Source organism: Engraulis encrasicolus, chromosome 4 (genome assembly GCF_034702125.1).
Source record: "Engraulis encrasicolus isolate BLACKSEA-1 chromosome 4, IST_EnEncr_1.0, whole genome shotgun sequence".
Classification (NCBI taxonomy): domain Eukaryota; kingdom Metazoa; phylum Chordata; class Actinopteri; order Clupeiformes; family Engraulidae; genus Engraulis; species Engraulis encrasicolus.
In genome coordinates this window covers 17,307,591-17,451,769 of record NC_085860.1, presented here as the reverse complement: position 1 = coordinate 17,451,769, position 144,179 = coordinate 17,307,591, and the positions used below count along the sequence as shown (strand labels likewise).

Below are 144,179 nucleotides of genomic sequence, written 5' to 3'. Positions count from 1 at the left end.
GATGTGATAGTGCTTCGAATCATCATTATTATTCTTGAACTTTTTAACCCTCTGAAGTCTAAGGCCTTCAGAGGCTTTTAGGCTGCTTGCACCACTCTGACATTTTCAAGTATTTTCAACTAACAGTAAGCATCTATGCAAAAGTGGAATATATGGTTGTATTCTGAAAAGCCTGACAAGAAATAATCTGAAAGAAAATTGGATGTCATACAAACATGTTTTATTTAAATTGAGTATAAACAGAACTGTACAAAAAAACAGGTTTCAGAGGTCTTCAAAAAGTGCAAGAAAACACACAATAAATATATCTAGCCAAGACTTTTGAAGTTTGAATCTTGTAAACAAATGTGTTGGCTGCATAAAAGTAAAAAGGGCATTTAGAAATGTTTTGTTGTTTTCATACAAAATGCAAAAAAGAAAGTCTATGTCATGCCACTGCCTGTCTCATTTGAATACTAATGAGATAGGTGTGAAAAAGCTCTAATGGCCCACACCCCCCTGTCAATCTCCATGTGCTCTGATAGCACACCCCTCTGTCACTCTCTTTGTCCTGTGGCAGTACACTGTGTTTTGCCTAGCTGAAAGGGGCGTGTTGTCACCTCTGAATAGCCACTCAAGCACCGGTACTTAACATGTGAATAGCTATAGGTGTGGCTGCTACAGGCAGAGAGTACAGAATATGCGAAGATTTCTTTTCACTTTCTTTAAATTGGGCCAGCTATATAATTTATTTAATATATATATATATTTGAAATCTGGAAGGTCTGATGTTTCTAATGGTGTGACTTATATGTTTCAATGACAAAAACTCACAGAGTTACAGATTTGTTTTTGGAGACATGTCAAATTGCCCTCTGAAGGGCATTCAGTCCTCTGTGTGTTAATATTATTTGTAGCCTCTTGTAAAATATCTATAAATATAAATATATACCTAAAATGTTTTCATAGATTTCAAAAATTGACAAAAAAATCATAGGTGAAAAATCGTGATACGAATGGAATTGTGAGTTCAGTTTATCGTTACAGCCAGGCCCGCCGGCAGGGAGGTACAAATTGGCCAGTTGTCCCAGGCCCAGGGAGAGAGGGGTCCTAGAAGTCTGTCCTCAGTACATTGTATGTGTAAGGAGGGGGGTCCTTTCAGATTACTTTGTCCTGGGCTCGGCCAAAGCTATCAGTGGCCCTGTATGCACCCCATACTTCCTAAAATATTCGAAAATCTTTTTACATCACAAAAAAAACGACATTTGAAGAGAGGTGGGTAGACTTTTGAAAGCCACTGTAGAACTTGGTCCTCAGTACATTGTATGTGTAAGGAGAGGGGTCCTTTCAGATTACTTTGTCCTGGGCCCAACTGACCAAAGCTGTCAGCGGCCCCGTATGGAACTCTCCATGCCTAGACTGGCCACGCCCTCCTAGTGATGCAACACCTTTACCGTTGCTTCTAGTCAGGCCAGGAGCAATACAAATATTGGTTCTGAGCTCCGGAGAAATGAGGAACTCTACCCACTTTGTCAGGAAGCAATCAACTGCCCCAACGACCCCAAATACAACTTCATCATTACCATTTTGGTGACAATAAGGTTATAAGAGAGGCTCTGCGCTAAGGAGTTAATCACAAGACCAAGGAGTTGTTGTAAAGTTACAGTAATTTCCAATCTAAACTCAGTCTTATGTGTGAGTTTCTGCCTTTTGGCTTTTTTTGAGGGGTGGAATTGGCTTTTGTATTTATCCAAAGCGGTGCATAAGTGAACGGCACATCACAAATAGAGTTTTCAGGCCGACCAGAACCGAGCCGGTTGGCGACTAGGTGCAGGATTGGGCACCAGCACGGTTCTCAGTCGGCCAGAACGCGCCAACAGTGGAATTAAGGTCCTTCATTGATCCCATCAGATTTGTCTTGTAATGTTTGATGTCAGTCGGGAGGGCACACAATCCTCCTTTAGCTTTCCAGACTGCATAGCCCCATAACACCCAGAGACAGTACACTCACTGTGAAAGTTGAAAGGACTAACATTTTATTTATATCCTCTTCTCTTCTCTTCTCTTCTCTTCTCTTCTCTTCTCTTCTCTTCTCTTCTCTTCTCTTCTCTTCTCTTCTCTTCTCTTCTCTCTTTTCTTCTCTCCTCCACTTTTCTGTATCTCTTCTCTTCTGTATCTTGTCTGTATCTCTTCTCTTCTCTTCTCTTCTCTTCTCTTCTCTTCTCTTCTCTTCTCTTCTCTTCTCTTCTCTTCTCTTCTCTTCTCTTCTCTTCTCCTTTTCAGAACCAGTGTCACCTGGAGACCATCTGCTGAAGTGTGTTGGTCGGCAGCACAGACAGGACATAATAACACACCTGGGTGGGCAATGCACTCACCACACTTCACTTTACTAAGCACCACACAGTTATTACTGTAACATCCTCCTCCTCCTCCTCCTGGACCTGTCACACCCCCTCCCCCCACCTCCCCTCCTTGTCCTGCTTGTCACCCTCATTACCCGTCCTGTTTGTCGGCTGCTTGTCTTTGTTTTCCGGCTGCAGCAGATATGCAGTGTACTTGTGCCATCCCTGACGGTCTCCTTTGATGAGGTGCCGTGTGAAATGCAGCCTGCTTAATTGATCTCCAGTGGGAGATAACGCAGTCTGTGTGTGTGTGTGTGTGTGTGTGTGTGTGTGTGTGTGTGTGTGTGTGTGTGTGTGTGTGTGTGTGTGTGTGTGTGTGTGTGTGTGTGTGTGTGTAGGTGTCTTTGGGTTGACCGTATGTGCGCATGTGTGTGCGTGCGCATGTGTGTGTGTGCGAGTGTGTGTGTGTGTGTGTGTGAGAGAGAGAGAGAGAGAGAGAAAGAGAGATGTTTATTTATGTGTGTGTGCGTGTGCGTGCGTCTGTGTGCGTGCGTGCGTGTGCTGTCTCTCTCGTCACACCTGTCATAGGTTTCATTATGCAGAGTTAATGGGCTATCAGAGAGCCATCCTGTGTTTGCTTACTGCTGTCACATCTGTCCCTGTCAGCTCATGTGCTGTTCTGTATACTGCATAAGGCACTGCCGCCAGACCCAATTCCCCACTACACTGTGTATATACAGTTACATATACAGTTACAGTTACTTATATACTTATAGATACTGTGCTATGTAGGAAAAAACCCTGCAACCCACAATACATATATTGTAGTATTTGTGTCAACTGAGTACATATTTCTGACTTGGTGTATTGTTTGCGAATTTGTTTCCACAAAATGGCCAAAAGTGAAGCTGAAATCGTATACTCTCTCCCACTAGACGCCACTTTCTTTTTCTCAGTATTTAGCGTCAATGTCACTTTGGTAACACTTTACTTGACGCCGGTAAGCATGTCATTACAGTGTCATAATTGTGTCCTGGCACAGTTATGCATGTGTCATAAACATTATGTCCATGTCATAAACATTTTATGACTGTCGGCCTTTATGACTGTTGGTGACATTCGGTTATGGCAAAGACAGCTGCCAACATAATGTTTATGACTTATCTATGACTGTGTCATGACACTATTATGACACTGTAATGACATGTGTATGACACCGGCGTCAAGTAAAGTGTTACAGACACTTTTTAGCCCTTTGTAATTCCAATCAGAGACGCTGCAGTGCATGGTTCGGCCAGGTTCCAATTCAGCCCGGGTCATCTCCCAACCCTACCTCGCCTCTTTCTCCCAACCATTCCCCGTCCTCTCTCTACTGTTCTATCTAATATACAGAAGGCACAATTAAAAAATAAAACAAAAAGAATAAAATGAAAATGATCATAGTAAATATTAGTTGATATGACTATTATGGAACTACTATGTGGAATGACAGTCTAGTACGATTGTGCAGTGTATTTACTAGGGCTGTAACGATATTGTATAGAACCGAGAAATCGTGATGCACAGAGTCACGATACTGTATCGTGATACAAGGAGGCAGTATCATGATACCCAAATCAGGCCAGGAAACAATCACATGATATGAAGGGACAGTGCTTCCAACTTTTTTACATCATTAGTGGCCTCGTGTAACATATTCTACCTATACCTATCATAGTTTTTACTCCTATAATTTTGGCAAATGGGAAATTGCGGGGTGTATCGAACCGTAGGTCAAAAATCGTGATACGAACCGAATCATGAGGTGAGTGTATCGTTACAGCCCTAGTATTTACTGTGACTTTGTGTTTGCTTTCAGGGTTTATACAAAACTCTACAAGGCCTCCCTCCATTCAAAGGGCCCCAGGACCACCTCTCTCTCTCTCTCTCTCTCTCTCTCTCTCTCTCTCTCTCTCTCTCTCTCCATGGTATCTCCCGTCCAGAAGAGCCTTGTAGGACACACAGATGAAGCCATGTCCCAGCCTCCACCTGGGCTACCTGTCAAGGCTGTTCTACAACTGCCTGGCCAGGCCAAACTCTACTTTCTTTTCTGATTTGCTTTCCCCTCTCCTTTTTTATTTCAGCTTTATCGATGATTTGAATAACTGATATAAAAAACTGTGCGTAGTTTCTTTATTTCTGATGTTTTTTTTACTTCTTGTGTCCTTTAGGTTTCTAAGTGTCTAGTTATCTGTGCAGCCTACTTTATTGTGTTACTTGCTCTCATGCATTGATGCAAAGGTAAATATTACAGTCGGGCTTACTGCAGGTGATACTCTCATGCACTGTACTTGGAACAAGAAAAAAAACCTGTGGTGTGACTGAGTACTATGTAATAATGGTTTCTTGATTTGAGAAGAATGTGGCTTACCGTACATGCTACCATCATCCTCATAACCATAACCTCACTCTCAATCTCAGCAGCTTGTGGTGTTAGCGTCTCCATGTTGTCTTCTCTGCTGAGTAACCGTGGTGTAGTCTCTCTCATTTGATTTCCTTATACCAGGCATCAGTAGGGTATAGTGACCAGGGGCGTAAAGTATACCCCCGCAGCCCCCGCGAGGCAGAGGGGGGAAATACAAGGTGGGGGGCCCACATGGGCCCTTGAGTTGAAGAAACGGGCCCCCTCCACATGATATTAGGCCCGTTTTTTCGGCCCATTCTTGGTAGCTTGCAGGGGGGCCTGAAGTACTTGCGTTACTCCAGTGATAGTGACCCACGCTAGAGTGCGATTGTCCTGTTTGTACGATACAGATGTCTGCTGATGTTCAGCTCGGGTATTGAAGTGAAGGATCGTGGACAGGTTTCAGTTTTCAGATCTTTTCAGGTGAGAGCTGACAGACTGTTGAGGGAGGGTGTTTTTTGGTCTGCTGAGGAAGTATTCAGATGAGGGACAGTTGAATGTGCAATAGTTTGATTTGAATCTTAAGGGAGTTTCAGACAAGAGCTGCTGGAACAGAAAGGGATATGGACTTTTGAGGAAGTGTCTTTTCAGACGAGAGCTGATGGAACGTGTACTGTTGAGGCAGTGACTTTTCAGACGGAAGCTAAAGGGAGGTGGAGGGTTGAGGTATAGTGTCTTTTTAGATGAAAGAAGCTGAGAAGACGAGAGCTGAAAATAAACAATGTTTGAGAAGATAATCTTCTCGGAACACATCTGATAGAAAAGAGTGCACAGTAGAATCTTGTCTGAGAAAACGCGTTGTGGAAAGAGAACAGGTTTTGAGGTAAGGTGTCTTTTACAGATAAGGGCGGATGGAAAGGGAACGACTATTGAGGTACTGAAGGGTTCACAGAAGAGGGCTGTTGAAATGGGACAGTGTGCAATCTCCAGGATGTCTTTTGGAAAGGGAAACATGTTTAGGTAGTGTCTTTTTCAGAAGAAGGCTGATGAAAAACCATAAGAGTGTGCAATCTTCCGGTAGTGTCTTTTCAGATCACACCTGATGGGAAGGAAACAGGTTTTACGGGAGTGACTTTTCGGAACAGGGGGCTGATGTCTGATGAACAATATGCTGGTCTTCACACCTACTCATGATGAGTGAAGCGTTTGGTTTTGGTCTTCTGCCTTATTTCTTACAGGTACCAAAATGTAGAGTCCTCATCGCAGAGCCCAGTGAAGGGTATTTTAGCTAAATAAACCCTTTGAAACTGAACTAAATCTCGCCATATACCAGCAATATAAGAAATACCACATTTCGTCGTTGTATCGATTAAAACTTGAATTTGTTGCATAGCTTTGACCACAATGTAAACTGTATCAATAATAATTATATTACAGATAGTATTTGTCTTTGGAACAAAAAGGGAAATTTGATTGCGACCGACCAGAGGGTGCGGGTTGTCAGAACACAGTTCAGTTCTCAGTGTTGTGTGCAATGAGGAAAAAAGTGCTTTTCCGTAAAAGGGTGGATACTGTGTTACAAAGTCTGCTTTTTTGGCATGTGTTCTTTCAAGGACGAATGGTTTTTTGATGCATGCTCTCTGAGAATGTTTCATGCCATGGCTCTGTATGCAAGATTGCTTTAGATGTGGAGGCCACTTTGCCGTCTCTTCTTGGAAGGAAGCGGAAATCCAGAGCTGTCGTGTTTTAGTGTCACGGTTCCCCATGGTTATGGGAGCTTAACTTCTCTGTAAAGTCTCTATACAAGATGACAGTATTTCCCTCCATATCAGTGTTTTATTACTGTAGTTATTATTTGAAAAGGGAATAATTGCCCAAAGCATTCTGTTCAGTGTCTTGGAAGCGGTTCTGGAGACCACAGCATTAACCTGGGACAGACTGCTACTTCATTGAAAGGGGAAATACTTCTTCATCCGATATGTTTTAATGTACTGTATTTGAAATGACTTTTGTTTCATTTGTAATCATCAAGTTTATCTCTTCTTTGACTGGGTAGCGAGGCAGCAGTGATGCTTTGATGATGATCACTATTGTCACTCAGTTTTATTTTGTAAAAGATGTTTTCTTTCCTTTCTGGACTATTTTTGTATTAATTGGGTAATTCGCTGACCACCCATCCAGTTCGTTTTGGACAGGTAGCATTTCAACAGTGTTTGTTGCCAATTTGCAGTACAGCTATCTTACAATGCTATTGTTTTCAAATGTGAAAAAGGAATAAGAAAAGTCGCTAGTGTGGTTTGGGGGAAAGAAATTGTGAAATATGCTATGTATGTATTTCCACAACTCATATATACTAAGATGTCAAGCTTTATTTACGCACATTCATCTTTTAACTCCCCTTTTGCCAGATGTATATTTTCACCTAACAAAAAATCTTGTAAAATTAACAGATGTGAAAAAGTTGATATTTACAAATCAACACAGAATTCTGTGTTTTCTATATGTATTATCATCTGTGATGCTCTCTCTCTCTCTCTCTCTCTCTCTCTCTCTCTCTCTCTCTCTCTCTCTCTCTCTCTCCTTTCTTTCACTTGCTCATTTTAACATGTACATTTTGAAAATGCCATAATTTTACAAGCATTGCAGTCAGTTCCATTTGTGTTTTGAAGCTCATTTTGTTTGGTTGAGTTACACATCAATGGAAATAAAATATTACGGAAAGTATATTAACTTTGATCATTCAAAAAACAATAATAAAAATGCTGAAAACAAATACAGCTGCCTGAAGGAAATCTCTCTGACAGCAGTTGAACATACGTTTTCTGTTGATATTGCATTACACCCAACAGATGAAGAGATACTTTTTCCCAACATGCCCAACAAATCATTTTCATCCGTGGGGGAAAAAAACATCTTTGACCTTTTTCATGAATAGACTTAGCACCACCGTCAAATTCTTAGTAGCCTGTTCATATAGGCTCATTATGACTTAGTCTAGTCGTGATTTCATGAACCCGGAAATGTTGAGTACCCTAAAGTTTTATTGCAGAAATGTCATCTATAGGTCAAATGAAGGGGATTTAGCTTGGTTGCCCAAAGTTGCACTTTGGGCAATTTGCATAATTAGCATAAATATATTGTTAAGGTAAGGACTAAGTTACTACTGGTGAATAGGCTTGAAAAATTCAATCATAGATATCACCGTGAAACGTTCACAGTTGATTACTGACAATAAGAGAAGAAAAAAATGTATTGGATGTTTTTTGTATTTTGATGTTTAGATATGCAAATGAGGGCATGCATCATTAATTATGCCCTAATTTGCATACACAAGAAATCAGCTTTGCATGGTAAAACCAGACTCAATTTTTTTTTCTGTGGGTAAAATTTGTATATTTCAGGGTTGAATTGGTGAAAAGCCTCTGAGGAACCTGGTCAAGAAGATGTTTTGACATGGATAGATTATCGTGGAGTCTGTTAAGGGTTTACGGAAGTGACAAAAAGGAAGTGACAAAAGCACCAGACTTTGCATGGTGTTTCTTTAGGGTATATGTAGTAATTCTAGCCTAGGAGCCCTCTGAAAAAAACTTTCTAACATGTCATATGAGTGAGTCTGTGCTTACATGCTTGACAGCAAATGTAACATTGTGAACAATTTGAGAAGATTCATACTTGGCCTGAATTAAAATGAGTATTTCCCACACTAAAACTAAGGTGAGAATAGACTGATGCGAATGCTCACTCAGCAGCATACTGAATGGGGAGATGTCAGTGCAACAAGGTGTCCAAGGTAGCAGCTTCTCCATCCTCTAATTTCCATAACATAGATATTTTTATTTGCATGAGATAGAGTAAGGGACAAGGCCTCTCCAATATGAGTGAATAACCCATAACATCACCAAATTCTACATTTTCAGAGGTAGTATTGTGCATATAGTGAGTGCATTTCAGTCATTTTTAAGAATGGCATTATATATTACTCAATGTATATTTTCAGTTGAAATGAAATAAAGAAAAATATTTCTAAGTAGGTGTTCAGTAAGTAGACAGAGGTAAATGGATTTCTTTTTTCAGAATTTGCAAACAAGTCCTCACCTAGTAGCCTACTTGTGTTGTATTACCGTTACCTCAGTGATCATTGAGTACCTCAATTGCTACTTCAAAACTGACAGCTCATGGACAACATGAACCGTAGGTCTTTGCCTTAGTAGAGTATAGTACAGTAGAGTACAGTACAGTACAGTACAGTACACTAGAGTAGAGTAGAGTAGAGTACAGTACACTAGAGTACAGTATAGTACAGTACGGTACACTAGAGTAGAATACAGTATGGTATATTACAGTACACAGTACAGTAGAGTACAGTGCAGCAGAGTACATTGCAGTACAGTACAGTACACTAGAGTAGAGTAGAGTACAGTAGAGTATAGTACAGTATGGTACACTAGAGTAGAATACAGTATGGTATATTACAGTACAGTACAGTACAGTACAGTAGAGTACAGTGCAGCAGAGTGCATTGCAGTACAGTACATTATATTACAGTTCATTACACTACAGTACAGTACAGTATAGTCTTCACCATCTCCATATTCTGTTTTGACACTCTCTTCAGCCTCATTATCTTCTTGGTATTCATCCTTATGAACTATGAATGGTTTATTTTTGTTGTGTAGTAAGAAAAGGTCCCCCCAAAACTTTTTAAATGGTGTGGTGAGGGATGCAAATTATTGATTTGTGTCATCACAATTAATTGATAAACGATTAATTGATACTATTGTGTGATGTTTGTATACGTAGCTCTTTTGAATTTGTTCACTGTGTGTAGGCCTACATTCAAGCTACAGCTGTTTAGCATGAAACACCTAATTCATCCATCTACGGTACCTGACAAAACTGTCTCTTGACCAGGGTCCTGGAAAGGTTTTCACTAACTCAATCCTGAAATATACATATTTTATCCACAGAAAAATAATTTTGAGTCTGGTTTTACCATGCAAAGCTGATTTCATGTATAGGCTATGCAAATTAGTGCATAATTGATGATTCATGCCCTCATTTGCATATCTTAACATCAAAATTCAAAAAACATCCAATACATTTTTTCTTCTCTTATCATCAGTAATCAACTGAGAAAGTCTCAAGGTGATATCTATGATTTAAGTTTTTTTGCCTATTCACCTATATAGTCTTACCTTGACAATATATTTCTGCTAATTATGCAAATTGCCCAAAGTGCAACTTTGGGCAACCAAGCTAAATCCCCTTCATTTGACCTATATATGACATTTCTGCAATAAAACTTTAGGGTACTCAACATTTCTGGGTTCAGTATAGGGGCCTATGGGGATCACGACTGGACTATCTGGGAAGACTGCATTTTTCATACATGAAAAGGGGGATTTTCCCGATTGCCCGCCATTTTGGATTTCTAGAAATAGACAATCTTAGGCTAAAAAGATCAAGACCTAGACAGCACCGTTTCAATGAGCAGTAGCGCTATTGTCCTATCACATCCACTCTCACTGGATACATAGGCCCTGATGTTCATGTTGCTCTATGCTGTTCCTATTAGTTTTAGCTTTTCTATTTCTATTTTAGTTGTTTTTGGTTATAGTTCCAACTGTGATAACAGAACAGTGAAATGGTGTACACTTTCAGAGAAAGGCCCTCAGTTGTTCCTCTAAGCCCTTTCTGACTCAATCAGAGACGGTCTTATACCGAGACGGATCACTCATAAAACCTTCCATAGGAATGAACGAGAGCATTTGGCTACGCGAACATGGCGCTTGCCGGCGTCACTCACACCTGAGCCAGTTGCTTGCTGAGCTGCGCTGTCACTTATCCAATCATCTCGACAACTCGACGCAAGTGCAAACTTAAACCTTTACGACTGCTCGTACCCAGAGTCATACAGAGGGGAGAGTTACGCAATTGGAGGACGAGGAATTGAATTGCAGCCCCGCCTTTCAACGAGATAAGGTCGTGCCTAAAGCGGCTGTCTTCCCATAGACTCAACATAGAACCACCACATTAACAGCCAAAAATAAGGACTAACGAACTATACTGCGGGGTAATCACCACAAATATGTAAACTATCAACTGTCTCGGTGGTGATAATCACAACAGTTTTACCACCTGTGATGTTTATCTGAAGTTATTACTACGAACAGCAAGTCTTGTCCTATTCCCTGCATTGCATTTTTTTTACTAGGCACTAACATTCGCAACGCTGAGCAGTACTGAGAAGCTAAAACAGCTAATTTTGCTAATGAGGAAGTCGGCCCTAGCACACAGCTGAGGTTGTCTGACTCTGTTCTCTGTATGACTCTGCTCGTACCCAATCGGTTTGTTTGCTGGTGACCATGTGGTTTGTTTGCCGTCCGTGGAAACTTCAGCTAGAGCAGTGGTTCTCAAACTTTTTCCATCATTCCCCCCTTCAGAGGGTCTGAATGCTTCCGAGCCCCCCCAAGCAACAGCAGTACTCGCGCAGACTGATTTTGCGATCGCTGCGCAGAATCAAAGGAAAGGTGATGACTGGTGAAATTAAACAAAGAGGGACTGCAGTCGAATGCAAATGTGTGTTCATTCCTATGGCATTCAAATGAATGACAATTAATAATATAAATAATGTTGGTGAGGGCTTTAAACTTATTGATTTAGTGGCGAATAAGGAAATCATTTCCTTGGGGGAAAACAAAAAACAAAATCAGATGTCACACGCCCCCCCCTGAGATGCCTCTGCGCCCCCCCCCGGGGGGGGCTTACGCCCCACTTTGAGAAACACTGAGCTAGAGGGACAGCTTTTTTGAAAGTCTTCTCATGGACGAAGAGGTATGTGTTTTGGAGAAAATACTGATGTGAGTGCGGGTATTAGGCTACTTCAGTCTCCGATTTGTGTTTTGTGCATGTCGTGTTTTGCCAAATGGGATACGGTATCGCTACTAGCATAGCCTACGGTTTAATAACAGAACTAATATTCATCGGTTATCGGCAGGCATATTCAAACTATCTCAGGCAACATATCATTTTAAGCGTATCTTCTTCATGTGCAATGTAAGACAACCCATGTCGCAACATGCTGTGTTTTTTTCCAATCCCCTGTGTTCTAAGCAGACCAGCCAAAATGGCTAGAAGTTCTAAGTTATAACTGGCCAAACACGCTCATAATAGGCCTAATGGGGCAAGTGGACATGACTAGACCTCTAGCCAAACTGAAATCACCAGCATTTTGGACAGTTGGCTGGTTCTAGCTTTGAGAACACCTATGAAATTGTGATGGTTGGCATTCATGAATCAGATGATGGGTTGTTGTACATTTGGTTTGAGTTAGGCTATTTGTGGGTCAATGATGTGACGTCCACTTTTTTTGTCCGATTGAAATTTCTTCTAGTAAATATTTATACAATTTCATAATAATTCACCACACATATGTAGCCTAGTACATGTTCCCTCCATGGGACTTAATGATTTTTTCAGAAATAATTAGTTGGCACACATTTTTTTTACACTCAAAGTGTTAAAAAGTCATGTGGTGCGACCGTCCGCCCTTAAGTTCGGATTTTTCAACTTCTTCAAAATTACTCTGAATCCATTTTCATTCATCTTTGGCATAATTGTGGAAGTGTTTTTTAAGTCCTTCATGAAGTTTCAGCTTTATAGTTTCCTCATAATACACAAACGAATTTTGTCCGAGCCTGTTCATTTTTCCAAATATCATTTGGTGCGACCGTCAAGAAATGGCTATTTTGGCATATTTATTTCGAATCCAAGTGAAAGATAAGAAGGTACATTGTTCTTCAACAGGCAAAGACCACATAGAATCAGCAAGCAGGTCTGTAATTCTCTTTCATACATTTCAAAAAGTCATGCTTTTAAGTGCTGCGAGGTTGTTGCCAAATTTGGGTGTTATGTGGTGCGACCTCAAAAAAAAAAGATTAAAATCAAGTTTTATTTACAAGTGTATACTTTGATGATATATTTTAAGGGGACCTTGTGTCAGAGACCAGATAGTTTCACTACATTGCCCAAGGCTAGTTCTGTTTATTTTGACTGTAATTAGAAAACGTCATTTGGTGCGACCAATATCATATGGTGCGACCAATGCAAAATACATTTAATTACTCATATATATTACAGAGTTAGGTTTGTTTGTGCTTTAAAAGTTATTGTCCTAATCAATAAACAAGTTAATGCTTGTTTAAGTTTTTTTCCCCTCCATTTTTTTTATATTTTTGAGTATTTTTGGGACAGTGCATTATAATTCATATATTATAGTATAATTCAAAAAATATATGATAAGTAAAGTAAGTTAATAAATAGTAAAAAAATAATTACGTTTATATACTAGTGAAATCTTGTCCTTACATATGTGTATTTCTGAACTGTTTTTACTATTATGTTTTTTATCAGATGTCCCTGTGCAGGGAGTGGTCAGCTCTGACCCAGGAGCAAAGCCAAGTACCTCGCCAGAAGAAGACAATGGTTCATTTGAAATGTGGGGAAAGAAATATTACTTGGAAAAGCAGTATTTTTCCTCTTCAGTACAGTCTTCAGTGTTTATCTAACAGCTAACGCAGTGTGTAAAACCTCCCATCAACCTAGGTCTTGAACACAGGTGCACCACAAGGTTGTCTAGTTTAATTCCTGTTATTCTCTCTATACACATACCAACCACTGTATAGCAATTCTCAATGTCAAACTTCTAAAGTTTGCAGATGACACCATTGTTATAGGCCTCATACATAATGGTGATGAAACATCGCATCACAATGAGATTGCGATAATCTAGTGCAGTGTAGTGCAATCAATTATCTTCTACGCAACATATCCAAAACCAAAGAACTCATAGAGGACATAATGAACTCATATCAAGTCAGCACATCCCCATCTATATTAATGGCCAGGTAGTGGAGTGAGTTGACTTGACTATTCATTTTTACAAATTGACTATTCATTTTTATGAAATTTATGATTCATGACTATCCATCAGTCCCTGTCATAGAACCTGAACACCAATCTTATTATTTCAAAACCTCACCAAAGACTACACTTCCGTTTGGGGTCAGTCAAGCAGGCATGATCTACTTCTACCTTGCTCCCATTGAGTGTGTGCTCCCCTTCTCTTCTCCACACTGATCTGATCTGGTATGGCAGCACCACCAGCCAAGATAAACAACAGCTGGAGAAGGTGGTGTGCAGGGCCTCAAAAATAATTGGTCACAGTCCTCCCACCTTAGCAGAACAGAATTGCCAGGGAAGCCAAGAACATCATCTTTGACCTCACCCATCCAGCACACCATCTATATCCACTCCTACCATCAGCAGCATCTGCAGCATCCCAAGCAATACCTCACGTTTTACGGACAGTACCTACCCACAAGCCATACGCGAGTCGAATATGCAATAGCAGTTGACATTTACTCTTCTACTGTACCTGGCCTACCTCCCTTTCTTATTTATTTTGCAAAATGTAACTCCAGCTGTATTTTGTACAGCCAACTTTCTAATGTTTTTGTATCTTGTCATTCCCTGTCATTCATGTGCACCCATATGTTCTGTTCATGTCCCCCTCAGTTTTGTCTTGTCCGGTTATATTGTTTAATTGATGGGCACACCAAAGTACGTACTTTCCTAGCAACTGTATCTTTATAGTGTTGAAATTGCTAATAAACTTGAAATTTGTACTTGAAGAAGCTGCTTGTGATTTTAAGAAATAATAGACACAGTTATGGATGAGAAAAAGACTGATAATGAAACAAGACTTCACTACTGGGTGGCAACGGCTTGAAGTCGGAATCGCAATGGGATGTGCGATTTCTCCGATACTATTTGTAGCAGCATTTGAGATCATTCTCATCGGTGCAAGACAAATGGTCGGAGGGATCAAACTGCCAAATGGTCAGAGGCTTCCCCCACTAAGGAGCTATATGGACGACGTCACCTCCCTCCTTCAGACAGCAGCATGTACAGCAAGACTGCTGAAGAGGATGGATGAGCTGATGTCATGGGCCCAAATGAAGATCAAGCCCTCTAAGTCTCGCAGCCTGTCACTTAGGAAAGGAGTCAGGAACGACTGCACCACCTTTCTTGTCGGAGGGGAAAAGATACCACTTCTTGCCGAGCAACCCATCAGAAGCCTGGGGGAGGTAGTACACCGAGGAACTATCTGATAAAGATGGGGAAGACCGTGATGAAACAGCTATGTGACGGCCTGGCAAGGATCGACCAAAGCCAACTCCCTGGGAAGTACAAGGTTTGGTGCTACCAGTTTACACTCTACCAGAGGGTAATGTGGCCCCTGAAAATGAGCGAGATCCCCTCATCAACCGTGACTAAGATGGATGGGAAAGCCAACTCATTCATACGAAAGTGGTTGAGGTTGCCACGTTGCCTATCTGAATCTGGCCTCTTCGGAAGAAATATGCTGCAACTACCACTGAAGTCACTACAGTTGGGCTACATGCAAGAGAAGGCCAGGTTGGTCCTTGAGCTTCGGGAGTCCACAGACGAGTCAGTCAGGAAGGCTAACGCCAGGGTCCTGACTGGCCGCAAGTGGAACGCCCAGACCGAGGTCGACCAAGCTGTAAGCCATCTGCAGCACAGGGAAATCATGGGCAGAGTGCAGGTAGGTAGAGCAGGCCTAGGATGGGGAGATGCACCAAGATTCTGGTCCAAGGCCCACCGCAAGGAAAGGAAATAGATGGTGGTGGCGGAGGTGACGAGGATGGAGGAAGACCGCTACAAGATCAAGGCTGTGTCTCAGGGACGGCAGGGAAGCTGGACAACCTGGGAGGGAATCTCAAACAGGAACATCAGTTGGTCAGATGTGTGGAAGATCCCACAGGCAAGACTCAGCTTCCTTATACGCTCAACCTATGACACGCTCCCCTGTCCTCGGAACCTCCACCAGTGGTTTGGAAATGAGGAATGTTGCGCACTCTGCAATGCTTCCAATGCAAGCCTCCAGCATATCTTGTTAGGCTGTAAAATCGTGCTATCACAAGGCTGCTACAGATGGCGCCACGACCAAGTCTTGAGAAAGCTAGCCGAAGTACTGGAGGAGTGCAGAATACCATCGCCGACAGAGGACCCCACCACCTTTGTCGCGGAAGGAGGGATCAGAAGAATCAGGCAAAAAGAAACATCAAGGCCCTTCAGTCCCGGCCAGGAGTGGAGCATGAAGGTTGACTTGGACAGGAAGCTTCTGTTTCCCACAGAGATTACCACCACATCTCTCCGCCCAGACATAGTGGCGTGGTCCACAAAGGCAAGAGCGGTGGCTCTCATTGAGCTCACCGTGCCAATGGAGGAAGGGATCGAGGCTGCCGTTGAGCGGAAAAAGGCCAAGTACTCTGAGCTGGCTGCGGAGTGCCGAGAGTCGGGTTGGAAGACTACCATCTACTCAGTGGAGGCTGGATGCAGAGGCCTTATGGGGTTGTCGACTATACGCCTCCTAAAGGATGTGGGAGTCACCGGAAGGAGGCTTAAGAAGGCAACAAAGGAACTGACAGAGGAGGCGGAGAAAGGGAGCTTTTGGCTCTGGCTGCGGAGGAAGGACAGAAACTGGGGGAAGAACACCTAACCCCCAGACAGCAGCTGCAGGGAACAGCAAGCCTATCTCCCATCCATCTTGCGCTTTCGGCACTTCACTCAACACTGTTGCCGCCCCAGCAACCAACGCACCCGAGCACAGCTGCTCGGAAGGGGTTAAAGCCAGCAGCCAACGAACACCAAACAGCTCAACTGCCTCACAAACAACTCGTCAGTAAGCATTCAGCGCATTCGGCACCTTTCACGCAGCACTGTTGCCGCCCCAGCAACCAACGCACCCGAGCACAGCTGCTAGGAAGGGGTTAAAGCCAGCAGCAAACGAACACCAAACAGCTCAACTGACTTATTTTCCTGTTTTTATCAAATGTATGGAACGTATGTATTGTTGGTGCAAGCTGTACGCCAGGAGCAGAGAACACCGCAGAGAAGGCTGGACACCACCTGACGATATCTGCTTCTGGCTTAGGGCTACAGCCACCTGCGAAGGTGGTTGAGGAAGGCAACTCCTCTGCATGCATTATGAATGTGTAATCCCTATGTTTGTCTAGTAATTGATACAAAAAAGATGTATGTGTCAAAGGTCTTATTTTCTCTCGTTGACCCATGGGCACCGGAGGAGGTGCGACAGGCAGCAATGCCCAGCAGGTATTAACAGCTACCTGTACAATCCTAAACTGTGACTACAACGTTATAAAAAGAAGTAGACAGATGTAGACATGGCACACATGAAATGGAAAAAAAATATAACATTTTAAATTTTAAAATGGAAATGGAGTGTTAAAATAGAATAAAATTGGATTACATTTTCAAAAAATGTACTTGCATATACTTTCTTACTCATGTATTGCTATTTTTTTGCCAATATGAGTGTTTCCTGTCAGTTGGTGCGACCATACATCATTTGGTGCGACCAAATATAGCAGTAAATTTGTTAAAATAAGAATATATCATTTCACATTCATGGCTGGGGTTTTAACAACAGGCAAATTACACTTAGGTGAATGTTGTTTTTCAGGCATTTTTGTTCATTTTGTAAATTTTATAAGGAAAAGTCATGTGTGAATTAGACACAAGCGGGTGACCGGCATATTGGACATCAACATGAAGCAATAATGTGTGTTAGAATTTAAAAGACTTGCCAATAGTTTATTTCTATACACATTATAATGCTCAGACGTTAGATTAATATCCATACAATGTATATGAAAATAAAACATTTTTAAGGTTATTCTCGGTCGCACCACATGACATTTTTTGAGGTCGTAGACAATTAATGTGCATAAAAAAACACTAAAAATGTTAAATATATCACACTTAGATTTGTGCATACCTGACATTGTAAATAGTTGAGAAAGTTCATTAGACACTAACATTTTTTACATTTTAAAATCTGCAAGCTGAAAACCCTTATTCGTCATTGACCCTTGTATAAAACCCTCGTGCATTTAGAACTGACAAACTTGTGGACTAGTGGCACAGCCCTCCGACCATAGCTCCGGTGTAGAGCTCTATTTCATAGGCCTAGGCATACGATGGTTGCTGTATAGAATCATGAATCAACAACGAAATGCAATCCAAATAGAAATTTATTTTTCAAGCTGCAACAATTAATGAGGTTATTATTTCCATGTCAACGTGGTTGACAGGTTTGTTTTGGCACATCCCAACATCAATTACAGGCTGTAGGCCTAATGGACAGAAACAACAGATCGCATGCATGGCAGACAGCTGTGGACACATACACATATACACCGTGAACAGTGGTCAAGTCACATATGAAATTGCTAAAGTGCTAATTGAAGTGGAATGGTGATGTGCATACAAAATATTACATTGTAGGCATGTCATAATTCAGAGCAGGTTCAAATGTCAGACCAGTCAGGCCAGTGGCTATGTGCTGTCTCTAAACCAGGATGTTCAGGTTCTCAAGATTCCATGAGGGGAGTAAAACGTCGATGTGCTGGATGGAAGGGATCAGCTATGATCTATGACACCATCGTGTCAGTAATACGTAGGATGTAGGTAGTTGGCTAAGGCAATTTGGCTGTTAAAAAAACTCCTGCCTATTCCTTGGAATGGACTGAGTCACAGAACCACTTTCCCTCCTTCAGTGTGCACAGCTGTATGGACAGATAGACGTCACAGAATCAGTTGTTCATCCATTGATCATCCATTGTCTTGACTTTTTTGCAGCAGTGGCTCTGGATTGCTTGATGTGCCTACATGCTCCTCTGGATCCTCCTCGGTGTCCATAGGTATGTTGACAGCTGCATGAATATGGGGGAAACAAATTGGCATACGGTTTAGAATATCCTAATGTTTCTGTTCTCTGTGTGAATTACAGTCTTTGGAAGTGATCAAGATTCCACGCCACCACCACAGCGATCATTATGTGTTGGAAAACAGCAGATGGCCTGGAACTTATGAAGAAATCATATGCACTGCACTCAAGTACTGTTGTGGTATGTGGGCACCAGTGGCTATATATTTAGTGATGCCACAGATAACTTATTGAAAAGTTAATTACCACAGTACTACACTATCATGACATTACACTGGGCCTTTAATGCACAACTTAGTCATCACTTGCCATTCTGGTAACTGGAAATATCTAACGCCATATATTAACGGTTAATGTTGAAAAGCAACACAAGTTGTAGGGAATGTACTTTGTCATGCCTCGTCTGGCCATCATGGTATTCAACATTGCCAGTTTTGGACTTGCCAGTTACTTGCAGTTCTTTGGCGTTTGGCGATTTCAGACATCAACATTTTAACATGCATCACGTCTTTGACAATAAAAATCACAAAAAAAATGTGACATGATTATGACAAGTCACATGGCTCAGGCCTCTGTCTGTACTGCATACAGGTGAACCCTTCACACAAAATGTCCCCTATCTACTGCTTGACATGAGATGAATCTTTCCTCATTGTGGATGTGACCGCTGGTTTTAATGCAATCTTTCCCATAAAATAAGAATGGCTACATCTGGCCTCTGGTTTGCCATTGTGGGATTGTCGTGGTCTTCATGAAACAACTTCTGTCTTTTAAAATGTCAATTGCAGTGAGATTTTATCCACCGTTCTGTTTTGCTACATTCCCTAATGATTACCGTGTTAACCTTCTTTTTGGTGTGTTAAAATACGCCAAATGTTCCAAATCAAACCAAAACTACACGCTTTTGTTGTTAACCACACAAAGTATTATAAGACCAATGTTATTGAAGAAATGTTAATGTTGGACATTTGGGGGTTTTGTTATTAACAGAGTATTGGGGGTTTTTTTAGGATTGAAATTAAGTGCATTACCTCTTTTCCTCTGAACAGGGGTGACCTGCTGCCTGACAAGGATGGTGACAGCACCTGGAGTCAGATGTGTTCTTTGACCCTTGAAGAGAAAACGGCAACCCTAATGCGGACTGTACTTTTATATTGTTACAGTAATAGTAAATTAATCACAAAGGAAAATAAAAACTTCTACTTGCTTAATGGCCTACAATATAAATACGTGTCTGTTGTGCTTTAACCTGTTTTTACCACCTCAGTGTTTATACAATAATGTAAATGTAATGTTAAGTCGGTGCATGTGTGTTTTAAGGAGTTTCATTTGGTATAGCATTAATGTATACATACTTTGAAATGCAGGTTTTCGGCCTGAAATGATCTTCACAGACCATGTAGTCGCCTTGTTTTGCTTCTTCAGCAGTCATATTGGGTGGCAGGTCTTGGGTGTGTCAAAGCCACTTTTCACGTCTGTGTTGATAGCAGTTCCAATACACAAGTTCTCATTTTGTTTTTATATAGGACATGATGACAAAAGTAAAAAAACAAAAAACAAAAACAAAACAAGTAGGCCTAACTTATCTGAGTAACAAGTAGACCTGTGTAGGCTACTTGTCTGACCATCAACTAACTCTGGAGTTGGATGAAGTTTGTAGTGGGTCCTTGTTAGGCTTGCAGTGTCTTTCGGTAACAACAACACAGTCTATCTAGGGCAGGCCCATCTCATGTACAAATTGTACAGTACAATGCAGTAAATGGTGTAATAGCTATGTAATAGTTGTAGCTTACTAACACTATTAATTTACCAGTAGTTATTTAAATAGGCCTACTACATCACAAAAGCACTTTCCCTTTTAGCCTATTTTTGACACCAACAAGTGGTTGTGAATTCGTGTCGCCTATGTAGGCCTATGCTAGCAACATGGAGAGTTCCTACAAACCCCAACTCCGATGAAGTTGGGACATTTGGTAAACAGTGAATAAAATCAAAATGCTATCATTTTCAAAACATTCAATCTATTCATTAGATGGAGAATAGTGAAAAGACAACATATTAAGTGTTAAAACCGAGAAAAAATATTGTTTTGGGGGACAATTGTACTCATTTCTAATTCGATAAATGCAACACGTCTCAAAAGAGTTGGGACGGGGACAATAAAAGGCAGCAAATGTCGGGAAGACTAAAAACAAAACAAAAGACAACACTTAACAGTTAAATACATTAAACGATGAGATGATTTTATATAAAAAAAACAGTGTTAATTCCTATCTTGGACATGATTTCACCAGCTTAAACGGTGGGTGTATTCCTTGTCATGTTTTGCAATGTTTTCCTTTCTGTAGTGCTTACAGTGTGACAGGTCTTGACCAAAAGCCCACCATTTTATCACCTGCTGGTCCTTATGATGGAGCCAAACTGTTAAAACATAGTAGAGAATGCAATTTCACCTTACTATGTGGCAGTAATCGAAGATCTCCCTTCAAAATATAATGCATGAGTGGCTTTTCATGCTGTTTAAAACTCATGTATACCATTCAGCACTGTATTTAACTCTACAGATGAGTGAGAACATCTTAACCAATGCACTACTGCACCCGCATGCCATCATGGAGGCTGACTTTTGAAGCTAGCACTAACACAAGTTGGATGGTCCATTTTCACTGTAGCACAGGATGTGCAATGCTTTATTATTGTCAAAAAGAATGGACTTCTACAACTTCTGCTGACTTCTGTAAGCAAAGGACAGTTTCCCATGTCTTCTGGGTCTATTTCAAATGAGCTCAGGTGCTTAGGAGAATGTTACACCCCTGTATCATTTGCACGCATTAAGCATTCTTAATATGGTCAATTTTCAATAGCTCTATATCCTGGAGTGCTAGAGTGAGACTACAGCCAATATATATTTCATGATGTCATGAACCTATACAATGATTTTAGTAACAAAAATATGTCTTATATACACTCAATCGTGGTAAATCAAAGGGAATAAAAAAAATGTATGTAATAACTATGGTAATTATTCCCTTTGCATCTTTAATTCTGAGTGACTCAGCCTCTCTGTGATGATCTTATACCTGGACACCTATATTGTCCGTCAGTACAATTCATTTTGAAATGTTCTTCTTTGTTGTTTTATCTTATTTGGATGTTAACTAAATTTCACTGATCCCCGTCCCAACTTATTTGAGACGTGTTGGATTTATCAAATTAGAAATGAGTACATATGTCCCCCAAAACAATATTTTTTTCTCGGTTTTAACACTTAAAATGAATAGATTGAATGTTTTGAAAATGATAGCATTTTGATTTTATTAACTGTTTACCAAACGTCCCAACTTCATCGGAGTTGGGGTTTGTAGTTTTCTGTGTAGGAAAACCGCCTGGAAGTCATGAATGGTGAAGGTGAATTGGGCAGAGTGCGCAAATCGACCATTAATCACCTTTCGGCGCCCATCCAAAACGCAGGTGCAGGACAAAGGGACAGATAATCACGGAAACAAAAACGGCCGCGCATAGACATGTGCACACCCGTTGTGGTTTTTCTTATGGTTGAAAACAAGTAGGCTAAGAAAAAGCAAAACGGGAGCAAGTCTGCAAGGCATTCAACTTTGATCCGTTTTGCTTTTTTTCTTATATTTTTCACCGTTGGTCATAGCTAGGCCTATTTTTTAGGCAACAACATGATATCACAGTTTAAAACACCAATTTTGAGGCAGGCTACATCATTAATTTATTCAATAGCCTATTTTTATTATTATTATTAGCCTATTGATGAGCAGGGACGACCATTGTGCTTACTGCTTAGGCTATCAGAAAATAAACCCAGTGTTCTTTTCTGTACGATGACTGGAATGGATGCCCGTTTGACAGCCGGCCGGAAGAGGTGAAGTCGACGGAACTTGCTCCCACCGGCCACAAAACAGAACGTTGTCGTGGAATGTTGCGCATGCGCAGTTCAAAAATAACATAAAGAAAAACGCTGTTTTAAAGTGTTTCTTTCATGTATGCGGTCATTCTAAGACTGCCTTTAGAACCAGTTTTTCATTGTGATTCCAACCATATGAGTTGTTTATCGCTGTGTTGCCCCTCTGTCACACACATTATTTCCCCATTCATTCTTATATACCCCATCACTGACTAATCTCAAATAGTCAGTTTGAGGCGTAGCCAAGATGGCCGCCGAGTGATGGGACTTATGGGAACAGACTTTGACGTAGCGCAGTCCCCTGACTGGCCAAGTCAGAGGGGCGGTCCACTACAAACACCCCCTTAGGAGACCCAACTTGAGTACACTCTTTTGCATTGGGTGGGCGTGTTTTTGATTCCTCTTTATTAATACAACCTCTTTGGTTGAACTATAACAAATTAGCACTATTCTCTATCTTATGGTTTGAATATTTTGACAATTACTGCATTTTTATTTTATTCACAACATAACAAGTGGCCCAACTTGTTTGGAATCCAGTTTGTTTAGCCTATAACATATTGTTATTTGAGCATATTGATATTATTTTTCTGCCCTTTCAAAGTTTTATGTAGATATCATTTTGACACAGGAGCCCACTTCATTTTTGTAGCTGTGTGTGTGTGTAGTATGGCACACAGGAATGCACTTAAAGGTGCATTGTGTAGGACTCTGAATGAGCAGCATAGTTGCAATAGCCTACCTACTCTGGCCAATCAGTTCTCTCTATTGCCAAATTTGATCCTTTCACGAAAATGTACTTAGTAATAAACTAATATTTGACCAAAGTACACTAAGTTTTGCAGCTAAAAATGTCTATATCTGGAAATTCAAAATGGCAGACAATGGAGAAGATCCCCTTTTTCAGGTATGAAAAATGCAATTTTCCCAGTCATAATACATACTTAGAATTTTATGGTGGTGGTAGGTATTTGTGAAAAAGGTAACATTTGTGTATGAAGTGTTTTTTATGTTTAACCTAATTATGCAGTTTCTGGTGATTGTGTCTTTTTGGTAACATTGTTGTTTGTTATCAGCTGACCCTATGCCCGCCCCTTCCTTATCTATAAGAGCTGTCACTCACGGGCAGACACTCACACCTGACGAAGACCACCTGAGGTCGAAACTTTGTATTCAATAAATCGGTGAGTGTGACTGTGTGCAAATTTTTCCTTCTTCTTTGATGCATCTTTGTTTGATCTAGCACCGGTTTTACTGGATGTGCGCGTGTCCCTCACACTACTTTTGAACATTTGTGTATGGGCAGAATACTAAAATATTACACAGTTATACTAAAATATTACACACATTGCACCTTTAAGTAAGAGTGGCATGTGGCATCGCTGTATAAAATAATGTGGTTTCTGCCAAAATGTTATAATGTAACAAATGATGATCACTCTACTATAGGAGGATCTCAATTGTTCAATCTGCATTACATTCAAATAAAACATGATATGGAAAAGAAGGGAGCAGTTGAGATGGAGATCACCTTTACGTGTTTATCAGGAACAGATCTTAGCAATCAACAGTCATCATATGGCACACAGACACAGAGTGCTTTGAAATGGTACAAATTGACATATTCATGTATGGTAGTGATATACTTTAATAATTCTTCAAAGTACACTGGTGAACCTCTTTTACAGATCAAATATTACATACAATCGCAATTATTTGGCCTTTTGATCATTACTGGGCTTTAGCTGATTTAATAAATCATCAATAACTCCATCTTAATGTAATGCACTTTCATGTGTGTTGTAAATGCACTGTAGCATAAATAGGCTACTGATTATAAGTGATTATAAGTGCTCTGTTTATGGCTTCAGTCATCCAGTTGACTCTCCACATGGTCATTGGCAAAGTTGAGGATGCTCTTCAGAGCGGAGAGAAGCAGAATATCCATGCCATCATCCAGCGCATTCTCTTCATGGTAGTTCTTCACCGGTAGAACAAAGTTCAGGGGGATACCCAACTTGTCAGTGCATACTTCCATCTGAACTCAAAAAGACCCACATATAAACACACACACATGTAGAACGACTCATTAGATACATGCATCCTATTTTTGCCTCTGTCTGCCAAAAGTATATACAGTACCAATAATTCCAGAGTAATGCTGCTCTTTGGTTGTCTGAAAGTTTTGAAAGGGTACAGAGATTTGCACCAGTATTCTGTAGAAGGAACATGAACTTATTTAACGGATTTATCGTCAAGTCGCACCATATTCATTTCCAAAATTTGTGTGATGACTACTTTTAAAAACCATTTTGTTCAACTGGCCTTCACAAGAAGATGCATACACATGGACAATAAAGACATGCACACATATGCATGTTAGTTCAAGCATACAGTACAAACGCGCGCACACAGACACAGACACACAGACACACACAAACAAACCATTTTTTTGATCTCCTTGCTCTTGTAGATCTTCTTCGGGTCTTTGTAGACTTCAGCACAGGCCAAGTCCGCTTTCGTCATGATAATAACTTGAGGGATTTCTATATAATATGAGGTCAAAGTTACTTCCTTAAAGTCTTTACCATTTCCATTACAATCTAACCACACATCACATTCTCATAATTCAAGCGGTTCATTTTACAGTCCCCTCCAAAAGTATTGGAACAGCAAGCCAAATTCCCTTCATTTTGATGTTCACTGAAGATTTGAGACCAATAGATGAGACAAACATTCAGAATGTTTTTTTTTGCCTTTTAATTGTGTTATAATAATAGATTATATACAACACATTATAAATGTAGCCCTATGCTATATTTTGGGTCCATTTAAATACATGGGATGGTTTCAATTCATCAAGGTTTCATAATTTAAGAAGGTTAAAATGTTTAAAAACGTTTTAAATGCAACTTTCAAGCAGTAGTAATATTCCTACAATAAAGTATAATTGTATCGTAAATAGCTTAGTGTTGTGCTTGACAGTAAGTTGAAATGGGACTCATGGACTGACATACTACATACTAAGACACAACAAAGAATGTACCTTTTAAAGAACAAGTCCGACAGGCGGACAACATATGCGTCCGTCTATGCCGGTGGTTCTCAACCTTTTTTGACCAAACTCCCCCCTAACCTCCTCATAACCTGTCAAGGCAATTTATCAAAAAGCCTACCATGTATAAGCCTGAATTTGAAAAAGTACCATAGGAGTTTTCAAATACATCAAATAAATTACAAATTACCAGGCATTATTAGTAGGGCTCTAAACTAACTTTTCCCCCCACCAGCCAAAATGGCTAGTAAATGTTAATCTTACTAGCCAAACACACACTTATTAATGGGTGAAAATGGCTAGTAAGTTGGTCTTTTCCAGGCGCGGAGTGGCCATCGGGAGATCGGGGACTTGTCCCGGTTGGCCGCGGCCGCGAAATGTATTATAGTAGGGCCGCATTAGGGGTCTTACACACCAGGGCAGTAAAGCGTCGCGGAACATTTTTTTTACCGGCGTTGGTGAAAATACATTCAAACATATCTGTCCTTACACACCAATGGGCGATAGTCGGGCGTCAGCGGCGCGAGAGCCGGCTCCGCGCCGCGCTGCATTTGGAAAATAGAACTCGAGCGTATTTTTCACGCTGGAGACCGGCGGTGTCTCATTCAAATGAATGGCAAAGTAGCATGCTAGCTTTGGCTGTGGGGAGGGTTTTGAATAGGACCGGCCGCACACGCCGACGCTGTCAGTGTGCAAGGCAGAGAAAAACATGCCGGCCAAAACTAAGCAGAAAGACCGCATTTGTCCCGGGACTGTTCCGTTCTGCCTTGATATGTTTTGGCCCTTATGATCCTAGCCGGCCTCATATTATTATGTATGTCATTGCGAAGGATAACTACATTTCACTACTTATCATTAACTGGAGTTTGACTCACCAGTATATATATCGTCTAACTGACCGCAATACCTCAGTGACGGTGTCAAACAGTAAATTGGCCACACCCCTTCTCTACTGATAATGTTCATACACCGTGATCGCGGAAGTTTACTAGATCTTTCGTTTTCGTTTCAGTATTTCAAGAACCTGTGATATTTAGATGTGTTACCAAGGGATGGAAATATTAGTAAGTTGTGATTTATTTTCCGATTTCCACATGACTGTTACAGTTTACAGTCTGCCACTCCAGATTCACTTGTTCTGTGGTTATTGACTTGGGTTACGAACAGACTCCACCAAGTGGTAAGGAAGTGAACTGCAGTTAAGCAGGAAAACACGTTGTACATGTTTTGATGGCATTGGTTTGTTAGAACTAGCGGTATTTCCTTACAGTCCTTACGGTCTCCTTACAGTCGAAATAATGTTATTATCATACATATATTTACATGTGGCACATAGGATGTAGCCTATGCAATGTCTGAAGAAATGGAACAAAATAATTACCACACAAGATTCTGATGTGAGCAGTGCTGGGTGTGTAGCCTAAACTGTGGATTAAAATGTAATTGCAAGAAACAAAGACATCTGCTGCAACGAAGACAGCGGTTTAAGGTAGGCCTACACCGTTTGGTTATTCATTTTGTTGACTTATGGTTGTGATTTGAAGTAGCCTAGGTTTGGCTTAGTTGCTGCATGGTGAGTTTATTGCACAATGAGACAGACTTTTTGTAGGCTATAGCCTACTCTTCAAAAAATCCCCACACTCAAAACTTCGTGCCAGTGCTCATCCTGTCTTCCTTAAACGATATTTCAATAGGCCTACAAACTGTCAAAATTACAGTGGAGTGCACATTTTCATGGAACAGTAGCGTGATGTAGCCTAACCTGCAATGTTCTATGGACTTTACAGCTGCAGCTATTCTGTGCAGCTATTCTGGACTTTACGGTCCCATTCACGTCAATTCATTTTTTTTTTTAGTTTTACAGATTTCGGACCGTGCCACGCCCGCTGTCGTCGTGCGAGGAAAACAACAATTGTCTCTGGTGCTAAACATGGTCATGGAACGGCTTGCTTAACAAGAATGATGTGTGTTGTGTCATTTCGAAGATAATTAAAGAAAATCTTATTACAATGGGATTTCTCATAGGCATGGTTTTGCATGTCTCTTATCTCTTGTCATGTTGACTGAGCTATCACCGTTACAAGTTTGCAAGGTGCACAGCGCACAGATGTATGCATACAAAAAGGAAGAATACATTTCACGGTGTAATTCTGAAAATAATTCACTTCAAAGTTAAGTGTTATTACATAGGCACCATGGGGGGGGGGGGTGTAAAAAGGGCCGCTAAGGGGAAAATTCTCCCGGTGGGAAAAGTCTTCCCACTCCGCCCCTGGTCTTTTCCACTAGCCAAACTGAAATTTCAGCAGCATTTGGCCAGTTAGAGCCCAGTTAGTATATCAACCATTAGGACTAGTATCACGCCATTTCAGCATCACATGCATGCGGCAAAGAATCTAAGCATCAACAAATAATAAATAAATGAAACCGTTGGGGTGAATCATGTGCTTTATGGTTCAATGCCAGCTTTTTAGTGTGAAGGCACAAAGCAGTCAGCTTCCTTCTAAGAGCACCAGAGTTCACCATATTCAAACGACTGCAAAATAAGAATCAGAAGACACGTTTTCTTCCAGTGCTCTCATGCCTACACACAGCAAACTGAGAGGCGTTTTTCTGTCCGTTTAACGTTTCATATAGACTTTCATAGTTTGCCGTCCAGTACTTAAGCTATATGCCTATAGATTTGCAATAACGCTGCTGTGTACAATGTGTCCTCATCCAAAATGATAAAACCAGGGGTCTTCAGGTACGTCATTTAAAACTAAGTCAGTCTTGCGCGCTGTCAAATAAAAGCCAATCAAAAGGGAGCCACAGGGGAGCCGCGAAACGCGGGCGAGCGCAACATCACCCTATGTTTTTCGCAAGATTGTCTACCAGGGCCAGCTACGCTTCTCACCCGCCTTTCAAACCTCGCGGCCCGGTCAGCCTCTCGCGGCAGACCGGAGAGATAGCAAACGGCGAACGATTATTTGCACACATTACTCACCCAATATTACAACACAGTGTCTACGTGGCTTAAATGCGATTGCGTGTTGGTCCTAAATAACATTTAAGCCTCTTATATCGTTGAAGAAGTACAAGAAGTAGTGTAATACAAGCTTATGGTTGCCTGGTTGTTGTAAAATGCTACCGAATGCTAACGTTAGCTTACCCGGCTACCTAAAAACGTAGAGTGATCAGATCACAAGGTGGGGAAACCTATTTGTGTCGAATAAGTTCGTAGTACATTTTTACATCAATCCTCCATGGTAGCCATGGTATTTATAAGCATTTAGGCTCTTTAAATTTAAAAAAAACTTTGACGTTGGAAGTCTCAGACATCACCACCATATTTCTCTGAAAATTTTGGCCAAAACTGATCTCTGCCGCCCTGTGACACAAGTGGGAATCACAATTCAGAAACGCATCACGGACAGACCAATTGACGGGCAAAACCAAAGATTCTTATAGAGATGCGTGGGACGCATCTAAAATGTTTGCTTTTAATGTTGACAACCGAATGCATCATATGTTTTATATGGCTTTCATTGAAAGTGTTTTCACTAGTGGTGGGCCGTTATCAGCGTTAACATGCTGCCATAATGTGAGACTCTTATTGGACGATTAAGAAAATACAGCACGTCAGTCTATTCTCAAAGTTGGGTTGGGAGTTTGGGTATATGCACGTCACCACAGATTTCGATTGACAGACGCTTTCAGACTGTCCTCCAGTCGCTTCTCCTCTCCACCTGTCACTTTAGTACACCTACCAAATATGAACAGTGTTTGCATGCTGTAAACATCAATCTCACTGCCTTGGTAGGTGTTACTTGAGTGCGTTTTCATAAGTGGTAGACTAGAGAGACAAGCGGTGAAGCGGTAGAGCAGTGTTTCCCAACCTTTTTTGTGCCAAGGCACACTTTTTCCTTTGAAAAAATCTCGCGGCACACCACCAACCAAAAATGATGAAATAAAATTTTTATAAAAATTCTCTGATAAGAATGACTATATTGTTAATATAGGCGGCTACAAAGTGTCTTGAATAGCAATCAAATAAACACAAAACTGTATTTTTTAGTCATATTTTATATTTCCTCTTTCAAATAAAAAGTGCACTTAATGTTCACTTCTTAAAGAAGCTATAAACTTCAAAGTAGGCCTACAATTTACAAATTGTTATTCTGTCCAAAAGCATTCTATTAGCAGGAATACAGAAAATAATGCTTATTCTGACAGTAGCAACATTTGGGAAATATTTCACTGTTACATTATGAAGATGCATATGTACAAATATCAATCTATATATTTATTTACTCACTTAATCTTAATGTGAAACCTATGCATCTTTCACCTTTGGCTAAGGTCTGCCCTAAAATGCTGTTTGACCACAATCACAGCGCTGCAAAAGGACGAGGTCGGTCAGAAGAAGTCGGACAGTTTGACAGCGCTCCATGAACTCAAAGCGGAAATCTCATGTTTTCAAATGCAAGATATTACGGTCATATTATTATCGCTTTCCCCTTTCCCTAAAACCGGGCTAATTATGCTTACCAGCAGTTGGATAGTCTGGCTTGAAGGGTCTCGGCATCCTCACACTCGACTAGAAAGCACGCGGACCAACAAACTACGTTGTGTGCTCAATCATGCCACCACCTCACTCGTTTAACTTTTCAGTAAGGTTGTAAGCAAACCACGAATATGTTTCAGGGTAGGATTTTGGTTTTCTGACCTAATTAATGAAGAAACAGCGCTAGCAAAGTTAACTATCAGTCACGTCAGGAGGATTGTTTTGACTAGCAGCTGATGGACGTTTTTTGTTAGGGCTACTGAAGATACATCAATGCAATTCGCTACCTGCTGCCACCTAGTGATAAGGAATTATTTCATGCTTAGGACGCCAGTCAACAGCAGACACTAGGCTACTAGAAAATGACAGGCATTATTTGCTTGAATTTTTTTAATTCACAAAAAAAAAAAAAATCCCCAAGAATTTTCCTCGGCACACCTGACGATCTCTCACCGCCGTGGCACAGTGTTTGGGAAACACTGCGGTAGAGAGACATTCTGTGTGAGTACGAGCCCGACATTCATTTCCTCACTCCATTGCATGGAACACAAACAACAGTCCTGTTCCCAAAATCTTGCCTGTGCCATACAAGGGGTACAATTTGAATTGTCCATTATAGAGTTGAGTCTGCACAGTGTCCTCTTTTCAGCAGTGGTAGTGAGAGCCTACAGTTATGTGCCACATCATGGACACGATGCGACTAAAGCTGGGCTTACACTGTGCGACTTTTGCCCCGATTTTGCCTCGATTTGGCACTCGCACGACTTTTTGAGAGTCGGGCCGATTTCTTGCTCAATCGCAGGTCAATCGTGAGTCTCGCATCGTGCAGTGTACATGGGGTAACGACAAGTGATTTCGCCTCACGATCATGCAATCGCAGGCTCGCAAGAAAATCCAAACGGTTTGAAATTCTGGTCGTAGCTTGTGCTTAAATCGCACAGTTAAAGCAGTGCTAAGAGCCGATTTGACACTTCACATGCACAAATTAATAGGGCCGTACGATTCGCTGTTGAGCGCGACCTCATCTCCACCTCAGGTGCGCATGTTCCCTCTGCAGACCGGGGAAACATGCCTGTCGCGTCGTACGGTGGAAGCATTTCGCTCGCATCCGACTGTCGGCTCGTGTAGTGTGAGGACGTGAGTCGTGAGCTGTGAACTTTTAAACAATGAAATTCCATCGTGCAATGTGAGCAGAAGCTTAAGACCCACGAGTGAAAATATCGCACAGTGTATGCCCGGCTTTAGATGATCAAGAGAATCTGGTGCAGGTGGGGTAGGAGAATACAGAAAGCGCACATCTTTGTACCATCTGTGGTTAGGGTATCAATGTGATGGCAGAGACGTTTCATTCATGTATATACTCTACGTATCTTGCCTCACTGAGTTTTCGTAGCAAAGTGTGTGTCTGGCAGTACGATGAAACCAACCACTGACTCAACTGAACGACGCGTGGGAAATTACTTGATATTACAGCACTTTTACAGCACTTGAGAAATTTTGACAGCAATTAAGTGCAGCAATGATAGATAAGAAATAAGCGACTTGAGTCCAAACACAAACCCACCGCCTCTCATGGCTTATGCTTACATGGACACCATGAATGAAACTACGAAAAATATTACACAGTGCACCTTTGAAATCAACAGCTGGTCAACAAGAAACACTTATCAGGCACATGTTCCAATTCTTTTGCTCACACTTGAAAAAAATGGGTAGGTTAAAAGAAAAGGTGGTATGTCCTGAGTTATTGCACACATCATTATATAAGCAAATAATAGCTGATATTCCGATCTCACTCATACTCATTTTTTGAGCTTAAACCCAAAAGTGTTCAGCCAAACAAGGATATGTTCCAATACTTTTGAAGGGGTCTGTATTAACACATTGAGTGCCAAGTTTGTAAAAGTGTATTTCACATAGCATAGAGAAATGCCTGTTAACAAGGCCGACAGGCGGATAACAGATGCGTCCCTCTATGTTCCAACCAATGCCTCTCTGCCTCCGCCTTGTGGACACAGGAAGGAACAATTGAAGGAATGCGTTTCAGACGGATGGACGGAAGGACATCTCTTATAGAGATGCTGGGACGCATCTAAACAATTCAAACACAAGGATATCTAGGAAAGCCTATCTCTATTTTGTACAAAAAATTTTCCAGCATGGATCAGGCAAACAACCTCCTTGTCAAACAAAGATGTGAAAAAGAGGTTGGTATGTTAATCATGGAAGACATTTCGGAGACTATCTCTTTGCAAATACTTTAACCCCTTAATGCGCGCCGTACCTCCAGTGGCACGCTGTAATAGTCATTGAAATGTACCTACCATAGCACTACAATACTATGACACAACACCGTCATCTACCTCGGTACGTACCGGGCCTAGCTGCAGTGTACCCAAACAACCGCCAGGTGGCACTTGGGAGCGCTCGCTATACTTGGGAGCGCTTGCTATACTTGGGAGCGCTCGCTATACGCTTTACCACGTGGTAGCGCATGTTCAGGTTTGTAATGAGAGACCAATGACCCAAGACCCCATAATCCAAAAGGATTTTTAAAAAAAAACTGTATATATATATATCTATCTCTCTCTCTCTCTCTCTCTCTCTCTCTCTCTCTCTCTCTCTCTCTCTCTCTCTCTCTCTCTCTCTCTCTCTCTCTCTCTCTCACACACACACACACACACACACACACACACACACACACACACTTTCTCTTGCATACACACAATACACATTCACTCACGCGCACACACACGGGCGCGCGCACACATACACATACACACACACTCTCTCTCTCTCTCTCTCTCTCTCTCTCTCTCTTGTTCATATCAGATAACCATAGCACAGAGTGGTGAAGAAGCGCAAATGTGTAGGCAACATTTATTACCATATGGAATATTTTAGACGATGCTGACGGCATATTAATATATGCTCATATTCACCAGCACGCACCGATTCAGCGGATAACAACATGCCTAATTAAATTGTGTGAGAACACCTCCAGGAAGTAGGAAGAGTCATAAAAAGAATAAATAGCCTAATTCATTTTCTTTTTTTAAAAAAATGATGATCGGATGAATTGCCATTAATGTGCAAGCTCTGACAAAATAAATCTGTCAAAGTAGGCCTAAATTGAGTGTAGCCAGAAGCCATACCGATTCTCGCATCGCAAGATTTGAAACGTCTAATATTGCAACTTCAGACTTGTTTTCTGGATGTGGATACTTTTTTCGTTTGGTAAAAATTACGGAGAGTGCAATAAACCTCACCGCAGTAACCTACAGCGCCGCGTTTAAGCGTTGGCTATTTATCTCACATCGCCAACAGCTGGGGCGATAACCTAACCTACACTTCCCTAATGAATTTAATGTTGTCACATTGGCAAAAATTAGCAAGCGACTGATATTGCTGTTTTCGTGCTCAAATTAAGTGTAAGCAACTGTCGGGTTATGTGAGGGAAGGACAGGCGCACACATGAGGAACTCTTGGTAACACCCGGTGTAACACCCCAACCACTTTTTAACGGGAGCACTTGAGATGACTATGATCCAACTTGAGCACCGGTCGTAGCGCAACAAATCGTTATCGTATAGACTACATAGATCATTAGAAATGACAAAAAATAGGCTACATTTTATAGACTTTGGCTATAGGCTAACCCGACTTCTCTACCTGTTTGAATTGGTGCAGCCTTACAGGGAGGACACCTATAAGTTTGATGCAACAGTGGGTAGATTTGCCATTAAGGAATTGTGTTTGAGCCTGGGTGAGCGCAAAATCATTGCACATTCCTTCAACTGTGGATGCATGTCTCCCGCCAGCTTCATAAGAACAATGTCTCACTGTAGGCTACGGTGATATGCGCTGGGAAATATATGCGATGTCATCTCATAATCATGGAGTTCCGTGCATGCGATTTCATCTGGGTCAGTCAGAAATGCATGCACCCTGCGCACCGGGAAGTGTGTTTTTTCAAACAAGAAAACTGGTTCATCATATGCATGGCTTAAACTGACTTTAATGTTTGCCAACGTGCTATAGTTTTCCTCTCGTAATAGCACCTGGCGTGACCACAGTTAGATGACCTCGCGCGCGTAAACCCATTAAAATATAGCCTAGCCTTCTGTGGCTATTCAGAGCAATATGAACCAATCAGGTCGGCGTTGCTATTAAGCAAAATACTTCCCTGATGTCTACTTAACTAAAATAAGCTGCATTTGTCTAATATTTGGAGACATCGCCTTGCTCTTTCTGCGGGGAAGCGCCTCTCTCTCTCGCGCTCTCTCTCTCCGTCTCTCGCCCACACACACACGTGACATAACTCTTTGCTCTCTTCGCAAGACCTTAATGCCAATTGACTCGTCTTTTTGGATACCAGCCAAACTCGCAAGCTAGACAGCCAATAGTTTTGATTGTGCTGTTTGGAGAAGACGCATTTAAACTAGTTTAGGCAGTAGGCCTATTTAAGCATAGGCTACACACATTTCAACTTTCACGTTGTGCGATGGGTGGGGGACAAGTTTGGAATCGCTATAAGTTAGAGATTTATTTAAGAACATAGGCTGGCAAGATGTAAATGACACGCACTGCTAGAGCAACATGAACCAATCAGGTCGGCGTTGCTTTTGAGCAAAATACTTCCCTGATGTCTACTTAACTAAAATAAGCTGCATTTGTCTAATATTTGGAGACATCGCTATGCCCTTTCTGCGGGGAAGCGCCTCTCTCTCTCTCCCTCTCTCGCCCACACACACACGCGACGTAGCCTGTAACGTAACTCTTTCCACTCTTCGCAAGACCTAATGCCAATTGACTCGTCTTGTTGGATACCAGCCAAACTCACAAGCTAGATAGCCAATAGTTTTGATTGTGCTGCTTGGAGATGAGGCATTTAAACTGTTACAATTTAGGCAGCAAAGAGAAGACGGCGGTCTTCCCGGTGTAACACCCCAGCCGTTTTTTAATGGGAGCACTTGAGATGACTATGATCCAACTTGTCTTGAGCACCGTCGTAGCGCAACAAATCGTTATCGTAAACATAGCCTAGATAATTGGAAATTACAAAAAATAGGCTACATTTTATAGACTTTGGCTATAGGCTAAGCCGACTTCTCTACCTGTTTGAATTAGTGCAGCCTTACAGGGAGGACGTTAATTTGGCATAGGTCAACTGCAAGAGACTACTAATTTGTGACTTGACGTGATGTGTGAATAATTAGGCTACGCTATGCAACAGGCATATTTAGCCGCACTCAGTCATTTGCTCATGGTATTGTGGTGGTGAATGTCCCGACCCCGTGTGTCCGCGTGCGTGCATGCAGGGGTGGGGAAAAAATACATCAAGCGTGCCATCACCACCCATCCCCCCGGACCCACGAAACCCACTGCGCTCCGAAGATCCAAGCAATTGTAGCCTGTCAGTATTTTAGTGTGTGCCCAGGTAGTTGAATTCCTGGCATGGCCTGGTTATCTCAATCGTGCCAAGAAGATGTTTGCCCTCAGGCTAGTGTGTTCATAAAGCGCATGTTCGATTTGCTGTAATAGGCTACGATCAGTAAGCCTCAACTTGTCTGTCTTTTCTTTTCCTTCTTTCGATATTTTGTAAAATAGGCCTACGTTAAAGCCTAAATACGATAATAAATAAGGCTAATAAAGTAAGCTAAATAAGTCAGGCCTAAATAAAGTTGTTTTAGCCTATGAACTCAGGCAATGCAGAAATGCGGAGGGATTTTTGATATCTTAGCCTATAGGCTAGGCTATATATAACGATATTAGGCTATGGCTTTATGAACTTCATGAATACTAGGCTACAAGATAGTCGGGTAAACAAGGATTGACTTGTGGTAGACCACCAACATCTGATGCTGAAGTGGGGGAGGGTTGTTTTTTCACTTCAAATGTTCCCCGACACACTGTAACGGTTTTTCCTTCAAAGTTTGCCGGGGTGCCAGACAGCTTAAAAACTGTCAATATATTTTTAGGAAGTGAGTTTTAAGTCACGTCAGGTCGAAAAACCGTCACAAGATTACATGTATAATGCATACAGCCAAATGAGCATAAAATGCAACATGTACCCTTTTTAAATTAAATATCCCAAAGTAGTAGCGCAACACTTGTCAACAGAGCATTAAACATCAAAAAGGACACTCAGCAACCAACCAAATTTCATGCTTGCAGTATATTGTTCACCCAAAAGTTCATTCAGTTCATACAGTGTAGTTCAGTTCAGAGCAGTAACGAGTTCAGTCCATCACCAAGAAAATCCTTTCCATACGAAAACAACATCTTTCCCATTTAGATTCACCACGCAAAAACGAACAGTTCCAATACAGTCTTTACATCCACCCTCAAAGAATAAATCCCAACAGCAGCAAAGTCACATCTTGAACAACGAAGAAAAAGAAAAAGAAAGATAGTCAATGTCACGTTCAGTCAGAGTCAGAGGGCCTACCAGATCCGTAGCGCTAGCATACTCCAGTCCGGGATTTCCTCAGCAAGCAGCAAACTTTCTCTTCTGTGGTAATAATCCGTTTCCAAGGCAGAGAACAGAGTTACCGTGGTAAAGTGTGTTGGTCTTGCAGATAATCCACAGGAAAGATTTTTGGTCCCAGTGCAACAGCGAGAGCGACAACTTGTAGGAGAAAATAACAAAACGCACGGGGAAAGTTCTCCAGAGAAAATCAGCTGGATACTTGGCTCCGCCATAATGCTGGCTTCTTCTTTGGTACTCACTGCACAGCCTTTTGTGACTTTCGTGGCGCGACAGGTTATCCAGCCTCCGAAGAAGGAGCTATAGTCCCCCAGTCATATTGTTGGTTCGAATTAGAGCATGACACGGGAGTGGATTTTCACTCCCGTCCCATCCCGATCCCAGAAAAAAAAATCCCATCCCGTCCCGTCCCGTCCCGGAGTGGAGTAAAAGAAACAAATCCCATCCCGTCCCGTCCTGAAAAGAATGTCTCCCAATCCTGCCCACTCCCACTCAAAATCAATCCCACTCCCGTTTCATAGGCTTTTTTAATGAAAAAATAAGCAAGCATTCCCGCTCTCATTCATTTTTATTCCCGCTCCTGCCTGCTCCCATTCATCTTTATTCCCGCTCCTGCCCGCTCCCGTTCATCTTTAAAATTTTGACTCCCATCCCGCGGGAATCCCGGAGCACCCACGGGAATTCCTGAAAAATGTCATCCTCTAGTTCGAATCTCCACCGAAGCAACTGAATTTGCAGTCCTAATCACAGATGATTAGCCACACCTGGTGTAACAGATGTCTTGTCACGTATGCAGTCCATCACATCCCCAGTTAACCGGAATCCCGTCGATCGCGCACAACAGCGCATTGAAAGGATGAAATGTTCACAAGCACCAATAAAAAAACCCCTTCTTCAACCTATTAGACCGTATCCTGAGGATATCCGTTCCTGACTTGAATAGGCTAGTGCAGAAATAATTAACAGTCATCACTTATAAGTTAGGGGCGGAATTGAGACGGTGAATGCAGGACAGAATAATAAAAACAAAACACTGTCGACTGGCGGTCTTGTTTAAGGATCACGCTTGTGATATTATCAAATGCTCATTGTTACGTGCAACGCGCAATTGGCTGACTCTTTCCATTTGTACTAAAACTGAGGGAGGGATCAACGTACAATGAGCTACACTGAAGCAGATTACTCTGCTTCGCAAAAAAAGCAGTGCACCAATAATACCCCGTCTTCAACCTACCATTTACCAGATATATAGGCTAGTAATAGTATTAAGTTGTGCTACCTTGTTTTTTTGTGGTAGCGACAGTGTAGATCAGGTAATAGCCTGCAATAGGGGAAGCGGCCAATGCGCCAGTTTTGAAGACAGAATGTCGTCGCCAAATGTAAAATCACCTCTCTCATGCTGACGTGACGGGGCACTACTTCATTAGGCTACAATGTTGTTCATGTCTGTTTGACTCACACTATACGAGTGGTTCAATTTGTGTTTTTGTGCTCATCGCACAAATGAGACAGGCTTGCTTGATAGGCCTACACAAAGCAAGCGACATCGGTCCACTCAAAATGGTCCGAACTCCGCCGCTTGATTTCATGTCTCCTCAGTCTCTCCATTACGGTTTATTAGCCTACTCTGTTTTGCTATTTTCGTTATTCTTAGCCCTGGGGTTAGAGATGAAGCAACTGTGATCAGTGAGGTTGTGGAAACGGTTGAGAATAGGACTAATGGTGGTCCTAAATTGGAAGCGGCCGATGCCAGTTTTGAAGACAGAATGTCGTCGCCAAATTTAAAATTCGATCTCTCTCATGCTGGCGTTACGGGACACACTTAATTACAATGGTGTTCCTGTCTGATTGACTCGTTTTTAATTGTCTTTACCGGTTCAAATTGTAGGTATGCAAACTCTGTATCCTGAGGATACCCGTTCCTGACTTGAATAGTGCCGAAATAAGATAGGGACGGATTGGGAGACGGTGAATGCAAGACAGAAAAAAAGTCGAGTTTAAATTCACATGGTGGTCTTGTTTAGGGCTCACACTTGTGTTATTATCAAATGCCCTATCAAATGCCCAATGCTAAATAAAACATGCAATTTGCTGACTGTATTTCTACTACTACTAAAACTGGGGGATGGACAAGCACGGAAGCACAAACAGACGCACAAACACAGGCAGACGCTGCTCTGCAAAAGCAGTGCTATACTGCCCCCCGCATTCCGAATGGCCACAGGGTGTAATGATCACGGTACGCTGCCACGGTACGGTAATGTTGTGAGCAGATTGAAGTTACACCATCTGTATATCCGTCTAGTTTCTTACAGCTTTGATATTTGTGAGTCAGTCTTCACTAGCATCTAGCTAAGGAAATGACGAAATCCGATTGGTGAATGGGGAACTAAATCGGATGCTAACGTAGGCGAGACGTAGCCTAGCCACAGGCTAACTGACAAACGTGAGGCCAACAACTCGGCCGATCGTGATGTACGCCACAAATAGACCAATCGACCTCATATTTAGTCACTACAATGTTGATTTCTGCCTTCGAATTTCAACAGTTAAGAAATCTAGCGCCGGATTAACACATTCTCAAGGTAGTAAAGCGAGTCGCCGCCTTGTTTTCCAGAATCAAAGCGGGTAGAGAGCTCACGTGCAGCATTCTGGGTAATTGAGTTTCACATTATTCAGGCACAAAATGTGTGTTTTTAAAAAAATGCAGTGAGTTTAAAACATCAAACCAAGTGCCGTTTGGAAGGGTAATTTACGCTACCTTTAGGAAAAACAAAATGAAAATCGGTGACCTTACATATCCGACACATCAGTTGCGTCTATTGTGAAGCTTAGGACCCCATTCATTCTGACGGCTCTCCTCTGCTTGAACATCGCTGCCTCGTGGACAGTACCACCCGGAAGAAGCTGTCAGTTTAGTCTCTCCTCTATAAACCCTCTCTGTCAATATAGCCAAACAGCCGTGGCTGAAGCATGGACTGTGTTCATTTAGGCTAGCCGATAGCATGTAAGTTAATAAGACATTCGGTTTGATATCCCCCATAAAGGGGCGTAACGCACATTTAAGAGCAAAGTACCCGGATAGCCATTAATAAGTATATACACAATGGAGAATATAAATTAAGACTACAGGAGAAATAATTCCAGGATCGGTGGTCGCCATGGTTGAGAGTTGTGGAGGGGGAGAACTGTTCTTCTTGATGATGGGTTTTCTATGACTATTTCATACATTGCTTACAGCAAGATTATATAGTGGTTGAACTTTGAACTTTGGGGTACCAAACATTTCCAGGTTCACTATAGGGTCCTATGGGCTGGCAAGTAGACTATCATGAAATGTTTCACCTTCTGAGTATGCGCAAAGACGCAGGGAGACAGACTTGCTGTGTGAAGTTCTGGATCTGGATGTGAATGATGGATGCTTTCGATTGGCCGAGGTAGGACAGAAGAGGAGGTGCCAGATCAGGATGAAAACAGCACACAACGGAGGAGCTAAGTATCTGTGCCAATTTCATATCAATACCAACTGGTTCCAGTTTAAACGGGCAACATTCTGAAACAGTGCATGTCTCACAAAAAACTCAATATCTCCATTTGATTCGGAATTCGGAGGAGACCTGCCTCGGTATAATTTAGGTTTGCTTTGCAATAAAAGCTCATAAAGACACACGGTTTTCACCCACTAAGAGGGTAAAGTCTCCATTTCCAAAACAGCCATAACATGTTTCAGTGGCCCTACTTCCTAATATGCTGTGACTTGTACAAAAAACATAAAAAAGTGTTAAGAACGCCGGTATACTACGACATAATTCCGTAAACACCGCCAGCATTCAATGTGTTAATATTCAAGTGGTATGCATTTTAAAAAATTATATATATCTAGGTTTTTATGCATTTTACTATACAGGACAGGACATCGTAAAAAACCCTTTGTTAGCTGCGGATTCAGGCCATTTCAGTATCCTCCTGCTACTTCATTTAACAACTGCTTTTGACACAGTCTGCCACAACGTCCTTCTCACAAGGCTGGAAACCCTATTGGGCATCACTGGTACTGCACTCTCATGGTTCAGGTCCTATCTAACTGGAAGAGAGCAGTTTGTCTCTATTGGTGATTTCCGGTCTCCAAATTCACTCCTCACACATGGTGTTCCACAAGGCTCAGTTCTAGGCCCCCTACTCTTCATCATTTATATTCTTCCCCTTGGTAACATTCTCCGAAAACATGGCCTAAATTTTCATTGTTATGCAGATGACACCCAAATCTACATACACACTAAACCCTCCCATCCACTCCCCCTCGCTAACTTAACAACCTGCCTCAATGAAATTAGTAATTGGATGACCCAAAACTTTCTTAAACTTAATCAAAACAAAACCGAAGCCATCATCATCGCCACCCCATCATTACTTAAAAAGATAAACCTTTCTCAGTTCTCTATCCCTGACTATTTTACCTCCACTTCCTCTGAAGTAAAAAATCTGGGCGTCATCATCGACTCTTCTCTTTTGAATCCCATATTCAACACCTCACCAAAACTGCGTTTTTCCACCTTAAAGCGATGGTTCGGAGTAGAATCACCCTAATGCCATTTGAACCGTGACACCCATCCACCTTTACACCCGAAGTGTTTTCTGCCGCAGGCTTACATCAACAGAGTTGCCGTGTTATTCGATGTTTATTCCGGATAGCTTGACTCAAGCGCATATGGATCCTGGGCACCGTCTCCAAACTTTCCCCACACAAATAACATGTCATGACACCAAACTTCTACAGTATAACAAATGTGGTTTGTACTCACAAAAAGATGAATTTGAAACTTTGTACATAGTCCAGGAGTTTATTAGTAACAACACACGAGACGATTAGCTTTTCTGCTGCTAAACATCCGTCGACGTCACTTCCTCCAGCTGGGACTTTTTCTTGATGGAAACAAATACACGTGAGTCCGGAAGGCGGAAAACTCAAAAAGACAGCTTGCGCTACAACTAGAAATTAACCACTTCGGATTTAAATTTTACCACGTTTAATAAATAGAAGACGATGCCACACTCGTGCATATATCCTGGCTGTGGACTAAAACACAAACCTTACAATAAAGAAAGTCCCAGCTGGAGGAAGTGACGTCGACGGATGTTTAGCAGCAGAAAAGCTAATCATCCCCTATCCTCTATCAATTACACTGGCTTCCTATCCATTCACGTATCCCTTTCAAAATCCTCCTCCTCGTATACAAGGCCCAGCACAACCTTGCATCCTCCTACATCAGACGTGGGCAAACTCGGGCCCGGGGGCCACATGCGGCCCACTGAGCCATTTCATGTGGCCCCCAGAGCTTTTACAAGAAAGACAACTTTTAAATTCAAATTCAAATGGTTACTCAACATTCTTAAAATACTACCTATAGCAAGATTATTGCGAATTTAAGATTCATCTAAGTACATTTAATTACAGTACAATGTGTAGAAATATCATTGCAGCAAATTATGTAAACGTACATCATGTTTTATTATTGGCACAGGCAAGTTGTCTGTGGCATCCGGCCCTTTGGTCAATATTCTAAAGCCAATGCGGCCCTCAGGCCAAAACAATTTCCCACCCCTGCGGCCTACATCACAAGTCTCCTCACCCCATACAATCCCGCCCGCACACTACGCTCCACTGACTCACTCCTCCTTACAGTTCCCTCCACACACCTGCGCACCATGGGCGACAGGGCATTTAGTGTTGTTGGCCCCAAACTTTAGAATTCTCTCCCACTTCGTCAGTGTTCTACACTGTCTACTTTCAAATCTAAGCTGAAGACACACCTTTTCACATCTGCTTTTCAACTTCACTGACAGGCACTTCCACTTTACTTTAATTATCAGTTTATTTTTTATGTTATTTTTTTTCCCTCATTTTTATTTTATTTTCAAATGGATTCTACTTCTTTTTCTTATTCTAAAACATTTATTTTTATTGTACTTTTATTTCTATTGTATTTTTGCTAGGGGTGGGCAAACATGAAAATCTTTAATCGCATTAACCTGTGATTAATCGCGATTAATCGCATAGCGCGCAAAACCCAAAAAATAATAATAAATAATAAATTAAATAAATAATAAATTAAATACAAATATGTTATAAATTAATAAAATAAAATTAGTGTAGATAACCTATGAAGGTCTAATATAATATTCCACAATGGAAATGTAGGCTATTTGCCAACCTATCAGTCTAAATTATACAGTATAGTAGGCTATATGCAGTGCTTAATTTGAGGGGGAGCATCAGGGAGCTAGCTCTGGAACCTCAGACGAGTGCTCCGGAACCTTCGATGGAACCTCAGGGAAAGACATCACAGACCCCCAGCACCCCCATCCCCCCCTCGGGGGGAGCCACCCATCCTCTGCGTTCCGGGATCTCCTGCTTGACAAATTAAGTGCTGGCTATATGCCTATACAATGTAGGCCTACTGATGAAACAAATGATTGCATACAATATTACACTTGGGCTATTTAAGATTGTAGGCTACTGAAACTGATATATTATGAATTAGAAACTCAAATTAGGATGGTCTACATGGGCCTACAAGAAGAAAAAAAAACTTGTCACTTATAAAAAACAGGCTACAGGCAGGCGTGCGTCTGTGAGATATGTCCCGCCTTCTCTCACTATCAAAGACTCCCACCTTCTCTCTTATCTGTCGCTATTATTTTAGGTGTTTCAGCTACTAGAAACTAATTGACGGTCTGTCGGCATTGACAGCAATTAGCCTACATCTTTCAAAACAATAACGTTGACATGACTAACACTATCGGCTGATGAGGTTGCCGATGTCGCGAAATCTAGCCTACCATGTTGATGCAGCCTACTATGCACGCGCAGCCCCATGTAGAAACCAAAACGTTGCGTGAGGAATGTAATATCTCGCGGTCCGCTTTTTGATCAGGGCTTTAGTAAGTCCGCGTGGCGTTATTGACAGCTGATAGACGGCCAGCATATTATAACAGTAGACCACCTTTTCATGCTGACCGTACAATAGACTAATCTTGCGAGCTGCAAAGGTGAGCCACATGCTGCTCTAGAGTTGCTTAAGGAGGACTGTAGAACTGTGTACCGAAAATGTCCAATCGGAAGTTGACGTCCTTCTGTAGGCTATGCCTGTTTTGTTTTGCCTACTTTTCTAGACATTCTTCTTCTCTGTCAGCAGTCACTGGAAGCAGCAACAAGCGCGCTGACGCTTTCAAAATAAAAGCCACGAACGACGGTCATAAAAGGCAAAAAAAACACGAAAAAAAAAAATCTGCGTTATAGCGTTAACAAAATTGTCGGGCGATATTGACCTCAATAGTGAACGCACCGTTAACACGTTAACGTTGCCCAGCCCTAATTTTTGCATTTTAATTATGTATTTGTTTTGATTGCAAAGTGTCCTTGGGTATTTTAAAAGGTGCTCAAAAATAAAATGTATTATTATTATTATTATTTGTGTAGGCTTACAGGACAGTGAGAAAGTGACGGGAAGGATTGGGAAAGTGCAGCGCCATAGCCAACAGCTGAGTGAATAAAGAGAAAATACATACTCAATTCAGAGGCCTTCTCTCTGATCTCTCTGAGTTTTTGGATCACAGTGCGGGCATCGGCAGAGTCCATCATGTTGATTCCATCTCCAGGCAGGATGCTGACCAGGCAGTGGATTTTATCATTCAAGGTTGGATAACGGTTGTAGTGTGGGTCATTCTTTGCCATAGAGCCTACAGGGTTAAACTGGATAACACAGGAGATAGTATTAGAGTATACATTGATTCGAAGCTAATTACCTCCGTGAAGGAGGTTGTGTTTTTTAACCCTGGCCAAGGACGTTATGTTTGTTTCAGTCTGCTAGTTTGTCTGTCTGTCTGTTTGTCAGCAGGATAACTCAAAAAGACATACAGTGAGTCCAATAACTATTTGATCCCTTGCTGATTTTGTTGGTTTGCCTACTAACAAAGACATGATCAGTCAATAAATGTTATGATAATATGTATTCTAATATGGAGAGACAGAATATCGAAAAGAAAATCCAGAAATTAATTTAAGAGAATATATATTAATTTATTTCCATTTCATCGAGCAAAATAAGTATTTGATCCCCTGCCAACTGATAACAGTTCCGGGCCCACAGACCAGATGGGCACTTCCGATCAACTTGTCATCTGAATTAAAGACACCTGTACATACTAACATGCATAAAAGACACATTGAATCAGCAGAATCAGTCCATAGTAAGAGTGAATCGGTCACACTCTAACCTCACCAGCATGGGAAAGATCAGGGACATGATTTTAGACCTGAACAAAGATTGAATGGGCTGCAAAGCCACAAGAAAGAGACTGGGTATTAATGACCCAACTGTTGATGCATTTCTTCCAAAATGTGAGGAATACAAAATGACTATCCATCAGCCTGTCTGGGGTTCTATACAACCCAGGTGAAAAACCCATATACTTAAAGTGTACTTTTTTTGACCGTACTTTTGACCGCGATTTAAAGTGCGCTTCATTGCACTATTAGTGCGCTGGATCACTACTAAGCAGTACTTCAGCACACTTGCAGCACACTGAGGATGCTAAATTGGCACCGCTTTTGGACAACTTAAAGTGCACTACGAGCATACTTTTGAAAGTATGCTCCAAACACGCTTTTCATGCATTCGTATGGCATTCAGAGAGTGTTGGAGTACACTTCTATGAAATTTTGTTTAGTTTTGTTTTACATTGAACACATCCAGAGGTCACATTATTGATATGCATGCATAGCCTGACTGACATATACAGTCATTGGACATCTGGACAGAGATTTCAGATACACATATCACTTCAACTCAATCTTATACCACTGGTCCGCATTTGGTCACTCATTTAGAATCAACATCCTTTGTTGGTCAAATACTTCTGACTTACCTGCCACAATGATACAATGGGAAGTGTGAGCATATAATACCAGAACGTATACATGACCATTGTCATGACGGTGGGAACAAGGTCATTTTTTTGTGTTCCACTTAAAATAGAAAAAGCCCTACAATAAACACAGAATATAACAATGAGTAATATTTTCATGCAAACCAAAGATACTCCTTAGAGGTAAATGGCTTTCTGTTTGAGAAATTTAGCTCCAAGAAGTGCATTGCATGATGGTGCATGATGGGTAAATGCACTTTGTGTAAGCACACTTTGAATATATTTGGGTGAAGTACAATCATGGTGCACTTAGAAAAAGTATACTTCCAATATGTTAAAGTGATTTACTTTAAAGCGCACTATAGAAAATCACACTTCGAAGTCATTTGGGTGAAGTATAATCATAGTGCACTTCAAAAAAGTGCAATTGCAATATGTTATTAAAAAATACACTTTTAGTAAGTTCACTATTAGAACACTATTAGTATATTCCTCTAAATACACTTTAGCCAAACATCTTCCAAGTGCACTTTAAGTATGGTTGGCTAAGTGTACTTTCTTTGAGAGCAACTTAATTACATCTAATCAGTGTTGGGGGTAACGCGTTACTAAGTAACGTCGTTACGTAATTTAATTACTTTTGGCACTAACGTAGGAACGTAACGCATTACTCTTCAAATTTCAGTAATTTAATTACAGTTACTGCGCTGCCGTAACGGTCGTTACTCGTTATAAATTTCAGCCTTGAAATCATCTTAAGGTCTGCTGTTATTAGTAGTTCTAGATGCGCGAAGAGCTCTGTCTGGGCTGTTTTCCCCAGCCCTTCTCGAGCTCTCGGAAGTGGGTGTGTGAGAGCGCGCGCACGCAGACTGCTGTTCCTTCCTCGTGCATGCAAGGTCTTTCACTGGGACTTTCATGAGCCCATTGCGCTGTGATGTGGTTAACCTATACTACAATACTTGGAGTTCCACCATCATTTTTTTCTAACCTTTTAATTTACGCCATAGAGGGAAAGTGAAAGTGATTCGCTGCGCAGTTAAATCTACAGTCATTCCGAGTTATGCATTCTAAAACAGCTGTACCCCATATCGGAAATGCCATAGCCTCTTTTGTGCTCACTGATGACAGTTAAATAGGCTACACGGCAAAAAAAAAAATATTTTGGTAGCTCCCTCAGCAGCAGCAGCCAGCGCGAGTCAAGTAATTGGGAAGAATAACGTGAGAACAACAGCGCAAGCAACACTATTGCGTTGAGGCCGCCACGTTCTTCAGGCTATTCAAATGTGCCTGATCAAACCGTCTTCCAGCACGAACGGATTCTGCATTCGGCAGAATCTTTAATAATAATGTTGATGCATATGCAATGCAATGCGCAGGAAACTGAAAGGCTTTGGAGTAGCCTAAGCTGCAACATCTAGGAGAGGATGTAAGCAGTGTCTTACCTACAACATTTCTGTTTGGTATGGCCACCTGACCTTACTCATTCTGATTTTATTCTGTGAGACCAAAAGTAATTTTAATGCTGACATGACAATAAAAGACAATATTCTATTCTATGGCGTAATGTTAGACTAGATTCAAATGTATTGACACTGTTATAAACAGGCCTACAGTGCAATCATGAAATGCATTTTAGATGTGAGAATGACAATAGGCCTATATGAGGGTTTCTATAGAGGTAGGCCTACAGTTCGCAGAGATTAAAATATTATGCCATTTACACAGCCGGCCTACAACCTTGGGAAGCAGGTGTATTATGAGGTGTGCTGGTTAAAATCCCTTTTCCCGCGAAAAAGTAAAGTAAAGTAATAAGTAACAAGTTACTTTTTAAATTTAGTAATAAGTAAAGTAATTCAGTTACAATTGAACGCAGTAACTAAAGTAAAGTAACTAACTACTTTTAAAAAGTAACTTACCCAACACTGCATCTAATTTTAAGTACACTTTAAATAAGCATATTGTAAACATACTTTTTCTTAGCACAAAAAGTGTGAGTGCGCTTTTAACATGCTAAGTACACTTCAGTCGTGCTTTTATTGTACTAAATTGAACCACTTTTTCACAACTGTTGCGTGTCAAAGCCGTACACGTGTTGGTTCAGACTGCCCCCCAGTGACCAAAAAGTGGTGCTGCAAATCAAAGTGGTGAACCCGCAGGTGTAAGCTTTAATTTGTGTTATCTCGCAAAAATATTTGCGTAATCACGCAAAATATTTGCGTTATCAGGCAAAATATTTGCGTTGTCACGCAAAATATTTGCGTTATCTCGCAAATAGTTTGCGTTATCTCGCAAAATATTTGCGTTATCTCGCAAAGGTGTTAGTCTCCAGTGCACACATTTCCCACCCCCAAAAAAGTCCCTCCATGTCACCTCTGGGCCTCCGTAAAAAACAAATCGATTTGACGTTCACACTCGATTTTAAAATCATATCCATTTTTTGCCCAGGCCTACTTTGATATCAACATAATTTAGTAGTTCACTCGTAATAAAACACATTCCATTCATATGATTTTCTGGGTAAGTCTGTACTATAATAATGTACTGTACTACACTACTGTATACGCAGAATACGCAACAGCAAACTACATCATTGTGCTCACATTGTTTTTTATGCTTATGCATACAAACGATATAGGTTCTTGAAATTCACCACCCTTCTAGCGTATTTCTAGGCTAGGCCTACAACAATTCAGCAATATACAAAGCGGATTCCAAAAAAGTTGGGACACTTTGTAATTTGTGAATAAAATCAAAATGCTGGCATTTTCAAAACATCTAATATGTTAGTAAGGTAGAACATTATGCACAGACAACATATCAGTTGTTAAAGTCAAGCAGAATTATTGTTTTGAGGTAATTATGTGATCATTTAAAATTTCACCCTTGCAACAAATCCCAAAAAAGTTGGGACAGGGCCAATAAAATGCTTTTTATGTTGGATAAGACTAAACACAACACAAGGGATGAGACTGAACAGTTAGATACTTTGACTGATGGCATAATTTTATTCAAAAATTAGATATTTTGATGTGCGAGACATGATTTCAGCAGCTCAACTGATAGGTGTGTTCTTCAACTTGTTTACCTTTTTGTTATGCTTAATATGTGGCATATCCTGACTGCAAGAAAACAATTTTGTGACCTGTTTACTCTAATGATGGACCACACTGTTGGAACATAGTAGAAATTGAAATTTGCAATATCTAAAGGCGGTGCTCAAAAATATAATGCCTTGGTAGCTATGTTTGCTGTTTAAAGTCTGTATGTATCATTCAACATTCATTTTAATGCTCTACATGAGTAAGACGACCCTAACCAAGTCACCTCTGCACCCCCTTACCATCATATATGCTGTCTTTCAGACTGACCACTAAATCAAGCTGAAGTATTCATTTTCTATATAACCTGGAGGGTGCATGACTCCATAATTTTCAAAATGGATTAAATATTTACCATTCTGTAATCAGAGGACAACATGGGCGGCGCTATTAAGAGGCTAGGGGAAGCTTAGCTTCCCCAAAGTTGTCATAAGAAATAAATAAAAGGAAATTTAAAATATATTTTTTTTATATCCAGCGATGGAATGTCGCAGGCACACACAATGAACCAAAACGAGGGTTTCCTGCTGAATGGCCTATCCACCTTGTTAGTAGATCTAGTTTTCGTGCGGCGATGTCATGCTGCGGTCAACCAATCAGGTGTCAGTTCTACTGGCTTCAACAGAGCCAGGCGGCGAGGCGGTCTTGTTGCTTACGAAATGAAATCTGGAATGTTTAATATCTCGATAAAAATGACCTCTGGAATAAATTGGGATTCCACTACATTTCATTTTCAGATCATTCGGTTTTTTTTCACCAGCCATAGGTCACAATGTTGACATTTTCCTCTTGTAGCATTCGTTATTCAACCACACTACAGGTATCTATAAATGGATAGCCTATTTGGCGAATCTAAATGGATATTTTGCCTCTATCTTCAAGTAACAGGAATTAACAAGACAGAATAAGGTAGGAAATCCGTTTTTCCCCCTGATGTGCTCGCCGAAGCACTAAGTTTACTATTTGTTGGCAATGTTGTTGTCAATGTTGTTATCGATGTAGTTGTCTGTCTTCCGCTGTGCTATCCTGTCACCAAGCTAACACCACTTTCAAAAATGCACCCCTTTCCTGAATTCATGGTGGGCTGCCCGGGTGGTTTAGTTACCATATGTAATGTGATGTGTGTAGATTCGCTTGTGTTTGTTGGGCATCTGCGTGTGACTGGAGTGATCAGTGTACAGTGCGAGGCAGCGGGAACAGTGTCTGGCTGCGCAAGCTACTTGTAGAACCTAGTAAGCTAACATTTAGTTCCCCTAGACAAGCTACATCCAATAGTAATATTAAGCTAGCTACAGCCATCTGGAAAATGTAGTGAACTACATTACAAACTACTTCAACTAGAAATTCAAAATTACAGCATATCTGTATTATTTGGGCTGCAAAACTGACATCTCTGTTGGATATGATAGCCCCATATGATATTTTTGGCCATGGTAATACGAATACCTATGGTCAATCAGCTGGCTTCTTTGCTCTCCTGTCTCCCCCCGTGTGTGCGCATTTTGCCTCGTCATTAGTTTTGCGAGTTTGATTGCGAGTTTTGATACCGGTCTGATGGAGGTACAGTGACCTAGCGCATGAAAATGTCAGTCTGGTGTATGATTTGATTGCTCGGGACATTTTTGCGAGATAATAGTCTATGGTGTGGCAACTAGCCGTCTTTCTCTCCTGCCTTCAGTGTGTGTGTGTGCGCGTGTGTGTGCCTGTAGCGTTTGACAGTTCCATTGGTGCACAAGCATGAAGACCCATAGTTGCGCATGGAAATGTTCCGTTTTATTTGTTCATCATTTTGTTTCAACATCATCTAATGTCATGATAATATATCAAAAGCCGCGGTTAGGGCCTCGCGTGGCGACTGATTCAGTGCCCCCGGACCCTGATACCACAACAGTTTCTCCGATGACGCCAACCCATCTTTTTTTAATTTTTTTTTAATTTTTTTTATTTTTTAGCTTCCCCAAGAGTCTTGCTGTAGCGCCGCCTATGGTTTCACATGTTGCCTAGGTCCTAGAATGAGCTTTTCCGCACGCAACACTGTTTAATGTCTGCATCATGTGCATTAATCAAGTGTTGTGTTTATGGTCATTTTTTCGAGAGCTGTCATTGTTGGAGTGTCATAGTTTGCTTATTGACCACGAGTATGTCATGATCTCATAACTCGTGCAATGATTACACAGAACTCTATATTACGGAAGTAGGCCTTATATGCCTGCAATTTTGATAATTCAATCTTTCTGTGTAATAGATAAGTAATTAGTTCCTCAAAATCTTCGCCGCTGAGTACCATAGGCTCTATGTGATGGTATTTTATTTGTGCATTCATGTTGGCAGTCAATATAGTTCCTTTTAAAATATTCTTCCTTGTGTAATTTTTAGAATTATCCAACTATTACAACATGTTTTGGCCCTGTCCCAACTTTTTTGAGATTTGTTGCATGGGCCAAATTTTAAATGATCACATAATTACCTCAAAACAATAATTCTGCTCAACTTTAACAACTGATATGTTGTCTGTACATAATGCTCTACCTTATTAACATATCAGATGTTTTAAAAATGCCAGCATTTTGATTTTATTCACAAAATACAAAGTGTCCCAACTTTTTTGGAATCCGCTTTGTAGCCTACACACAATAGGACACACACAAAATGTCATGTACATATATTTGGGCTAATTTCTCATGTGGGCATATACTCTGCTGTTCTAATATACTCCTGCTTTTTTTTTTTTTTAACAAAAAATGCAGCTTTCAACTTTTTAAATACATATTTTTTCCTACTTTTTTGCCTTTTTAACATTCTTTTCAACATTTTTTTGGGACTCCCATAGCAGGGAAGCTTTTCATTGTATATATATGTTTCATATATATACACATGACAAATAAAATAAAATAAAATAAAATTAAATATCTTTATCTTCCACTTGATTTCATCCACTTCAATAATAAATACATATGCTTCCACTGTAATTCTCATTTCTCTACAGTAGACATATATGATACTGTCAGACTACTATGATAAGATGGTACTGCACTAAAATTGTGTGAGCCCATGCTTCCTACCATGTAACCATCTTTGAGATGACCCTCCAGGGCAATTACAAGGTCCTCAGTACGAGCCCCAGACACATCGTCCTCCAGTCCCATGATGTCACAGATGAGAAATGGCAGGACCTTCCCGCCTTTATCTCTGAGTTTAATGCTCTCAAACTGCAAAGAAGATGAGATGTCAGGGATATTGTTTTCACATTGTAGACATGTTTCCATGAGTCAGATAAAATCTAAAAATATACTGTATGACACCCATTAGAAGGAGACCTCACCTTCTTGGTGAAGCTTCCGACATTGTAGCTACCAGTATCAACCAAAGCGGCTTGAACCATGCGACCCTTAAAGATGCTGGCAATCGAGCTGATGAAACTGGACTTTCCTGCACCAACTGGGCCATGTACAAGGATGCGTAACTGTTTAACCTCAGGGTGGACGATATCAAAATTCCTTATTTCCTCGAGAAGCCTAGTCTTGTTTCTGTGAATAGGAGGATATTAAATTCAGAATATTTAGCATTTTCAAATTTGCATAGAACTACTGTCAGTTTTCCACTGACCCTCACACATTTAAAATAAAAACACAGGAACGTAACGTAATGTGGCTTCATCCAATAAAAACATTAAGATGACAAAAGTGAAAGTAAATTAAGAGAGTTAATGTCCATTTAGTCATCTGCAGAACATTCTGCCATGTAGTCATTTGTCTCAGATTTGTCTCTTTTTTATTTATTTATGTTTTTTTGAATCAGATATGTTGTATAGCTCATCCTTTTATAGGCCTAGGCCTACATATTTCACAGTGATGTATAATATTGGCATCACTTAATACGTATTACTTATCTGCCTTCGCAACGGAATTCTCTTTTCTGATTGGATGATTGGATGAAGGCGGGACTACATTGTGCAATATTTTCAACTGTGTGTATTAAGCTCCTGCTCATACTGCACGAGGGAATTGCTTGGTTTAAAAGTAGAGGTGCTTAACTCGAATCTTTGAGGCGTCCGGATTGATTGGATCATTCCAAGGAGGGTATCCGGATTAGACGGATCACTCGGATCACTTGGATCACTTATTTAAAATAAATAAAAATAAATAATAATAATGTATTTTTTAAAACGTTTCTGCCGTTAAGTAGCTATGCGCCTCGCCTTTGTTGTTCCATTTATCAATTCACGTTGATAAATCAAAGAGTAAGACAGTTTGATCAACAAAACTCACTTAATGAATGTCACAGTTCCTAAACTCATACTGAGATCCGACCCACCTGGGTCTCCTCACTAAACATGCACCCACAACTCGAACAGCCTTTGGCAGCAGTGAAACGGCATGTTCCTTATTTTGCAATAAATAATGTGTGTGTTTGTATTTAAGAAGACTAAAAGTCAAATATTTGGGAGCAGAAGTCTAGTTGAGCAGGGACAGTCAGGAGGCGAGCAGCAGATGACCACTCGCTTCCGAAACTTAAGCGTTGATCCGATCCGTAGGGGATTCGCTGCTACCAACAACTCAGTCAAGATTCGTCTCACCGACTCGCCGAGGGCTTTAAAGACTGTACGCTGTAACGCAGTGAGTGATAGTAGAACCACGTCTGTAGAATATAATTTCCCTAAGAGTAGCCTACAGACTGAGATGTAAAAGCGTTGCCAGACCACTGTTAACATTTAGAAATGTAGACCTCAACAGAGTCAGAAGCACACACATAGGGAGCGGGGATCCGCGACTCAATTGGCCACAGCAGGCTGGACGGATCAAACAGGCTCGATGAATGACGAGGCGGGAGTTGGTTCAGTTTTACTCAGTGAGTGTTCGTGACTGAACAGCATACTAGGGAGATTAGAGAATGGCTGTTGTAGTCAACTAAAGAGGATATATTCCGGTTTCACAATTTCTCACGCTGTAACTGCCATTTTGTTGACATATTAATGAAATGCCGTCTGACCCGCCTTTGGCGGATCAATGCACGACAGCCATCCGGTCTGTTCGGATGAGGTCTTGATCCGGCTCTCCAACCGGATCCTCCGGGTTTTAGATCAGCGCTATTTAAAAGTTCACATCTCACATCTTCACACTATAGGCTACAAGCCGAGAGCTGGATGCGAGCAAAAGGCTCAGACTGTGCAACATGCCAGGCTTGTTTTCCAGAGCTGCAGATGCCAAAAAACCAAAAGGGAAACGCACACCTGAGGTTGAGTGAATCACCCTGCCTTGTGAATTTGTGTATGTGTAGTGTCAGATCAGGTCGTGGCACTGTTTCAATTGTGATTTACTCGCAATGGGCGACCAGGATTTCAAACGTGGTACGTACCACGCACTGATGAAGGCTTGATAGCCAAAACACGTTTGCTTTTTGGACATGATGGTAATATAAATAAATAATGAGACGCAGTTAGTGAGTGCGGATTTTTCTTCCTGAAGTTGATCCACTTATCGCGCACCCAAAGACTTTCGTTTTTCCAAGAAGTTGAGCGCGTCCTTTGCCTAAACTTGAAGTATACCTGGCATAAGTCAGCCGCACATAGAATCTTTGTTTGGAATGCTGACGGTGTCTACTGTGAAGAATTACCCTGTAAGTGTCAAGCCCGCGCCTACAGTATGTCACGTAAGTGAGTACACCCCTCACATGTTTTGCAGATTTGTGAGTATATCTTTTCATAGGAGAGCATTAAAGAAATTTCCTTTTGACACAATGATTAGTGACCTTTTAACAATATAACAGCTTAAATTTCTTGTTCACTCAGAAAACAATCAAGCCATTAATGTTTGAACATGTACTCACAAAAGTCAGTAAACCCCAGGGGTGCGTTTCTGGAACATTAGCATATTTCTACAGATGTACTTTAAACGTATCTACTTACTTCAAGGCGAAACCTCGAAACCTTACCATTCCCACAGTAAGCCCAAAGTAGTGTGGCTACTTTCCTGCGTCCACACCGCTTGTCATTGCAGTGTGTGACCAAAGAAGCAACAAGAGACAAGCATAAATAGGGAGCGTACCTATGTTCCCACGCCCCATTGGTCCCACAGCCCATTGGTCCCACGGCCCACTGGTCCCACAGCCCATTGGTCCCACAACCCATTGGTCCCACAGCCCATTGGTCCCACGTCACTAAGACTTTTTTTCATTATTTAGGCCCATTGGTCCCACAGCCCATTGGTCCCACAACCCATTGGTCCCACAGCCCATTGGTCCCACGTTGCTTTTTTATTTGAATTTTTAGGCCCATTGGTCCCATGGGACTCACTAATTCGACACCCTTTCGGTACTTACTGCTTACGTCATACGACCCTAAACCTAACCTAAACCTAAACCCTAACCCTAACCCTAACCTGAACCCTAAACCTAACCCTAACCCTTACCTTAAACCTAACCCTAACCTTAACCCTAAACCTAACCTTAAATTGCTTGTTTGAAATGTTTGATTACCATGTGAAGTACCGAGAGGGCGTCAAACTAGTGGGTCCCTTGGTCCCACAGCCCATTGAAGTGTTTGTGATGTGGGACCAATGGACTGTGGGACCAATGGACTGTGGGACCAACGGACCTAAAATTTAATTAAAAAATCTTAGTGATGTGGGACCAATGGGCTGTGGGACCATTGGGCCTAATTTTGAAAAAACGCAAAAGTCTTAGCAATGTGGGACCAATGGGCTGTGGGACCAATGGGCCGTGGGAACATTGGGCTGACCCCGTATGATTAGCCCTTTTGATTGGATGACAACTTTCCTGAGTCCACACTTTCTTGTCATTTCAGTGCGTGACCAAAGAAGCAACAAGAGACAAGCATGAATAGCCCTTTTGATTGGATGACAACCACATGTGTCTTCCTGACTCATGATGCAGCTGTTTCCTCCTAAATTCAGTGCGTGAAGTAGAAAGCAATAATGTACAACCACCACCAGCACATTTGATTGGATGTCACCGCTGACACCATGACTCAGCCATTTCCTACAAAACACACCTCGTAATTTATTTGTGAAAAAACACGGCCGTGGCTGGCATTACAATTTGACACCGTCCGCACCAATAATGCAGTATTATCTGCATGTCGATTGGATTTCGTTTCATTCCGAGGTGTAATTTGTAAAATATTTGGATAATAAAGTAGTAGTTCCTCCCGGAAATGCACCTGTTGAAGTTTCAAAACCCTAAAATATTTGGCACAAATTTCATTACATAGCCTAGTGGTATTTACGCTTGCATCCCAATGGGAATACAGAAGCCACATGTTTGTCTAACAGTGTGCTTTTAGCCCCTTTCTTTATTTTGTATAATTACACAAAGATGGGTTTTTATTTTGACACACCTTCGTTACACTAGACTTACAGTAGCCTTCTTCCCTCTCATGGGTGTCTATGGAGCTTCCTGCCCCCCTCCTTCTATCCCCCTCTAATATTTCCGTTTGTCTGATTCATATTTCTATGCTTTCCATATCCTCTTCCCTGTCTCTGTATGCTGTGGGAAGAGGTATGTTTCTCCACTTTTCTCTTTCTCTAATCTTACTTAAATCTTCTTTCTATTCTGTCATCCATCAGTTTTATCACTGTAATCCTAAACACTATTCCGTGTATTACCCCTTTTCTAATGTATTACATGAATATGATGCCTGGTTTCCATGTACTTTGATGTGTTAGCGCCACCCGGTGTAACATAAGCCAGTGGCATCGTGACAATTCTTTAGCTTAGCGTGGCTAACGCTAGTCACGAGTATTTAGCATTCCTTTTTATGATCTTCTCAGGAGTGGGAGTGCAGCCCCAAGCCCCATGGTGAATGTACTGTGTCTGACAATTCCAGGTGTGTGTTTATTTTCGTTGTTTGTGTATAATGTGTGTAGAAATGGAAATGTGACCCTGGCAACTTAGCTAACTCGCCCTTTATGCTAGCGGAGTTTTGCTAAGCTAGCTAGCCAGGGCACACTGAGTTTATTATGAGGAGCAGGCTAGGATTTTTGTAGCACTTCTCTTAACCTAGCGATTTCAATTGTTTTTCTCATATGTTTTCACCATATTTAGGGATACTGTTAAATGTTTATTGTAAAAAGCCCTGTCTCTGTATGCTGTGGGAAGAGGAGTGAGAGCAGCCCCAAGCCCCATGGTGATTGTGTTGTACTGTGTCTGAACTTCCAGCATCACTAAAACATCGAACGAATCACCTGTCTCCTGAGTCATCCTTATCGCAAACACAACGAGTGAAAGAGTGAAATACCAACCGGTTACATTTGCAGTGCCAACATTTTGGAAATATCTGGCAGAAATAGATAATTTATTTTGTGCATTACCAACACACATGTGCAGCCAAGGGAAAATGTGTCACACTGTAGGGTCCAAAACATGATTTCACGAGTTGTTGTCAACATGCTGCACAGCGGATTCGAACCCGCGTGGCTCGCATCTTCCCATTGATAGGCAAGCGTAAATACCACTAGGCTATGAAATGAAATTCGCAAAATCATTTTTTGAGTACTTGACACTTAAACCAGTATATATCCAGGAGTAATCAATACTTATGTCTAATCCAAATATTTCACAAATTACACATCGAAATGAGACGAAATTCAATCGGTATACAGCTAAAAGTATATTATTAGTGTGGGATTCATCGGATTCCAAGGATATGACATTTTTTTTTCATGAACAAATGACATGACGTGAATTTGTGTTCTGAACACTCGCAGCTGTATCATGACTTTGTGTGCATGCCGATTGATTTTCAGCGCTTTTGCACCACAGGATTAAAAGATATTGACACATTTGTGGTCTAGACTAGCACTGTGTGTTACTTGGGGTGGCTTAGGTGATGTCTGGACTCAATGGATCTACTCCAGCTGTACTTCAACTTCACGTCAACTCCACTGTCGAGATACGGATAGGAGGCGCCCCACTTTCAAAGTCCCCACTACTTCAAAGTGCGCATTACTCAAAACAGTAGTTACTTTGTGTGCTAACGTTCAAGACACAAGAGCAGAGATGTATAGTAACGAAGTAAAAGTAACGAAGTACTGTACTTAAGTACTAAACTGCAGTATCTGTACTTTTTTGAGTAATATTTTTTTCCTCATACTTGTACTTTTACTGCACTACAGTTTTCTGATGAAATTAATACTTTTACTCCGATATATTTTTCATGTGCTGCTTTCGTTACTTGTTATTCGTTTCTATGCACGAGCGCTATATGGCTCTGTCATCACCAGATATGATGGAACGTGTTCACGGTCAGTGGGCGATGCAATGGTAGGGAAATAAAAGCAGATCGCATTCTCGCGCATGTCTTTTGGCGCGGTCAGTGACGCTCAGTTGGCATTGACACTGGCATGTTGGCAAGATGGATGAGGTAGACGAGGTATCGCCATCAACATCGACACGGAGGAGGAGGATGATGGCTCCCATCCCTGGCCCTATTTAGATTCAATGTTCTCCTTTGAGCAAACTACTGCCCTATGTTTTCTTAAAAGCTGAACTTGTGTTACAAAGCTGTTTTAATAACAAACCATAATGGTATTTGCTCTTCATAAGAGACTTATTGTACAGAGCTCTAATAAACCAAATGGTATTCAAACTTTTGACTGACTTTTTTTTCCCCCATTTTTTTTTAATGCAGTACTTTTACTTCTACTTTTTACTCAAGTAGCAAAACTTGCAATACTTCTACTTGCTTTACTTAAGTACAACACATTTTGAATACTTTTGTCCTTCTACTTGAGTAAGGTAAGGAAAGGTTACTTTTGACTTTTACTCAAGTCATTTGACAAGATGATACTGGTACTTCTACTCCACTACTTTTCTCCAGGATTTTATACATCTCTGTACAGGAGTTAGCAACTTTTATAGTATCTATTGCACAACATTGCTAGTCTGTAAACAACTTCGCAATGGAGAAACGAAGATTAGATTCCGGTAGAGAAGGGGCCGTGTTGGCCCGAATCATCTCGAAATGAAAAGGGATTAAAAGGGAGGTCATCGGTGTGCGTCTCAACCTTTCTTTACATTGAACATTTGCATTTTGAGTCTGCATCTGGCTAAAATAGATTGGTGTGAGATTTGAATGAAATCTTATGGAGAGTATCATGATCTGCTTCAGTAGTCACAGTGTATGTTGACATGCATGTTTCTTTTATTTTAGGTGTAATTCAGATTACCAATGTTGTCAGCATTCATGCATCCCCAAACCATATCAGTCCCACCACTACCATGCTTGAATATTGAGAAGATAAACTTTTTTTTGTAAAACTCACTTGTTTACCAACACACATGCTTGACATCATCTAAATTTGATTATCTTGCTCTCTTCAGATCACACAACATGGTTCCAGTGATTCATATCCTTGGTCTGTTCATATCTCTTGAGACNAAGATAAACAAATTTGCTTTAGATGGTGTCAAGCATGTGTGGTGGTAAACAAGTGAGGGTTACAAAAAAGTTTATCCTCTCAATAGTCAAGCATGGTCGTGGGACTGGCATGTCAGACCTGTACTAGCAGATCAGATTAACAAAACAATCAGGATGTATCTTGTCTCCAGGGGCGACAGTAGACTCAATACTATACAGGGGGGGGGGGCGGGTGGGGGGGGGGGGGGGGGGGGGGGGGATTATTATTTGTAATATTTATTTATTTAGTGATTTATGGATATTCTAATTTATGTTACACAATACAGTGATGGACAACCTGAATTCATCAGTTTAGAATTGAGTGCCACATATTCCAAATGACATGATCTTTAGGGACTGTACGTTATTTACCGGGGGGGGAGGGCTGGTGCGCTGGAAGTCCGGCCAAAAAAAAAAATCATGCCCCCCCCCCCCCCCCCCTCAATTTTTTCCCCATGGCCCTCCCCCCACTTCAATTTTGTTTTCCCATGGCCCTCCCCCTACAGGTACAAAAATGTAATATGTAAAATTGGTAGATGCACAACCATCATGAGAACAGTCGGATATGTAGCCTACATCAAGGGCGGTTGTCTGCACTATTAGCCTATGTGCTATCGATATCAGTGGATACCTATGAGAAGCCGCTAGAATCTACCACTGCGGCTGCATGGGATGCCTTTTAACTCCACTGTCACCAAGACACATTGCAGGGACGCGGGAACTCATTTTGACCAGGGGGTGCTGTGGTCAGCGGAGGGTCTCGGAGTCCTCTCCCCAAAAAAATGTTTTTTTAGATGCAATTTCCTGCATTCTAATCAATTTTAGGATGAAGAATGGCGAATCCCAACTGACTAACTTCTTCATGTTTTATGTAGCCTAACCAAGGATGACTAGATTTTACCTTTTTTTTGTTTAACATTTCACTTCAAAATTATTAAGTTCTTCTTGTGGAAGGGAAACGCGCACCTAATGTGGAGGTGACGGCGTGTTCAAGAGCAAATCGCGCTGCCGTGACAGTTTCTCTCTTCTCCATGGGCAGTCTCTACAATGTGTGAAATTAGTAGAAATGCATGACTAGGCTATGCGATGCACTTGTGAGAGGTGACCGGGCTTTCAAACAATTTAGATTTTCTTGCAATTGCGACTGTGTATCTCAAGATGCATACGATCAGGACCCCTGCCTTGTCTCCCCGCCCGCGCACAAAAGCACGCACGCACACACAGACAGGCATAGATAGGCCACTGCTTCCCGAATGTGATTACACTCTGACGGACAAAGAGTTTGTGCTGTGATCGGCGAGGGAAGTAGGTTAAACGCCAAAGCAGCTGGTGCCATTGCTGGCTATTGATACAGGGAGAGTGTGAAAGCGGTTTGCATTGGCCATATTCAAGACGCACTAAAAGGTGCCGCTAAACGGTGGTCAAATCAGCAGCAAGAGGCAAAAGGAACAAATCGCCACCACTACAAAAGTCCAAAATATCTAACAATAGCACAGCCATTCAACTTTGGCAACAGTTATAGGCCTATGATAGACAAGCCACGCACACCATCGGCTGTGCTATAGATCCACTCCATAGCCAACTCCGAGGCTATAGACTTCACCAGCAATAGGCAAGACCTAGCCTACCAATGTGCTACTACGAATCCAATCTCCACCGCAAGAAACACAAGTCACTTCTTACCTGACACGATGCACAATTTTGGTGACATTCCCTTCTTCCGTCGCACTTTAAATTCACCTAATTCCTTGCTTAGTTGGTCCGTTTTTGATCACCAAAGTGATGAGACTTCTCCTCACAACAAGTTAGCTCCTCCAATGGGTTTAAGACCGTGTATGTTGATGCATGCCCAAGCCAACATATCGCTGTTAATACCACTTTTATTACTACCTTGACACCACAAGCTGAACAAAACAAACGTCTCTCTCGGCGGTGCTATGCGACCATTGAATACAGATGTAAAGCACACGGCGGTGCCAATAAATAAAATCATGACTTACCAGAAGCTGTGACCACCAGTTGACTACAACACCTCTCCAAAATTCCTCTGGAAATGCCCATCCAATTCATTGTCAAAACTTCCCAAAGTGTTTAGCCCATAGGCCTATTACACCTCAGCTAGTTTGATATTTGCTCACGGGCATTTTCTATGATGCTCAATGTTCCTTCGTAGCACTAGCAATCCTACAGTGAAAGAGAGTCAGCGCGGGCAATCTACAGTAGCTGCACCTGATAGTTTTTTGACTACAGATACATGCTTCAGTGCTAAAGTAGGCCTATGCACCCGGGACCTTGCATAGCAAAGCGATGTGTTTCAGAGCATTTTTTATTATTATTTAAAAAAATAAATGAAAATAAAATAGAATAAATTCGTTTTTTTCCCCATGGCCCTCCCCCTAACTCCGATTTTTTTTGCCATGGCCCTCCCCTCCACCTCATTTTTTTCATCATGGCCCTCCCCCCCCTACGCACCAGCCCTCCCCCCCCGGTAAATTACGAACAGTCCCTTAGGTAAACCCAGGTAATTTGGAATAGTCTAGTGGCACTGGACCATAACTAATGAACCCAAATTGACCATCACTAAAATGTAGCATTGAGATGTGTTCATGGATTCGGTAATCATGTGAAAGGGCCATGGATGCATTGACTTGGAATAACACATGCAATACTGTGCTGGTGTTTACACAAATTCTATGTCATTACATTTCGTCTTCTTCAGCCTTTTTCATCTGCTATATTGTTATTCTCAAAAATTGGATCGTTTTATCTAAGCTTCATCTAGTAGTTGATTTCTTATGAATTCTTATGTTTTTTTCTGCTATCTGTGGTAAATATCTGATTTGCGCACAATGCACCCAGCCGCGATGCCTCACTTTGTGCCTGATAATGAACTCGCTGATAATGAACGTTTGTGTTCACAAGTGCTCGAATGGTTTTCTGTCTAATAGCTCCTTCATTTGGAAAAGGAGACACGGGACAGACGCTCTTAGGGGTCTTACACACCAAGGCGGTAAAGCGTCAAAACGGCCGCGTTTTTTACCGGCGTCTGTGAAAATACATTGAAACATATCTGTCCTTACACACCAACCGGTGGTAGTCGAGCGTCAGCGGGAGCCGGCTCCGCGCTGCATTTGGAAAATAGAACTCGAGCGTATTTTTCACGCCGGCGATCGGCGGTGTCTCATTCAAATGAATGACTAAGTAGCACGCAAGCTTTAGCTGTGGGAAGGGTTTTGAACAGGACTGGCCGCGCACGCCGACGCTGTCAGTGTGAAAGGCAGAGAAAAACACGCCGGTCGAAACTAAGCAGAAAGACTGCGTTCGTCCCGTGTCGGTTCCGTTCCGCCTTGGTATGTTTTGGCCCTTACACCTAGGGCGGAATTCTCCCACCCGCGTAAGTAAAAAAAAGCGTGCAACAGCGCCTCCAAGCTGACTCAAGTCAGTGATTAAGCGAGGCTTACGCGGGATATGACCAGTTGCGCACTTTGGGTGGGGACAGGGTGTTTCTCATGTAGGCTAAATCAATCCTAAGCGTATTCTCCCGTCCACTTAAGCACCTTTTCCATTACGCGCATCGAAGGGCTGTAGTAAGGTCAAGCGCCACTATGAGGTAAAATGTAATATTGCATTTGATGCTCGCTTGGCATTTTGAGCATGTTACACGGTAGGCCTATGCTTTGCTGATGTTCCTTACAGTCAGCGTGGGTCCAAATCGAAATTCATTCACTGTTCCACACATATTAACTGTGACAAAATATGGCCAGCTGCCCAGAGCATGTTCTCATATCGAAGAACTTCCAAACAAAAGCAATTAATTAATCAGTTTGAGGATCATCATGTTGTGCCCACGGACGGTAACCAAAACCAAAAACACCTCGTTGCACCATGCGCAAATTGACAAGGCACGTCAGACTAAAGACTGACGTTCCAGTCGTCCAAACAGCCACCCAAAGTATGCCTATTCAAAAAGAACCTTCACCATTTTTTACTATGTTGTGGCCACGTTAAGTAAACAGCTTTTATTGCAATTCCTAACCTTTTGCGATTTATTGGAACTCGTGCATATGTGATGAAGCCCATTAAACTTTCTGAACTGATGCCTGACATACAAACCCACGACCTACTGAGTGAGGTAGGCTACAGGTTGTCCTATCTGCTTTTGTACAACACAAAATATTTCCTGAATCTCATTATAGCTAAACGTAAAAAGGTAGGCCTACATATCAGAGCATGTCTTTGGCATCAGCTGCGTGTTTAAATCCTGGCTTGGCGTTGCATGCCCATGCATGCCCAATTAATTCCCATGTCTGCGACAGAATATAAAGTTTTTTTTCACGACGATCGATTTCCTTGTTCGTTCTTCAGCATGCATGTAAGTGTCATATGCTGACGGACAGCTGAGATCCACATATTTCCAATGATATTAATGTCACGTTACTGTACAGAGAAGCGGAGAAGCGCTTTTAAAAGTCAGCAAATACAATGTGGCTGTTACTGTGGAAATTCAGAGGCAATGATCAGCCTTTTAAATCAGTTTTTATTTTCCGGACTTTAGGCAACACACCAAACTCCATTTTTAACCAAACGTTTCATCATGTTTATTATTTCAATCAACCTGTTGCGCACCAAAACGCTCAGCTCAGTTCCCGCCAAAGGTACACATTGCGTTTCCATCTCAATATCTCACCTCCACTACTCGCCTTGTGTTTGTGAAAATGAGCTGAGGTTAGATTTTGAGATGCTTTTGCACGAGGACTTTTGGCATGTGGTTCTAAATTCAAAGCTAAAGTTCAGTTTTGGATCTCAATGGACTGCCGAGGTTTTCACATGGTTGATCTGAAAATCCATGCTCCGTGGTTTCTTTGAAACCACAACTGATGAAGTCGGGGAAGACTCATCCCCCCATTTAGCATATATCACGCCCATGTTGGGCTACGCGCTGTTTTTCGGAGTTAAGCGCGAGGGGTGTGGTAATATTTCAGAGGGGAGAATGCGCGCAGGATCGAAGCGCGTAAAATGTGCATGCGTAAAATAGACTTAAGTGGAGACGGGAGAATTCCGTCCCTAGTGCGCCCATGCAGTGTCGTTTGAGCGTTCCTCTATGGGTTCAAGTTTATAATTTTATAGGCTACCATCGCGGGCGTGCCAATATTCTTGCCTAGTATTGCTACGTCAGGTGCTACAAGTGAGAAGCACACCAGGCTACGGAAAATGAAAGGGTTGGAATTGTGTTCCCGGGCCTTGACATGATGACATCCAAATTTATTTGAAATGCAGGCTCCAGTAAAGCTGCGTGTTATATGTTAGGCCTACCTAAATGAGTTTTAATGTTTCATTGACATGAAAACAGGACATTTCCATCATTTCATAAAATATCCCGGGACGCCCAGGACAGGCCGTAAAATCAGGACATGTCCTGGGAAATACGGACATTTGGTCACCCTATATGTATTACAATCAATGTTTTAGTGTGTCTTTACTCAGAGAACTAGTAGGCCTGCCGTGTTTCTTAAAGATAGTATGACAAACTCCTGCATGGCTCTGTGTATTAGCCAACAGGCAACTTTCCGGCTAGATGCTCCGAGTGCGAGTGGCCGTTACTGGCGGCAAGTGGATTCTGAGGGCAGGCTGCGTCCGTGTCAGACAATTAAATTCTAACTTAGATGTAGTATACGCCTTTTAAGAAAAGAAAAACATGCAGGCATGTTCGCATAACGTCTGCGAAGCCTGCACCTGTTTATCCTGCTTGTCTAAGCTCTACTCCTGCTAGTCTGTGAGCGGCGGCCTCAAAATATGGAAACCGTTACCGAAAAGGTGGCAAAGGCTACCATACATTTTCCGAAAGCCTGGAATCTCAGCTTTCTTATGGAGTATGATGGCCATCTGACAAGAGTGTTTGCTGATTGGCAAAACACTGAGAGAACCGAGCTCGAGGCCTTTGCCAGACGATGTGCGGAGCCAAAATCTTTGGCTGGAGTACACTCGCCTCCAAAAGAGTTGTCGCCTATCCATCTGTTTGGAATAACAGCTAATAATCTGACTTTCAATTAATCACTTCAGAAGTCACTCATATGAAAGCTACAACCCTCTCGAATGAAAATGAATGTACAAAACTAAATTTCATGCATCAAAGAAAGATTGATCCTTTAATGAACACAGACAGGGCAGATTTTGACAAGACAAAAGTTTTGTCGCCTATCGAACATAATGTGAAAATGAGCAGATAAGTCACTTCAAAACACTTCAAATACGCAGATCAGGTGTCATACTTAATCACTGATTCACTCACACCTCTCCAGAAAATCAACTTTGGCCTTAGGTGTATGTTTAGGGTCATTGTAATCATGGAAAGCAACACAATGAAAATCAATGGAGTTCAATGAGAGATGGTGACATATTTGCTATTCGTAGAGCAATACATTTTTAACTTAATGATGTAATCAATGATAAAAGCCCTCACACACCAGCAGCATGCATGCAGCTCCTCATAAGAGCTGTATCCCTCCCATGGTTGACTTTAGGCAACATGTATTTTGTCCAAATTCTTCACCTTTAACACCAAAGAAGTCTCTCCCACTGTCCTGTCTCAAAAAAAGCCAACCAAGACTATGTCAGGCCTAATTCTGACAAAAATGAAGGCTAATGGGACTCATACTCTGAAGTCAAGATCCCAAGATCAGCCATTTTAGAACTGATAGCATCAAAACTATATGGTGTTGGAGATGAAGAATATGAAAAAAGAGAAATGGTGCATAAAGTGAAACATGGTACAGATACAGCTCTTATGAGGAGCTGCATGCATGCTGCAGGTGTTTGAGGGCTTTTATCATTGATTAAATCATGAAGTTAAACATGTATTGCTCTACGAATAGCGAATATGTCACCATCTCTCATTGAACTCCATTGATTTTCATTGTGTTGCTTTCCATGATTACAATGACCCTAAACATACACCTAAGGCCAAAGTTAATTTACTGGAGAGGTGAGAGTGATTCAGTGATTACATATGACACCCAATCTTACGTATTTTAAGTGTTTTGAAGTGACTTATCTGCTCATTTTCACATTATGTTCGATAGGCGACAAAACTTTTGTCTTGTCAAAATCTGCCCTGTCTGTGTTCAATAAAGGGTCAATCTTTCGTTGGTGCATGAAATGTATTTTTGTACATACATTTTCATTCTGGAGGGTTGTAGCTTTCATATGAGTGACTTCTGAAGCCAAGTGATTAATTGAAAGTCAGGTTATTAGCTGATATTCCAAACAGATGGATAGGCGACAACTCTTTTGGAGGCGAGTGTACAGAGGATGACGTCGCGAGGCTAATAATTTGTTGCACAGATGTCAAACAGATCACTACAGTACACATGGGGACCATTCCATCATTGCAGCTGAATTCAGCGGCGCTTACGTGCAAAAGCCAAGTTGCAACTAACGGCAGCTTAAACTTGAGGCAGAAGCCGTTCCATCGGTGAAGATCAGCTGCGCCTTGGCTAGGTGGAATTCAGCTGCGCTCATCAAAGCTGTCGTTGCGCTCGTGCATGTTGTACAGGGGAAGTCCATATTAAAGATTGTCGAAAAAGCGATCATGTTGGGGAGTCTGGCATGCTTTGTGAAATAGAGTTTTTATCACGAAGTTGACGTAAGATCTAGTGGGTCATCGGTAACGCAGCTGCTCTCCTAAGTGAGAGGCCAGTGTTCGATTCCCACCATGCGCAATGACGTTAATGCAATCTTCAAAGGAGCTTTATCAGACATTGATTGTCATTTCACAGCACAAAAATATAAATGCTTTCATCGGCTGGAGTGTTTTATTTTATCTTTCAGAAGAATTTGTTTTAGGATGAAACAAAGCATAGGTAACACGTAAGGCAGAGATCATTTGCTAAATCATTGCAAAGCAAAAAACAACCGTCGGCGACTTTGAGGACTTTTTTTTAATTACCTGTAAAGTGTAAATGTCTACATAGACATATTGCTTGCTTGAGAATGAAGCCAGCCACTTAAAGAGACATCAAATGAGAGAATAGGCAAATAGGCTATAGCCTTTGTTGGTGAAGATTTCATTTTTAGCCTATAACATGTCGCCAGTCGCCAGATTTGAACCCGGAGCGCTCACATATTATGCACTTACCACTGTGCCATCTACACCATGTTCTCCGTGACAAGAATTACTTGAACTTATCTTATCATCAAGACAATAAACGTATTCTAAAAATGTGTTAATTATCAAAAAATCCCCCGAAATGAAAGACAATGTAATTATTGGAGTTTTAACAGGCATTACCACCCCATGCACTTTTTGAATAGGGAGACTGGTTCGCTTTGATCTCGCAAAATGCTGGCGGGGAAATGCGGAACGGTCCGGTTGCGACACAGCTTCCTGCAGGTTGAAATTCTTTGAAACACTGATTTATTTAGCCTGATGTTAAACCTGGGAGTTATCAGGTTTGACTTCGAGCATAAATTACCGTGGCAAGACAGCTGAGTTTCAGGTTAGCAAGGCTGATGGAACGGATCTCTGTCTAAAAATAGCGTAATTTACCGACTTGAGCTCAGACTTGGGGTTACCGCCGTTGATGGAATGGTCCCCAGGGTTCAGCAATGGAAGAAATTCCTTCAAAGCAACAACAAAAACAAATCTGGCTACCCTCTTGCTGAAAGAGTGGGGCATAAAAGAGTCTTGCAAAAGGCTCTGTACACCACGACCAAAGATCAGTATTAGAAACTAACTCAACACAGAGGGCACAAGTTAGAGGATCTATCATCTACTAAGGAAGAGGTTGACACACATGTTACTTTATGCTTGTCATGCTTCAAGGACTGGTCACATATCTGTCATCCTTGTGTTTGATGCCACTGATGTCTTGTTGATGATCCTGGCTACCAATCACACACACACACACACACATGTGACCTGTTCCTGAAGACAGGGACAAAGAATCGTTACTGGTGTTGGGGGGTGGGGTCAATTACCTGCAATGAGATGAGACCAATTTAGCCAAACCAAGTGGGATCATCTGTGAATGTCAAGTCTTGAAATGTGTGTCTCTCTCTTGCTATCATTTGACTCTGAAGAAGGTGTAGCAACACCGAAACGTTGGTCGGGTGTGTGCACAAAATAAAGTCTTGAAAACTAAGCTGCAGTGTGCTCCAGCTTCTCCTTTCCAGTGATGTCTGTCCCACTGTGATGCACCTGCAAGCAGGGTTGCCAGATGAGGCTGATGATTTCCAGCTTAAAAAAATGCTCAAAACCCGCTTAGAAGCTCAAACTCCCGCCCAATTCTATTGATTTCTATGGCTAAAATTGGGCAGGTTTTTCTGCTAAATGCCATTTTTACCCGCACACGGCCATCCTAAACAGCCCAATTGGGTGGGAAACAGCCCAATCTGGCAACACTGCCTGCAAGCTGAGTGAGAGATGATGCTTACCGCAGAGATACACCAGCGGCGATGCGATTCAAGCGACAGAGTGTAGCAGCAAGCGATACGAGAGATTGAGGAGACTAGAGTATGTCCGTACAGGCAGAAGGCAAAGCATTCAAGCATTCCCATTGGCTGTGGTCACTGACCTCTATACAGTCATTGGCTGTCGCGGCTTGTCGCCGAACCGCGTCATAGAAAGTTGAAAAGATTTCAACTTCAAATTGTCGCGCTCGTCGCGCAAATCGCTCTAGTCTCCAGAATCGCTTTTGTCTCTCGACTCAATGCAAAGTCAATTACTTCCGTCGCTCGACTCGCTCAGATCGCCGCTGGTGTATCTCTGCGGTTAGGGGTCTGACACACCAAGGCGGTAAAGCGGCGCGGAACGGCCACGGTTTTTACCGGCGTCAGTGAAAATACATTGAAACCTATCTGTCCTTACACACCAACCGGCGGTAGTCGGGCGTCAGCGGCGCGGGAGCCGGCTCCGCGCCGCGCTGCATTTGGAAAATAGAACTCGAGCGTATTTTTCACGCCGGCGACCGGCGGTGTCTCATTCAAATGAATGGCAAAGTAGCATGCTAGCTTTGGCTGTGGCTAGGGTTTTGAATAGGACTGGCCGCGCACGCCGACGCTGTCAGTGTGCAAGGCAGAGAAAAGCACGCCGGCCAAAACTAAGCAGTCCTGCGACCGTTCCGTTCCGCCTTGGTATGTTTTGGCCCTTAGAGTCCCAAATAACTGGGTGTGGCCTGTGGAACTTGAGCATTGCAGTGCATTATGGGGATTGTTGTCACAAATCCACAAGCACTAAAAAGTAATTTTCTGCCTTTTCTCGGCCAAGAAGGCACCAAATTAGAAATGTATGCTACTATTCTACTATATATATGACCCACTTTCAATACATATTCATGTCTCCACCGGTGGAATGCCCCTTTAATGATTTGAAGAGCTCCAGGGTTGGCTGTACATATCCAAAATATTCACCTTTGCCACCTTTTCGGTAATGGTCAACCCATCTGGCTCACGGACTATTAGGCCTTGAGCCGCGGCCCCAAATTTTGGCCATCGTTGCCATCTGGGGGGAGGAATGCTAACAATTTTTTTTGGTAAGGTATATCCCCCCACTACTAGAAAAAGCCTGATAGCAGTCATGGGGGTGGTAGCGAAACCCCTTTTTTTGGCTCTTGAAGTGACTACCCCCCTTTTTGAATTTGGATGCATGTCTAGTTCAGGCTCATTTCGTGGGGTATTGCCAATATTCTATACCATGGTGCCTGGTATTACTGGAAAGGGGACCTTTCAGACTTTCGTTTAAGCCCATTGGTGAATCTGTCTGACATACACAGAGGTCACAGAACTTCATTAAATCAGATATAGCTCACATTTTCCAACAACTCTTAGCTAAACTGTCTGCTTTCGTTTATCTCTGTGGCGTGAAAGAACACCAAGGACACAAAATTGGACAACCTCAATACTCTTTGGAGTCTGCTGATTCAGAAAATGTATAATATGCCCATACAATTATTTTATATGCGTTTGTGAGAGCGTTATATTTGACTTGTGCAACCAGCAAAAGTCTTCAAAATAATAGCCAATACATGCAGGTCATCTGTTGGAAATATTGGGCCTTTTTCCTGCCAAAGTTTCTGCTTGGCATCAGGCATTCATTTAAGATCATTACTAAATCTGTCTGACATACTCAGAGGTCACAGCACTTCATTAAACCAGAAATAATAATAACAAATGTCGCCTAAACTGTAGGCTTTCTTTAGTCCCTACGTACTGTAAACCATGGGAAAACATCAAGGACACAAACCCCAACCATTTCAATACTCAAGGCACTCTACTTATTCAAACAATGTATGATATACCCATACAATGTATTGTGAGCCTTAAAAAAGGCCATAATGATCATTAATATGACACATTTTAAGTCCAATTCTGTCCTATTTCTTTATAGACGTAAGGAAATGTAAGGAGACATAAGAATAAGGAGATAAAAGAGATGAGCGGGGGCATGGGGAGGCCCTACATGTAGATGTAGAGTTGGGGGGGGGGGGGCCAAGGGGGAGAAGTAGGGGTGAGGTGAGTGAGGGCAATTGAGGGGGGGCACTGTTGGGTGGGGGGCAAGGCCAGGGTAGGTGAGTGGAGGGCACTGTTGAGTGGGGGTAGGTGAGGGGGGGCACTGTTGGGTGGGGGGGCTTAAAGGAAAGTGAGGGGGGTTGGGGAGATAAGACACTGTAGGGTGGGGAGGGGAGTGGGGGTGAGATACTGTAGAGCAGGTGGGGGGAAGGGTGGATACATGTGTAGTGTTGTGTATATGTTTAATTGAGCAATTTTTGACCACTTTCTTTAGGACATGTCAAGTCAAGGTGGCAAAATCGAAATTCACCTTCTATTGTTCAGCCATGCTCATATCAACATCAGCATCTTCAAAATGACAGGCAAACAGTGGCTGAAAACAAACCAGACCTGCTCCTATTAATTAATAGTATGAACATTGTTTTACTCTGCCTATATATTTGGTGTTTGTGGTAAAATGTCATGTCTTCTGTAATGCAGTATTGTTTTTTTATTATGGGTACCTGCCTTAGGACTATGGATGACATCTGGCAACTATGCAAATGCCAACATATTTATATTGATGTTTTTTAACGGATGTCTTGATTAGTGTGTATTGTCCTAATCACATGAAAGAAAGAAAGAAAGAAAGAAAGAAAGAAAGAAAGAATATATTTGTCCATTAGGAAATAGGAAATAATTGTGCTGAAAAAAAGGAACCGTACTCATCAATGAATATTATAGGCTTACGTCATTGCAAGGACCATAGGCCTAGTTATTTCAGCAGTTGACTGTCTATGTGCCATTTGACCATTGTAGGAGGACCATTCTCTGCTTCAAGGAAGCGAAATCAAACTTATTATTATTTATTTTTTTGTCAAAAAAGTTTTAGAAATACCAAGGCACTCATCTTCTTTGTAATTAAAATGGCTTTATTTTGTTTGGCATAGCATGATTAAAATACTTCGACACGTTTCGGCATGAAGCCTTCGTCAGGAAGTGTGCAGTTCCTTCTGTGACAAACAGACATAATTAAAAGACATCATGAGTGTTCTCAGGTGTGCAGGGTGGGACCAATTAGCCAATGGCTAACCACTCTTCAACAAAGGTGACATAAAAAACACAGAAAGACAACAATATCAATTGTGGGCAGCAGGGGGCCTCATTCTACAGTCTCTACAGATATAATAGAGTATTGGACAGCAAAACAGAAAAAAACATGCATGAAATACATATACTTAAACAGTAGTGTTTACAAAAAGTGGCAGTATTCCATCTCATCATTTAAGCCTGGATATTGAGTAGCTTTTAATTTAAAAATCCAGTAGCTCTCTCGCTGATTTAATTGTTTTAATCTATCACTACTGTTTAAGTATATGTATTTCATGCATGTTTTTTCTGTTTTGTTGTCCAATACTCTATTATATCTGTAGAGACTGTAGAATGAGGCCCCCTGCTGCCCACAATTGATATTGTTGTCTTTCTGTGTTTTTTATGTCACCTTTGTTGAAGAGTGGTTAGCCATTGGCTAATTGGTCCCACCCTGCACACCTGAGAACACTCATGATGTCTTTTAATTATGTCTGTTTGTCACAGAAGAAACTGCACACTTCCTGACGAAGGCTTCATGCCGAAACGCGTCGAAGTATTTTAATCATGCTATGCCCAACAAAATAAAGGCATTTTAATTACAAAGAAGATGAGTGCCTTGGTATTTCTCAAACTTTTTTGAAATCAACCAAGCCTGTCACCAAAGAGCACCATCTTAAAAAAACTAGACAGTTCCAGGAAGCACTCCAACTGGACTTCATTCTGAAACATTTTGAAACACAAAGGCAGTGTTTTTGAAGGAGTTGCTCCGCAGACACCAACCTGCGTTTTGTGGAACATTTGACACATTTTTTGGGACCAAACATGTCGACCACTTTTTCCTACACCCCAGAAGAAGGTCGGCAGATCATCAGTACTTCCTCCCTCCTAGAAGAACTGGACTCTACACCCTCTCCTGATCCAGACATTGAGAAGAACTTCTTAGACCTCAAGGACCTGATGATCAAGGACATCAAACTAGATCTACATGGAATCACACTGTCAGACTACTGGAGAAAGAACCAAATTCCAAGAGGCCTGAGACTAAGAAAATTTCCAGCTAACGGAAGAACAGACAACACTATTTTTAGGAACAAGTGGGAAGCTATCTTGAACAAGTGTTCATTTGACTTGATGTTGTTACTTATTGAAGAGTCCAAAAAAGACAGAGAAGCACTCAAGAGTGAAATCGAAGATTTACAAAAGACTGTTGCACAACATGAAGATCAAGAACACCTCAAAAACCTGGAGAAGAAAATGAAAGAAGATTTAGAGCAATTCACACAAAAGCTCAAACAAGAAAAAATTAAAAATTTCAAAAGGGATGACATGGATTACAAGACGGGAAATGTCTACACATGGAAAAAACAAACCTACAAACGTAGAGACTCCTCTCAGACTCGTAGAAGACCAAGGACAGTCTCCTTTAACATCACCAGCAGCGAGGATGAAGCACACTCGAGCAACTCAACAACTGAAGAAGGGGGCTCTTTTTTAGACCAGAAGAAGAAACAACAACAAAAGACCACTACCACCCCCAAACCAGGACGAAAACCCCAACAAGCAAAAAGAAACCAACTAGAAGAGGAAGAAAAAAGAAACACAGCCAGGCGACCCACGAGGAGTTACAAAGGGACACAGTAATCAACATCTCAGGAAAACCTCTTTCAGAAAACTGCATAGATGTGCTATCAAAGGGCTTGACTTTTGCTCCAACTTACTCATCCAGAGAATTCGACACCAAGATTGACCTCTACAGGTTCTACAGAAACTTGCACCTTAAAGCCTGGTACAGTATGAACAGTCAAACTTCAAAGACTCATATTGACTCTGCTAGCACAACTACGCAAGGAACTCCCTTTAAACCCAGGTCTACTTTTTGTCCTGTCACTGCAAATGCTACTCTGAGTACCTTTACCAAGAAAGTGGACTTTGAAGTAGATAAAATGTACCAACAAAGAAAAAATAGACCCAAGTACTATAATTTAACAAAACAGGAACGTTGTGCTCTTGAACAGATGATGAAAAATGATGATTTGATAATTAAACGAGCCGATAAGGGAGGAGCTGTGGTTGTTTGGGGGAAAGATAAATACATAAAAGAGGTAAACAGACAACTGAATGATCCTGTGTACTATGAGGTTTTGAAACACAACCCTACAGAGGTCTTAAAAATGGAGTTAAAAACCATACTGACTGAAGCTAAAGAAAATGACTGGATCTCTGATGGTGAATGTAAATTTCTTTTCAAAGAGCACCCTAAACTGGCATCTTTTTACCTTCTACCAAAGATACATAAAAATTTGGAAAATCCCCCAGGGAGACCAGTCATATCTGGGATTGACAGTCTTACAGAACCTGTTTCAAAATACATAGATTACTTCATTAAGCCCATTTTACCTCAACTCCCAGCATATATACAAGACACTACAGCTGTTCTTCAGAAGATACAGGAACTAGGTAAGATACTTTATTAGTAACTATGGATGTGGAGTCACTATACACCTCTATTGTGCATGAAGAGGGGCTAGCAGCACTCGAGTTTTTTCTACAAGACCACCTACAAACAGAATCTCCCCCTGCACATTTCCTTTTAAAATTAACTAAATGGACAATACATAATAACATCTTTATTTTTCAAGATCGCCTTTTTAAGCAAGCTAAAGGATGTGCAATGGGAGCTTGCTACAGTCCTTCCTATGCGGGTTTATATATGGGTAAATGGGAAAATGATTTTGTGTTTAACTCTACTAAAAATTCCTATTTAAATAAGATAATCTACTATGGGAGGTATATTGATGATGTACTCCTACTGTGGGATGGTTCAGAAGCTGAACTAGTGTCTTTCCATACTTACCTCAATGGCATAAACAAAAACATCAAACTGTCTCTGGAATATGACAAACAACGCATTAGCTTTCTAGATCTAGAAATATACAAGGATAATGAAGGTCTCTTACATTCCACCATCTATAGAAAGCCTACTTCACGTAATACTATCTTGCATGCAAAAAGCTTCCACCCTAGACATTTAAAGGATAATATACCCTACGGTCAATTCCAGAGACTGAAAAGAATTTGCGACGAAACTGATTCTTTTGAGGTTAAGGCTAATGAAATGGAAAACAGATTCATTCAAAGAGGTTACAAAAAGAAAACCATTCAGTGTGCTAAACACAGAGCAAAGAACTTAGACAGGCAATCCCTGTTAAAGGGACAGTTTGGTCAATTTCAACATGCAGTTGTATTGCTCACGCTACCCTTGACTTGTCAGTACCTGGTGATGCCACATTTTTTGGCTCAGCCCTTTCCGAGATATGAGCAATTCTAATGGGGGCAGCGTTTGTTTACATTTTAAAAAAATGAAACATAGGCCAACTCCAAATATTTTCCCAAAAGGTACTGCTGTTTGCTAGTTGTCTGCTGATGTTTTATAACCTTTTGGATGTTTTTGGGAATAAATAAAAATGTTTTTTTTTAAATGTAAACAAAGAGCTGCCCCCATTACAATGACCAGGATCTCGGAAACGGCTGAAGAAGAAGAAAAAAAAATCGCAGGCACTGACAAGTCCAGGGTAGTGTGAGCATTACAACTGCATGTTGAAATTGACCAAACTGTCCCTTTAACAAGTGGGAACTCTAGACAAAGTTCTGGGAGAATTTTCTTCTCCACAAGGTTCAGCACTGAAGCAAATCACATTAAAAACATAATAAGAAAGAACTGGAATTTATTACAGTGTGACACTTCTTTGAATAATGTTTTTCAGGAGCCCCCTGTTTTCAGCTTTAAGCGGGCTCCTACTTTAAATGACAAACTTGTCCACAGCTATCTACCACCATCCTCTGGGAACACTTGGCTGTCTAAGAAACCGCAAGGTAGCTTCAAATGTGGTCATTGTAATCATTGCCCTACTATAGTCAAAAGTAAAACATTTGAAGATGCACATGGACACAGAACACATGACATTCGGCATTTTATTAATTGTAAAACAACATTTGTCATTTATAAACTGGAATGTCCCCTCTGCAATGTTTTTTACATTGGCAGGACCAAACGTAGGTTACAAGATAGAGTCTCAGAACACAAGTACGCAATTAGAACAAAAAATGAGAACTATCCAATGGCACGCCATTTTAAAGACCAGCACAACAGTGACCCAGCTATTTTAAGAGCTATAGGTATTGATCATATACCACAAACAATGAGAGGGGGCGATAGATTAAAACAATTAAATCAGCGAGAGAGCTACTGGATTTTTAAATTAAAAGCTACTCAATATCCAGGCTTAAATGATGAGATGGAATACTGCCACTTTTTGTAAACACTACTGTTTAAGTATATGTATTTCATGCATGTTTTTTTCTGTTTTGCTGTCCAATACTCTATTATATCTGTAGAGACTGTAGAATGAGGCCCCCTGCTGCCCACAATTGATATTGTTGTTTTTCTGTTTTTTGTATGTTGAAGAGTGGTTAGCCATTGGCTAATTGGTCCCACCCTGCACACCTGAGAACACTCATGATGTCTTTTAATTATGTCTGTTTGTCACAGAAGAAACTGCACACTTCCTGACGAAGGCTTCATGCCGAAACGCGTCGAAGTATTTTAATCATGCTATGCCCAACAAAATAAAGGCATTTTAATTACAAAGAAGATGAGTGCCTTGGTATTTCTCAAACTTTTTTGAAATCAACCAAGCCTGTCACCAAAGAGCACCATCTTAAAAAACTAGACAGTTCCAGGAAGCACTCCAACTGGACTTCATTCTCAAACTTATTTTTTGGTTTGTTTAGTCAACCTTTGGTAAAATATCTGTAAGAGAATATAACAGAAAAGTGCTGGAAAAAAGTAATCTACTCTGTAGTATATTATGGCCCCACAGTATTGAGAAAAATGCATGAAAGTCATCCACTTTGGGAAATAGCAGCCATATTGAATTTTGACACAAATTTGAGATGGCATCAAGTTTGAATCTCTTCTGCTCGCGCACGCATGCACGCACGCACGCACGCACGCACGCATGGCCGTAGCCAGCCATGTGAAGTAGGCGAGGTCCATGATGCGCGCTGAGCGCGCGCCGACATTTTATTTTTAATATAAAATATAAATTAAAAATGAATTCATAAAATAAATAAATATAGGCTACACAGGCCTATATATAGGGCCCTCCTCTATGAATGTATAGGCCTGTGAAATAGTAAATATGTAGACATGTATAACAATAAATATGTTGTAGGCCTAGTTTTCAGCCAACTCAGCCTATTCCCTTTGAATGGCAATGCTTTGGTATCATGCCTCTTTTATTATAAACAGCATCCTCCCAGTCAGTAAAGCCCTTTGTAAGGAAACTAAAGCTTGACCCTGAAGTTGCACAATAAGCTACATCCTCAGATGGCAAGTTGCTCAGCCATTCATATTTTTCTCCCAATGAAATTACACTTCAGCTGTTTTCCTCCAAAGATACAGGGATAGCTATCTCTGTAGTGCAAACCACCTAATTTGGAGTAAACGTTTTTCTTCCTAGAGTCGCATCAAACGTTTTTTTTTTTTTAGTTGTTATAGTTCTTCACAAGCGCAGAAGACAAAAGTCTATCAACGAGAAAGAAAAGTAGCCTATCCTCCGCGCTCCTGAGCCATCTGATGCGTCACGGCTATGCAGACACAGTAGTCACGGGAGCCTCTTCAGGTGTGGATATTTTACTGCGATTGACTCTGACGAAGACGTGGCAACGTCGATAGTCTTGGCACTTGTCCAAATTAACAGGAAAATATCCACACCTGAAGATGTTCCGGTGACCTCCTCTGTCAGTGTTTATCACATGCTTTACAATTTACAATCAATTAGCCTTTCACGGATATCCTGCTTTTACCTTTATGCAGCAGCTGATGCAGCAGCCGGCATTCTTAAAATAATGACTCAAATGGCTTTTTAAGACACCATAGCCTACTTGTTACGCATGAGCTTTATGTAGATCTCACCAAGCGCGGGCTTTCTGATAGCGGAGATCTCACCAAGCGCGTGCTTAATGGGCGCGTTCGTGATGGCACATTACTGCGCAGGCTGCACACGCACACTTTGCCATTTCAATGCATTTTTCCAACCAGAAAGCATGGTAATTTTGCGTTGCGCAATGCTCTGTCACGAACGCGACCAAACACTTGCGATGTCGGCTGAGTTGCGTTCTCTCCCACGAGTCGCACCACTTGCGATATTAATCAATCTTATTTACTCTCAAAAACAGAACACAAAGGCAAAACTAGAACACATAGCACATGGATGTTAACCACAGTTTGCAAAGGACGCTTCACAAAGGTTTATAGATGTTTTTGTGTGTTTCAGTTGGTCATATTTGCCGTTAAAATAATAATAATAATAAAAAAACTCTCACGATAGGCGAGGTCCGGACCTCGCTAGCCTCAAATGTAACTACGGCCATGCACGCACGCACGCACGCACGCACGCACACACTCACACGCGCGCGCACACACACACACACACACACACACACACACACACACACCTTTTCTGTATGGCAAAAATGTAGCCTATGAAATTATCATTTGGGGAAGGGCTACCGTACTGAATTTTGGGCAATATTTTTCAATTTCTTTCAATAAGCTTTTGGTCGGTAATCTGTGAAATGTCTGGCAGGACAATAAGTCTATTATTAAGCAGTGCACTGTATGTATTTGATCATTTACTGACAACAGTACCATTTCAAAGCGGATTCATGCATTCTTATGCACATACATTCACACTGTATGTATATACACTATGTATACATACATATATTGATTCATTTTTCTTTTTATCCAACATTTGTATGCATGTCTGTAAGGAGATAGTACAGAATTGGTCAGAAAATAGGTCATTAGGGCCTTGAGGATCATTAGGGCCTGTTAAAGGCTCCCGCAAATATTGTATGGGTACATTATACATTTTCTGAATCAACAGCATGCCTAGATTTTTAAAATCATTGGGTTTTGTGTCCCTGATGTTTTCCCATGGTATAGGGACAACATAAATCATACAGTTGAGGTGGAATTTGTGAGAAATTACTGGTTTAAAGGATAACGCCAGCCAATTTCAACATGCATGTAATGCTCACACTACCCTGGACTTGTCAGTACCTGAGATTTTTTTTTCTTCAGCCTTTTCCAAGATCCTGGTCATTGTAATGGGGGCAGGTGTTACCTTTTGGGAAAATATTTGGAGTAGGCCCATGTTAAGATTTTTTAAAATGTAAACAAAATCTGCCCCCATTAGAATAGCAGCATGCAGCATCTCCGGGTACTGACAAGTCAAGGGTAGGTTGAGCAATACAGCATATTGAAATTGGCAGGAGTGATCATTTAAGTATCTTGGGGGGGCTTTTCAAGCCTTTATTTTTTGTTTATATGAGACAGGACAGTGAAGGAGGTGACGGGAACCGAGTTGGGAGGGAGAGATGGGGGAGGGTCGGCAAAGGGCACGGTTCAGAATCTAACCCGGGTCGGCCGCGTAGTAGACCAGTGCCCTACCATTAGGCCACGATAGGGCCGAGAAATTACTGGTTTAATGACCTCTGTGAATGTCAGCACAAACATTGGCAGGAAAAAAGGCCTGATATTTCCAGCTAATGACCTGCTATATTGGCTACTATTTTGAAGACTATTGGTGGTTACACAAGTCAAATTTTAGGCCCTCACAAACATATACAAAATAATTGTATGGGCATATTATACATTTTCTGAATCAACAGAGTCCACAGAGTATTGAGGTTGTCTAATTTTGTATCCTTGGTGTTCTTTCATGCCACAGAGATAAACGAAATCAAACAGTTTAGCCAACATTGTGAGAAAATGTGACCTATGTCTGGTTTAATGAAGTGTGACCTCTGTGTGTGTCAGAAAGATTCAGCAATGGACTAAAATGGAAGAATGAAAGGTCCCCTTTCCAGTAATACCAAGCGCTATTGTATAAAATATTGACAATACCCCAAGCTGTCCTGGACCTTCTTTCGTGCAACTGCACTAAAAGATGCTCTAGCCATCATTATGTTTGTCTGGTAAATGGCCTCAGGTGCACAGACATGTGTAAACTGAGAGTGTGCGGAAACCAGGCAACCATAGACAGTTCAGATGAAGGGGATGACATGGAAGATGAAGAGTACTGACGAAGAAATAATATAAATCTACATGAAACTATTCTTTCATTAAACATATTCCCTTTGCAACATGTTTCTTTATTGACTTGCAACCCCTTGTATAGGGTCTCAGTCTATTTGCTTATGAAATAGCCTGTATAAAATGTTGTATATGAACATTTATCTAAATTCTGTTAATGAGATACCATATCTGAGTGGTTTAAGTAAAGTGTTACCCAATGCCCTATCATTCCAGGGCCTACCGTTTAGATCAGTGTTTCGCGCACTAGTGTGCCGTGAGAGATCGCCAGGTGTGCCGTGGAAAATTCTTGTTTTCAAAAAAAAAAGGGGAAAAAAAGAATTCATTATTATCAGCAAATAATGCCTATATGTCAGTGTCTGCTGTTGACTGGCGTCCTAATCATGTAATAATTCCTTATCACTAGGTGGCAGCAGGTAGCGAATTGCATTGTAGTAGCTGTCAAAAAAGGCAAATGCCGTGCCGTGAGCTCGAGTCAATTCAAAAAGTTTACTGCCGGTGTTCTGTCGAGATGTGTTGCCTCGTCGAGATGAGCGACCGGTCGCCCTATTCGATAGTGGTGTTCTATCGATTTGCGATGCCTCATCTAAATGAGCGACCTTGATTTTCCGCGGAAGGCGTTTCAATCGGTCCACGTAGGACTGTTTTAATAACCATTACTTTGTTTATTTCACGGACAGGGGTGTGCAATCGCTCGTGCCGAGTTTAATAAGAACGTGCGGCAGCTGACCACCAAAAAACTGTGAGCCTCTCGTTTGAGCAAGTTAAGAAACGTGCCATATGAAAGAGACTGAGTTGAGTTTGCGCAAATACTGGAGAAAGTGTTTGGGATCAGGGCCTGGCTACGGGTTGTTTAATACAGTCATTTGCGGTTTGGTTTCAATGCGACGTGGGCTTGCAAGGCAAATTGCCACATGAAATCATGTGCTATGGGGATAAACAAGCGCGGTTTAGATATTCCCAGATAGCGTATTGGCTTTGTTTTGGCAGATGTCTGTCTTTTAATGACCGGAATCATATTTTCATAACATCCCCAGCAGTGCATTTCTTATTACCATGTTCAGGCATTTTACAATGCAGTCAATTCAAATTCTTGAGTGAAAAGGGTGAAGGGAGCATTTTGACAGCTCAATCGTAGGTGGCGATTTTTTCCATTTTGCAACGAGAACGCCTCCTCTAGGCTACATAAATAGTCTTTTCTGATCGATGTTACAATGTTCGAGGCTGAGCGTGAGAGCGATTACGGTTAGGCAACAAAGTAGCAAATGTTCGAGGCCACGCTATTTCGCAGATTTTCCAATGATCTGCTGGATGATCCACGCTATCTCAATTACAGTAACGCGAGTAAAGTAGTTACTTTCCACCTCTGCCGTTTTCCCCCCAGGGGATATATCGTAACTTTCAGTCCATGACAGTCGGTGGACAGGCTATAGGCTAACTAGACTATGGATGACTGGTGGTAACCTCAGGAGGACATAGGCTACAGTTTGAGTCACTAAAGTTGACAGTCTCAGGGGATCCTATCGTAACTTGCGGTCTCACAATTCGATGGGCAATCACCCGCGAAAACCACCTCGAGGGTGTGCGCATGCGTGCGCATGCTCAGTAGCGAAGAGAATCACATCTCGACGGGTCGCTCATATAGACAGGACACCGGTACTTGTACGTGGGATGCAACGGCACCGATTCTATTGTGCTTGGTATGTAAACGAAACACCTTTCACAAAACAAGAGTGCAGACTATTTTGTTGGCCTGCGTAAGCAAACAGAGAACCAAGCAACATTTATGAGGGAAAAAGGTAAACGAGAGAAACTTAAAGCTAGCTACCACGTAGCTGAACTTGTAACCAAATCAAAAAAGTCACGAAGTGTCAGAGACGCTAATAATTACCTGCCGGCAAAGCCATTGTAAATGAGATGCTTGGACCTTAAGCAGTTAAAGAAATAGCCAAAGTCCCACTCTTAAATAACACAATTTCCAGACATTGATGACATGTCTGCTGACATCGAAAGTGTGGTTTCGATTCCGTATCCGTGAGAAATTTGCGTTGCAACTTGACGAGGCTGATATTAGTGGACATGCGCAACTCCTGGCCAATGTGCGTTTTGTGGATGGAGACGCAATCAGATAAAGCGTTCTATTTTGCAAGGCATTGAATAGAGATTGATATTAAACATGCATATTCATATTGTAACAGTGAAATATTTCCTAAATAGCATTGCTACCACTGACTTGTATAGTATAAGTCAGTGATTGCTACCAGGGCTCTAAATTAACTTTTTCCACCACCAGCCAATTTGGCTAGTGGACATTTTTTCTTACCAGCCAAACAGAAGTTCAACTAGCCATTTTTTTTAATCTCGCCAAAATAAACTATGCATTAGACTAGTTGTTTTTTTTAAATGATGGTCATTTTGTTCAACTATTTCTACAACACAGATACACTATAGGCCTGCATAGGCTACTATATGCCTACATAATAAGCATATTATAGGCTATATATTTTTTCAGTATTTTTTAACTTCTGCTTTATTTTTTACTTTCATTACTTAGGCCTAATTAATTTGATTAGTTTTTGTTCAATTCCTCTGAAAGCAGCTGAATCACATCACACAAGCCACTCACATAACAGACCTTTAACATAGGCCTACAGTAACCAAGCACACAGCCAAACACTACAAAACCTCACATACGCACACCCCAAGGAAGGAGAACAGATTAGAGGAAAAGGAGAGGAGAGAGGAGGAGCTCTTCTCTACCATGCGCAACAAAATAACAAGAAGCCTAGTTTAATTAAAAGTAAATAATATCTCGGGAATCTTCGCTTCCTTTGTTACTTCCACAGCTTCGTCGTTGCTTTTTTTTTTTTTCTTTTCGATGGCGTGGGCTTTCCAACTTAGTTGCGCCAGGACTCTGAACATTTCAGAAGACAACTGAACTGACAGCTGCGGTCACACTCTGACAGTCGGCTCTCCTCTGCCCTGGTCGCTATTTCGTTCCACAATCACTCGTTTTTAACGTCACTGTTTACAATTACTAGGCTACTAGCATTCACCAACACACAGAACCTTCCTCTAACCCCCACCACATTCTCATCAATCGCACAAAACGTCTACACAACAGAAGTAGCGCTATGCATAATCTGCGTAAATCCTGTTATTGAAACGGTCAGGGTCTCGCTGCTTAAAAAATGCAGCCTGTTACAGCAAGGTTCATATAGTAATAATAGCAGTAGTGACGTTAAAAGGTTGTAGAGAAAGCGACGAGAACATAGGAGGAGAGCTGCCTGTCAGAATAGTGTGAGCGCAGCTTAGCTGACAGAAGGCTGGTCGTCTGAAATGTTTTCAATCCTGGCGCGCGCAACAGCATGGAGTTGACGCTCGATGCACTGGAAAGCCCACGGTGGGAGGCTACCTCGTGACGCTAGTGTCCATGGGTAATGTAGGAAATCTCGCCGTATAACGTTCGTCAGAGCAGCGGTTTACCGTTCATAAGTTACTGTACTCGGGCGCTACTAGCCAAATTGGCGGGTAGGTATTTTTTTCTACTAGCCAAAATTAATTTTCACCCGTGTTTGGCGTGTTGGCGTGTGTTAATTTAGAGCCCTGATTGCTACTGTCAGAATAAGCATTCCTTTCTGTATTCCTGCAAATAGAATGCTTTTGGAATAACAATTTGTATATAGTAGGCCTAGGCCTACTTTGAAGTTGATACCTTCCTTAAGAAGTGGACATGTTAAGTGAACTTTTTATTTGAAAGAGGAAAATTAAAAGATGATAAAAAAAAAAAACATTTTTGTGTTTATTTGATTGCTATTCAAGACACTTTTATAAGAATTACTACATTGTTAGGCGGCTACTATAATTTGTTTTCATTATTTCATCATTTTTGGTTGGTGGTGTGCCGCAAGATTTTTTGAAGGGAAAAAGTGTGCCCTGGCTCAAAAAAGGTTGGGAAACACTGATTTAGATTGTATTACTTCACATACAACACTACAATAATTGAATACTTTAACAACTTGTGAATGTAATGTACATTCACATATGAACTACAGTATAAACAAAGTTTGTTTAAGTAAAGTGATACCGGGCATTGTATTAGTCCATTCTATTGGGTCCTATTTTGAATGGGCATATTATACATTTTCTGAATCGGCAGAGTGCCCTGAGTATTGAGGTTGTTAACTTTGGTGTCTTTGGTGTTCTTTCATGCCACAGATGTAAAGGAAAGTGCACAGTTTAGGCACAATTTGTGTGACAATGGGAGCTATTTCTGGTTTAATGACATGCTCTGGCTTCTGTGTATGTCAGACAGATTCATTGATGGGCTTAAATGAAAGCCTGAAAGGTCCCCTTTCCAGTGATAACAAGCACGATGGTATAGATAGAATATTGGCAATACCCCAAACATAAGCCATAACTACATACACAGCCGATATTAAAAAACAGTATTTATTATAGGGGGGTAGTAACTTCAAGAGCTGAAAAAAGTGATTTCGCTACCACCCCATGACTGCTATCAAGCTTTTTCTACTAGTGGGGGGATATACCTTTCCAAAAAACATTGATAGCATTCCTCCCCCCAGATGGCACCGGTCGACCCCTGCGGCTCATAGCCTATATGCCTTGGAAACCCGACCTGCCTTTGTCCCCGACTCCGACTACTCTTCTGCCCTGAACCTCGTAGTGACTACGATTTCTGCATTGCCCTGATCTGTACCTCTGCACTTGTTCATTCTGCCCTGTTGTGAGTGTGTTCCCCTCAGGATTCTTCCATCCAGAGTCTTCATCCATCATCTCCGTAGGAGTCACATCTGCCGACGGGGGGGGGGGGTGGGGTGGTGGGGGGGGGGGGGGGGGGCACACACACACACACACACACACACACTCTCACACACACACACACACACACGAACCTCTGGAGCCTCTGGCATCCCGGTAAACTCCACGAAGCTTGGAAACCTCCTTCTCCCAACCCCCTTTTCCCTGAACTTTGATAAAACACCCTAAACGTGACACATTTGTGGTCCGCGTCTGTCTGTACCGTGAAAAATATGGGTTCTTGTCCCATTTCAGCATCCATCCTTTTGTGTGCTTCAACCAGGCCCGTTGCGTTAAGGTAAGCAATGTAGGCAGTTGCCTAGGGCCCCCGAGTAGGTGGGGCCCCCAAGGACGACAGGTTATGTACCCAACAGCAATGACGATTTTAAATAGCTTCATAATAAGGCACCGTCATCTGTATGAAGGGCTCTGCTGCGAGGGAAGCAACAGCGCCTCCCTAATACCCCTTGCTCGAGGGGGGCCCCCTTCCAATAGGTTTGGATCAGCGACAGATTGAAATTGTAGTTTGTCGAACAGCGAGCGCATCGACAATTTAGTCAAAGTACCCCCATCTGGAGGGAGCCCCCCTTCCAATTGGTTCAAGCGTCAAATCCAGCGCAAATACAAACTGAAAATGAAGCGACATAATCTCTCTCACTGGATGTTGCGCAGACGCCAGTTTACATTACATTTTTGGCTCAAGACAGTTGCTTTTATAATAAAAGTTAATCTTGAAGACGACACATTAGGCTACTCTCTGTACTGCCAAACCACCAAACTGTCCCAGGCCAGTTGACATCGCACAGACAGCGAGATGCATCATTTACAGTGTATTATGTTTTCAAAATTGAAATTGAAGTACAAATCTACATTTGGGTACTAATAAAGCTATCTAATATCTACAATCTGTAGAACACTAATATCAAACTATTGTTTTGGTGGAACCTCTTACATGAAAAATCCATACCCACTTCCAACTATGAAAATCGTGAAACACAAAAACAAAAGGAAATGGTTATACAGGGCCACAAAACTACTTTGTTTTCTAAATTCTAATAGATATTTTTACAGTCAGGCAGAACAACTTACGATGTTGAAAAGTCAATTTTCCTCCAGTGGTCAGGCAAAACTACAACAGCACACACAACAGAAACAGACCAAAAGAAAGGGGACAATAGAAGAGAATTAGGTTACTGTCCCACTCTAACATTGTCTGATATTACAACCCATAACAAAAACATTCAGACCAAAGCTGTTGGTATAGTGACAGGGCAACAACTCAAAACTGTAGGCCTACTTCTGTAACAGTTAAATATAGGGTTGGAGCAATTACAACTCCAGTAGTGTTTTAGAATGATGAGCCAGTGACAGTTGATGATTTCAACATTTTTCTGACTGTCATGACAACATAAGTAATACGACAATTCATTCACAATGAGTAACTATAAACAAGCACTTTTATATTGATACACTCTCTAGAATATGTAAGTACAGTGTATGTGCAGCAGACTTACAGGGGCTAGGAACAGGAACAGGAACAGACTTAGACTTAGAACCTCCCATAGTGACTGCAATGAATGAGAAGAAACATGCATGCATGTAGACTTATAAGCTGTCATTTCACACATTATGTTTTTGCAGTGAGTGACAGGCTACTGTCTTATCTATGCATCTGTGTGCACACATCTGACATATACGCACTAGTAGAGGCTGCCCTGGCGGTCAGGAGATGCAAAGCATACTGTAACTCTAACGGTAGGGACATATAGGAGGCGAAATGCGAGGCGAAATGCAGTGACAGATCAACCCTCATCAGGTCGTTGCGGCGAATCAAATGGAATGGGACAGTTGGGTCATTTCACGTGAAATCAGACACTTTGGGACCCGACCGACACAGATTTCAATCATACCTGCTGTGCCTGTTTAGTAGCAAGGTAGCACCCCAGAACTGCATTTGTGTGAGTCTGACACCATTATTAAGGGAGAAACAGACTAGCGAAGGTTTACATATGAGGGTAGGACACTATGCATTCAGCCTTGACTAGTCAGTGTAAGTCACAAAAATATGTCCGTGGTGTTATTTGAAAGCTCTTTTCAGGCTCTACAAATTACACAAACAGCATGGAATACAACAACCCTCAGAATATGAAATCATAAATTTATTTTTTTTAAATTGAATATAAAAAAAAAAACGTATATTTTAAAATGGCCAGTTCCTTGTCTAAACATAGCCTGCAATGTCATGAACAACACCTGAAATGCTGGTGTTTGGTTCTTTATTCATTTCAGAGATAATTGGACTCACAAATATGGCACCATACAGACCACCTAGTAATAATATGGTAATATCACATGACAGCATGGCTATATGTGTACATATGTGAAGGATGGAGATGGTCCATGGAGATGCAGGAAGTTCAGTTTCACCTCTCCAGTGCTCGGCATACAGGCCTCAACACATTCTAGCCACTAGTTGCCATCATATACAGCTACAACATACCCTTTGATGCTTGAACATTTAGAAAATTCCTTTACTGAGCTTATTCTTTCAACCCTGCCTTCTCTGAATGCTGAAAATGGTCTAGCTTCCACTGTGTCCATTGACAATGGGCAGAAGCTGTGTAGTTTTTGAGTACCTGGAATAGGGGCCGACGAGGGTGCAGGGCCGACCGTGAAAATTCCAGTTATGCCAGATGGCCAGTCCAGTCCTGTCCCTGACACTACTCTATTACTACTTCATTACAACTCATTTCAACCTTTATGTCCCATTATCTCTGAAATTAAAAAAGAACCAAACACCACATTTTCAAGTGTTGTTTATGACCTTACAGGCTATGTTTAGACAAGAAACCGGCCATTTTAAAATATAAGGCTTTTTGGTATTCAAATTTTAACTTTTCAATGTATCATAATTCATATTGTGAAGGTTGTTGTATTCCATACTGAGCCTTTAATTTGTAGAGCCAGAAAAGAGCTTTCAAACAACTTCTCAGACATCTTTTTGTGACTTACACAGACTGATATAATCAAGGCTGTTGTTCACTTTCACATGAGGCAGCTAGCAATGCATTGTAGAACTAATGCATTTAAATGGCAGCTATCACTGCAGCAGCGGTTAGCGTGCTAACGTTAGCGAAATCGCTAAATCACATTTTAAACAGTGAACAGTCATTTAAGTTTCTAACACCCAGCCAGATATCATGAATGATATTATCTCAACTGGACACAGTGACATTAGTGAGGCTGGCGCAAATGTAAAGCAACCAGTGTTAGCACATAGATTTAGCACATTTCTGTTGTCAGACACCAGCATTGACATGAATGACTTGGGCTGTTAGCTTCTAACTTGCTTTTCATACACCACTGTACATTCAATTGTGGAGACCAGAATCAAATCACATACAGTTTAAAACAGTAGTTCACTACTATACATTTTACACTTAAAGCTTATTTCAATGAGATTGTAGCAAAAGAATATGTGGTTGTAGAAAAATAGCAGCACAACTACGAGACAGTCGGTGGATGTTCAAAACGTTGTCTACTGCCATCTGCAGGACGCAATGCGCTATGGCGGTATGGACAAAATCTATACCTTGGTGGAAAAAATACCGCGCACGATAGTATAACGTCCATACCGCGCACCCCTAACTGTATGGACTGGACTTAAAACGGGTGCGTGGATTCTGTAACGTAATTTGCCATCCTGCAACATGCAAGCAGACAGCTTTCTCTTGTTGTTAGTGCTGCGCGCGGCGCATTTTAACTCAAGCCCCGGCCAGATGACATCGCAACGCGTTTTTTTAAAAATCCGAGTTGCAACCATACAGCATGTTCCAGTGAAAAGATCAGGTCCTGATGACAACGACAGGTTTGCTGAAAACGCATTCAGAATACACATGTCTTCATGTGAAGTTGTTGACATTTGTTTTATGCGCAACAGGTCGGTGCGTTATTAATATTGAATAGCCTACAGCCAGCAGGTTTTGTATGGGACATTACACCAGTCTCAGACAGTGCAAGCCAATGAATGCAAACTAATGAAAGGAGTAAAGACATCAGACTTACAACTTCGTGAGGGCCAACCAGTTATGTAGACGATAAACTCCCTGGTGATTGTTCTAATGTCTTCCAAAATATTCCAGAAGTTGCAGCATGCATTCGTATTCTTGTAAGAGCAACTTTGTCACGAATCATGGTGCTAAGCACTGTAAGCAGCATGATTCAGTGCAGTCTGTTGTTTTATCTAACTTGTCTCTGTGGCATCTAGTAATGTTAAATTATGCAGCTTGCACATTCTGATATTCTGAACCTGCTATATGTACGCGCTTGCGGAGAGTAAAGCGCATAATGAAACCGTCTTTCGCTTTTTACAAAGGCGGGAAATAACGCTATTTTTTGTTAAACTATCCGTCGCTTAAAATGGACATAACTTCGGAATGGGAGAGGCTAGAAATGTATCGTTTTTAGTAATAAAAAGCTAAGATCTTCAGCTTTTAAACAAGCCATGTGTCTGTAGATCTAAAACAAAATTTGCTAGGTCTGTTAAAAAAAAATTGAAACTTTCTAGCACTGTCAGACACTGGTGTAAGGTCCCTGCGTGACAGGTCATTTGCATGATAAGAGTATGGGCGATCACGGCCATTAGCGAACGGTGGGAGACGTGACGCCTTGTTTTTTCGTAACATTGGTTAAAAACCTACAAAACTGTTATTTTCCTTTAAAAAACAAATGTCAATGAAGGAAGATGTGGTACATTATGTTTCATATTAGTCTTAGATGAGAAGAAACATTTTTGTTAAGATTTATGTAAAGGTTTATATGTCAAATTTCCTGCGGTGTGACTGTAACATTAATGAAACAATATATAATAATATAAATTAACCAACAACATTTTGAATAATGTATGAAGCATTTGGCATGATTGCATAAATCTTAACTTTAGATTAAGATATGTGAATGTGGAAAAAACTCAAGACAGTAATATTAACTACAAGCTGAATTTCGTAACACAAATTGCGTCCTGTGGGGTGACATGTATGTCAATGTTTGTGAATGGGCAGCTGCAAGGCCAACTACAAGGGTCTTAAAGACTGGCTCCTAACCAGTCAGTACCTCAGTTATTGGAGAGTGCTGTGGAAGTTTAAGGTGACTCTTAACCTCTTAATATGTCTTCATATTGCAATCTTTCTGTCACGCAATGCTTAGGTTCATTTTATGGTGTCCTGTGGTGTGACTGCTCTTATAGGAGGAAAAAAAAGTTTTTTTATTAATGAAAACACATATTAAGATTAAACACAATATCATTATCAAGTTAGCATGAGCTCAGATGTCAGTCATGTATACAAAATGATTAAAATGGCCATAATGCAGTGAATTCCCTGTGGTGTGACTCCATTTTCCTGCGGTGTGACATGCCTATGCTATGTGTTGATGCAGGACACATTTTCCCAAAAATGGCAACAATAATGGACCACTAAGTGCTTTATTTTTTTTATTTTTTTCCCCATTTTTTTTCCATCGTTTTTTTCAGGAATTGGAAAAACTTTTTCTTTTGCGTTACGCCCTTAAACGTCAACCACCCGAATACTTTGTTCTCAACAACTTCACATAAAGAAATGTGTATTCTGAAGCAAGCCTGTCGTTGTCATTAGGACCCGAACTTTTCACTGAAACATTCTGTATGGTCGCAACTCGATTGCAACTCGGATTTAAAAAATATCGCGTTGCGGTGTCATCTGGCCGAAGCCCGCGTAGTTGGGTCATTTATAGAAGTTCCGTGACCGTGGAGAGGAAAGGTTCGTTTCTCACTGGATTTGTCATCTATAAAGGTTAAATAACAAAATGAGCCGGGGTGCCCCTCACAAAAATGTGGGGAAATTTTTGTAGAACCCTATATCCAAAATGGCTGCTGCCAGCCAAGCGGGAAATTTACTTTTTAATGGTTTTGCCCACAGTGCTGCATAATACATGGTTTTTGAGACTATTTGGGTCAATTCACAAATTATGTAGATTTATTGATTTGACCTATTTTTGACCTTCAAATTCAAGATGGCTGCCACTTTTGGCTCTTTAAATGTCAATTTTTCAAAATCGTCAGAGAGCCTTAATATTAGGCTCAAATGAAAGGTCTGCTGATACTGAGTTCAGTTATGGACAGTAAAATTACAAGTAGGCTATGCAGAAGTCATCTGAAAGGTAACAAATATCAGGGTTGTGGTTGATGAGAATTAAACTGCTGATTAGTCGGGTCATAATGTGAGGTTCCGTGACCATCCTCTGGCAAGAATGTTTTGATGATTGATTTGACCTCTATGGACCCTTTAGAAAAGATTTAGCCCCCATGTCCCTCCCAGAAATCCTGGCATTCTACTAGAGAGTCAAATTCAAAATGGCGTCCAGCGCCATCTCTAAAAAAATAACTTTTGATCTGAATGACATAGAATCATGTATGAAGACACTTTTTCATACAAGTCAACCATGAGGATTCCAAATCTGACATCATTTTGATATACAACTTTGGTTTGACCGTGAAATTCAAGATGGCTGCCATCTAGAACAGTCGTTTTCAACCTTTTTAGGCTGTGACCCCCAAAAACAGTCATATTTGGAGTGGGGACCCCTACTCCATTGGTGATGGTCTTTTAAATTGAGGGTCCTTATATTGACATCCCACCCCCCAAAAAGGGGATCTCAACCCACAGGTTGAGAACCACTGATCTAGTACATAGAACATTTCATAGGACATTTTCCAAGCATTCTTGCATAAAGAAGCTTGTTGAGGGACTCAAAGCAAGAGCTGCTGAAATGGACAGAAGTGCTCTCAAAAGTAGTGATAAGCCTGATTCAAGACAGTCAACCTTAGCTCCCTGAGCTGCAAGAACAACATGTTGTTGAGGAACGTGTGGCCTTATTCACCTTGTTCAACCTCAATGGCATATACAGGAAGATGCAAGGGAGCAAGGTCATCCAGAAGATCTCCGTCCAACCTATTGCGATTAAAGAACCCCATGTTGCTCTAATTGACATGGGCATGATCTGGAGGATGGCAACTCCATTGGACACAGGACGGCACGTCATACAAGTGGTTGGGCTGTGTCAAAAAGGTGTCATCCATCATCCTTGCCCGCCATTCTCATTCTCACCGTGTAATCAATGTCAATGATCCCTGCATCTCTGGTCCAGCATCTCTCTTCCTAATGCTCCCGCCCAGCATGCCACAGCATAGGAAAGCACACTAGCCATGACAGACTGGTAGAAAATCTGCAGGAGTGCGTTGCAGACATAAATTATCTCAACTTCCTCAGGAAATAGAGCCTACTCTGCACTTTCTTTTAGACTGCGTGTGAATTTACTGACCAGTCTAATTTACTTTTCTGATGTACCCCCAGGTATTTGTAGGTGCAGACTGTTTTCACTGTCTCCCCCTCAAAAGATACAGGCACAAGGGGTGGGGTGGACCAACAGAAATCAACCATTTCCTTGGTTTTGGTGGTGTTCAACTGCAACTGGTTGGTCCCGCACTATCTAACAAAGTTCTGCACCAGGCCCCTGAACTCCCCCTCCTGCCCATCTTTAATACATCTCACAATGGCAGTGTCATCTGAGAAGAGCAGTTTGCGTTCACGAGACAGGTGATCTATGCACACAAGAAGAGTAGCACCATGGCTGAAGCCTCTGCTTCCAAGTGGAAGACCATGAAGAGAGTCTTTTATCCGTCTCCCTTCAGATGCAAACATCTTACGCCAACACGGCCTTCTTGACAACTACTTGGCGTACCTAGTGCGCCACTCCACACTGGCAGGCAAGGATGCTGGAGACACCTTTTGGACATAGTCCAACCAATTGTATGGTGTGGCGTCCTGTGTCTGCCAATCTTCTACTGATGGAGTTGCCATCCTCCAGATCATGCCCATGTCAATTAGAGAAACATAGGGTTCTTCAATCACAATATGTTGGAGGGAGATCTTCTGGATGAGCTTGTTCTTCTGCGTCTTCCTCTATATGCCATTGGGGTTGAATAAAGCCACACATTCCTCAACAACACAGTCGAGACCCTTTTTTTTGGGAGGGGGGGGGGTGATAATGTAAGGACTCTCAAAGTAAACTACCATCACTGCATCTGAAGCTATCAATAAACAATGCTAAAACATTGGCCAAATTGTCAAATCATATTTAAAAAGCCAAACATTGTGAAAATTGCCTACCTACAAGCACACTACGCCTTATAATGTGAGGTATTGTATGCTTGTATATCAGCTATTTTCTCAATATCTATGTATGAGGAATGGAGCTACACAAATTGGGGGGTCCCCAGTCCAGTTTTGGAGGGTCACGGCCAAAAAAAGGTTGAAAACGACTGTTCTAGATGGCAGCCATCTTGAATTTCATGGTCAAAACAAAGCTGTATTATCAAAATGACGTCAGATTTGGAATCCTCATGGTTGACTTGTATGAAAAAGTGTCTTCATACATGATTTTAGGTCATTCAGATTAAAAGTTATTTCTTAGAGATGGCGCCGGACGCCATTTTGAATTTGCGTCTCTAGCAAAAAATGCCGGGATTTCTGGGAGGGACATGGGGGCTAAATCATTTCTAAAGGGTCAAATCAATCATCAAAACATCCTTGCCAGAGGATGGTCACGGAACCTCACATCATGACCCGACTTATAAGCAGTTTAATTCTCATCAACCACAAACCTTGATATTTTTACCTTTCAGATGACTTCTGCATAGCCTACTTTACTGTCCATAACTGAACTCAGTATGAGCAGACCTTTCATTTGAGCCTAATATCAAAGCTCTCTGACGATTTTGAAAAATTGACATTTAAACAGCCAAAAGTGGCAGCAATCTTGAATTTGAAGATCAAAAATAGGTCAAATCAATAAATCTACATCATTTGTGAATTTCTTGACCCAAATAGTCTCAGAAACCATGTATTATGCAGCATTGTGCGCAAAACCATTAAAAAGTAAATTTCCAGCTTGGCTGGCAGCAGCCATTTTGGATATAGGGTTCTACAAAAATTTCCCCACATTTTTGTGAGGGGCACCCCGGCCCATTTTTTTATATAACCTTTATAGATGCCAAATCCAGTGAGAAACAAACCTTTCCTCTCCACGGTCACGGAACTTATATAAATGACCCAACTACGCGGATTAAAAAAAAAAAAAAAATCGCGTTGCGATGTCATCTGGCCGGGGAAAAAGGTCACCGGGAAGTCAGAAAACTCGCCCACTGCTGGCTGGTTGCTGGCCGCTCTGATGTTAAGTAGAGCTATGCCTGCTGTTTTCTTGGTCCCGCCTCTTAGCACGAGACGAAAGACATTCTGAGAGGTGTCAGACGCTGTCAGAGATGGATAAGACTAGACTCTCTGAAACTGTGTTTAGTCGCGGTTTCTGCAGGAACATTAATTAAATCTGGTACAGAATGAACGCGTTCACAGTTCATTCATCATCGCTGAGTGATGCTTTCACTCTTAAAATGTTTAATAACTAGGCCTAAATAAAGATAGGCCTAATGTTATTTTTTCAGTTCCTAAGAAAAATGCGTAGGCCTACAACATTGTTTCATGCCCACAACATAAGCAGCGTTTTTAAATCGAACTCACTAAGCCTGTAGGCCTAGGCCTAGCCTAGCCCACTAAACATTGGACGTCGTATAGACGTTGAAATTAGGTCTAAATTGCGTCCGTCGGTCCATGACCAGTTTTGGACCTTAGAATGACGTACAAACTAGGTCCTTTATTTGGACGTCTAATAATGACCCTATTTGTACGTCATTATGAAGTTCAAAATTCGGACGTCAGTCTAGGTCACTTTTTTGGACGTCAAAAACAGGTGAGGGAAATCGACATGATTGTTATTGTTGCTGTTGCTTTTTTTTGTGCTTTGTTTTTAAATAGGCCATAGTAGTTTTCCTAGTAGGCTATTTTTTCTGTTCACATCTGGTGGGGAAAGAGAGATACGTGCAATGCACCGTGGGACACACTACCTAAACAGATGTGTCAAAAAAAAAAATAACACATTGGGATGTGTAGACAGCATTGACAGATTATGTGTCATTTTTGTGTAAGATTTCACAGAATGTGTGAAACCTGAAGTTAAGAGGTTCATTTCTGGGTCGTGCTAATACTAATTCGCTACAAGTGAGAAACTAACGGCCGTTTGGCTGTCCAATCGCGTGACTGTGGACATTTGAAAGCAGACTTCCGCCCGCCTTTTCTACCGTTGGAAATGCAAGATGCGGCGACTTGACTTCAGACACCGAGAGAGGCTGGCGTAAGTAATTCGCTTTATTGGTATAATTTCGTAACAATTACGTGTGTTACCGTTAATGTGTGGTTAAAATCAAACCCTGCTTCACAAGTTTTGCTGTACGAACATTGGAACAGCCTCCGTGATCCTGTGAACATTAAGCTAGCCTACAATCAGATGTAGCTAGTTATTGATACTCAGTTAGCTATTGATCTTTAATGCTTGCACTATAAATTATATTTATTTTCTTTTAATGCACATGTGGACTAACTTAATGGTTAAAACGTGTTGTGTTGGGAAAATTAAAGGTTTGAAATGTGATATTGGATGGTTTGCTAACATTGGTTGCTAATAGGGTAACTGATAATTAGCTGGTGTGGAAGAAATCAGGCGGCACTTAACTGATGTGAAGTTTGAAAGCTATTTTCTGAGCATGAAAGAAAGTCTGACAGGATTTATGTAAGGATACTGAAACACCACGGATGGATTGACGTAGAGCTAGTACTGGTAGTGGGGCAAAAGTGGATGCTGCTAGTAACAGCAGGTATCGGAGGGGGCAAGACAAGGGCTAGCTAGCATAGAGGCGATTTTAAACTTCAGCGCTTCAAACGTAAGCAGTTCTGCGTCAAATCATGTAAATCAGACCATCCGCCACCCTCGTACATGATAAAGAATAGCACCAGTAAAAGCAAGCAGTATCCCACTGTTTTGTGTTGGCTCGATGAAAGGTGATACAAGCGAATTTCCGAATCACATTATGTCGGCTTGGTTGTAGTTGTTGTGGCCAGTCAATATACAAGCTTTGAACCGTAGTTCCATGTAAGTGTCGTGGTTTTCACCGTTTCAGTATGTAGTTGAATATGGTAGATCTGGGCAACTGGTCAACGCTGTCGTGTTTTGTCTCGGTAGACCTCGTATGACGGTGTGTTGGGAAAATACCGGCAGTTGTTTCAGATGGAGGGTGCGACGTGCCAGATGTACGCTGTTCGAGGGATAAAACGGCCACGCACGAGATTTTGTAGGCAATTGTAATTGGTGACGATACCATGACATTTGAAAAGAAGATTCAAAGTTTGAGTTTTAGGTGGCAGAGTAGAACAGCTGCGTGTGAAGTGTGGCGACTACCAAGGTATCAACACCAGTTATGGCTACAGGATTTTTTAAGTACCTTCAATGCACTGGGCACTAACGTGCTCTCCCCCCCTCTCTCTCTTCTCTCTTAATCAGGGCCCAGGTCTTGTGGCCACATCTGTCCAAGCTCCTACTCTGATTGAACAGTTGGATGATCAGACTGATGGTAAGTGTGTGTGTGTGTGTGTGTGTGTGTGTGTGTGTGTGTGTGTGTGTGTGTGTGTGTGTTTCCATGTGTATCATATTGTCTATGTGATCATGTGTCTATTTGCCATCCACTTACAGGCCCTCTGCCTCCTTTCATTTGTTTTTTTTTAGGGGTTTTTTTTTTCAGATTTTTTTTTCTTATTGTTGTATTGTATGCAATTGTGATAAATATGTTACTGTGATATTGTTATAACACAGAGACTTTGGTAAATGTGACATTTAAGTACTGCTGTACAATTTTCTGCTCTCATTTTCAGATGAAAAGTGCTACACAGTTCTCACACATATTCTGACTCCGAAGCCGCTGCAGTGTAAAATCTGAGATGTCTTTTCTGGTTGATTTTGTACAGGTATTTTTCAAAGGATAGTTACTTTTAAAACGTCTTTTAATCTTTAAAAACACTTTCATGCAGAGCCTCTGTTAGGACCTCATTGCGATACAGAGTTATGACCTTGTCACCAAAATGTCAATGACCATATTTTAACCTGCTATTTAAGGCTGTCATAGCCATATTCTTATAACAATGCAGTTAAGTTCAAGAGAACTATAGTTTGGTGATATGGATCCCAAACGGAAGGGAACAGCAGCGGTTTGTAGTTGTAGAGAACTAATTAGCGCCAAGTGTTGTTAACCTGTTGTTTCTTGTTTACCTGTCACAGTAGCCCATAGCACTTTTGTCATAGAGAGCAACTTGGTCAGTAAATATGTGCCTGCTGTACAAAGTAGCAGTATTTGGATGAGTTACAGCTAACACGGACGGCAAACTTGAGACTGTATATTGTGTGGTTGACAGATTTCTGACAGCGATGGTGAGGGAAGCAGTGTACCGAACTCTCAGATGACTCTGACCAGATGACCAAACCCATGCAAAGCACAATGTGAGTGTACACACACACACACACACACACACAGACCACGAGTCAACATAGTAGCCCCTACAACAGGCATCACCAACGTTGTGCCCGCGGGCGCCAGGTAGCCCTCCAGGACCTTATGATGTGCCAGTAAACAGTGATTACTACAAGAATTTGGTCACAGTTAATGTTTTTCTTAATTTAAATATGAGATTATTTCTTTATAACCTATAGCAAGTGATCTTTCAATCATAGCGTGATTTGGGAATAAGGTCAAGACATCGGTAGAGGACTTTGAACAAACAAGTAGCTCTTGGGTAGCCCTCGGGTAGCCCTTGGTAGCCCTCGAGTAGCCCTCAGACCCAGAAAGGTTGGGGACCCCTGCCATACAATATTTTTCCAATTTATTGCTGTATGCTTACCATATCCATCATGTTGATGTGTGTTAATGCATCCTTGTGTGTGTATGTGTTGGTGTTAGGACTGTGCTGAGGCGTTCCGCCCCCCTCCCCCTCCACACCACTCAAGGCACGGCGGCGGCCCAACCGCAAACTAACGTGAGTACACAACACACACACTTGTGTGCATGCCACGCACTGACACTTTCTCTACAGTGACTTTTCAACTTTCCTTACATTGTGTGTGTATGTGTGTGTGTGTGTGACAGGGAGATTAACATGAGGCTGGATGCGCTTGGCTCCCTGCTGCGTCCATCACCAGAGGGGCCGGGGTTGCTGCGGCAGCTAGCCAATTAAAGGAGGAGGATGAAGGAGAGGAGTCTGACGATGCAGACATCGCCATCGTATGCAGTCCACGCCCTCGCAGGAAAACCAGCCAATGAAAACGCTTGCAGCAGCATCAGCAGAACACACCGGCACGACTGGTAAACTTAAAGATACGCCACAGACCAGACATACACCAAATACAACTAGCACAGGTACACACACACACACACACACACACACACACACACACACACACAGCAGTACATCTGTTTTGTATAGCGCTTTGCCTAGTCAAAGACTTTTTACAGGAAGTATTATAATTCTGTTTTATTGTTGGGGGAAGCCATGGAAAGTAGATAACCCTATACAGCTGATGTGTGTGTCAGTAATATTTATGTGTATGTGTGTTGCAGACAGAGCTTCTGAAGCATGCAGTGGAAGAGCTGTCAGTCAAGCTAAAGGTCCCATCCTCCAACCTGCTGCTGCTGCACGGAGAGGCGGAACTTAACACCTCACACACTATTGGCCAGCTAGGACTCTGCATCGCTGACATCTTTGGTAGGAATATGTGTGTGTGTTTGCGTTTGGGTGTGTTTGCGTGTGGGTCTGTGTTGGTGCAAGTCAGTCTTGGCTCCTTCCTGATATTATACTGTATAAGTTCATACGTATACCGCATTGCAAAATGAATTTCATATACAGTATATCACGAAAGTGAATACACCCCTCACAGTTTTTGCAGATTTTTGAGTATACATTTTCATAGGAAAGCATTACAAAAATTTCACTTTGACACAATGATTAGTGACCTTTTAACAACTTATTTAACCGCTTAAATTTCTTGTTCACTCAGAAAAAAGCAAAATACACCCATTAATGTTTGAACATGTACTCACAAAAGTGAGTGCACCCAAGATTAAAATCTGGTAGAGAAGGGGCTGTGTTGGCTCGAATCGTCTTGAAATGAAAAGGGAGGTCATCAGTGTGCGCTTCAACCTTTCTTTGCATTAAACTTTTACATTTTGAGTCTGCATCTGGCTTAAATAGATCGGTGTGAGATTTGAATGCAATCCTATGGAGAATATCATGATCTGCTTCAGTAGTCACAGTGCATGTTGACATGCATGTTTGTTTTAGGTGTATTTCAGATTGCCAATGTTGACAGCATTCATGCATCCCCAAACCATGTCTACTCAAAATGTAAAAGTTCAATGCAAAGAAAGGTTGAAACGCACACTGATGACCTCCCCTTTCATCCCTTTTCATTTTGTTTCATTTCGAGCCAACACAGCCCCTTTTCTACCGGATTTTAATCTTGGGTGTACTCACTTTTGTGAGTACATGTTCAAACATTAATGGCTGTATTTAGTTTTTTTCTGAGTGAACAAGAAATTTAAGCGGTTAAATATGTTGTTAAAAGGTCACTAATCATTGTGTCAAAGTGAAATTTCTCTAATGATTTCCTATGAAAATATATACTCACAAATTTGCAAAAACTGTGAGGGGTGTACTCACTTGCGTGATATACTGTAAGTTGAAAAAGTATGTTCTCAAAATATTTGAATGGCAAGAATTCACACATAGGTGATAGGACCTCTGGACAGCCATTTTCAATAATAAAATGCCAAAAAAAAAAAAGGGTAGATACACCGTTTTGCAATAAACTCTTCATACGTATATATAAATAATGAAATGAAAAATGAATGAAATTAAATTCACTCAGTTTAATGAAGAGCTAAGAAGATGTCATGATATCAATGTATGTGTAGTTGATTCGGCTATACTGACTGGTATGCTTCATACCTTTCAATCAGTTAAGTAAAACTTGCTATTAAGTATTATTGATGATCTCTCTCTCTCTCTCTCTCTCTCTCTCTCTCTCTTTTTCTTCTTCTTCTTCCTCCTCCTCTTCTACTTCTTCTCAGTCTGGAACCAACTTCACATCCCTCTTCACTGCACTACTGACACTGAGATGGAATCCACAACCCAATCACTAGTGGTCTGCATTGGGAACCTGAAGAGTCTGTCATAACCGCCAGGAATGACCGTGTGACCATTCCCGTTGCAGACGGCCTGACTTGCACAATTGACAAGCTGTTCAAGCTTTACTGGGTCTGCAACTTGTTATATCCAGCACAGCTCAGCTCTGTTTTCACCTTCTTTGAATATGTTTATGACGTTCCCATCTCAACCAACAAACGAACAAAGGCACTACAACTTCTCTCAAAGCTTCCCAGCAGCCCAGTGATCACTCAACATGTGTTTATGCCCAAAATGTAAATAGTTACTACAGACATCAAGAAAGTAGTTTGGCATCTTTGTCAAGTACACGCTTTGTCAGATGCACAGGATATGATGATAATTTGCAGCCAAGATGGCTGTTCAAGTGTACAAGGACTTACTATGTAGACACCACCTACGTAGACACCACCAGTCCACAACAACAGAAATGGGAGTATCTTTCAATGACTCAATTTTGAATCCACTGACATTCAGACAGCCTATGCAGCTTCAAGTAACACCTGAAGAAAGAGCATTTTGTGTCCCTTCTCAAGGACCGATTCTCCATAATTTACCAGTTAATGGCAATTTATCTGTGTTCATGCTTGTTAGGATTATTACAGGGAATTATTTTGATTATCATTTTGGCAACACTTTATTTTATCATTACATCTATTAGCTCTAATACATACAGTGTTAATGCCTGTATGCTGTATAAGTAACTTGTAAGGCATGCACTAAGCAAAATCAAACATACGTTAGGCATGTATTCGCAAATGCCTTGTTCATGCACTATTTGGGATTTATTACCTAATATAACCTGATTTCGCTTAGTACATGCCTTACAAGTTACTTATACAGGCATTAACTCATTGATGCTGGATGTTGCGTTGTGCAACATTGGCCCTGGCGCCTGGAGTTTTGTATGGCATCAGCACCCTTTTCTGCAAGTGCTTTAGGCATCAATGGGTTAACATTGTATGTATTAGTGCTAAGCGATGTAATGTTAAAATAAAGTGTTACCATCATATTTTTAAAAAATATATATGTTGTAAAACTGGACGATTGTGAAATGATATGATGTGGCAGATGTAAGACCCATTGATGTAATGCAGAGTTTTCATTCAGATGAACTGTCTCTTAACCCAAGGTACAATGTCTTTTCTTCCAATATGTTGGAACCTATTTCATAAGAATGTTATTTTCAAGAATATTTAACACTACTTAGAATTTCAAGACTTTCGGGTTTTGTAATACACCGGTAATGTTGTTAAGAGATGATAGTGTAGGAGTCATAATCATCAATACTTCATGAAATTCGCAGTGGTGTTAATTATTCTTGAAAAAGATCACATTTGTTATCTCCCCCTCTTCTGAAAAGCCTAACAAAAAAGAATATGACAGTAAAGTTAATGTAATACAATTTTTTTTTTAATTGAATGTAAACACAACTCTACAAAAAAAAAACGTTGCAGAGGTACGTAGTCAAGACTTTTGAAGATTGAACCTTGTAAACAAAAGTGTTTGCTAAATAAAAGTAAACCCCCCCCTGTCACTTTCCATGTGATAATTGTCTGTATATTTTGAAAACTAGAAGTTTCAAGGTTTTTAATGCTGTCACTTTTATGTTTGAATGACAACTCACAGAGATAATTTGAAGTCAAAAAGACGTCCACAAAAATGACGTCAATAAAACCACCTACAAAATGACGTCAAAAACATGTCCTCTAAGACCCTATTTGGACTAGAGATGACCCTAATATGGACGTAGTACAGACGTCAAAAATGGACGTCCATTAGACGTCCGAAAAAGACGTCGTCTGGAGTAACAGTCTGCACCTTCAGATGACCTAAATTATACGTCCAAAAATGACCTAAAAAAGACGTCCTTTAAACGTCATTTTGTTTACTGGGACTGAACCATAATAAATCATAACAAACATCAATAATTACTAACTGCAATTTTCTCATTAGTAACACTTAACCTATGCAATTAAAAACAAGTTTTCCATGCATCACCTGTTTAAGGCTGTAGTTCAGCAAAATCTTCAGAGAAGCTCTCCACGTCGCCACTTAATGGAACAAATTTCCTTAATGACACACGGAACCCTTATGGCGTATAGCCTACCTGTAGAGACGGAAAAGTTGTGCTAATCTCTTTCAATCTTCATTTGTTAATATAACCACACACACATACATACTCCGCCCTTCCTCTGGGCGGACCTGGTGGGCCGACTGGATCTATCAGAGGGAGGGGGAGGAGGCACTTCGAGATAACATGTTCCACTTATACACTGAGGAACCTGGGGACCATGCCATCATTGGCGCTGAATTCGGCGACGCTTATGTGCAAAAGCAGAGTTTCAACTAACGGCAGCTTGAACTTGAGGCTGACGCCGTTCCACCACTGAAGATCAGCGGCATATTGCCTAGTTTCACTTCAGCCGTGCTCATCAAAGCTGGCGTTGCGCTAGTGCACTTTGTACAGGGGAAGTCCATATCAAGGATTGTCGAAAATGCGATCATGTTTTGGAAATGAAGTCTTTATCGGATATGAAATGTGAGCATCTGGTGAGTGGTAACGCAACCGCACTCTGATTGAGAGGCCCGCCGCCCGCGTACAATCCCCATCATGCGCAATGACAGATCATGACGCAATCAGCAAGTGGAGAGCCTCGTCCCTACCTCGGATGTCATCATTTCAATGTATGAAAAAAACGAAGGACAGCACTCTTCAGATTTCTTCTTTGTTTATTCGCCCACGAACGTTTCGGGCAGAGCCCTTCTTCAGCGTGTAATGGCGTTTGCACCCATAGGTGGTAGGTGTGCCCTAAAATAGGGTGTACACCTGTGACCCCATGATTGACACCCAAACCAAGTTACATATTACTTCCCCTAGGGGGAGTGAAATCATACCACAATGTGTTACAAAATCTGATACCAAATATCCCAGAATGGAAAAGTAAAATAAAAGTAAAATAAACATTTTTGAATAATTGAAAAACAAAAACATCATCATAATGGTAATTATTTGAAGTAGGCTACATAATGCCATTCTTATAACCAAAAAAATCTATAGCCCATAGAGTCATAGGCCTACTATTTTACCCATAGCCTAAATATTTACAAAAACATCTTACAAAAAGCAACTCAGAACCAATTCCTCATTCATCCCTTTTGGAATAAGTGTGTCGAGCTGATGGATTCAATAAGCTTCTCTCTGTAGTAACAACTTATCCCTGTCTCCACCCCTGTGTGGCGTTTGTACCACCTCAATGCCCATGTATTGTAATTGTCTCGCTTCATGTTTTGACGCATTGAAGTGACTGGCCACCGCTGACTTCTCATCATGATTACTAATGGAACTCTTGTGTTTGCAGATTCTAGTTTTTAATTCCCGCTTTGTCTTGCCTACATAATAGAGATCACAGGGGCATTTAAAGGGACACTGTGCAGGAAATGGTCAAAAAAGGTACTGCAACTATGCTGCTCATTGAAACTGTGTCGCCTATTGCCAAATTTTACCTTTTCATGAAAGTTTACTAAGTAATAAACTAACATTTTGTATTATGGCCCAAGTACAGTCATTTTTGCAGCTAAAAATTGCTATTTCTGGAAATTCAAAATGGCGGACCATGGAGAAGATCCCCCTTTTCCAGTCATAATGAATACTTAGAATTTGATGGTGGTGGTAAGTATTCATGAAAAAGGTAACATTAGTGAATGGGCAGCATGAATTCTGGAAATGAACAACTAAAAATCTCACACAGTGTCCCTTTTAAGTAAATACACCACATCAGGGGCGCTGCCAGAAATGTTGGGCCCCTAAAGGGCCCCTCTCAGTGCTTAGACCCCCTCAAGTGAAGGGCCCCTGTCAGTGCTTGGGCCCTTAGAATCTGTACCACATATTTGGTGTTGCATGTGATCCTGCCTCTGACCCGTATCATTTTATCTGTTACCTTGTGCTCAGGGCTGGACAGTAATCTCAGTTTCAATACTCACATCAAAAGCAAAAATCAACTTTGCCATTTTAGGAACATACTGTAGCCAAGATTAAAGTTTCTGTATCTAAACAGGATATGGAGAAATCAATTCATGTGTTTATTACCTGTACTCTAGCCTACCAAAAAAGGCACTCAGGCAGGTGCAACTAAAGCGACCTTGGGTTCCTTGAAAGGCGCTATATAAAGCCAAGTTATTATTATTGTTGTTGTTGTTGTTGTTGTTATTATTAGTAATAATCCAAAATGCTGCGGCTAGAATTCTAATAAAAAAAAAAGAAAATAGATCACATCACTCCAGTACTTAGGTCAATACACTACCAGTGAGATTTAGAATGAGTTTAGAACTCTTCTGGTAGGCCTAATATCTATAGTCCCTTTTCGACTAGCCCTGTTAGAACGGGGCTGCGCGCTGCTGGGGCGTGGTTTCGTTTTCTTTTTGCATTTACTCCACCCATCATCAGCTCAAACAGGGCTCAAACAGGGGCGATTATAGAATCGCGAAAGACGTGGTTCGAGGCGTGCGGAGCTGAGTTCCACTAGGCTAAATGTTGCCTGTGTTAGGATTTACCGGCATGTGAAAACACCTATCCCCACCCACGCACTTTAAAAATCAACTTTTCTGTCGGCAGTTTTTACAGTAGACAGAGAAAATTTGCTCAAGCAATTATCATGTTCTTTAAAGTAGCCTAAGTCCAGTCCTTGGCCAAGGAGTTATATTATTAGCTTATTAGGCTATTATTTTAAAATCACGCTATTTCAAAAGCTCCATGCCTCCTCCTTGTGAGAAGTCGTTTTTTTACCACCATGCAAAATAGGGCACACTAAAGTAGCCCTTTTCATTGCACATATCTTCATATAGCCTACGAACCTGCAGAGGGATGGCGAATTTGCTGTTATCAAATTAAATGTAAAAATGAAAATTTCAAATGAAAAAGACAACTGGTTTATTCGAGGGAACAAATATTTCCTCTCTATCCGGCTGGAGAACAACGCCATTGTTTACTTGAAGTGGCGACCGCTTAAAGTTAAATAACTTTGGATTTAAAGAACATAAACACCTGCCGTAAAAACCTGTAAAAAGCTAAGAATCTCAGCCTTCTAACAAGCCCTAACACATGTATGTAGGTCTAGGTTAAGGAGATCGCTGTCTGTTCGAAAACAAAATGACGAGGTAAAAAAAAAAATGGTTGGAAAGCGCTATTTTTTCACTTGAAACAGCGGCCGCTTAAAGTTATATAACTTTGGATTGAAAGAACATACAAACGTTCCGTGAAAACCTGTAAAAAGCTAAGAATCTCAGCTTTCGAACAAGCCCTACATGTCTGTAGGTCTAGGTTAAGGAGATCGCTGTCTGTTCGAAAACAAAATGACGAGGTAAAAAAAAAATGGTTGGAAAAAGCTATTTTTTCACTTGAAACAGCGGCCGCTTAAAGTTATATAACTTTGGATTGAAAGAACAAAAAAACGTTTCGTAAAAACCTGTGAAAAGCTAAGATTCACAGCTTTCGAACAAGCCCAAACACATGTCTATGGGTCTAAGAGAAGGAGATCGCTGGTTATATTTAGTCCTATATAGGTCCTATTGTTTAGATTAGGGCTTAGATTCACAATGGCGTGAAAACACGGTGTTGTCGCGGCTAGTTGCAGCAGCTGATCATACCGGCCCAGTTCTAGTCCCCGTTGTATGGAAATGCGTGCGAGACAGCACCATCGACCCCCCCGTCAAGTTTCATGAATATTTATAAAGCCCGCACCGGAACGCGGAACCCAATGGAAAAGAGACTTATGTCTCTCAGTCACTATGGCTTAGGCCCTAAATGTATTGTCGATAGGGCCTATGCTAGATCAGTATCATATGAATAAATGTCTGATGACTTCAGAGTCTCCTCTACTGGTTGTGTCAAGGGCAAAATCCAGACACGGTGAAATTGCATTAGTCATTATAATGCTAAATTCTGGAAACAGCTGTCCAAATTAGAACAGTAGGCTATCAAGTAGGCCTACAAAGCCTTTGGTCATAGTCACCTTCTCATTATAATACATTCTACTTTCTTCTCTGTCTTTTCTGTCTAGCACATTGAATCACAGTAAGGGCCTATGTGATAATATACAACTACTATTACTATTGCTATGCTAGCCTACTTAAATGATCACAGGCATCTGTGTGGAATTACATGTGGACTTCTGCATATTACCAGAGACGGTTTAGATCGAGACGGGACAGATGGCGGCCATCTTGTTGACGCCTTCGGGGTGCTATTTTGCGATTATGTAGACCAGATCTGAGAGTCAATGGGAAAAATTAATGGGGAAACTGAGTATAGGACGGGGAAGAACCCAGCGGTTGTGAAAACGATATGGTTAAAACCACCGTGAAAAACAAGACTGCTTGGTTGTGTTATACGAATCAAAACAAAGCTGGGTAACACTTTCTATGAAGCCCATATCTATAGCGCATCATGAGCGCATTTATAACAAATTATAATGCACATCATAATTACTTACAACACATTACGACGACACCCATGATGTTTCATGTTAATAGTAATGAATAACCATGAATCTAATGCTTTATAAATCCAAGGGTGTTATGAGTACTCGTGACTGGATATAAACTACAGGCTACTTAATGGGGCTTACAGTACATTATGATGCATTATAGATGTGCATTATACAGTGCATTATAGATGCATCCATATGAACTTCACTTTACTTAGAGCACACATTGACAACTTATGATCTCACATGGAACATTATAGCATCATATGAGCCCTTATGACAGTTTATCATCCAGGTCTGTGCATAGAGGGGTATATAGGTACTCATAATGTGCTATAAGCCCCATCAGGCAGCCTGTAGTTTATAGCCAGTCATGAGCACTCATGACACCCTTGGATTTATAAAGCATTATAAGATAGATTCATAGTTACTCATAACTGTTAATATAAAGCATCATGAAGCATTATGAGTGTAGTCATATTATGTTGTAAGTAATTATAATGTGCATTATAATTTGTTATAAATGCGCTTATAATGTTGGCTTTAAGTAAAGTGTTACCAAAAGCTTTTTAAGCCACTTTTCTCATGTTTTTTTTTTTTGACAGAGCGCAGGCACAGTAGTTCCGTAACGATACGAGAGCAACGGTTTTTCACAACTGAGCATGCGCATCATTTCGAGTGCGCCGATGGAGCCAGATGATTGGATTACTGGCACCGCAGCTCAGCAGGCACATTGGCTCTTGTTACCAGAAAGGCGGGAGATGTGCGGGTAGACGCCATATTTGCTTTACAAATCTTCACTGTTAATTTCTATGTACGATTACATGGCTGTCCCATCTCACCTTCCTATCAAAATCTAGGTCTAACTTCTACCTGCATCCCCCTTTCCATCAAACATCCTTCTCCCAACTCAGTTCCTACGCACTGGCCAGACACCTCTCCAGATGCAACGTAGCTTCAAATAAATTGTCTCCGCCCAAAGCAGTTAACGTTGGAAACGTGGTAAAAATAAATAAATATCAACTTCACTGTTTTTGTTTCATGCACGTTTTCTATCCTGCTTTTATCTGTTAGAAAGTTAGAAAGGTCTGCTTCTCCTCTGTTCAGTGGTGTGCATGTTACATCGACACAGTAAACGTGACGTTAAGTAAGGGTTAACGTTCGGCGAGAAGGTCGCTACCGTGGAATAGCAGCACGACAGAGAGAATCTTTAGACCCCGACGCGGAGCGGAGTGGTCTTGTTCTCTCTGAAGTGCTGCTATTCCACAAAGCGACCGACTCGCCGAACGTTAACCCGCTTATTATATGGATATACTTAAATGATTCACACATAGCGGGGACATTTCTTTATTTAATGTTAAGTTTATTATAATTTTTCATGTCAAAAGATTGTTGCTGCGCAAAACAAAACAGTGCCGTTGTGGAACACCGCTAGGCAACAGGTAGCCTAGACAACAGGTGTTGTCTATCACAGCAGCTGATTTTAGAGTGACAAAAGACCGGACCCCCTGCGGAGTGATATGAAACATTCGCTTTAGCAGTGAAAAGTCTTGTTGCCATTGACAGCGGTCTGATATAGACCAACCCGTCCGTTATCTCAAATATCAGACGTGCGAACGTTGGGGAGCCCCATTGAAATGAATGGAGCATTCGACCGATGACGTCACACCATATAATAAGTAGAAGTAGAGTAGCCTAAGCACTTCTCATTCAACAGTAGACCAACAAGTCTCCAAGCAAATCTCCATTTACATTACATGAATGTTATTTTAGTCTGGCAGCCAAAAGCCAAATATCACCCCAACCCACCTTCGTCTGATAAAGTTTTTTTCTTGCAGTTTGTTGTTATCCAAGGTGTACCTATTAAGATTCCAGAGGGTGCCCGGTGACATACCTTGAGCATTTCCAGATATTGAGCCTTTTATGCCGGACAGTCAGTTTTCTGCTCCCATTCATGTTATGCTGACCAAATACCCTATACCATACTTATTTTTGTGTTTGTTTACATTGTAGGATGTGTACAAGAACGGGAGGTGAGGTATGGACATCAGTGGGGGTGGGGTCATGCATGTTTGGGGGCGGGGCATTCACCCCAAAAGCCTGGTTTTCCAAGTCTAAGACACAAAAGGCCAACATTTTGCCAAACGTGGCTTTATACCTCATAGTGGGTTGTTTGGTTTTGCTGTTTGTAGTTGCCCAACACTTACCCATCAGGATAAGAGTGGGTGATATGCCAATTTCAGATATTAACCCTTTAATGTTGGTTTCGCTGCAGCCATAGCCCACAAGCTTTTGACCGCTTCATAACTGCACTATGATTCACCATAGAGAATTCTGGGTGGTAGGCCTACCACATCAAAGTTGACAAAGTTTCCTTGTGCCAAAGTACCAAAAACATTTTAGACAATTACATAACTAGCTGTTTTTCAAGCAGAAATGTGTAACGTTTAGGCGAATTTTGGTGGTGTCAGCTCAGACATACACAGAAAGGATTACTAATTCAATACAGAATTTCAACAACATATCTTTCATAACATTTCATACATTGCTATTTACTCTTCCCGTGTTATTGTAACACAAAATACAAAGTGTAATTAACAATTACTTAATTTCTGGCTAATTACTTGTTTGTCCACAAATAAGGAAATGTTCGGTACAGAATTTCAATGGTGGTCTTATTAAAGGAACAGTCCACCCTTTTTTGATTTTCACATATTTGCAGTGACTTCCCAGCTTTATTCATGAATGTGCATATAATTTTCGTGTATGTGTTTTCCATTGCCTAGGTTAACAGTATACTTACCAAATTAGGTGTAGCAATGCAAGTCTATGGGGGCAAACAATACATCATCAAATGTACTTATGAAGTACTTCAAAATTAATATAAAATTCACCAGAGTGCAAAACAGCTATTTAATCCTGTCCTGTGATCATGATGCTAACGCCTCCATTCACTTCCAGTGATTATGCTAAGCTATGCTAAAAATTCTGATCCAATAAATGTAAGTGTAGCAGAGTGGATGTGTATATTTGTCAATTTGGTTTTAGAAATAGTTTTTTCAATGTAATTACCGACTACGCCACCAGGGAGAGGCAAATCCCCACTGGAAAATTTAGTTGAACCACTAGCAACCAAGGACACACAGGTTCGTAAAGGAAAACGGAGGCAAGGTTATGAAAAACAATTAATTCTCTTTTTTATTCTCAATGCACATAAAAGTTCAACAATGCAATATGATGGACATTAAAAGTACTTGTGGAGGACAGACAGAGGAATGGTGAGTTCTGAGGTTTAAAACACCTGTTCAGCCTATCCCATGGACGTTACCCGTGAATCTACAAATAAATAGGCACAGCAATCCACCCACGTTAATTACACAGCAACCAGCTTTGTGAAGAAAGGAGTTCGAACACAGCAAACTGTTTCCACGAAATGAATCACACTGGCGGCACAAATGCACCCTACTCTAATACACTGCAAGCCAAATATCACGGTGTTGGGTTGTCCCGGAACAGGATTGGACTAGGGTGATTCCCAGACAAAACAAACCAAAAGGAACGACAAATATACACGAACAACTGAGAACTCTCACTTTCTCGTCAGCAAAACATCATACAGAAATCATATAAAGAAAGGAAAATAAACTTTTCCGTTGGAGCACACACTCAGTCACTCCAACTCACAAGCACACACATAGGCTACCCAAGCCTTCGTGCGCGCGCTCGGCGCACAATCGTTTCCTGAACACACGCTCAAAGCAAACAAAACAGCAACCTCTCGTTAGAAGCCCCCGGGCACCAGGGATCACCAGGTTACCTGTGCACACAAAGTACAGGGAAGACATAAGGGAACAGTTGCTGAATATATTATTATGAAGAATAAGGGTGGCGACATACCACAGGCTGTAAGGCACTGGTATCTGGAGAACAGCAACTGGAGGGCACACAAGGGCGCATGCACGGTACCATCAGAACACCAGGAGGTGGCCACAATGCCAGTGGGATAATTCGATCGCGTCCTCAAATGCAGAGACCACGTCGCAGTGACTGACACACATCCACGTAAACTGGCATATTTCATGGAGGTGCCTCTCTACAGACACGGACTCCCAAGCGACCAACACACCCAGCAAAACGACCACCAGACAAACAACAGATGTGCTACCTCACAGTGACAGGCGTGAAGCGTTTTTAAAAGACACTAAGAGCCACGCAATTGGTACGTATCGGCTCAGCTGACGGCCTTCAATTAAATACAGGGGAGCACGCTTAAAGGCACAAGCGCTCGCCATGCTACATAAGTACTGAAAAAACTGAGAAGAAAATGATATGCACATTCATGAATAATGCTTGGAAATAATGCAAATATGTGAAAATCAAAGAAGGATGGACTGTTCCTTTAACATGGAACTTCCCATCACTAGCCTGGCAGAGGAGTACAAGGCTCAATCTCAATTCGAAACGGGAGGCAGTGATTCGATGACTCTCCTCCTACTAGGGTGGCCATCGGTCCGTTTTTACGACCTGTTCACGACGTTCGTGTGTCCCTCTCTTTGTCTTTCCTTTCCTCCTAGCCTTTTGCTTATGGCCTCGAGATGCGAGGCAACGTCATTCACGCAAACTAGACCTTGACAGTCGGCCGCGTTTCCGATATCTGCGGCCGCCATGTTACTCCAGATATAACCCCAGACCTAAATGCCTTTACAACGATACGAGGGTTCTCACAACTTTACAAACAGGGCAAAGAAACGTCTTTCTGCACGGGCGCTGTCTGTATTTTGAGCTCGTGTTGTTGGTTATCCAGCGTCTGCATGAAAAAAAAAAGGTTGACAGAAGCGGTTTGCCTCCCTTAAAACACCGCTGATAAACAGACTTCTGACCAATTTTGAGTAAAGTAAATCAAATTAATTGTTGGCCTACGAATGCATGACTACCCAAAATACATTTAAAAAAAATATGAAACAGCCTACACAGGATTTGTCTATCGTAACCTGCCGTCTCTGATACAATATTAAGTTAGTGGTACTGATGACTCCTTTATCGGAGTGAGGTAATGAAATGCGAAAATCCTTCCCCAAAAAAAATATTGTTTTACAAGTAAAACTGTTGTTGGCAGCTGAGTTAGTCTGAGGTAAGATGGCAGCGCTGTTCCCTGATTTCTGCCTACAGTTTAGAATGCCAACTTCACTGTTTTCTCCACGGAGGCGGGGATTCGGCAAGTCGAAGCAATGGGTGCGCTCGAGGACGCTAGGTTAGAAAGTTAAGGGGCGGGGTTGTCCGGCCGAAGTCCGGACAGCTGGTCACCCTACCTCCTACATAAACATATCACTGATCAGATAGGTGAAGTTAGCTGATGAGGCAGCCGTTACGAACGGCACTAACGAGTGCGCTGCCTTGTGCATTTGATGTTACGGCGATTGTATGGCGGGAGTTACGCTCATCACGTTAGCGCTTAGCTTACGCATGCTATTTGAACGGTGAATGATCGTCAGACGGCTGAATCGTAAAATAGGCTATAAATAGATCTAGCGACAGCATATTTAGATACTACAATGTTGATTTATCCATTCGATTTTCAATATCTACATACATAAGTGTCAGAATAAAGAGTATGATAAGGTAGTAGCTTGGGTAGTAGCCATGTTTGTTTTTCAGGTTTCCGGTTGAGAGGGAGGTGGCGCACAGCATGTTGGGTACCAAGGCAGCGAAGTCAACATCTGATGTATCCTCGAAATATCCTCGTTACGCCCACAAATGCAGTCAACTGCCGAGGGAGGAAATAAAGCAATTTTTCGTTTCGATCCTCACTTCATGACTCGATGTCCAGTTAGCTCACTGGAAGGACAGCTGCCTTCCCTGTTTCGAATTGGGCCCCAATCTCAATCCACCCCTTGGCCCTACCCCTTACGCCTCCCCCTCCTTTTTGCGTGTTCATGAATAGGGGTAGGGGTATCCCAATAGTCTTTAAGGCAGAGGGGTGCCAAGGTCAGATTGGAGATGACGCTCCATGACTCCTGTGACCCAAGCAGCACCCATCTTGGCCACTGGGAGGAAGTGGCCCCCGCCGGCTGCAACAGAGCAGGCAAAGGTCGCACTCCGACATTGTTGGACATGTTCAGGAAAGGAGGAGTGGTCTTGGCCTTGGAACTATCAGACCAACTTGGAGCAAGGCCAATCCAACTCAGAAGGGCAAGCTGGTAGTCCAAGAGGTACGGCGGGAAGAGGAAGCATCAAGGCGCACACAAGCCATGGCACAGGCGAAACAGGGGCAGTGGATGGCGTGGGATTGGATCCGTGTAGCATGCTACAATGCTACACGGATCCATTGACTTTCACTAGCTTAGCGACATATTCCCTCTTTTAACTTGTCTTAAAGCAAGACAACGGCTTACATGAAAAATAAGACACTTTACCACCTTAATAAACCCCAGCCAACGAACCAAAATAGTGGCATACCCCTTTAATATTAGTCTTAGATGAGAAGAAACATTTTTGTTAAGATTTATGTAAAGGTTTATATGTCAAATATCCTGCGGTGTGACTGTAACATTAATGAAACCTGGAATATAATATATATATAAATTAACCAACAACATTTTGAGTACTATATGAAGCATTTGGCATGATTGCATAAATATTAACTTCATATTAAGATATGTGAAGGTGAAAAAAACTCAAGACAGCAATATTAACTACAAGTTCAATTTCGTAACACAAATTGCGTCCTGTGGGGTGACATGTACAGTTGAGGACGATATTATTAGCCCCCCTCCTGAAATTAGACATATCTCTTCATTGATCATTGAGAATGATCATTATTAGTAAATGTATGTTATTCTGGAAACGAATACACCATGGAGATAGTATCCAATAAGTTAAATTTGGACTTTTCCATTTTCACAATGAGTTTAAATAAAAAGTGTAAAAATGGCAAGGACAAAATTATTAGCCCCCTTATCATTAATAGTCAATACAGTGCCATTTATGAACAAAAATTGACACCAGGCACTTTGATTAGTTGTTAACTATGTTGGCACATGTCCTACCAGGGATTTTGGCCCATTTTTTAATTGCAAATAGTTAAGCTGGTCCAAATTGCATGGATGTTGAGGATGGACATTAATTTTCAGCACTCTTCAAATACTATCTAAAGGATTGAGGTCTGAACCACTCCATGACCATGGTTTTAGTATCCTTGAAGAACATTTGAACTATTTTGGATGCAAGTTTTGGGTTATTATCTTATTGAAAGATCCAGTGAAGGTCTTAGCTCCCTCTATGAGCATATTTTCAGTTTTTATGGTGCCGTACACCCAAACAAGGTTTCCTGTGGCTGAGGCTGCCACAGAATGATGCATCCACCACCATGTTTAATTGTGGAAACCATCTTATAACGATTCAATGCCTATCCCTTTCTTCACCTGACAGAAGCAGAATTCATGCATCAAAGCAGGTGCAATTGAATATCATCAGATGAAAGCAAAGACGTTCAAAACTCATTTTTGACTTTCAAATGTTCACAGGCAAAGCTCAATAACACTTTGATATGCACTGCCTTTAGTAAAGGGGTTCTTCTGTGATGATGGCCCCAAAGCCCAATATGATGACAAGCCCTAACAACCAGAGCCATACAGAGGGGAGAGTCGGGCAATCTCCGCTGTGTGCTTAGGCCGACTTCCTCATTAGCAAAATTAGCTGTTTTAGCTTCTCAGTACTGCTCAGCGTTGCGAGTGTTAGTTCCTAGTAGTGGGCGTAGCACACAGCAAATGCAATGCAGGGAATATGACAAGACTTGCTGTTCGTAGTAATAACTTCAGATAAACATCACAGATGGTAAAACTGTTGTGATTATCACCACCGAGACAGTTGATGGTTTACATATTTGTGGTGATTACCCCGCAGTATAGTTCGTTAGTCCTTATTTTTGGCTGTTAATGTGGTGGTTCTATGTTGAGTCTATGGAAAGACAGCCGCTTTAGGAACACCCTTATCTCGCTGAAAGGCGGAGCTGCCATTTAATTCCTGGTCCTCCAATCGCGTAACTCTCCCCTCTGTATGGCTCTGCTAACAACTGTCTTTCTTGGGGGAGGAAAAACCTCCAGGTGAGGCCAGGTCAATAACAATCATCTAGACGGGTGTCCAATGCTTCTTTGGTCTAATGACGCTAAGCAGTTTCCACAGTTACACATAGTGGAAGGGCATCAAGTTTAGTCTGTTATTCAGCCTCAGACACAGGGAGTCTGGGTCTGAATCTGGATTGCTGGGTCTTACAACAACATTGTAACCCAAAGCATACATTTAGATTAGTTCAAATGTTCTTCAAGGATACTAAAACCATGATATTGGAATCACCCGCTCATAGTCCAGTCCTCAATCCCACTGAGAGTCTGTGGTTAATGTCTGTGCTCAGCATCCATGCGATTTGGACCACCTAGAACACTTTGCAGTGAAGAAATTGGCCAAAATCCCTAGTGGGGCATGTGCCAACTAAACCTAGGTAGCAACTTATCAGAGCATGTTGTCAGTTTTGGTTCATAAATGGCGCCATATTGACTATTAATGATCAGGGGGCTAATAATTTTGTCCTTGTCATTTTTGCCCTTTTTTGTTTAAACTCATCGTAACAATAAAAAAAATCCAAATTCAACTCATTGAACATTATCTCCATCAGTGTATTTGTTTCCAGAATAACAGAAACGGTTCATAATGGTCCGTCTCACTGCGAAATCAAGAGAAATGTCTAATTTCAGGAGGGGGGCTAATAATATCGTCCTCAACTGTATGTCAATGTTTGTGAATGGGCAGCTGCAAGGCCAACTACAAGGGTCTTAAAGACTGGCTCCTAACCAGTCAGTACCTCAGTTATTGGAGAGTGCTGTGGAAGCTTAAGGTGACCATTAACCTCTTAATATGTCTTCATATTGCAATGTTTCTGTCACGCAATGCTTAGGTTCATTTTATGGTGTCCTGTGGTGTGACTGCTCTTATAGAAGGAAAAAAAAAGTTTTTTATAAATGAAAACACATATTAAGATTAAACACAATATCATTATCAAGTTAGCATGAGCTCAGATGTCAGTCATGTATAAAAAAGTATTAAAATGGCCATAATGCAGTGAATTTCCTGTGGTGCGACTTCATTTTCCTGCGGTGTGACATGCCTATGCTATGTGTTGATGCAGGACAAATTTTCTCAAAAATGGCAAAAATTAGGTGAAATTCCACGAACCACTTAGTGCTTTATTTTTTTCTATTTCTTTCAAAATTTTATCCATCATTTTTTTCAGGAATTTGAAAAACTTTTTTTTTTTTGCGTTACACCCTTAAACGCCAACCACCCATATGCATATTGTGGCGCCAACCCTGAGAACAGTCGTGGAGTCACTCACGACACAACACATTCACTGCTGGCCTCCAAACCTATAGGGGGCAGAGAAACCACTTAGTGTGAGAGATCCTCTGAACTTCCTGTCAGAGCACAGGAACTTCCTGCTGCAGCAGCCATCTTAACTGCAAAAGGAAATGTGTGTCAACAGAAATGTTCTAAGCTATGAGATAGGCGTCTGTCATTGGCTCCCATTATAGCCCCGTTGGCGCACGCAGCCAAGTAAAAGATGAATGGGAGCCTATTGGGCTAAATGGCTCAGCAGGGATTTGTGACGATTCTGTTCTCTGGTTTGTAAAGATGTGTGCACATTCTGTACCTTATCATGGAAGTTGTATTAGAAGTGAAGTTAAAGGTTCCTGACATGGCTTTGTTCTCCCAAAGACGTGTTAGTTTTGTCCTGCAACACGCTAGCATTCGGCTAATACCTGCTGGCTGAGGAATCTCTGCGACTATTCACGACCAGAGCTGACGAGAGACGTACTCTGACTGATCCTCCTAGCAGAGACATCTACGGTCACACACCTCAACCCCCACCACCGTCCAACATGTTAATTGAAGGTGCCCAAATTCTTAAGGATGAGCGCAGTCATTTCCTTTACCCCATGTACACATGCCGCTTTTCCACCACCTTAAATGCAATAAATAACAGGTGTCCGCAACAATCCTAACATAACTTTAAACACATCGACATCTGAAGTCAGACTTAAAACTACAAAACAAATGGCGTAGTGCCGTAAAGTCGATTGTCACGTGTTATGTCATTGCTATAGTTGAAATAAGGGTCATTTTCACGAATCTAACACTTGACAAGATGCAAACGTGTCGGCAAATGCTTTCACTTACTCATATCTATCGAACGCGACTCCATTGTTTCCAGGGAAAAAATCACACGGGCAGATAGTTCTAAGAGAAGCGTACAGCCCCATTGGCACCCATTCATTATTTACTTGGCTGCGATAACATAGCTGCAGTGCCACTCCTGGCCACACCAGCTAGTTGTCGTTCTTGTACAAGATTCCATTTTCTTTGGTGTCAACAAAGGAGGAACAAAGAAAAGTTTGTGAAGACTTACCACACAGCTAAAAACACAGAAGAAACTCAGTTCACGGTGAATATGCAATTGGTAAGAAATGAACTTTTAAACTACATGCCTCAGTGTGAACTTACCAAATGAATTGCTTTCTTCGATGGACTTTCTGTTGGACTTCAGTAAAATGTTTATGTTGATTATGTATTTCAAGTATATGCTTTGATATCAGAAGACATTAATGCAAATCTAGTTTATTGTCCTTTCCTCAAGGAATTACAGTGTTTTCATTTATTTCTGTTCAAGGTTTTCAACCTAACCACATTCCAATAAACCACCAAAATGGAAGATTTGAGTTGTTCCTTTGCGTGCAAAAGACCAGACCCTTTTCAAGTTTGGGAAAGAACTGAGTAAAGCCGAGATAACTTGACACGTATTGTTAAAATGTAAGCCTTTTTATCATATGTCCTCAGGTTATATAGTATTGCTATGTTTTTCTAGCAACACAAGAGGGCGCCAGAGAACACAAGATGATTTAATGCGTGAATGTTCATCTGATGTATTTTGTCACCAAGGACTACCCGTAGATGGACATTTGTATATGTCTGATTGTCATATTCCATTCAATCTGTTCGCGCTCAACCCAACAATCAGTTGGCCGTCATGTATTATTGTTCTGTGAAATAAATTTCATAACTGGAGAGAAGTCGTATGCCTCCTTCATCCGCATCGCTCAGCAGCACCACTCAGGTTATGGGACCAGGAGACGTTTGGAGGAGAAGTCCAGGAGACGTTTGGAGGAGAAGATAGTCGACGAAAGCCAAGACAGTTGCAACGGATCGCGTGCTGAGGAAACTGCTAACCTGAGGAGAGGAGCAAGCTAGCATGGCGGAGCAACCAAGGGCAAGTAGCAGAGGGCTACATCATCGACTGCTATTCGACAGTGACGAGGCAAAGTATGAAGTTTGGGAAACTAAATTGTTGGGACGCGTATGCCGAATTGATCCTACTGCTAGATGACAAAAGTTTGTGTCTGGTAATGAGAGATGGAAAAGATGATGGCAGAAAAGCGTTTAAGAGTTTGAGAGACTATTATGCAGGGACGGGAAATCCTCGTATAATTAGTTTATACACCACGCTGACATCACTTCAAAAGTCCAACGACGAAAGTGTAATGGACTATATCCTTAGAGCAGAGACTGCCATAACTGCCCTCAGAAGCGCGGGAGAAACGTTGGGCGACGGTCTGCTAGTGGCTATGGCGCTGAAGGGATTGCCAGAGAGCTTCAAGCCATTCGCAATTCATGTGGCGCACACGTACGGCAACATCACGTTTGCTGACTTCAAGACCAAATTGCGGAGTTTCGAGGAAACCGAGAACATCAGAGCAAAAGGGTCGAACGACAACAGCATGATGAAGACCCAGGGGAGAACCGGACGGCGACCTCCCAAGGCTAGCAGCGCGCATGGACTGGCGAAAGACGATAGCGAGATGGCGTGCTTCAAGTGCGGGACCAAAGGGCATCGAGCGAGAGCGTGCAGACAGAAGACGTGGTGTAGTGTTTGCAAAAGTGACACACACAGCGTGATGGTGGACACCGACGGACGGGCCAGTGACCAGTGGGAGCCGGCGCGCACCATCCAGGAGCCTGATGGTGGACACCGGGGCCACATCCCACGTCATCAACGACATCGCCTGGTTCACGAGTTTCGACAGCACCTTCAGGCCGGAGACACACAGCGTCGAGTTGGCTGATGGGACCAGATGCAGCGGCGTCGCGCAGCGGCGAGGCACGGCAGTGGTTACCCTCATCGACAGCAGTGGACGGCGGTGCAATGCGAAACTGAGAGACGCTCTGTATGTACCGTCGTACCCGCAGAACATTTTCTCGGTGAAGGCAGCAACCACGCATGGGTCCACAGTCATCTTCAAAGAGGGCGATGATGCCCTGATAACCAGATGCGGTACCAGGTTTGACCAGTGGCGTAACTATAGGCGGTGCAGCAGGTGCAGTCGCACCGGGGCCCGCGACCACTGAGGGGCCCGTGACCGGGCCCTTCGAAGTGGTTCGCGGGCCCCCACAGTATACTCGTTGATAGCGATTTGAAGAACGGATGCGCAAATCACAATTTGTCCAGACACTATTTATAGACCGTGGCAGACTCCCACAAGACGGTGGGGATTTAGAGCATTAAATCAATTGCAAATTGGCACTTTTAGTTACTATATTCCTATAGGTCATTACATTGGCAGTCAAATTATTCAGACAAATGTTTCAAATAGCAATAAAGGTAATACATGAACGCTATATTTGTGCATTTTATTTTTTACATTGCGGCCAGGAATTGTGGGATATATATTTTCATACACTATCATTGGCTGTATGTAAACAGGGAGCGCGAGTCGCCAGTGGTAACGTTCTGTTAGGAATCACCACATGATTGATTCCCTAACCAATTCAAATGAAATGCATGCTGGTCAGTCAAAACGTGGCCTTTTGTTCTCATCTTATCTATATTGTAGTAGTATGCGTTGTTGGCTTTCTTGAAGGCGGAATATAAAATGAGTTTAGTCACTTCATTCGCCAAGAATAGAGATGGCTACTGGCTAGCAAGAACATCCTATGGATATTAGACCTCCTTGGATATTATCTAAGAAGATTTCAAAGACGCTACGAAGAAGGTAAGGACAGCCCACTGGGCAAAAAGACGTCCAAACAACGTCTTTTCCAGGTCATTGTTGGACGTCCCAGCAGGGTACCCACAAGGTACAGAATGTAACGCCAGATGACGTCTTTTTTTTGCGTTATTATGACGTCAGGTATGAACGTCATCAGGACCTCCAGATAAGGGCAAATTCTAGTCCATATTAGGTCATTAGGGATGTCTTATCAACGTCTTTTTCGAAATTGGAATGAACCTCTCCCCCTCCTTACCTCAGTAGTGCGGCCATTAAATTTATTCCATCCAAAACTCCATTTGCTAAAACGAGATAACCTAACATAGCCTCATAACAAAAGCCTAACAACCTAACAAACAGGTCAATTCTTACCCACAGACTCGTTGAATTAAGATGGCAGATTTTCAAAGCAAAAAAGTTAAACTACACAGCTCAACACCCAGCAATGGTGGTATTTTGAGAAAATTAAGGGTAAAGGGTTCTTGAAAAGCAAGACAGTTGAGATTCGAACAAATCCCATCTTGGTACACACAGTCTCACCTATGCCAGACTTTGTGCACAATCTTTAAAAAGTCCTTTGATGCTCCATGTATGCAACACAATGCAAAATAGCATTTCTTGTTAATTGTATCGACTGCTTCAGAACTGAAGTAACCTCATCACTGCCTCCCATTCAGATCACTCAAATGTTCTAATCTGTTGCTAAAATAAATAAAATGTCTTATAGCAAATGGGACATCACAATGAAACTTCAAATAGAAATAATATCTTGAAAATGTACTGTACATAGATAGATCTATGTAGTATCTATGTAAAATGTCCCACATTTTACTGACACATGTGAAAGGCTAGTTTTTCTGAGCTCCAAAGCTAAGTCAATGCCATGACCATTTTGTAAGAGTTCATGTTCACATTCAAATAACTTCAGTTATGAAATACATAGAATTGGCATTCAGTCATTTGTTACTTGAAAAACACACACACACACATACATCCCATTTTAAGCTCATCTCACCCTGAACCACACGCACGCACACACACACACACACACACACACACACACACACACACACACACACACACACACACACACACAATTTCCTTGCAGACAATACAATCAAAATGACACACATCTCACCAAAACACTTTGGTTTATTACAAATAAATATTTTAAAATGCACACACTATGATACTGGTAGGAAATACACAAACTAAAATAACTTTGAGCTGTGTACTTTCAATATGACTTCATGTAAACAGACCACAAAATGATGTTTTCAATTACACCATGTTTTTCAATGTATAAAGATTCTTCTAATAATCAATGTAAAAAGAGGATATCCTATGATAATCTGAGAACACCAGAAATCTCATGTAGAACAGTAAAAAGCATTATTCATCTGAGTGTGTCCTCAAGGTTTACAACATTTGATCGACACTATTGGAAAAAGAAAAACCTTGCACTTATTTCCGAAATGGATCATTTGATTTCACTAGAAATGCATTTTTTTGTTTGTTTTCTTAACAGTTTCACTTTTGACTTTGAAATATAGTATTGAGTTTTAACCCTTAAAACATATCAAACATCTCATTACATAGTGATATGTTTTGTTTTGAAATATCTGAACCTCAGTTTTTAGGTATTTCGTAGACATGAAACGTAACTTACAGATCAATAAGTGGAAGGGCCTCTCTAGGTCTGGTGTGAAGCGCCTGCCTGCCTATACAAACTACAGAAAACCACTGCTTTGTCCAAAACGGCCACTCCATTCACTCACCTGCTGCATTTAGCATGCAGTAGGGTTCCAGTTAACACAGCATGTAAATAGCCCCTACACGACACAACATAAAGAGGTAGGTGTAAGGCAGTGGTTCCCAAACTTTTTCAGCAAGGACCCCCTTTTGGGCTTTAGAATATACCCAAACGAACAAAAACCTACCACACACAGCAGCAGCGACTTTATGTATAATTTTTTAACCATTAAGAAACTTTGGATTTGACGAGTCACATTTTGTGGGCTGAACCTATTCATAAAAAAATCAGGCAGATTCTCCTCACAAATCACATAGCTCTCTTCAAGGCATCGTCTGCACTGTCTGCACACACACACATGGATTGGACAAAATTATGGAAACACTTGTCATTTTAGTGTGTAAAGTTTCATGGCTCAAGTGGACCAGCCTGTTGGCCAATATTCATTTAACTGCACATTGCATCAATAAAGTGAAGGTTCAATTAGGAGGGTAATGGTTTTGCTCACAATCCATGGTAATGTGTGCATACCACCAAGAAGGATAAACCACATCCCTCACTGCCGACGTCTCTGTGGCGCATGCTTTAAGTGGTCAGCGGTGGTTTGCCTGATGACGTCTTCCGTTGCTGCCTTATCAAATCTCATTACTCCTTCTGCAAGAGTGGAAAAAACAAGTAACATTAAGAAATCTGCCATCCCATATGCCCATGCATCCAATACTGGATCAATACGCATCAGCAAATGTTTAAACAGTACAACTCTTGGTTTATTAGAAAGACAGATGTAATGTTTAGATGGTGCAAAGATGTGCCCTTCTTGCAGACTCCCTACCCCAACTACAACATATTCTCATTACCAACGTAGATGTGCCGGGTCTAACTTAGACGCGCATAGAATCTTCAGGTGGAAGGTGTGGGTTTATGCCCGATTGAACACGGCTATCAGCCGTTAGAATCAAGAACCGGACCGCACAGTGTTAGATTACTATTATTATTACACTTAGATGATGCTTTTTTCCACACCAAGACTAGATTGAGAAGTTCACGTGTAGATGTCCCATTCATTTGACATGATACCAATGACGTCATCAGTCACAAATGATCCCTGATTGGTTACTTGTAACCATGATCCTGGACCATTAATTATTTGGTGATATCAGATAGACCATCATTCGGTGGAGATGGGTGTGAGGCATTCCACAGACAAAGATGAGGGCAGACAAAGAGGACACACTATAGACTATATAATGTACAGTATGCTGCATCATTGGGTAGATATGGACTTACCTTGTATTGCCTTGAAGATTCTCGTGCCCCTTAGAGCTCCTTTCTCCTTCTGGCCCTTGCCCATCATATTGAATTGGGCCATTAGGGTGTTCGAGAACAGCCTTTAAGAAAAAAAAAAAAAAAGTTTTGGAACCCAAGTCATACTACCTTTTGGCTGACAGACGAGGACATTAATTACAAGCAGGGCTCTACATTAACATTAACATTATTCTGTGCCTTTTTGTGTTGTGATGTTTAATCTCTCTGGTTTGTCATGATGTGTATAACCTATGTTTTGTGTTGATTTGGGTAAGTGCCTGTCAAATAAACTGAATTGAATTGAATTTAATTGAATTAACACCAGCCAAGCAGCCCAAACACTGGTGAAATTTCAGTTTGGCTTGTTAAAAATGAAGTTACTAGCCAATGTTTACCAGCAATCAGCATAAACATACCAGGGATAGAAATAAGCACCCGTCCACCTGCCAATGACGGGTGAATTTAGCATTTGGCAAGTGAAATATGTTAACCTACCAGTCACCTTGACTGGTGAAAATGTTCTACAGGCGCTCAGGTTAATGCTGAATTATACACAGTATCCAATATTAAAGCTTTAAGCAAATCAGTAATGAAAAGAGTTATTGGCATCACAATAACTGAATTTATGATCTCTGAAACAAAAGTATTGATCATAAAATGATCTTACTTGGCATCGCAATGTTTGGAACAGTGGAATATGAACTGGTAAAAATGGTGACTGGTAAAAGTTGTGAGTGACTGGTAGATTTTAGAATCTACCTGCCACAGTGACTGGTGGGGAAAATGTTTAAGTTCCACTCCTGAAACATACCTGTCAAGGACTTTCCGGACACACTCCTTACCGTCCCTTCCTCCCACTCTCGCCAGACGCTGCACCTGTTGGAATATGCATCATAAGTGCTCAGCAAAACTTCTTCACTTCAACCCTATTGACTAGACAAATGTACAGATTTGCAAAACCCACCATGCGTTCATAGTCGCTGTTGTCAATGAGCTTCTCCTCCTCCATATCAAATTGCTCCATGGTCTCCATCCTGACGATGTTACCGACATGTGCTGACGTTTGCTGAGACTCCTTATCCCGGAGCTCAAGGAGCAATTTTAAAACCTTTTTCTGAAACACTGAAACAATCCCAAGGTTATGGCGATGAGAATCCGACTTAAAAAGGAAAAGACAATTAAGTGTTAAATAACAGGTAGTTTGTGTAGGGAGAGATAGATCAATGTCCAGGGAGGTTATTGCATACTTTTAATCCAAAACTCATTTCTGCAGTCACATTTGCATGATTAACGTCTGATATACAATGAAACAAGACTCACCCTCCTGAGGCAAGGGGAACGTCCAGGTTCTGACATCTGATAAAGCAGAAATTTTGCATTAGAAATTGACCATGGACAAAATGAACAGACTTTGGCTACAAAAGAGTATTAATCAGACATGCATTAGTACAAAATACTTAATTGCACAGTGCTTTTTTATTTAATTGAATTTAAACTAACCAAATCTGGCATAGCGAGACGAGGACGGGTGCCTGACTGAGTGAGACGTGGACAGGTGCCTGGCGGAGGGAGACCTGGACGCGCGCCTGGCAGAGGGAGACCTGGACGCGCGCCTGGCGGAGTGAGACGTGGACGGGTGCCTGGCGGAGTGAGACGTGGACGGGTGCCTGGCGGAGTGAGACGTGGACGGGTGCCTGGCGGAGTGAGACGTGGACGGGTGCCTGGCGGAGTGAGACGTGGACGGGTGCCTGGCGGAGGGAGACGTGGACGGGCGCCTGGCGGAGGGAGACCTGGACGGGCGCCTGGCGGAGGGAGACCTGGACGGGCGCCTGGCGGAGGGAGACCTGGACGGGTGCCTGGCGGAGTGAGACGTGGACGGGTGCCTGGCGGAGTGAGACGTGGACGGGTGCCTGACGGAGTGAGACGTGGACGGGTGCCTGACGGAGGGAGACCTGGCTGGGTGGCTGGTGTAGAGAGGGCTGAACGGGCGGCTGGCAGGAGACCTGGACGGGCGACTGGTGTAGAGAGGGCTGGGTGGGCATCTGCCGGAACGAGGGGTGGACAGGCGCCTGTTGGGAGACCTGGACGGGCGGCTGGCAGGAGATCTGTACGGGCGGCTGGTAGGAGATCCGGACAGGCGCCTGGTGTAGAGAGGGCTGGGCGGGCGCCTGGTAGAGCGAGGGCTGGGTCGGCGTCTGGTAGAGCGAGGTGTGGACGGGTGCCTGGTGGGAGACCTGGACGGGCGGCTGGTGGAGCAAGGGCTGGACGGGCGTCTGTTGGAGCGAGACCTAGACCTGGACCTGTAACAACATTACTTTTTCTGAGGGATGCATCCATTGTTGGACTCACTTTTAATATTGGAGTCACTTCTAATTTCATGGTATTAGGCAAGTTAGTCAACTGTATCAAAAAGGCACATAAATGTCAAGCATACCTGGAGGCACCCCTTTCTGCCTCTTGAGTCATGTCTGCAGTAAGCGGGGGAGGCAGCTTGGCTGGAGGCTTAGGGACACCTGATACGGTTACACCTATTAGTAATACAAGTGGTAATAAGTAGTAATTTACAAATACCCATGCAAAAACAGAAACATCATGAAAATGCTTCATTCAAGAACCGTTTTATAAAGTCATTATAGATTGAAGATAATACCTCTGTTGCTTTCCTGGTCAGATTCAGAAGTGTCTGAAAATAATAAAATCGTTAATTGCACGAAATTAACAGTGAGCAGCACAAAATTCCTTGGAGTGCACGAGTGCAGACCTCTCCTGGACCACCAACACAGCATCACTGGCCAAAAAAGCCCAGCAACATCTCTACTTCCTGTGCAAACTGAAGCACACCAGTGCCCCCCCGCCACCCTCACACCCCCCACCAATGGATCTGCACTGTGGCTGCACCTGCACTACAAGAGCGTGCGCGCGCACACACACATACCAGTACCTATAAACTGCACAATGTCAGAGAAACATAATTTCTTTTTCCTTGTATGACTTGTGCATATGAAGAAACTGAATATAAAAGCTGACTTGACTTGAAAATGTGAGGCCCATTGTCAGATAACACCATCATCCATGTTAAATGAAAGCCTGCCTTCCATGCATTGTACAAATGTAAAGAATGAAATGCATACCATTTTCTACAAAGTCCGGAATGCTTTTCCTCTTCCGTGGCCTCTTCGTTTCAAGCACGTCATGATCCCCCTCGTCATCCTCGGCCTGGCTCGTCATGTTGTAAATTTCACATTCTCTGCGCTTTGCTATAATTCAATACCAAAATAATCATTAAAATCTGAAAACTGCATTTTCCGGCTCAGCCCTTTCCAAGACCTGAGCTATTCTGATGGGGGCAGACTTTACGTCAAAGACCTTCTTAACATAGGCCTACTCCAAATATTATCCCAACAGGTATCGCTGTTTAATAGTTGTCTGGTGATGTTGCATAGCCTTTTGGATGTTATTGGGAATGAATCAAGATGTTCTTTTGAGATGTTAACATACTCTGCCCCCATTACAATGACGAGGATCTTGGAAAAGGCTGAAAAAAAAAAAAATCTCAGGTACTGACAAGTCCAGGGTAAAAACAGAAAAAGCCACAACCAAACTTGCCTGAGGTCATCTTTATTTTGGCCAAGGGGAAGACGAGCCAGTCCTCCTCCGGTTCCACCCGCTCCCTTAAAGCTTTTTGTGTCTTTGTGAAATTATAGCTGCAAGACCACCGAACAATTCTTTTTTCCACGTCTATCCAGTTCTCCGGTATCACGCCTTCCTCCTCCCGGTCACCCTCTTTCCACACAGCCCTCGCAAACATCACTGGAAAGGGCAGAAAACATTTGCTGTTAGATTATCATCTACATTTACACAAATGGAGTAGTACATGAACAGTGGTTTTCAAAAATATTTGAATTAAAAACCCAAAGTGACCCATTGAGAATCACAGCAGGACATACCCAAAACACTAATTGTAATGTTAGATGATTTTTAACGTCGGGGTGCACCTCACACTAGAAGAGAATCACAACTGTCAATCTTATCGCTGCTCAACGGTGATCTCTGGTGGGTTCTAGGTAACAGAATAAAAATATTAACCTGCAATTTTAGTGCTCCAGGCAGTGACGAAGGGGCATGAGGACAAATCCACCAGCTTCTTGAGGTAGGCAGGCCACCTTCCGGAACAGGTCCCGCTCCAGCAACTGTGCATGTCTCATCCTGGTCTGTCCGTTTCTCGTACACACGATATCTAGCAGTCCAGAGCTACAGGGTTGGGCGAACAATGGTGACGTGTGGCGCTGATGCAGGATTTCGCAATCAAAAGAACCATCTGCATTCTGCTGTCGAATGAAGGCGAATCGCTGATCTTTCCAAAGAAAACAACAGTCCCTTGTTTTGATGGAAGCAATCTTTTTAGGCGTTGTAGTGCTCATGCTCACGTCTGACTGTTCCAGTTCCGCCAACCGCCTCGTCACCTGCTCCAGAGGACTTCTTCCACTCCTGACATGCTTCTTGATTTTCTGAAGGTAGTTCTCAAAGGGGAAACAGGACACTTCATTTAAGGAGCACTGGAAGTGGCGGACATCTTCGTGGAGATGTGTGAGTCCATGTACATTGTACACAGGGAATGTCTCACCATAGAGATGAGCACTGTTCCTGACAAAGTGCTGGAGCAGGTCTTGGGCATATTGGAGATAACCATGGCGAATCCTGTCTTCTGACTCCAGCAGTATGGACATGGCCACCGTCAAGGACACAAAATGTTGGTACAGCTCTGGGGACAACACGTTTTTCAGCACGACAGGTCCAGTGTAAAGCAAAAACTGCTTTAGCTCAGTTGCTTTCCATCTGTCAAGCTCATGTAAAGCTCGGGGCTGTCGGGCGAAATCGCTGGGCATCTTGCCCCTCAGAGCAACCAGTTTCTCGGAAATGGTTTCCTTTTGTCTTGCTGATAGCCGGCAGATTTTCGGGCCCCGTGTCAAGTACACCAACATGCGTCTAACCACACCCAAGCAGACCATGTGCATGTAGTCCAAGACAAAAGAGGTAACGCAAGGCACTCCGGCAGCAATGAAGGGGCTAACTCCTTGCTGGTGGTTCCTGTACTCCCATTTTGAGAAACTGTCATCCGTACGGGAAGTGCATTCATGACCAGTGAAAACTATTCTTCCCTCAACACGGGTACCCCTGGTGATGCATCTTTCGCAGCTCTCATACGCAGTGTGACCTTTGATGCATTTCAAAAATGCCCTGGCTGGCGCATCACAGACCAAGCAGTCAATGGTGACAGAGTAACTCTGGCCTTCAAAAGTTATGCCATCTTTTTGGAGGTGAGCATACTCTGTCAGGAAGTCTCGGAGGTATTCCTCAAGAGGGCTAGGCTTCTTTGTGCCACTGAAAATGGCAACAATAAATGGATCAAAATTGCCACACTTCGCCAGTATCGGCCAGCACTGCACTCCACTACTTTTAAATAGTGGAACACCATCAATGTTCACACTCAGGTGAACATCATGCCCCTCCAGATGTCTAAGGTAACGACAGATGCACTTGTACTGGCCGTCACATTTGGGTTCTGTCAAGCTACTCTGTGGTGTACCAAGGAGTGTTCGGCAATCCAAAGGCAATAGGTGGCCTTGCTTCCTTAATATTGGTAATAACCCATTGATTGCTCTGTGTGTCAATTTGTGTTCCAGTGCCCACTGCCTTAGTTCTTCCTCAAAGCTGCTCATCACTTCAGGGTCTGCAATTGATGATTCAGATTCCGAGTCAGAACAGTCAAAATCAGTTAAATTTCCAAGCATCAAAGGGTATGTTGTAGCTGTATATGATGGCAACTGGTGGCTAGCATGTGTTAAGGAATGTATGCCGAGCACTGGAGAGGTGAAACTGAACTTCCTGCATCCTCATGGACCATCTCCATCCTTCAGGATGTGCTTCTGGTAGTGAAACCTGTAACTGCAACGGGATGTACTTATACATTATCTACAAAAGACACAGCTGCTGCTTCAAATGCGCTGGTAGAGTACAAAATGAGAGTGTAGCTATTGATTATCTCTTTAAAGTACGGTAAAGGGAGGATGGCACAGGTACACAGAGAAGGAATGTTCAAACATTCACATATCATCATTTGGTGTGTATAAATGGACATCTGCCTTAGTTTCTGAAACCTGGGACCATGGACACTGACCATTTTTGTTTTGTTTTTGTTTTGTCATGTGATGCTACTATGGTATTATCACATTATTAGTAAGTGGTCTGTATGATGCCATATTTGTGAGTCAAATTCTCTCTGAAATGAATAAAGAACCGAACACCAGCATTTGAGATGTTGCTAATGACATTGCCGGCTACGTTTGGACAAGGAACTGGCCATTTTAAAATATAGTTTTTTTAGATATTCAATTTTTAATTTTTCAATTGATCATAATTCATATTCTGAGAGTTGTTGTATTCCAAGCTGATTGTGTAATATGTAGAGCCAGAAAAGAGCTTTCAAACAACACCACAGGCATCTTTTTGTGACTAACACTGACTGATATATTCAAGGCTGAATGTATAGTGTCCTACACTCACATGTGAACCTTTCCTAGTCTGTTTCTCCCTTAATATTAGTGTCAGATTCAAACCAATGCAGTTCTGGGGTGCTACCTTGCTACTAAAAAGGCACACCAAGTATGATTGAAATCCGGGTCGGTCGGGTCCCAAAGTGTCTGATTTCACGTGAAATGACCCAAATCATTATGAATGCATATCCTGTTGATTGTGCTAACTATCTTTTAAGTCCTTAGTGTTATTTTTTATCTATGAAGTTTAAACTGGGGTGCTTAAGATCAGCAGGGTTGTCTCCCTCGTCTGTGTAGCCTGCTGTGCTGTCAGCTGGGTAGGCACCGTGCGCTCGCAAGCACACGCACACACTAGTCTCCAGCCCACTGTCCCTGTCTCAACCGGTCTTTAGACACATATTCCGAAAGCCTTTCTTTGCGTTTGTCCAGGTTTTTTTTGTTTTTATTGGGACAGATAACTTAAATAGCCTACTCTATTATGTAAATTTGCACATCGTTACAGCATTCACAATGCTATTGCAATTTCAAAGACCCACCCTTTCACCCGTAATGTATTAGGCTATATAAAATATCCTGATAGCACAACCTCCGAGGGCCCGTGCTGGATACTCGCACCGGGGCCCGTGACCGAGTTGTTACGCCACTGGGTTTGACATTCATGTGTATGGCAGGCTGTACTACCTGCACACTGAGGTTGAGTCAAATGATGACAAGTGTAATGCAACTCACGACATCCAAGCATGGCATGAGATACTAGGCCACTGTAACTATGATGATGTGCTTAGGTTACATGATGTTGTTGATGGTATGCAGATCAAAGGAAAAATGAGTAGGCCTGATCAAGAGTGTGAGGTGTGTATTCAGGGGAAGTTTACAAATTCCAGAAATAGGAACCCAGATGCCAGACCAAAGGCTCCTTTAGAAATGGTACACACTGACCTTGCAGGTCCAATAGCCACTGAGTCATTAGAAGGGCACAAATATGCACAGTCTTTTACTGATGACTACTCCAATGCAGTGTTTGTTTACTTTCTAAAGAAAAAGAGTGACGCAGTGCAGGCAACTGAGAACAGCCACTAAAACAGATGTGTATCATACACTGATATGGCGCAGATCCGTAAGACAGATCTAAAGCGATGATGGAGATATGTCGTTCCACCAGGTCCCATACGGATACGTGACACATCCGTGAAACGCAGTGTTGGGTAAGTTACTTTTTAAAAGTATTTAGTTACTTTACTTTAGTTACTGCGTTCAATTGTAACTGAATTACTTTACTTTTTACTAAATTTAATAGTGAACCATTAAAACAGTGTTACCATTTGCCCCATTTTTTCCTTCATTTTCACAATAGTCATTTGGTTTTAAGCCTCTGCACGTCATTGATCTATGTATAGATATTAAATATATTTATTTTATATTTTGTATTTATCATAAATGTTCATGAAAAGGTGGACGGGAGTGGTAGGAATGATTGGGGACTGGAAGCGTCGCGTTTCGGGGATATACCTTAAGCAGTCGAAGGCGACTGCACAGGCAGTCTAGTTTAATCTGTGCAAACTGTAGGCCTACCTCTATGGAATCCCTCATATAGGCCTATTGTCATTCTCACATCTAAAATGCATTTCATGGTTGCCCTGTAGGCCTGTTTATAAAAGTGTCAATACATTTGAATCTAGTCTAACATTACGCCATAGAATAGAATATTGTCTTTTATTGTCATGTCAGCATTAAAATTACTTTTGGTCTCACAGAATAAAAACAGAATGAGTAAGGTGAGGTGGCCATACCAAACAGAAATGTTGTAGGTAGGACACTCTGCTTACATCCTCTCCTAGATGTTGCAGCTTAGGCTACTCCAAAGCCTTTCAGTTTCCTGCGCACTGCATTGCATAGGCCTATGCGTCAACATTATTATTAAAGATTCTGCCGAATGCAGAATCCGTTCGTGCTGGAAAACGGTTTGATCAGGCACATTTGAATAGCCTGAAGAACGTGCCGGCCTCAATGCCATGGTGTTGCTTGCGCTGTTGTTCTCACGTTATTATTCCCAATTAGGCTGCTGCTGCTGACGGAGCTACCCAAATTGTTTTTTTTTTGCGGCGTAGCCTATTTAACTGTCATCAGTGAGCACAAAAGAGGCTATGGCATTTGCGATATGGGGTACAGGTGTTTTAGAATGCATTTGCGTAAAGGTGAACTCGGAATGACTATAGATTTAACTGCGCAGCGAATCACTTTCACTTTCCCTCTATGGCGTAAATTAAAAGGTTAGAAAAAAATGATGGTGGAACTCCAAGTATTGTAGTATAGGTTAACCACATCACAGCGCAATGGGCTCATCAAAGTCCCAGTGAAAGACCTTGCATGCACGAGGAAGGAACAGCAGTCTACATGCGCGCGCTCTCACACACCCACACCTGAGAGCCCGAGAAGGGCTGAGGAAAAAAAAACAGCCCAGACAGAGCGCTTCACGCATCTAGAACTACTAATAACAGCAGACCTTAAGATGATTTCAAGGCTGAAATAAATAACGAGTAACGACCGTTACGGCAGCGCAGTAACTGTAATTAAATTACTGAAATTTGAAGAGTAATGCGTTACGTTCCTACGTTAGTGCCAAAAGTAATTAAATTACGTAACGACGTTACTTAGTAACGCGTTACCCCCAACACTGCGTAAAACACGTTGCAGACGAATTAGTGCAGCGCTTAACTGTCAAAATAGCCCAGAATAGTTCACTTTGGTATGCAAGCATGGGAATTGGCACAAATGTTCATTAGAATGTACTCTATAGTAGCTCAGGGCGTTGGCCACGCAAAAATCCAAGATGGCCGCCATTTTTCAAGATGGCCACCTTCTCCACTTCTAAATAAGTCTAAGAACACTTAAATTAGTGATACAAGCATATAATTTGGCAAAAATGTTCATTTGAATGTACTTTTTCAAAATATGGTGTTGGCCACGCAAAATCCAAGATGGCCACCATTTTTCAAGATGGCAACCCTCGCCACTTGCAAATAAGTAATAACTCTAGGAATAGTTAAATTAGTGATGCAATCATGTAGTTTGGCAGAAATGTTTCTTTGAATGCACTTTTTAAAAATATGGTGTTGGATACACAAAATTCAAGATGGCAGATTTTTCAAGATGGCCACCCTCTCCAGTTGCAAATAAGGCCAATCATTGTTAAATTAATGATGCAATCATGTAATTTGGCAGAAATGTTCATGTGTATGCACTTTTTTGAAATATGATCTTGGACATGCCAAAAATCCAAGATGGGAGCCATATTCCAAGCTGGCCACTCTCTCCACTTTTAAATAAGGCCAAGAAAACGGAGTTAGCTTTATGATGCATATATATAGAGAGAGCACTTTCTCTTGTAAACCCCAAACAATTGGTGCCTTCTTGGCAGCCTCCAGAGCTGTTGTGTAAATGTGAGAATGTGTATGTGCTCCACAAAGGCAAAGTGCAGAAGGTATTACTAGTGGAGTCTGTTAAGGGTTTTACCGTTACGGAAGTGACAAAAGCACCAAACTTTGCATGGTGTTTCTTTAGGGTATATGCTGTAATTCTAGCCTAGGAGCCATCGAAAGAAAAACATTCTACCATGTCATATACAATGTCATGTTGTGTAATGCATTACATTGTTATTACATGACATTATACTTAGCTGACAATGTTAATATAGTTCAAAAAAACTCCCGCACACTGACCATTTCGCTGTTCTTTCTTTAATAAACGACGTTTCGGTCAATGTTAATATAGTCCCGAACTCAGCAGAGATGAAGCAAGGGCAGTTGTAGCCTGCTTGACAGATTGATGAAACTACAAAAATGTACATAGTGTGAAAGTATGGGTGAGTCTGTGCTTACATGCTTGACAGCAAATGTAACATTGTGAACGATTTGAGAAGATTCTTGGTTTGAATTAAAATGAGCATTTCCCACACTAAAACTATGGTGAGAATAGACTGCTGCTAATGCTCGCTCAGCAGCATCTGAATGGGGAAGTGTCAGTGCAAGATGATGTCCAAGGTAGCAGGTTCTCCATCCTCAAATGTCCTTAACCGATATTGTTTATTTGTATGAGAGGGAAAAGGACAGGACCTCTCCATATGAAGAACCCATAAGCTCACCTAATTATTTTCACAAGTAGCATTGTGCACATAGTGAGTGCACTTCAGTCATCTTTAGAATGGCATTACGGATTGCTCAATATATGTAGGCCACATTATGTCCTCAGTTCAAATTAAATGGAAATGATTTCTAAGTAGGTGTTGAGTAAGTAGGCAGAGTTAAATTGTTTTTTTCAAGTCCTCAAGTTGTATTACAGTTAGCTCAGTAATCATTGAGTACTTCAATTGCTACTTCAAAACTGACAGCTGATGGACAACATGTACCATAGGTCTTTGCCACCCTTACCCATAGGAGAAATATCTATATAAAAGAACAGTTCTCATATGGTATATAGCCTACTATAAAAGTAAATCATTACTGGTACTCATTACTCATTTTCTTGATATGCAAGGCACACAAATAGTCTGGGAGGAAGGATAGTCTGCCATAGAGTTTGAGTGGTAATAGCAAAGAAACTCAACAGAAGAACAATCTCTTGGGGGAAATGCATTGGCCACGGTGTAGTACCTGCCTGAGGACACGTGCCTGAGGACACGAGTGGATGGAAAATTAACTCCCTTGCGCATGGATACAATCTCCGTACTCCCTTGCGCATGGTCAGTGGTGACGACACCATGATGGATAATTTGTGACCAAATTAACTGCAGCTGTTGGTCAGCAGTAATTGCTGGGGGTAATGAAGGACAGCTGACAAACATTCACGCTGTCCTATGACCTGTTCCACTCTCCGACCCTCGCGGAAGTGGCATTGCATGCTTCCCTGATGCTTCCAATACTGATCGTAGAAGAAGAATAAAATTTCCGTACTCCCCTTGCCATCATTTTGTACTACGCTGTTATGATGTCAGTAAGCTGTCCTGTCTCTACTCTCCTTGGTAATAGTAACACAACTCATTCCCACTACACCATTTTGCATCATATTGTACATGACCTCAGAATGCTCCACATGTTTCAGTTCTACTATGTAGTTGTACAGTACAGTGCAGTACAGTACAGTAGCATACAGTACGGTGCAGTATAGTAAAGTTCAGTACAGTAGAGTACAGTACAGTACAGTCGCAAGCAGTACGGTGCAGTACAGTACAATAGCATACAGTACGGTGCAGTACAGTACGGTACAGTAGAGTACAGTACAGTATGCTATATCACATTACATTACAGTAGCATACAGTACGGTGCAGTACAGTACAGTACAGTAGAGTCGCATGCAGTACGGTGCAGTACAGTACAATAGCATACAGTACGGTGCAGTGCAGTGCAGTACAGTACAGTATGGTATATCACATTACAGTACAGTATAGTACGGTGCAATAGAGTACAGTACGGTATATCACATTACAGTAGAGTACAGTACAGTACAGTACAGTATCATACAGTACAGTGCAGTAGAGTACAGTACAGTATAGCAGAGTACACTACACCACAGTACAGTAGAGTGCAGTATCTTGATGAATTTTAGGCTAATTTGACAGCTGTATCCCTCCAAAGCCAATGGGATTTCCACATGTTGTTGTTTAAAGTTTTTGAGTGTGTGAGAGAGGGAAGCCAGGCTGACATGTTTTAAACAAAGGACCACACCCACAAATAATAAATAATGAGCAATCAATAAATCAAGTGGTTAGGTAGCCAACATATCATCTGGGTTTATTAAGGCCAAAGTAGAACAGAAAACAGACATGTTACCATTTTGCTCTTAAAACATAAAGTATTTGTCAATATACTCTATGTACAGTATGGTGTAAGCCCTCTTGAAAAGAGCAAATCAGGAAACAGATTTATTCTTGTCATCTGTGATTACGCCACAAGATACCCCAAAGCCTTCCCCCTGAGAGATGTTACAGCCAAGCGAGTTGCAATCGCTCTGCTGCAGCTCTTTTCTAGAGTAGGGATACCCCGCGAAGTGCTCAACGACCAAGGCCCCAACTTTATGAGCAAAACCCTCAGACAGGTTTACAATCTTTTAGGCCTTAGGCGTATCAGAACCACTCCTTACCATCCACAGACCGACGGACTTGTCGAACGGTTCAACCAGACCCTCTTGAACATGCTCCGGAAGTTTGTGGAAGATTCGGGCAAGGACTGGGACCAGTGGCTACCATACTTGCTCTTTGCCTACAGAGAAGTACCCCAGGCATCGACAGGATTTTCCCCCTTCGAGCTCCTGTATGCACACCAGGTTCGAGGACCCCTGGATGTGCTAAAAGAGACTTGGGAGGGTGAGACGTCTACTGGCACCAACATCATCTCTTATGTGCTGAAGATGAGAGAGAAGCTTGCTACTGCATCTATGCTGGCACAGGAGAACCTGCAGAGGGCGCAAGAGAGACAAAAGGCGTGGTACAACCGTTCTGCCAGATCACGCTGTTTCCAGGCTGGTGACAAGGTCCTGCTGCAGCTGCCCAGCGCCGACAACAAACTACTGTCAATGTGGCAGGGGCCTTATGCTGTTACCAGGCAGATGGGAACGGTGACTTACGAGGTCCACATGCCGGACCACCGCAAGAAGCACCAGGTCTACCATGTGAACATGCTGAAGAAGTGGACTGACAAGAGCAAGAGCCAGAGGTGTCTGCCCTGTTCATCCGTGCCATTGAGGAAGAGGAGGAGTACAACGAGCACTACCTACCGTGCTGGGGAGAAGGATCGACGCTGGACCTGAGCCATCTGCCCAACGACTGTCAGCAGGAGCTGACCGCCATCCTTCCAGAGGATCTCTTCGTGGAGCAGCCGGGACGGACGGAGATGGTGGAGCACCGCATCACCCTGAAAGACCAGCAGCCGGTGAGACAACAATGCTACCGTGTTCCAGAGAGCCTGCTGCCCGTGCTGAGGGACGAGCTGGACATGATGCTGGAGCTGGGGGTGATCGAGCCATCTTCCAGTGAGTTGAACAGCCCCATCATCCTCGTCCCCAAGAAGGACAGCAACCTGCGGTTCTGCCTGGACTGCAGGAAGGTCAACACCCAGTCCAAGTTCGACCCGTACCCCATGCCGTACGTGGGCTACATGCTGGGCCGGGGTGTCATCCGACCCCATGTGGGGAAGGTTGAGGCCATCAAGGCCGCTGAGCGCCCCACCACCAAGAAACAGGTGCGCTCTTTCCTGGGCTTGGTTGGGTGGTACAGACGCTTTATACCCAACTTTTCCGGGAGAGCGGTCCAGTTGACCGAGCTCACACGCAAGTGTCAGCCTAACAAGGTTGGTGAGGCAGCATTTCAGGGCTTGAAGGACTCCTTGTGCAGGGAGCCTGTGCTGCTCAGCCCTGACTTCAACAAGACTTTTACCGTCCAAACTGATGCCTCAGAGCGAGGCCTTGGTGCGGTATTGCTGCAGGAAGAAGACGGACACTTGAAACCTGTGGCATACATCAGCCGCAAACTGCTGCCACGGGAGTGCAACTACTCCACTGTTGAGAAAGAATGTCTCGCTATTAAGTGGGCATTGGACTCTTTTAAATATTATTTGTTGGGGAGGAAATTTGTTTTAGAAACTGACCACAGGGCATTGTCTTGGCTAGGGAGAATGGACTCTAAAGAAAAGACTAAAGAATCACTAGGTGGTTTCTGGCAACCGTTTGATTTTGAGGTATTGTACAGGTCAGGGAAGCTAAATATCCCTGCAGACTAACTTTCTAGACCAGCAGAGGGGGCATCCTCAGAAGGGGGGGAGGGGGGATGTCACAGACTGAGCTGTGACGCTTACGCAGCCTATGGCGCTCAGGCAGTAATTAGCGGGCATTTAACATCATGCTGCACTGATTCCGACTGTGGTTCACTCTCCAGTCATCCGTATGTTCTGTTTTCATTTCCCTTGTTCATTGTTCAGTCATTCATCACCTTCATTTGCCAACTTTAACCTAGCATTGTAACTTAGAATGCAGGGAAAGGCCTACCGGCATTTCCATTGTTACATTGTTTCAAAACGCGCATTTCATACCGTTAATCATTCATGATCTTTCATCTGGTTTAGCAATCCCTATGGTTAAAACATCATCGCTTACAACAGGTTATTTAAAATTAGTGATGGCCCTTTGACTCTCCTGATTCGGAGCGTGTTTCGAGTAATTGAAAAAAACAAAAGACAAAGCTTGTTTCGGAGCTTGATTCGTTGTGCATTGATCACATGATTAGTGACGTTTGAAGCTTCGAAAGTCACGTGATGACTCGAGATGGAATTGAAAGGGTTGCGCATCGAAGCACAGAGGGTCGAAGTTGCTTCAAGAGTTGTGTGCGATTGCGGGATTGTAGTCGGAATAATTCAACGCAGCGCCATAAAAGCATAATCAAGGAAAGTGTGCTCTACGGCCACTGTAATTTGCCCTTTGAAAATGTAGCAGTTAAAAGTAAACCGCCATTAAACAGTGATTTGTGTAAGTCCGCCCATCTTCAACTGTTTTAGATAACTTGTTCTTTAACGCTGAGGAGGGGACTGACCCATGGTGTAGCGGTTAAGGTGCTGCACTCTTAGTCATTAAGTTGCATGTTCAATCCCTGGTCTAGGCTAGTCCCTGAAACGAGTTTGCCACTCATTTGAAGTTAGATGGAATTAGCGGCATCCATTATAGAATTCTACTGATGTGTCTTAAAAATATTTGTAAACGGTTTTCCAGGATAAAATATTCCAGTTTTGCAATGTAACGTGGTAAATTGTTAGGAGATTTTTATGCCCATGAGTAGGCCTAGTCTATTGTCACAGTTCAGTGACTAAAATACACAATGAAACCCATTAACTTGTAATCAAAAACCAAACGTGAAGGCAATCGTTTTTTTTCTTTTCAAGAATAGGCCCTACATTTATTTATTCGAGCGATTTTTGGTTAAAACTGCAATTCAACGTTTTTGCCAGCAGATGTCATCATAGAGTTTGAATCGATTCAAAGCTCGAACCATTTTTCGAACCAATTCCAATGAAAGCTTCAAAGTTTCAAAAAGCTTCATTTTGCCATCACTAGTTAAAATCTTGGTTTATTTGGTTAAAACACTTAACACTTAATTTCTGATCCAGTTTAAACTCACCAGTTTACCATCAGCAGTCACTTCCTGGTTTGGGGAAACCGAGGGTTTGTTCTAATGTGCCTAAATAGTGGGGTGGCCGCGGTTCAGCGGAGCAGACTATTTTGAACGGGGGTGTTTTTACCGGAAATGTTTGTATTGTCTTTTTCTAAGCTTAGAAGGGGTTTTGCTTTATGAAAATGGTTTTGGTTGTTGATGTATTTTGTTTACATTTCTTTGGTTTGTTATTTTGGGCTTTTGTTATTGTGTTGATTGATTTATTTTGTGAATGGGCTTTCCTGAGGGAGGGGCAGTTACTCTGTAAATGGCTCAGAGCCTCAGTGTCTGGTTTGAACGTTGTAGGGGAAGGTTGTGCTTCATGCCTTGTCTGTAAGTAGTGCTCAGGGTCTGATAGACATAGTCTGGCACTCTTGCCTATTTTTATTTCGATAATTTGTCATCTTTGTTTTGCTGTTTTGAACGCACTGTATATATTCACTCTTTTAAGAAAAATCTAAAAAGAAGAAAAATAAAAATAAAAGCTTTTCCTGTTGGGAAGAAAACCTGTCTCTCGTCCACTCCATCGCTGGTCATCCTGCTACATTTGTAATGCGCAACCTTGCCCATCAAGCTGGGTTATTCTCAAGGAAACACTTTGTCACTTTTATTGGTACCCAACGGTAGATTTGATTTGGAGTCGAATGATCTCCACTCATCCAAAACATTAATAAGAAGAATAGAATAATCTGATAACAGACATGTGGTCCGTTCGTCTCCCAATAGTTAAAATCACATTCCTTCCTTCCACTGGACAACGTTTTAAAATCCAAACATGACACTGCAGTCGATCTCGGGAGGGGGGATGGGGGGGACACGGATGGAGATGAAATGCTCCAAGGGGTATGTGATGTCAAGAAGTTTGGGAAGCACTGGTGAAGGCCGTTCAGTTCACCAAAAGTTTCCCAACAGTATTCAGAGGGATCCTACGGAAGCCCAGAGGTGACATGGGGGGATTTTTTGGGGGGTGGGGAATGTATGCACTGGAGACTAACACCTTTGCGAGATAACGCAAATCTTTTGCGAGATAACGCAAATTAAAACTTACATCTGCGGGTTCACCACTTTGATTTGCAGCACACTTTTTGGTCACCGGGGGGCAGTCTGAACCAACACGTGTACGGCTTTGACATGCCACAGTTGTAGGGGTAGGCTATTCAATTCAACCACCACTGTTGTTGGATAACAGCGAGAGGGATGCTGACAGTCAAAAACATTAGGCTACTACCGCTGGAAGGACGTGCAAGGATACCGTTATTTTATACATTGTTTTAAGTTAAATAAACAACAGATTGAGAGACACCGTAGCACCTTGCTTTGCGAACAGACACAAGGGGAAATATAGGATTTGTTGGACGACACGTGTCTGCAATGCAGAAGCTCTGTATGACAGAATTAAGGAAGGCAGACGGGACAACTGTTTACCGAACGGTTATTTTCAAAGATGATTAAGCATATGAAAATTATTTTGTCATGTCAAGACCCACATCTGAATTATGTAGGCCTAATTTTAACATAGGCCTCGACGTTGAGGCAGCACACTGTTTCTATCTTTCTTTTTCTTGAAACGTTGAACACAATGTGTCGTTTGTTGCGGTTCTCCCTTTTTAATGTAGGCTATAATAGGCTAAATCAAGTAGGCTATCACTGCTTAGCCATGCAGAGAGCTTAGACTTGTAACAACTCTGACATTTGGAACTATCCAAAGTGGGCATTGGTTAATAGTTTTCTCGGTCAGACTTGGATTAATGTTTCTTAACGCATGACATGATGGCAGATCACGGAACTTCATGCAGTAGCTCAATGAATAGAAAGCAACATATTTCCTTCCTGTGGTAGAAAATTCCTCCTGTTATACATGACATCGGCTCTTAGGTAAATGGAGGAAATCAAATAGTTATTTGCTTTTAATTGTGAACCAGTTTTACAGTGATGGCTTTTAGCGAACACAAATTACTTTTGGATGTAACTCGTACCGCCACGTGCCCCATGGTGCCATGGTTTCCGACCCTGTAGCACTGAGAGATATCGCTGAAATCTAACGCAGAGCTCACAGAGATGACTAACAACTGTCAAAAATTCATGGAGAAGTGTCAAGTTTGGCAGAAGGGTGAGAGCGCACTGGCATTGATGATCTGGCTTTGTTGTAAGCAGTCCAAAATCATAGCGTAACGGGCGTAAAGGGCCGTAGCCTAACGCAACCTTGCGCAAACTAAAACACTGACAGGACAGTTTTTCCTAGGTGTGGCGGGACACAGCACACACACACACACACACACACACACACACACACACACACACACACACACACAGGCCATAGCCCTCCCATTCCACCCCTTCATTGATCACCTTATAGACCCCTATGCCCACCCTGTTCAGAATTCTCTGCACCCCACACACGCGCCTTAATATTTCTCAACGTTAGCGCTATAACCTCTTTGGACAGCCCTAGTTGAGAAGGATAGCTGATAGGGTTGGTGCTTATTGCCATCGGGGGTAATTAGTCCATTATATTTTTTTAAAACCAAGGGGCACTGGGAGGGATCAAGGGGGCATTGGGATGCTTATGATGAGGTTCAGGGGGCGTTTGTTCAAAAAATGGTTGAGAACTACTGCTCTACCAGTATGACCCAGACTGGCGCTCCCCCCAGCACACACGCACGCACGGCACACACATGCACCTCATCCAGCATTCTACACCAATGCACATCAATACGTGAGAATTTCACTCCGTTGTTTGGTTTTCAACCTTTTTTGAGCAAAGGCACACCTTTTATCGAGGGAAAATGCCAAGGCACACCACCAATGAAAATGTTAACTGAAAATACAACCATATTGCCTATAAAGGTAGGCCTACAGCCATTTAATTTTCCATGGCACACCAGGTGATCTCTGACAGCACACTAGTGTCGGAATGGAATGCTCTCACATGTCCATTTTCAGTCCCAATATCACCCCTCACAATTCTTGGACAGTCCCTTAACCGCTGCACAGCTTAGCCTACCCCCCAATTACCTTTGGGTCACTACTTGTAGTGTAGGTGTAACATGATGGAGCCTTAGCATCATTTAGTCTGTCGTGCGTTGGTGCCCCATGTGATCAGTAGGCACCAATTGGCAAAACTTAGCACGCTTTTAAAAGGTTGGCACAATCTGCTCGGAGTCGGAGGGAACCGTCAGATTGTTTGTGTGCTTGTGGCAACTTTGCCTTTTGTTTGTGTGTGTGGTGCCGCTGGGGAGTCGAGCCCGTGTAGAGCCTCGCTTCACGAGAGAGGGACAATTTCGTGGAGTTTGGTCTATGACGGGGGTGCGACTGTAAGCGCGGCCACATTTGGTTCACTAGGCCAACTTCGTACTTGGCGTTATAGGAACCAGGCTTTTTGCGCCCTTTGCCCGGCGACTTCGAGACAGTCGGTCGCTGTCCGTGGTACCTGTGGATCCACCTGTTGGTCTGTCTGCGGGCTGCTGTTTATATTGGAGAGTGACTGTGTGTGTGTGTGTGTGTGCGTGCGCGAGTGTGTGACGTTTCCCCCTTTGCTTTCAGTTCTTATTTTGTGTGATTTAGGAGAAAGTGAGAGTTCTCTGTTTGTTGTTTTGTTTATTTGTATCTTTCTTTTGTTTATTTTTGGTTCACCTCACACCACTTGGGCCGCCCAGCGTGCGGGTTACCCCTAAATAGATCTTGTTTGCTGTGCGTAAAAGGAAATCACAAGTGTGCAGTGGTATCGGTGTGGGTTTGCCGTGCTTTGTATTTTCATTTCATTATTTAATTTTGGTTTGCTGTGCTGTGTAGGCCTATTACTAGCGGGGAAAATCTTGGCCTCCTTGGCCCATGTGGGGGGCGCGGGTGTCCAATAGCCGTTAGGCCTAATCTATTTTGACTGTTTGTAAATTTTAAAAAGAAAGTGTAAGACAATAACGGAAGTCATTTGAACCCTGTCTATGTGGTCCGACCTCAACGAACATGTGCTGCTGGGTTCAACAGTTGAAGTCTAAATAAATTCTGGGGGCGAAATTCCCTCAGTGGCGTAGTCGTGCAATCATCTGTTTGAAATTGGTAATTATTATTTTAATTAATTGCTGACGGCCCAGAGTCACGGATAGTCTAACTAGCCAAAGATGATTTAATTAATTTAAATTTTAGATCGTCTCTGGTCTAGCCTTCCTATCCTAACTCCCAAACTTTTTTGTTTGCCATTATTGACATCATGTAGCAGAGTGGGCATTTTATGCTTCTTACCCAAGATAATAATTACCAGTTTTGTTCTATATCCGACTACGCCACTAGGGAGAGCTATTGCTCCCCTCTAGAAAGTTAATGCACTAAGGCACACAGGTTCGGCAGGGACGACAGAGACAGGATGCACACTTAATTCTTTTATTTAAATATTCTTTTTCCTCTGTAAAACTCAAGGCAAACACCCAAGTCACGGGTGGCGAAAGCCTTGAGTGTGGACAGACTAAAACAGACAGGGGGTATTTACACATGCCACGTTAGTTCCATTATCCCCAAGGCCACTGGATATTCCACACCCCTTACATAATTAAAGACATGCAAACATTAAGTTACAGTTGGTATAAAACACAAGATGCACATATAATTCACACTGCAATAAACACACTTTGATGCCAAAAGGGCACCCTACAACTACAACACAGCAAACCAAGTCTCTAGGGAAAGTGGGGTAGTCCAGGCACTGGTTGGATGGGGGGGGAAGTGTGGTATGTATAAAACAAAACAAACAAACAAACAAAACACAGAATTAATGGTCTGATTCACATAGAACAGACAACAAAACAAACCAAAAATGAAAACCATCCACACGCTCACCCACAGTTCAGAAGTTCATTGTGCGCCACTGTTTGGGGGCACACATACATCACACTGGGCGTTAGGCCCACCGTCCCCACTCAACACTCGGTCCACATGCACACGCATCTTCTCTTCATTCAGGAAATTCAGTGGAAACAAAGCAGCAACCGGTCATCAGCCGTCAGCCCCAGGCCACCTGTACACACTTTGCGTTACCACCACATACATACAGTAACACCCACAGCAGCAATCATAACAAGGAGGACGGATAACTACCTACCACAAGCAGCAATGCCACATCCCAAACTCCACCAGCAGTAGGGAGAACAGCAAAGTCAATACCTGGCAATGCAATGACAGGTAGTGAGACTCACACACAGTAAAGATAGATTACAATCCGATGAAGAGGTGGGGGGGAATAAGGCCTCTACATACCAAAAGACAACCAAGCAGTGAAGTCGCAAGGTTCTTGGTCCAAATCAACTTCATCCTGCTCCAGAGCCACACCGCCAGTAGCAGACACTACTCTAGGCTACTTCATGCGATTGCCACTATGAAGTGCAGCGGTTCTCCATTCCTGAGCGGTTGAAGGACAGCAACGACGCTACCCAAACTGGCAAATCAGCCACAATCAAAGGCCCCTCGCTACAAGCAGCCAGTGGCTTGCTTTTAAAGGACCCTGAATGCAGGCAATTAGTGGTATCTGCTAATCACATGATTGCCAACTGGTCACATGATCACAATGCCATAGCAAACTGCCACTATGACTTAAAGGCACAGTACCATCATGCTACACATGAGAATGAATGACAGTAGCAAAAATACTGAATCAAACCAAGATAAAGCAAAACACGCCCACTCAATGCAAAAGCGTGTGAAAAAGTTGGGTCTCCTAAGGGGGCGTTGTCCCCTACTTCTTCTTCTCTTTTTGAAGTGTTTGCGCAAGACGTGCGCTACCGCCATCTACAGCGCTAAGGGGACTTAATTGATTCTCAACCTCAGGACTCCGAAGGTCTCCTAACCGAAGGTCTCCTAAAGGGGCGTTCACCCGACATAAAGTGGATACCGGAAAAGAAACAAAATGACGCTTCTTGGTTAGATCCAGTTTCTTTGAATGTAGTGCTTGCTCTGAAGTGTGTCAAAGCCGTAGGCCCTATATAGTGTTGGTTCAGACGTAACTGCGTTAAGAAACATTAATCCAAGTCTGACATCCAATCCAAGTCTGTCTGAGAAATCT

The 144,179-nt window shown here is 41.9% G+C and overlaps 3 protein-coding genes and 1 long non-coding RNA gene across 4 annotated transcripts in view; 2 read left to right on the top strand and 2 right to left on the bottom strand.

Annotated features, from left to right (window-relative positions):
• Positions 1-4,488, top strand: part of kiaa1549la (KIAA1549-like a) — a 62,082-nt gene extending 57,594 nt beyond the window's left edge. The window contains exons 23-24 of the mRNA XM_063196041.1: positions 2,263-2,337; positions 4,180-4,488. Coding sequence (XP_063052111.1) covers positions 2,263-2,292 — 30 coding nt within the window. The 3' untranslated portion in view covers positions 2,293-2,337; positions 4,180-4,488. The remainder of the gene's footprint in view (positions 1-2,262; positions 2,338-4,179) is intronic.
• A 19,611-nt stretch (positions 4,489-24,099) lies between these two features.
• On the bottom strand, positions 24,100-101,863 carry LOC134447371 (interferon-induced protein 44-like). The gene is made up of 8 exons (XM_063196818.1): positions 101,751-101,863; positions 86,073-86,126; positions 85,648-85,687; positions 51,906-52,110; positions 51,646-51,792; positions 44,127-44,310; positions 24,915-25,015; positions 24,100-24,507 (listed from the first exon to the last, which is right to left on the bottom strand). Exons 2-8 carry the CDS (start codon positions 86,119-86,121, stop codon positions 24,337-24,339), a joined length of 897 nt encoding a protein of 298 aa, XP_063052888.1. The 5' UTR covers positions 86,122-86,126; positions 101,751-101,863; the 3' UTR covers positions 24,100-24,336.
• Positions 94,204-101,286, top strand: LOC134447372 (uncharacterized). Its single transcript, XR_010034591.1, has 8 exons — positions 94,204-94,839; positions 96,043-96,112; positions 96,411-96,503; positions 96,948-97,032; positions 97,490-97,565; positions 97,676-97,891; positions 98,147-98,291; positions 99,656-101,286. It is a non-coding gene; the product is annotated as an uncharacterized LOC134447372 (long non-coding RNA).
• Positions 101,864-123,127: 21,264 nt separating the features above from the next.
• Positions 123,128-125,614, bottom strand: LOC134447094 (serine/arginine repetitive matrix protein 1-like; the record flags this gene model as incomplete). The annotated part of the gene is made up of 7 exons (XM_063196380.1): positions 125,518-125,614; positions 125,037-125,069; positions 124,821-124,914; positions 123,887-124,686; positions 123,707-123,742; positions 123,351-123,508; positions 123,128-123,262 (listed from the first exon to the last, which is right to left on the bottom strand). Coding segments are annotated over exons 1-7 (1,353 nt in total), but the record flags the coding sequence as incomplete, so codon positions are not given.
• Positions 125,615-144,179: the final 18,565 nt, after the last annotated feature.

Coding starts and splice junctions, on each gene's coding strand:
- LOC134447371 (XM_063196818.1), bottom strand. CDS start 86,121: ATGGGAGGTTCTAAGTCTAAGTCTGTTCCTGTTCCTGTTCCTAGCCCC. Junction 44,311..51,645: donor ATCTCAAAGATGGTTACATG/GTAGGAAGCATG, acceptor TGTGTTATCCAG/TTTAACCCTGTAGGCTCTAT. Junction 24,508..24,914: donor GCAAGGAGATCAAAAAAATG/GTTTGTTTGTGT, acceptor TTTTGAGTTCAG/ATGGAAGTATGCACTGACAA.